The sequence below is a fragment of the Phascolarctos cinereus genome, unplaced genomic scaffold (assembly GCF_003287225.1).
Source record: "Phascolarctos cinereus isolate Bilbo 61053 unplaced genomic scaffold, phaCin_HiC Scaffold_1;HRSCAF=81, whole genome shotgun sequence".
In the NCBI taxonomy this organism is placed as follows: Eukaryota; Metazoa; Chordata; class Mammalia; order Diprotodontia; family Phascolarctidae; genus Phascolarctos; species Phascolarctos cinereus.
Genome location: NW_027555514.1, coordinates 182953994 through 183084329, shown reverse-complemented (window position 1 = coordinate 183084329; position 130336 = coordinate 182953994). Strand labels below are relative to the sequence as shown.

General features: G+C 39.3%; 1 protein-coding gene across 1 annotated transcript; it reads right to left on the bottom strand.

The window, feature by feature from the left end:
• Positions 1-30244: 30244 nt before the first annotated feature.
• Positions 30245-100470, bottom strand: A2M (alpha-2-macroglobulin). The gene is made up of 36 exons (XM_020994244.2): positions 100323-100470; positions 97181-97367; positions 92654-92813; positions 92431-92483; positions 91098-91118; positions 90477-90645; positions 89393-89477; positions 88503-88623; positions 87252-87366; positions 87011-87120; positions 85749-85916; positions 84537-84764; positions 84271-84334; positions 82194-82336; positions 78013-78162; positions 71343-71510; positions 70441-70537; positions 62424-62565; positions 61289-61517; positions 58359-58485; positions 55246-55367; positions 50485-50536; positions 48381-48464; positions 47247-47423; positions 46878-46953; positions 44264-44420; positions 43781-43855; positions 42995-43175; positions 42180-42406; positions 37720-37938; positions 37250-37377; positions 36698-36788; positions 36233-36301; positions 35423-35525; positions 30773-30814; positions 30245-30421 (listed from the first exon to the last, which is right to left on the bottom strand). Exons 1-36 carry the CDS (start codon positions 100397-100399, stop codon positions 30399-30401), a joined length of 4440 nt encoding a protein of 1479 aa, XP_020849903.1. The 5' UTR covers positions 100400-100470; the 3' UTR covers positions 30245-30398.
• Positions 100471-130336: the final 29866 nt, after the last annotated feature.

The following is a 130336-nucleotide window of genomic DNA, read 5'->3' as shown; positions in this document are numbered from 1 at the left end:
GCACCTTTGTCGATGATTTAAATAAAATCCAGATAGCAATACTTATCAAATTTTCAGAGGACAAAAAGATGATAGAAAACTTGACAAACTAGAACAGTGGCCAATATCTAATAGAATAAAATTTAATATAAAAAAATTAAGTCTTCCTTTTTTTTTAATGAATTGCTTATGTAGAAGAGGGGAGTTGTTAAGTGTGACACTGTGAGGGGTACCCTTTAATCCTGGAATCTGCAAGGCTATTCGGGGTTTTTCCCTCTCTGGGGTGAGAGGGAACAGTAAAGCTCAAGAGAGGAAAGCCTTTGAGGAAATTCCATTCTGAAGCCGTAGCAGGCAGGAGCCCCGGCTTAGTCACAGCGGATGATTCTCCCTTCCTCCAATCAGCTCTTTCAGAGTGTAGAGGTTTTCACCAATCAGCTCTTTCAACCTGACCCGCTCTCCGCCAATCATCTGAGCTCCCCAAATCAACAGGCGTCTTGCTGTCAGCTGTGCGGAGCTGTCAGCTTCTGTGCTCCTGTTCCTAGGCTTTCCACAGGCAGCTTTCTCCCGTTGTTTTCTCTCTCTCCTGTCCTTGACTTGTTCAGTAGCTGACTCTAGGCCCTCTGACCTGGCTTCTGTTCCCTGGGTTTACTATTTCAAAACATTGCTTCTCAGTGTGAAGCGAATTACTCTACCTTATGATGAGGAACCCCAAGCCCACAATTCTATCAGGTATAACACAAATCATCATACAAGAGTCTCATGCTCTGCAATCGATTCTTCCACGCAGAATTTATCAGTAATAATTTACAGTCTTGAAAAGTCATATTCAAATTAACTGCTAGCAAACAATGTACTTAAGCCACATTATTAGTGTTAGGCTTAACACTGTTTGCCTCAGTTTCCTCATCTGTAAAATTAGCTGGAGAAGGAAATGGCAAACAATTCCAGTATCTTTTCCAAGATTTCATGCCTGAGAAACGTCTCAACATTTAGAGTCCTTAGAATGAGGGAACTCCTATCTATTCCATACTGCTCTTCTCTATTGAACTTCCAACCCCAGGATGACCTTGGATAAGAAGAGAAAGGTTGGCTGACTTTCAATCTTGGATTATGGCCAATGGGGAGACATCCCAGCCACCGGTTGCAGAGGTCATCCTGGACATTATTAGCCATCTTCCGTCTAAGAGTTCTAATTGGTGAGAAGTGTTCCTTGGCATCAGATCTAAATTTGCTTCTTTACAGCTTTCACCCATTGGTCTTAGTTCTGCCCTCTGGAGCCAAACAAACAAAATCTAACCCCTCTTGCACACAAGGGTTCTTAAAATGCTTGAAGATAAATATAAGGTAAGGGAAATTTGGGTTTCCTCCTCCACCTTCCATGTCTTGGAATAGGTTTTAACAAAGTGTTAACTCCCAGTTACTTTATGACAAAATGGGAATACCTTGGAAACAATCAGAAGGGGAAAGGCTATTTGGTGAGCTGAATAGTAGCCATGACCCCTGGAGGCTAAACCCTGGAGACTACAATTTGACAATTCAACTCTTAATCAGTCCAGTCCAGGAGAGATGGATGGAAGAAGTACCCTGCCCCTTAGAAGAATCACTCTTGGAGGGATGGAGGAGACTTCTCTCCATCAGCTATGGCATCTAGCAGCAGAGTTATTTGCCCAGAAATCAGTAGCCCATTTAGCAACCGGAGAAGTAATCCTAGAGACTTTGAAACATGGTTGAGGGAGCAGAGACACACTCTTCAGACAGGCTACAGATACAGAGTTGGTTACTCAAGCAGTTTTGAGGAGAATGACCTCTGATGGCAGAAAAGAGATCCAGTTATGGATTATACTAGAATGAGCTAGCACTGGTAATTCAGAGTCAAGCTATGGAAAGGAGTGGACACTGAGAGAGACAAATTTAGCAGAGCCCTAAGAAAGGCTAGTGAAGCCTCCATAAGGAGGGAATGGACATTAGGTCCCAGCAATATTGGATTTGTCAATTTCATTGGCTGTATGTGTTCTCTATATGTGTATTCTAAATCAGAACCCAGTCTTTCCATGGAAACTGTGTATTTGTGAGAGAGTATACCCTAGGTTTGGGGGGGGGAGAGTTTTGATAGCTACTGTATTTACTATTTTCATGAGCTTAGTAAATGCCTTGTTTTGAGTTAATTGTGTCTCCTGACTGACTTCAAGGGAAGCATACCAGTGAGGGCTCCTGAGCAATAGTTTTAATATAGATCCACAGCTATCCCTAGATACAGAAGTGGGGAACCTGCGACCTGGAGGCCACAAATGATTTGTTCTGTGAAGTTTGGATTCAGTCAAAGGGCTGCACTTCAGGACCTATAGGGCCACATGTGGCCTCTAGGCCTCAGCCTCCCCACCCCTATGCCTAGAACCTAGGAGTAGTAGCTATCTTCCTTGACCAAAGGCAGCTAGCTGTCTTAGTGGACAGAGGATTGGGTGGGGGGTCAGGAAGATGTGAGGTCGACTCTGGGCAAATCACTTAACCCTATTTGCCTCAGTTTTCTCATCTGTAAAATGAGCTGGAAAAAGAAATCATAAACCACTCTAGTATCTTTGCCAAGAAGACCCCAAATGGGGTCATGAAGAGACAGACATGACTGAACAACAATAACTAACTAAACAGCTAACTTTTGACCAAACCCAGGAGCGTGAATATGAGTTTGAGGAGTCGGTCTGGAAGGAGTGCTACAAAGCTATCGTGTTCCCCCATCCACTGTCCTGGCATCTTGAAGGGTCCAGACTAAACATACCCAGTTCCTTCAACCCATTCCTATACAACTTGGATTCAAGGTTCTTCACTTTCCAGGTTGTCCTTCTCCCGTATAGGGCGGGCTATATGCCTAGGCACATTCTAACCTCTCTCTCTCCTCCCACCCCTCAAAAGTAGCTTTGCATTTTAATTTAATCATGATATGATTTTAGTTTCCAATGGTCAGTCAGTCAATAAACATTTATTTAGAGACTACTTTGTGCCAGATATGCTAAGTGCTCAGGATACTAAAAGAAGCAAATGACAGTTCTTGCCCTCAAGGAGTTCACAATCCAGTGAGGAAGACAAGATATATACAGGATAATTAGGAAATAATTAAAAGAGGGAAGGCATTCGAATTAAGAAGGTTAGGAAAGTTTTCCTGCAGAAGATTGGAATGTTAGTTGAGACTTAAAAGAAGCCAGGTGAAGCAGCTAGGTGGCACAGTGGATAGAGCACTGGCCCTGGAGTCAGGAAGACCTGAGTTCAAATCTGACCTCAGACGCATAACACTTACTAGTTGTGTGACCCTGGACAAGTCACTTAACCCCAATTGACTCACCAAAAAATAAATAAATAGATCCCTGTTTAAAAAAAGAAGAAGAAGAAGAAGCCTGTAGACACAAATGAGGAGGGAAAAGCATTCCGGACATGAGGGACAACCAGAGAAAATGGCCAGAGCCCAGAGATGTAGTGTCTTGTTCCTGAAACAGCCAGGAAGCCAGTGTCACTGGATTGAAGAATACATGTTAGGGAGTAAGGTGTAAGAAGATGGGAAAGGTAAGAGAGGGCTCTGAATGCCAAACAGAGGGTTTGATATTTGATCCTGGAGGTGATAGGGAGCCACTGGAGTTTATTGATTGGATGGTGAAGTGGTCAGATCTGCACTTGAGGAAAATCACTTTAGTGTCTGAATGGAGTACAGATTGGAGGAGGGGAAAGACTTGAGGCAGGCAGATCCACCTGCAGGCTATTGCAATAGTTCAGGTGTGAGGTGATGAGGGCCTGCACCAGGATAGTAGCAATGTTAAGAGAAGAAGGTACATTTGAGTCAATTGGCCTTGACAGTAGAGTGAACATGATGGAGTGAGAGATAGTGAGGAGGATAACACCTAGAACTGGGAGGATGATTTTTGCCTTCTACATTAATATGGAACAAATATGGATTGTTACATTATGCATAAGTATTATGCTTAATTTTCCTTAAATTTTAGTTCCTTTAGTTTGCTGAATAAAAATAATATACTTTATGAATGAGTATTCAATAAATTTTTACCTTTAAAGTTTAAAAAAATAAAACTTTCTGGGGATATCTCTTAATGAAATGTGCTGCACATGCCTATGGGATCACACAGTTTTCAGTTTCCCTAGAAATATTAAGAAATGGTCCTAAGTTATGGGGGTAGGATGGGGGGAGTTATAGAGAAGGGAGGAGGAAGAGCAGGGAAGTCCCTCAAAGTGGGTGATAGGCCCAGGATAAAAAGGCCTTTCTTAGGGAAATGGATTAAGGGTGATAACTCTAACTCTTAATTGAGGTCTAAATAAGAATTTGGCCTTTCCCATAGGATTGGTCCTAGAACTAAATCTAAGGAAGTTGGTATCTTCTCTGCCTCTGATTCAGTTATATTCTCTATATAGGACTCTTGGAAGAGCTCCATTGATTCCCTATGGTACCTGGAATTACCTTGGGTCAGAGTCATGTCAGAGGTCATAGAGGACCATGCTAGTTTGGATATCTTTTTCTCTAAATTAAAAATGACTTGGATGTAATGTTAAATAAAATTGTTTCTCACAGACTTTACCCTAAATAGCAGAGTACTGTATTAGTATTAATATTTTCTCCTCAATATACCTATGCTCCTTCTTAGAGTGTGGGCCCTAGAATTGAACACAATACTCCAGGTGTGGGCTGAACCAGATCAGAGTAGGTCAGAGTGTTGTTTAGTCATTTTAATCATGTCCAATTCTGCATGACCCCATCTGGGGTTTTCTTGGCAAAGATGCTGAAATGGTTTACCATTTCCTTCTCCAGCTCATTTTACACATGAGGAAACTGAGACAAACAGGCTTAAGCAACTGGACCAGGGTCACACAGCTAGTAAGTGTCTGAGGCCAGATTTGAACTCAGGAAGATGAGTCTTCCTGACTCCAGGCCTGGTGCTCGATCCACTGCGCAACCTAGCTGCCCCTAGGTCAGAGTAGTGACCTCTTTATTACTGGTAGCGAATTAATGCAGCTGAAGATCGTATTAGCTTTTTTTTTTTACTGTCGCATCATATCATGCTACTAATTCTTTGAGCTTACTATCCAACAAATCCCCCAGATCTTCTTCAGACAAACTATTATTTAACCATGACCCTCAACCATCCTGTCTTTTGTGTCGTGGACCTAGAACTGGAAGGGCCTGAAAGTCCATATATAGTCCAATTCCCTCATTTTCTACATAAGGAAACTGAGGCACATGGAGTTGCAGTGATTTGCCTAAAGTCACATGGATAATCAACCTCTGAGGTGGGATATTAACTCAGGTTTACTGACTCCCAAGCCAGTATGCTTTCCGCTATACCATGCTGACTTGGGAAATTGATTTTTTGAATCCAACTATAAGACTTTCTGTTTATCCTAATTGACTTTTATCTTATTTGAGTTAACTCAATGCTGTAGTTTATAAATATGCTTTTTGATTGTGACTGTCATAGAATACATTAGCCACTCCTCTTAGCCTTGTGTCATTTACAAATTGATATTGACACCATCTATGTTTTAATCCCAGTAATTAATAAAAAAAAAATTAAGCTGCACAGATACTTAGGGCATTCTACTGAAGATACCCTGCCCAGCTGATATTGAATGAGTACTCTTCGAATCTGGGCTTTTGGCCAATTCTAAGTACATCTAATTTTATTATCATCTATTCCACATTTACCTTTGTTTCCCACAAGAAGAATATGAGATACTTCACCAAATGTTTTGCTAATGTCTAAGTAAAAGATACATTTTAATAACTGTTTAAAAAGGAAACAAGATTAGTCTGTCATATTGCCAAAAAAGCAAGAAAAATAAAGTGAAAGAATTATGCTTCAATGTGCTCTCAAAACTCAGTTGTCTTTCTGGAGGTAGATGGCACTTTTCATCATAAGTCCTTTGGAATCATCTTGGATCATTACAAAGCCAACTCACTCACAGCTGACCACCGTTCAAAATTGCTTTTGCTGTGTACGATGTTTTCCTGGTTCTGCTCATCTCACTCTGCATCAGAACATATGTCTTCCCAGGTTTTTCTGAAACCATCCTGTTCATTGTTATTTATAGCACAGTACCCTGTCACTATCATATAAGTAGTGTTTATTCTAGTCTCAGTCTTAAGTAACAGGAAATTGAAAATGAAGTTAACAGAGGAGATGAGAAGAGAGCAACTCCTTGTCAATGAGTTCAAGCCTGATTAACTACATAAAAGAAAAGAGAGCTGAGATTCTGTCACTGATAACTGAAAAAAATATGAGATGTGTTATTAATGTACAAATGTCTCAGTTTTCCAAAAAAAGGGAAGAGGGTAGAGTCCAAGTTTTTGTCATTACAAATAGTACTGTTAGGAGTCCTTTTGTACAGATTAGTGGTTTGCTTGTGGGTTTGGTTTTTCCCCTGCAAATACCTCTTTGTAGTCCTAGCAGTAGGAATCCCGAGTTAAAGAATACAGTATACACATTTTTGTGCCTTATTACACAAGGAGTGTATCCTCAAACTAGTAGTGGATGAGTGAGTGGGGAGCAGCTCTGAAGTTTCTTTTAATAGTTCATAGGCTATATTTGAAAGGACCCTGAATCCTGGCTTGGGGGTGAAGATGACCACCTGGGAATGTATTTAACAAGCTGTTCATCCTGTATATTTTCATAGAGTTATAAACTTCCAAGAGCAGAATTGAAAGAGAACCTGGGGATTTCTTTCTGTCTGCCCCCCAGATGCTACTATCATTTATGATGATTTTCTACTTTCTGGTTTTAATTTTTGTAATATTTTCCTCTCTTCTTTTCATTTTAATCACCTAATAGATTATTGATTTTATTGGTCTTCTAAAAAAACAGTCCTTTAGTATATTAATTTAGTTACAGAATCATAGAATATCTGCATTAGGAGGGATTTAAGTGGCATAGTGGACGGGAGCTGGATCTAAGGGATTAGATGAAGGGAGACTTTTCCATCAATTAGTAAAGTACTAGACTATCTTTTAGTTAATGTATCAATGGTGCATGCCTGGCTGCCATTCATCCTCTTTCCCACAAGAATTTGGGCAAGGAAGGATAATTTTTAATGTGGTAAATCACCGGAAATTGTGTTATCTACCTATCTATCTATCTATCTATCTATCTATCTATCTATCTATCTATCTGTCTGTCTGTCTGTCTATTTATCTAATGAATGAGTAACAAAGCATTTATTAAGAGTTTACCATGTATATACAAAGCATCTTGCTAATATAATAGAAATACAAACAGAAAAGCAAGACAGGCTATTCTTCTCAAGGAGCTCATATTCTAATAGTGGGACACAACATGCACAGGAAGTTTCAGCCACAGATGAGATGGATAATCCTAGGTCTGTAGGATTCCCTGTGGGGATTTTCAAAATTGTCCAATCTGTAAGAACCTCCCCATCACCTGAGAGGCAGAGCTCTAAGCTAATGGCACTTTATTAAAAGGTCCATGTTCTCCTCTAATGAAGTAGACCTTGGATCTTCCTCATGATCTGAGATGCCCCCTTCCTCTAGGGCCTTAGTTTTATAGTGCTTGATACCTGGACAGTGCAGGTGAAGCAAACCAAAAATACAAAATCTTATTGGTGGATAGACCTTGCCCTTGACCCTCTAGAAGGGTCACAGAATCCCATTGGTTGACAAACAGGCAGTGAACAGACCTTAACAGATCTATCTCGACCTTTCAGGCAGTCCTACCAAGCTGATGAGTACACCTATGGGCTGGTAGAAAGGCCGAAGACTGGAAACCATGGTCACTCATTGGCCAAGTGCTCATGGTCATCTCCCCATATTGGGCAATAGAGGGATGACAAAGGGACAAAGGGGCAACAAAAATAGCTGGAAGGTTTTCCATGTAATTGAGTCACTTCTGCCATGCCTGGCTTGGTCACCGTAGCAAGGGAAAACAAGGGTAAAGTTCCTCCAGTTAGTGTCCTATGATTAAGCAAGTGAACTTACAAACTGCAGTTCACAGCTCGGAGGCCTACTATCAGACTTTATAATCACCACCCCTATGGAATCATATCAAACTAACTAATAATGTTTGGAATAAAATTGGGGTCCAATAAAGTAGGGGTACATCTATCACTCCTCAGGGGGCCTTGCTGCTTTAACTAGGCAAGTATAATAGGACCACTATCCGCTAGGGTTCTCTTCTCCCCCAGAACATGGGTTAGGCTAATCTTCCCTGAAAGGCAACAAAGCTGTCAGCAAAATCTGATTGGCCCAGTGGGCTAAGGCTCAATTTGTGCCTCCCTTGTGGTCCCCTCTGAGGGAGCAGGGATGTTGAGGCCACAGCAGATCTGTCCTGGGGAAGGAATAAGGAAGAGCCAGAGAGGCTATTCTCAACAGGCAAGTCTTCCTAGAGACTGGATCCCAGAAATCACTAGACAAGATTTATTTCCTGCCACCTTGCACTCCTTGGACTGGATTCTATCATGCCCCCAAGAAAACCTCACTGTCATGAAACTTGTCATCCTGTAAGATTGCATCACCTTTGGTACTCTCACTTCATCAGTGCCCTCACTACCCTCGGCTCCTCTAATAGAAGAGTGGACAAAAGAACTCCTCCCAAAGCTTCCATTTAGAGAGGGCTCCCAGGCCAGGCCTGTCTTCATTTCCCACCAGCTTGCACCCCTTAGTTTGGATTCCATCATGCCCCCCCCGCCTGGAAACTTCTCTCTTCTTCTTTTTTCAGCTTCCTTTGGTCTATTATCTTTCCTGTAAGGTCCCTGAGGGCAAGGACAGTCTTTCTTTTTAAAATTTTATCCCCAGAACTTGGCACAATGCCTGGCACATAGTAGGAGTTTAATATATATTGAATGATTGATTGACAAAAGATCCCCTTCCCTTCTCCAGATAGCATTGATGTCACAGATACACCTTCTGGGAGGTTAGACACCTGACCTGAGCAGTCAGATACATAATGATGTCTTGACCTGAGGTGGGACAGTGCCATTTTTCCAGGTGGGAACAGGTTGAGGACCAGCAGAGGAGGCAGTTCCAGGATCTGGACTAGAGGCTTCAGTCTCATAGGGCCAGAAGGACCCAGGCAAGTATGATTTCTAATGTACTATTTCCATTTAGCAACAGAAGCCTCTTGTAGAAGCCAGGGGAAGGAATCTACTATCAGAACTTCTAATCACCCTTATAATCACTATCTTATATCACCCAACCCATAAAAGGGTAACTCTGGACGAAATGTGTGTCATGTGTTCAGTAGCAACTAGGGCCCAGTGAGAGGCAAGCATTTGATTTTCAAAAGCAGTGTAACGAGAGGCTGCTCTGGAGAAGCTGGAGCTTCAGATGCCAACAGTAGCTTGTTCTTGCCACCTCTTAGTGCCTGCCAAAGGCTTCACTCAGCCTGATCTTTATGACATGGATCATGGTGTCAAAAGGGCCCACAGAGAGAGAGTACCAAATAGCCAGAGTGCTGGCTGGTATGTCTGCCAGAGCTCTAGTCTATTCTGGGTCCCAACTGAAAAAGATAGACTCAACAGTGATTCTGTAAATGGGGACCATCGGGATAAGATGGGAAATGCTGATTCTTTAAAACCTAAAAAATAAAAATTTAAAAAATTAAAAATTAAAAAAAAGGAAAAAGAAAAAGAAGAAAAAAAATAACCTAAAGAGTCCAGGAAGTCTCTGGGCTTTCTTCTTAGACCATGGGAAAGTGTCAATAGTTCTGAGCAGGTTGATTCCGAATTTTCTTTGCTTTGATTTCCCACCAGAGACCACCATCTGATCTAGGGTCTCTTGCCACTGTGGTATCATCTGGCCAGGTCAGCATTATGTCATCCTTGTAGTCTATCTCGCTTGAATGCTCTCAGGAGCATTCTTTCAAGTCCCTAACTACTATAATGTGACAGTATGAGGAAAAGTTCAGGTGGCCCTAAGGGAAGGATGATGAAGGTTAAACATTTCTGACTAGTCTTAGCCATAGGTAAAGAGAAGGGAAAAAAAATTGGCAAGTTTAATAACCTCATACCACTCACCCTAGTGAGTGGGCCTAGGCTATAGGGTCTACAACGTTGACAAGGTCAGGAGTCGCTGTAGAGATAGGTATGATGATTTTGTTTATCTCTCTGTAGTCCACTGAAAGCTGCCAGATGCCACCTGCCTTGCTCACAGGTAAGACAGGGCTGTTGTAAAGGGAGATAGTATAATGAAGCTTCCTTCATTGCTAGAGAAGAAATACCTTTCAGTCTCTCTAGGGACTTGATATTTCATGGTGTTAAGTACATGGTAAGAGTTTCCATTTGGCTCTACCCACAGTAATATACTTAGAGGTTGCTGAAAAGGCCCCCACAGATACTGAGCCCATAATACCCCTTCTCTCCATAGACTACCTGCCCAGTGTAGCCTCACTTAAATAAGTCAATTTGGGCAGAGGGCAAAGGGCCCCCCTTAATGCCCTGGTTCTGAATTTTCCTGTACAATTTTACAAGCCCTCTTACAGGCTATCTATCAATTGCTTTCTTATCAACCCCATGTTTCAGGAGCTATACCCAAAGCTCCCTCCTGGAGATGGTGTCATCCCCTTCTGCCCATGGGATCTGAGACTCTTCCTGCCATTCCCAGTGCATGCTTCCCCAGGGCAGGGTGTCACCCCTTCTCCTCTCTGGGAGCAATGATAGGATAAGCTTGGAGCTTTCTTACCAAATTGGGAGTTCTTCAGTCCCCACCCCAAGGCCACACTCCTGTCTCATGACTCCTATCTCAGCTCCATTAGACACCTCTCAACCTTCATGCAAAATCCCTAAAAAAAGAAGAGATCTAAATCTCTCTCTCTCTGGTCTATGTTTCTTTCACTACATGACTATTACGGAAATGTTTTGCACGGCTACACATGTATAACCTATATCAAATTGCCTTCTCAATGAGGGAAGGAAGGGAAGGTGAAGGGAGACAATTTGGAACTTGAGGTCTTAAAAACAAATGTTAAAATTTGTTTTTACATGTAATTGGGGGAAAATAAAATACTAAATAAATGAAAAAAAAAGAAGAGATCTCTCATCTCTAGCGGCTGAATTCTCTGGTCCAGTTTACTTTCAGTCTTATGCCAGCATTCCAATTATACAGAATGGTCAACAGTGACCAAGAAATGATGGACTTGACACTTTCCTTATTCTCTTGGGCAATCGCCTCTAGCACCCACGGAGCTCATCACACAAGGAGAGGGAGCCTGCTCCTTGTCCCATAGAGTAGAATCTCCCCTCCTTCCCCATACATGATCAGGAAGGCTCTTATGACATGCAATGTCTCTTCCTGTGATTACTCCACCCTCCTCCATCTTTGCAGAGCTTTCTTCCTCTGTATTTATAGATCTCTTCCCCCAGTTCAACCACAGCATGAGCCATGCAGCCATCTAATTTTGTCCCCACTGGTCAAAACTACCCCAAATGTTGGAGGCAGGACTCTAATCCTAGCATTCTCTTAGTTCAGGTTCGATCTGGTGATAAGATGAGGCAATCATCAGTCATTGACCATTTACACAAGGATGTGTACTTTGTCCTAACACAGCAAGGATATATGAGGATACACTGGCATTTCAATTCTCTAGACAGATTCCCTTCCCCTCTCCCTTTTCTCCATTTGGAAGCTGTGTATCTGGTCAGTAGATCATCAAGGTTTGGTAACTTCAGTGTCATAGGCACTCACCAGGTCTGAGAGATCTAGACTCCATGTGGCTGAGACTTTTTATGCTACTAAATGACCAGAAAGCTGAAACTAGTCTGATCCCAGGGGTAGCTTTGTCTTCTTTTAGGTAAAGTCTCCTAATGTTGTGGATGGGAAGAAAGAAGTTGTCAAGGAAACTGCTCCTTACCACAAACTTGAACCCTGGGGTAGCTCTTCCAGGGGCCCCATGTGTGTCTATATTGGGGCTGGGGGCGTACCACAGGTGCTACACACATATAAGTATATACAAACTATATAAAGCGAATGTCTAGATATAACAGATGGGTCTTTTAGGCAGGGATGAGTGTGATACCAGCAGCTGGACAATCAGGAAAGGTAGAAGGCCATGCTTAAAGTAAGAAAAGTAGGGATTCTAAGAGGTATGGGTGAAGAAGGAGTGCATTACAGGTATGGAGCACAGCCTGTGGGGAAAAACATGGAAATGGGAAATGGAATGTTATATGAAGAACAGCAAGAAGGCTGTTTTGACTGGATTGTACAGTGCATAAAGAAGAGCAATGCATAATAAGTCTGGAAATGTAGGTTGGATTTCAAGTCGCATAAGGTCCTAGATACCAAATAGATGATTCTGTATCTGACCTTAGGGTAAATATAGTGACATGAAAGTTCCCCAAGCAGTGGGGTGACCTGGTCACCATGCCCCAAGAAAATCACCTTGGCAGCTATGGAGAAAGGATAAGACTAGACAGGAGAAACCTGAGGCAAAGAAATTCCTGCAGATGTCCAACTCAAAATGTCCAATAGCAAACTCGCAGTGATATGAAGTGAGAGCTCAGGAACATCTTGGGGTCTTCTTTGTAGAGATGATATTTAAATCAATGGTATCTGACAAGGCTACCCAAAGAATTCAGAGAGATAAAAGGACTCAAGAAAGAGCCTCAGGATACACAAGAGTCATGAGTTGGGTCAACAGAGGAGACTGAAGAGAGATCAGACAGTCAGGAGGAAAACCAAGAGAGAGCAGGACCATGAAAACTAGAGAAAAGAAGGTATTCAAGAGAAGGGGATGATTAATAGTCTATCAAACATTATACAGAACTTAAGAAGAATGAAAATTGAGAAAAATGTTATCAGATTTGGCAACTAACTGGTAAATTTGGAGAGAATATCTTCAGTTGCATGATATAGAACCAGGAGCCTCTTATCAGCTGTGTGGGCCACCAAAAAAGCTACTACAAGTTTGTGGTACTCTTTGGGCCTTCAGGGAGGAAAGAATCCCATACCAAGGGGCTTTGGGACTCAGGAGAAGAAGGAACCACTTGATCCTGGGAGGCCCTTTTCAAGATATTTAATCAAACAGCATAACAAAAATGACAAAAGATTCCCCCATGTACACATGTACATGTACCCATGAAAGATACTTTCCCACTAGTCATTCCAACATTGAGGGAAGGGCATACATGCAAAGAACATAGGTAATTGAGGAAAAGTATGAATTGTGCACATGTAAGAAACATTCTGTGGGTCGAGCGCACATGCATAGTACATGTATGACCAAGAGGCACATACAGGCAAAGCAGCTCACAAGTCTGATACTGAGGAATAGCCACAGTCCTCTGGTAACATTATCACAGTAATGTATGCTTTCTTGTAAGTGTCACATCCTTGCTTTTGCTGAGAATCCCATTGTCTTATGATTTTTTTTGATGAGGCAATGGGTTAAGTGACTTGCCCAGGGTCACACAGCTATTAAGTTTCAAGTGTCTGAGGTCAGATTTGAACTCAGGTCCTCCTGACTCCAAGGCCAGAGCTCTATCTATTGCACCACCTAGGTGCCCCTGTTGGTTTTATGCTTACAGAGCTTCTCTTACAATACCTCTTTGGGCTTCAACTCATCAAGACCATCTTCTGGGTTTGCTAAAGTGGCTACAAAGTTTTTTGGTCTAGAGAAAGCCTGACACTCTTTAATCCTCAGGCTACAATCAAGTCTTTTCTTTAAAAAAAAAAATCCCTTTAGCTCATTGGTTTACAGGCTCATAGGTTCAGAAGTAGAAGGGAACACAGGGGTCATCTAATCCAATCTCCTCTTTTTATGGATGAGGACATTTGAAGACTAGAGAAGTAAAATAACTTGCCCAAAGTCACACAGGTAGTAAGTAGCAGAGCTGGGATTCAAACCCAGGTCCCATCATTCCAGTTCGAGCATTCTTTCTCTTGTAGAGTGCTGAATCTCAGTTTGGTACTGGTTTCAAGACCATGGTCCCAGAACTGTCTGATTTAGGATTAGGTTACGCCTTAAAATTCCCATTACGTCTCTAATTGTGTACATGGGTCCCCAAAACCTGTTCTGGGAACCCTACTTCCATAAAATGCCACAGGAGCTAAGTAGAGACTGAGGTCTTATTTCATTTCCAAATGGCTGGCGTGAAAATAAAGCTAGGGGACTAAACAGAAGCTACACTGAGAAGGTAAGTCCACTTTCCTACCTTTGTTATTCATCTCTTATTGCCAGACTTTTGTGGTATTTTTTGACTAATACAAAACTTTGTTGATTTCACTTAAATTTATTTCATTACTACCCCTAGTTTGTCTTAGACATTGAAATACCTAATGAAGGAAGATAGAAAAATTATGGCATCTTCTTTTTCAAAGAAAATATATATTTATTTAATATTTTATTTTTCCCAATTACATGCAAAAACAATTTTAACCATTTGGTTTTTTTTTAATTTTGAGGTCCAAATTCTCTCCCTCCCTCCCCACATCCCTTATTGAGAAGGCAAGCAATTTGATATAAGTTATACATGTATAGTCATATTTCCATAACAGGCCAAAAAAAACCCCAAGAAAAATAAAGTAAAAATAAAGTATGCTTCTATATGTATTCAGACTCTATCAGTTCTTTCTCTGGATGTGGATAGCATTTTCATCACAAGTCCTTTGGAATTAATTGTCTTGGATCATTGCATTGCTGAGAATAGCTAAGTCATTCACAGTTGATCATCATATAGTATTGCTCTTACTGTGTACAGTGTTCTCCTGGTTCTGCTCATTTTACTTTGCATCAGTTCATGTAAATCTTTCCAGGCTTTTCTGAGAACATCCTGCTTGTCATTTCTTAAAGCACAATAATATTCCATCACAATCACATACCACAAGTTGTTGAGCCATCCCCTCAATTTCCAATTCTTTACCACCACAAAAAGAGCTGCTTTAAATATTTTTATACAAAAGGATCTTTTTCCTTTTTTTTTTGGCTTTTTGGAATACAGACCTAGTAGTAGTATTGCTGGGTCAAAAAGTATATACAGTTTTATAGCCCTTTGGACATAGTTCCAAATTGCTCTCCAGAAATCAGTTCACAGCTTCACCAACAGTGCATTAGTGTCTCAATTTTCCCACATCCCCTCCCACATTTGTCATTTTCCTTCTCTGTCATAATAGCCAATCTGATAGGTATGGCATCATACCTCTCAGTTGTTTTAATTTGTATTTTCCTAATCACTAATGACGTAGAGCAATTTTAAATATGACTATAGATAGTTTTGATTTCTTCATCTGAAAACTGCCTGTTCATATTTTTGACCATTTATCAATTGAGGAATGTTTCTTATTTTTATAAATTTGATCCAATTCTCTATATATTTGTGACATGAGGTCTTTATCAGAGAAACTTACCGTAAGCATTTTTTTCACAGTTATGCTTACTGTGTATTTTCCCTCCATCCTATTTTTCCCCTTTTATCCTAAACTTCCTCTCTTCTTACACTCTGTCCATCCTCAAAAATGTTTTGCTTTTGACTCCACTTTCTGCAATTTGCATCCCTTTCTATCAGCTCCACCCCTTTTCTTATCCCTTTTCCCTCTTATTTTCCTGCAGAGTAAGATAGAGCTCTATACCCAACTGAGTGTGTATGTTATTCCTCTTTGAGCCAATTCTAAGGAGAGTAAGATTCAAGCACTCCCCCCAAATTTCCCGTCTTCCCCTTCACTTTATGAGCTCTTTCCCAACTCTTTCATGTGAGATAATTTACCCCATTCTACTGCTGCCTTTCCCTTTCTTCCACTGCATTCCTCTTTCTTTACCCCTTAATTTTATTTTTAGATAATTACCTCATCATATTCAACTCACACTCATACCATCTGTCTATGTATACTCCTTCTAACTGCTTCTAACTTAATAATGAAAAAGTTCTTAGGGGTTGCTAGTATCATCTTCCCATGTAGGAATGTGAACAGTTTAACTTTATTGAATCCCTTATGATTTCTCTTGCCCATTTACCTTTTAATGCTTCTCTTTGAGTCTTGAGAGAAATTCAATTAATGAAGAATTTATTTATAGTATTTTTGAATTGGGAAGGAGTTGTAAATGGTAAAATAAATTGAAAAATTAATCTAGGAATCATATTCCTGTTAATATTTCAGCAAGTCAAGTTAACATTTATTAAGTGCCTACTATGTATCAGACACTATGCTATGAATTTTCCCACTTCTCAAAAAAAAAATCCTTTCTGTTTCTTCAAGAGCAATATTTCAAAACTTGCTATGTTTGGCCCTGGCCAAAAAAGGTCTCCAATACTAAGTTCATCCTTTATTTTTTTTTCTTTTACTTTTACCAAAAATAATTTTAAAATCTTTCATAATTATCTTTTTTTTATGGGCCTTTCTAGCCCAAATAACCTTTAAGCTTTCTTGTTTTACATCTGTTAGGGAACTAGCAAAAACCATTCATGGATAACATTTCTTAAACTAATCTTGATTACAAATAAAGAACTTTTCCCCCCCTTGACAAAAAAAAATAGTTTTACAATATTTATTTTAGCATTCATTACTTTGTGTGTTAACATGAGACTTTGAACTTACAAAGTTCAAAGCTAGAAATCTATTACTGATCAAATGGTTATTCATGTTATTAGAATTATGACACCTGAGCTCAGAGTTTTAAATTCATTTTTGATAGCAAATGGTTTATGGCCTTGATTTATTACATACTAATACATATTCCTATGTCGGTGATGTCAGTAACTCCAGCTTTGTGAAGAATTCTGTGAAATATTATGATGACTATGCAAATATGCATGGGCGAGAATGTGTTGTATTTTCATTCATTCTTTTTTTTCCTTTTTTTATTGATTTATTTTGATTTATCAACAATCACTTCCATAAGCTTTTGAGTTTAAAATTTTTCTCCCCCTTCCTCCCCACCACCCTCCCCAAAACAGCACACAATATGATATAGGCTATACATATACATTCCTATTAAATATATTTTCACATCAGTGATGTTGTAAGTAAGAATTAGAACCAATAGGAGGAACCACCAGAAAGAGGAAACAAAACTCAGCAGAAGAGAAAAAAAATAGCAATTCAACTTCCATAGTTCTTTCTTTGGACGTGGATAGCACCTTCCATCATGAGGCCTTTGGAGATGTCTTAGATCCCTGTATTGCTGAGAAGGGTTAAGTTTATTAATGTTAGTCATCGCACAACGTGGCTGTTATTGTGTAAATTTTCATTTATTCTTTTCCCCACTTAATTATGGCCAAGGCACATACTAACCAGAAAGCTCTAATAATAAATGTGTCTTGACATGATGTACAATTATAACTGATCCTCATAATAACTACTCTGAGATATGGTAAAATACAGAATGGCCTCTTGCATAATCAAATGAAAATTACATTATGTAGAATAGATTTAGTATGAAATGTAATTTGACCTTTAAAGTCAAATTCTTTCAAAATGTTAATTTATTCAATTAAATAAATTTTAAGTGTCTACTATATGAAGAGCATTGTATTCAGCAATAGCAATCTTCTTCTTGTTGTTCAGTTGTTTTTTCAGTCACGTCCGACTCTTCGTGACCCCTTTTGGAGTTTTCTTGGCAAAGATAGTGGAGTGGTTTGCCTGCACTAGCAAGACAAAGATAAAAAATGATGGTTCCTGCCTGCAAGGGGCTGATAGTTTACTGCAGGGTATGATATAGACAAATAAATAAGATTGGTTGAAGGCAGGGTATGAAGTGGGGCAAAGAGACATCTGGATGAAGTTCATTAGAAACATTTGAGGAGAAATAGGTCACTTTCATCTGGGGAGATCAGAGAAGTTTTCATGGAGGAGATGGCATCTGATCTAGGCTCTGAGAGAAAAGAAGGATTTCAAAAAGTGGAGACGATAAAGGAGATAGATGCCATTTGTGAATGCATGGAGGGGAGAGGGCATAGCTCGGGGTCAGAGAACAGTCAGTATTCCAGCTTGGCCAGAACACAGAATCTGTGACTGGAAGTTAGGTAAAACAAAACTGGAAAAGTAGATTGAAGCCAGATTGTGGGAAGGCCCCAAATGCCACATTGAGGGCTTTTGTATTTTATTCTGGAGGCAAAGGGAGCCACCGAAGTTTTTGAACTGGGTAATGATATTAGACCCATATATTATAAAATTAGCAGCTATGTGAAAGGTTAATTGGAAAGACACTAGAGGCAGAGTGACTAGTTAGGATGCTATTACTGTAGTCTAGGTGAGAGATGTGAGTGGAAAAAATTAGGAAGGATAAGAAAAATTGAAAGTGTAATTGCCAGGACTTGGCAATTGATTGGGTGTGTGGGTGTGATGGTAAATGAAGAATCCAAGATGGCACTCAAGTTTTGAGCCTTTGAGGCGAAAGGTAGTAGAGAACAGAAATAAGGAATTTGAGAGGATGAGTGAATTTATTGATGAAAATGATGGGTTCAGCTTTAAACATGTGGAACTTGACACACTGATGGGATATCCAGGTGGAGATATTCAGCATGCACTGAGAGAGTTGGGGGTGGACGTGGTTTTAATCTGAATAGAATTGAAGAAAAAATGAAGCCCTGAGACTAGATGAGATTGCCAGTGGAGAGAGTGTAGAAAGAGAGCCCAGGACACCGAGCCTTAAGGAATACCCTCCTTTACAAGATAGGAAAAGAATAATAAAGTGGGAAGATGAATGATCTCTATAAATAAATGATAAATGTACATTCCCACCTCTGCTAAAGTTTATTTGTATGCCTCACAATGGCATAGAGGGCAGGAACTATCTCTGGCCTCTTTTTTTTATCTCCAACTCATAGTCTTCATTGTTATTGTTGTCATCATTATTGTTGAGTTATTCAGTTATGTCCAACTCTTTGTGACCCCCATGGTCCTTAGCTGACCATTAGGGTTTTCTTGGCAGAGATATTGGAGTGGTTTGCTATTTTCTTCATCAGCTCATTTTGCAGAAGAAACTGAGGGAAACAGGGTGCCTGAGGATTTGAACTGACCCCAGGCCCGGTGCTCTTATCCACTGGGCCACCCACTGCCTAGCACTAGTGGGTACTTAATAAATTTTTAATGATTGATAGATTGATTGGTTGATATACTATGTCTGAGGTCCTGGATAGCAAAGTTCAGAGACGTTTATCACTAAGCAGGCCACAGGACGAATGATTTGCTAAGGTGCTGAGATGGTGATCTACATTAGTGGAGGATATACCCATATCAACAAAAATGACAGATTCTTGAAGTAAGAATACATTTTGTTAACTTTGAGAATTTTTTAAAAACAAGCTTAAACAATTTTTAAAACAACCTGCAAATGCTAAAATTATTACCAAAATATTTTATAATTGTTACAACTTTTTATCATTGAAATGAATTGTTTTTCATTCAGTAGGTAAGGCTGATAAACAGTACACTTCCTAAGACCCTTTATCTTTAAGTGACAACTCCTAGTTAACCAAAATGTCCAGTTAACCAGAATATCCTATTCCCCAGCTCTTCTAAGTAAACAGAACAGGAATTCACTGTACAAAGAAACAAATGATTCATTCTGGTTATTTGCTGGTTAAATTTTTATCTAAGGTAAAACAGAAACCATTTGGAACTCAGAATCAATTTGTTCATTGAACAAACATTTATTTAGCACATACCTGGGTATAAATTGACTTGCAGTCATTTTACCAAAATTATTTAATAGGCTCATTGTCTCACAGCTGAAAAAGATCTCCAAGATCAACAATCCCCACAACTTACAAATAAGGGAACTGAGATACAGGGAAGCCAAATAACTCAACCACGGTCATGCTTGTTGTAAAGTTGCAAAGCCAAGAGTTGATTGTAGGTACCTTTGACTCCACATCCCATGCTCATTCCATAGTATCCTGCTGTCTCTTATATGGAGATGTAAGAGTGATTCAGGTGTTATCAGATGAGAAAAGCAATGTAGGAAGGTCATTTGGATGTTATTGAAAATGTTTGCTATGTGTCTGCAGGAAATTTAGGCCTAAAATCTAGATACAATGGTATTTTGTGCAAAGGTTAGTTTTTAGAGAGTGAATAATTATCTTTATACTCATTTTCAAAAAAGTTAAATATTCTAGAATTATGTTACCATTATTGGTATTCTGGAAATCAAATAGAAAAAATGTTTTAGAGGCTTTTCATAAAATATTCATAATTTGATCAATCAATATGAATTCTTGCTTACCCTGCCATGCACCTTTATTTTGACATTTTCAAATTATATTTTTGCTTTCTAATACCTACTGTATCCTGCAAAGCTGATAGTGACGTATCACGGGTAAATACCTTGGTTTGAAGGAAAAAGCAGCAAGCTTGAAATATAGAGATCTACATTTAAATCCTGACTTTGATACTTAATAGCTGTCAGTAAGTTACTAAACCTCAGGGAATCTGCAAGACAGGGAGACTTTTGCTCCTTAACTCCTGGTTTGTTCTAAGAAAGGGCCTTTGTATGACTTGTACCATTATGTAATTGCAAATTATGAGCCCTATTTTTCAGATAGGTGATATGGAAACATATATTTAAATAGCTCAAAGTAAGATTTTGGTGTAATCCATTTAGTTCAGTTCTCCCTTCCCACATATGTATATGTGTGTGTATATATGTATACATATGTATGTGTAGGTATATGTGTATATATGTGCACATTATATATACATACACATATCTATATGTCTGAAACCATAATTACATGCAATTTGATTTTTTAAAGAAATATGTCTAAAATCTAACATGATGGTACCAACATTGCCCTGCTTGTGTTTCTTCATTTCTCACTGGCTGCAATCTGGACTTTACCATCATGCCCCAGAAAACTCTTCATCCTGGAAAATCACATCAGCCCTGGGATTCGCACCACAGAAGCACTCTCAGCCCCTGCAGCTCCTCCTTCTGATTGGATGGCTCCTTTATTCATATAGAAGATATTAAAAGTAGAAGGGACTCCCCTCATTTTACAGACGAGGAAATCGAGGTCAACAGAGGAAAAGTAATTTGTTCAAGGTGACATAATCAGTAAGTGGCAGAGGCAATGCTAAAACCCAAATCTTTTGACTCTTAAGTTCAATGTTTTTCCAGTATAACATGCCACCCTTATAATTCTATTGAAAGGACAGATTGATTCCTGTTTAAAACATGAGTTCCTTGAGGGCAGCGATTGTTTTTAACTTTTTTGTAGTGTCTACTCTTATAGAAGAGAGTGGTAGAAGGACAGCCTTGTGCTATGTGCTTTAAATTCAGAAGAAATGATTTCTGCTTGGTTGAGAGATGCCATGTACATGATGTAAGAGACTCTTCAGTTGGCTGCAGACACACTTGGAGATAGGAGAGACAGAGACAGAGACAGAGACAGAGACAGACAGAAAGAGACAGAGAGGAAGAGACAGAGACACAAACAGAGAGAGAGAAGGAGAGACAGAGAGAAAGGGGGGGAGGGAGGGAGGAAGGGAAGGAGAAAGAGAGAGAATGCATAAACTTTTAAGTGGCAGGCTGGACATGCCTTATCTTCAGGGCCTGCAACTCCAGAGACTGCTGGGAATGTGCTTCCCCTGGGTGAATTCATTCTCTCTCCTGATTTGAGTTGAGATTTCTTTGGCTCCCAGCTAAAGAACTCTTTCACTTTGACATATTACAATCTCTAGAACCTCTCCAATATGTTTTCTATTCTGCTTGGATAGGTAGGCTTACTCACCATCTGCTATTCATGATGGTCTTTTGTGTAACTAGCATTTATTGGGGCTAAGTGGCTGAGCTGGAGAGCATAAGCTAAGTGACCTTAAGAGTTAAGCTCTTAAGCTAAGTCACCCCTAAGAGCCATCAGGAAGCAGCTTTCTTTCTGAAACCTGACTTGTACTCCTAGACCAGACACATTTAAGAGGCAGTATATAGATGTAATGCTAACCTGATACTCCTCTTGCAAAGTGAAGGAGAGCTTCTCAGCCTTGGTGATCCTGATTCTGTGTGCCTCCACCTCTCCCCACCCCCCAGACAGATCTGACATTTGTATTCCCAGTGCTTAGCTCAGGGTCCACCACATACTCAGTCCTTAATACATGCTTTTGATTGTCTATTGAGTTCCACGACCAGGGAATTCCCTATTTCACATTGGTCATAAGGGTAATTGAAGTATTTAAAAAGTTTATTTCAAGCATTTTTTACCTCCTTCAAAAAGCCTTTCTGATTCCTTTCCTCCTGTCAGGTTGTTAATGATACACCCCAACCCCCTCCTCTGAAATTACTTTGCAGATATTTAGTATTTATTTATCTGTGTGCACTTTGTTTCTTCCAATATAAAACACAAGCTTCTTGAGGGTATGGACTGTTTTTATTTTTGTCTTTGCATCTCTAGAGCCCAGCAAAATTCCTAGCACGTAGTAGATGGCTAATACGTATTTATCAAATTGTTACCCTTAGTTACAATTCTCCCTGGTATCATGTTAGTCTGTGATATATACTTTGATATCTTCACTCTGAATAACTTTGAATACTTTGATAACTGATCTCAAAGAAGTAAAATGTGAAGAATGTTATATATTTTCAATGTTGTTCTAACTTGGGAATAGCTACTTCTGTTTTGGGGCAGCTAGGCCGTGAAGTGGATAAGGCGCGGGGCTTAGAGTCAGCAAAATTTATCTTCCTTGAGTTCAAATCTGGCCTCAGACACTCACTAGCTGTGTGACCCTGGACGAATCATTTAACTTTCTTTGCCTCAGTTTCCTCATCTGTCAAATGAGCTCGAGAAGGAAATGGCAAATCACTCCAGTATATTTGCCAAGAAAACCCCAAATGGAGCCACGGAGAGTCAGATGCGACTGAAAAATGACTGAACAATAACCTCTGTTATAATTGGATTTTTGTTTACAGTGTTAGAAAATGTGGTTTGAGTTTTCTTGAATCTTATAAAATCTAAATATTTTCTTTCTTTCCTATGTCACTATTAGTGCATCAAAAAAGACTCCACACAGCAACAGAGAGGGCATAGCTGAACATGAGAAAACATCTGGCAAGAAGGAAATATTTTTGAAGGAAACTAGAACCAGTCACCTCCCCCTGCCCGTGGTGGGGGAGGGGGAAGAAGGGAAAGGAACACAAGAAATTTTTGCTGAAAACTAACAAACCCTTCATTTACGTTTCTTTTCATACAGTTATGTATCCAACTGAATGTTTTCAAAGCTTCTATACACTGAATTTTGTCATTGTCTCAAATATTCAAAACAAAGGTTTCCTGAACATTTAGCAAATTGTAACCTCATATTTTCAAAATACTGCATATTTTTTTTTCTGGCTTGTGCAATGTTTACTAGTTACTTGTGGAAGTGGAAGATAGAAAAGCCCTCACTGGTGTATATCATAGTGACTATGATAATGTCACTGTGCTGCATGATGCTGTAACCATTGTGTCAGCCTCTATTTTCAGAGATTGCAAATGATGAATTTGTATGAAATTCTATGTGAATGAAAATTCACAAAGCTTTGAAAATCTTTGTGTTAGGGTAGAGCTTAGCAGCCTGGAAACATTATTTATTTAAATAAATTCCAGAGAGATCTCACTGGCCTTTCCAGTTAGAGCTTTTAAAATTATCATTATTCTTTTTATTATCAACATTATCAATTTATTTTTATCAGTATTATCAATTATTACCTATATTATCATTATTGTTCTAATTAAAGTTTCCATTTATGCTGTAATTTTGAGGCATTTGAAGTATTCAATGATAAAATTTCCTCTCTCCATGCTTTGAATCTTTTATGTATAATTGTACCTGTTCAAGTTAAATTCAACATTACTTGAAGGCTAAATTTTAATATTGGAATAAATCTGCCCTTATACATATACATACGTAAATTAAGCTGTTATTTTATATATTTTCTTACAGATGCTTTTTTTTTTATCAGAAAATTACTTTGAGTGAATCCTATGTGGGTATATCAAAGGACATGGATAAAAGTGGCCAAGGAAGGACAGCTCTGCATTGTTTTTCAGGAAATAACCATTTCTATGACATCTCAGATCCAATGGTGTATTAAAATATTTTTGTATTTTTACATAAAGATAAACACAAGGGAGAGTCAATAACTGAGGTGAATTTACATTTATCACAGGCATATCAGGTATTCATTATTATATGCCATCATTACTACATGTTTAAACGTCTAATACTTTTTTTTACTTGTCTCTAACCAGAAAAAGAAGACCCCAAGAAATCATGCTGACAGATTGAAGAGATGGTTCTCTGTTGTTTATAGTATTGGATGTCCTTAATTTCCACACTGATGCGTGTCTTAACTAAATTGGGTTCACTGATCTTCAGCTCTAGTCCATAAAGCTCAGAACACAGAATGTATAATGTTGTTTCTATTTCTATAGCAGGCAGAGCAGCTGGCATAAGAATGTGACACATGATCTCCCTAGAATATAAATAGTAGGTGGGTCCTAAAGGCACATATCTTTTGAGGTCTCTTGGCTCTGACTTTCCCTCCTTACTTCTTTCTAGTGAGCAAAGAAGTACCCCTTCATTCATCCCTGTCAATGCTTCCCCAAAGTCCTTAACATCCCAATTACTCTGTCCTCTTAAGTCCCATAATCTATACTTTTACTCCACCTTAGTCACATAGGGATGGTCACATTGTACTTTGTTTATTTTAACATTCATTTAAAAATGCTTTTGAGTGCCAAATTTTCTCCCTCCCTCCAGTTCCATAATGCAAGCATTATGATACGAGATAGTGACCTTATAGATCTCATTATTACCAACAAGTGTTCTACTTAATAAAAAACTCTGACATTCCTGTTGGCTGCCTGGAAGGTCCCATTGGCCCTAAAACAGCTATCAATTTGTACTCCATTTCCATCCTTCTTAAAGGAATCTATATATGTAGTCTATTTAGGGGTATTGTGAATTGTATTTTCAAATTATAGAACTCATCTTTTTTTTCCTGTTTGTTTTTTTATATGAGGCAATTGGAGTTAAGTGACTTGCCCCAAGTCACACAGCTAGTGAGTGTTATATGTCTGAAGCCCGATTCGAACTCAGGTCCTCCTGACTCCAGGGCTGGTGCTTTATCCACTGTACCACTTAGCTGCCTTTTTTTGGCTAGGCAATGGATTTAAGTGACTTGCCTAGGGTCCCACAGTTAGTAAGTGTTAGTAAGAACTCATCTTGATGGGTTTGTATGTTATTGTTGGACTAGAAATTTCCTTGATATTCCTTCTTGTGGTTCCTTCAGCCAAAAGATTAGTAAAGTCTAGAAACCTTTATGACAGAGTGGAATGTTAATGCTTTGTGGCTCCCCATCTTCCCCATCTTATTTGGACAGCACAGTTTAATGGGAAACCTCTCTAGTAGCTTCAAAGTATATTTGCCTTTGGGGGTGAGGGATAGTCTAAACCCCAGGTGACATTGAGACTATGTAGATGCCTGGGAGAAAAACTCAATTCACTTCAGAGGGGGCTTATATTTTTGGAAATCTAGACATGAAATACATTCGAATATTTCTCAAAGTGGAAACGCCAACTATATCTGATTGAGGGGCAAATTAGTCTCTTTGGTCAGGACTTGAGATTGAACTAGTCCATGCAGCTTTGTGGAGACTCTGGTCCAAATATTTCATCTATAAAATGCTTTACAAACTTTTAAAGCATTGTGCAAATGTCGGTAATCATTATATGTCCTTCGTTCTAATGCAGTATCTACTTAGGCCTCTGCTCCAACCGACTGATTCTGAAATAACTACTACATATAGATGTATGTACTTGTTCTATGTCTGTTAAAACATGCAGGATTTTTTTTGGGGGGGGGCAGTTATTGAGTCCTCACCACAACCAGCACCTTTCGGTTTTCTTCTTCAAATTGTTTCCCCTGTGCCAGCATAGTGTTTGGCACATAATGGACATACTTTTTTAAAAAATTTCATAATAGACACTTAACAAATACTTACTGATTGATTAATGATTGAGTGAAAAAGTGTTCATGATCACAGTATCAAAAGAACCACAAAATCACAGTATGTTGCATTTGAAAGAAGGCTCGGAAATAGCCTGTTGGCTTGAGCAAGAATCCCCAGAACAACATACCTGGTTAAATAATCTTTACTTGAATTTATCTGGTGAGTGAGAGCTCATTATCTACCATGATGGCCCATTCTACTTGGGATAGCTTTGGTTGTTAGAAAATTTTATTTACACCAAGTCTACATTTTCCTTTTTGAAACTTCAAACCACTCCTCCTCATTCTACTCCCATAAAGCTAACCAGAATAAGTCTAACCCCTCTTCCATGAGCTGGCCCTTCAAATACTTGAAAGCAGTTTTTACTTCTCTCCTGTCTCCTCTTCACCAAGCAAAAAATTCCTACTTTTATTTTTATTTTTATTCCTTCAATCTATCCCAAGAAGACATGATCTTGAGGTCCTTCACTTTCCTAGTTGCCCTCTCATCTCTGGATATTCACTAGATTATCAATTGTTTTGTGTTTATTCAAACGTAACCAGTTTTTTATTGGGGTTTGTTTTGGGGGGAGGGGAGGAGTGATGTTACTAGGTACTCACCATAACCAACATCTGCTGATTCCTTTCTCAGAGGGAATGGTGGTGTGCAGAACTGATCACAATACTTCAGATGTGGTCTCAGCAGGACAGACTACAGAGAGATGATCACCTCCCCAGTTTTGAACACTCTACCTCTCTTAATGCAGCCTAATGATTGTGTTTGGTTTGTGATATCATATTGTTGACCTTGCAGTCACTAAAGCTCCCAGATCTTTCTCAGTTATCTAATCTTCATCAATCTTATACTTACGTAATTAATTTTCTTGAGTCATTGGAGAAATTTACATTTAACTCTATTAAGTTTTATCCAATTCTCTTTAGGCTAATGTTCTAGCAGAATGTGAAGTTTCCAAATCGTTGTTTTTCCTTTATTTTTGAAGAGGACCACTGACATCACAGGTGATGTCTTGACTTGTGTGTGAATTGGATTTAAGTGAGGCAGAGATGCACAAAGTTGTCAGCCTTGAGCTCTCTTCCTGAGTCATCAAAGCCCAGTGGCAGGACAAAAGTCAAGACCATTATTGATGGCCAGGAATGCAGTGGATGACCTTGGCATCTTCCATGTCTGACTAAACTTTAAGCTCTCCACAGCACCTGCTTTAGTCACTTTTATGGCCATTGGAACAAATTGTTCTCATCTGCCCACCCATTCCACTGGGGCTGGGGTGGCGGGAGGAGAGTCTGCACATGCTTGGAGTAGACAATCCTGTAACTCAACAACAGCTTTGAGGCCTGGTTTAGTCCATCTGCTAAGATAGTTCACCAGATTGTGGTTGCTGTGCATGCTATAGCCTCTTGGAGCCACAGGTGAGAGTTGAGTGAAGGTAGACACCAAAGGTGAATGTGCAGCCCTAAAAAGGGCTTAGTAAGCCAGAGGTGCCATTTCTCCCAAACACTCCATGTACCACAAGTTCTCAAGTAGTCAACCAGCCTTGGCCCTTTCTGTGTCTTTTTTCCAAACTCTAGTTTTCAACATAGTTTTTGTTGTGCTTCTCTGTATATTGAAGTCAACGAATATCAAGACATAATATTTAGTTTGTAGGATAGTATCTATTAGCTAGGCTGCCTGGATTAGCCTTTATCCACTGCTTCCGAATGTAAAATGATTCTCATGGCCTGGTAGATCAAATCTCAAATCCTCAGCTTGGCCTTTGAAGTCCCCTTTCAACAAGCCCTGCCTTATCTATCATTCCAGGTTATCTTTTATAATCTCCAACACGGGTCTTTTAAGTTTCCTTATGATTCCTCCCATAAGCAAGCCATTCTTATTATTCTCCCTTCACCTTTGTTCAGACTGCTCACACACCTTGGAATAGTCTTTCCCTTCCTCTCCATTAATTCAAATACTACGCTTCCTTCAAAGCTCATCACCTACATGAAATCATTCTAGACTAATTGTAGCCTATAACATTCATTCACTTCTCTGTATTTCCTTTATTCTGAACTACAGCACTTATAATGAATCATTTTCAAGTTTGTTTCATGGATCTTCCTCTATCTCCCAAATTAAAATTGCAACTTTCCCCATTGTGGGGCTTTGATATATCTTGGGTCAGCATAAGAAATTAAATGGTTATTTTTTGGAAGTTTTGGGAAGCCAAAACACAAGAAGACAACACAGAACCTATGACCAAAGACTTAATTCAAATTCTATAATAAGTACTGTAAACATCCCATAAAAGAAAAAGAAAAAAATTTTAGTGGTGGCAAAGAATTGGAAATTGAGGGGATGTCCATCAATTGGGGAATGGCTGAACAAGTTGTGGTATATGAATGTAATGGAATACTATTGTGCTATAAGAAATGATGAACAGAATACATTGTTGGTGGAGTTGTGAAATGATCCAACCATTTTGGAGAACAATTTGGAACTATGCCCAAAGGGCTACAAAAGTGTGCATACCCTTTGACCCAGCAATAGCACTTCTAGGGCTGTATCCCAAAGAGATCATACAAATGGGAAAAGGACCCACATGTACAAAATATTCATAGCAGCTCTTTTTGTGGTGGCAAAGAATTGGAAATTGAGAGGATGCCCATCAATTGGGGAATGGCTGAGCAAGTTGTGGTATATGAATGTAATGGAATACTATTGTGCTATAAGAAATGATGAACAGGCTGACTTCAGAAAAACCTGGGAAGACTTATATGGTCTGATGCTGAGTGAAGTGAGCAGAACCCAGAGGACTTTGTATACAATAGCAGCCACGTTATGCAGTGACTAAGAATGTTAAACTGAACCCTTCTCAGCATTATGAGGATCTAAGACATCTCCAGAGGCCTCAGGATGGAAAATGTTGTCCACATCCAAAGAAAGAACTATGGAAGTCGAATCGCTCTCGCTTATTTTTACCTTAAGTTGAATTTTGTTTCATCTTTCTGATGGTTCCTCCTATTGGTTTTAATTTTTACTTACAACTTCACTAATGTGAAAATATGTTTAATGGGTATGTAAATGTAAAGCCTATGTCAGATTGTGTGCCGTCTTGGGGAGGGTGGGGTGGGGAGAAAAAGGGAGAAAAAATTTTCAACTCAAAAGCATATGGAAAAAAAAAATAAAATAAAATAATAAAATAAAATTTAAAAAAAAAAAAGAAAAGAAATGATGAGCAGGCAGACTTCAGAAAAACCTGGAAAGATTTATATGAATTGATGCTGAGTGAAATGAGGAGAACCAGGAGAACACTGTACATAGTAATAACCATATTGTGCAATGACTGACTTTGATAGACTTAACTCTTCTCAGCAAAGCAAGGATCTAAGACAATTCCAAAAGACTCACGATGGAAAATGCTATCCACATCCAGAGAAAGAACTTTGTGGAGTCTGAATGAAGATAGAAGCATATTATTTGCTCCCCTTCTCTTTTGCTGTTCTGTTTTGTTTTTTCTTTCTTGTGGTTCCTCCCATTAGTTCTAATTCTTCTTCACACTATGACTAATGTGAAAATATGTTTAATATGAATGTATATGTACAGCCTATGTCAGATTGCATGCCATTTTGGGGAGAGGGGATAAGAGGGAGGGGGAGAAAATTTAAAACTCAAAATCTTATGGAAGTGAATGTTGAAAACTAAAAATTAATTAATTAATTAGAAAAAAGAAAAAGAAAAAATTCAGACTTCTTCCCTGGTATGAAGGGAGGGCCAAAATTTTTCACATGGATTTTCCAGATCATGGAGTGCCAGGCCCCTAACCTCTGAGATGTGGAAAGGATAACTGTAAATGTCAGAGAGAGGCAGGATTTGAACTCAGATCTTACTAAGTGCAGCCCTGTGTTCTATGCACTATTTCACCTAGCTGCCTAATCATTTTATTTATACCCTAAGGGCAAGGAGTATTCTTATACTAGTCTTGTATGCTCTACAGTGTACAGCTCTGGACATACAATTGGTCCTTAATAAATTGCCAGTGAGGGGCAGCTAGGAGGCCCAGTGGATAGAGCTCTGGCCTTGGAGTCAAGAGGACCTGGGTTCAAATCTGGCCTCAGACACTTGACACTTACTAGCTGTGTGACTAGCAAGTCACTTAACCCCAACTGCCTCACCAAAAAGCAAAAAAAGATAAATAAGTAAAAAAATAAAGAAAGATATGCAGAATGGGACATATGTTTCTCAGACCAGATACTTGACACTTACTAGCTGTGTGACCCTGGGCAAGTCACTTAATCCCAATTGCCTTGCAAAAAATAAATAAATAAATAAATTGTTGGTGCATGAATAAAGAAAAGAATTAAGAGCAATCACAGCTATTGAAGCTATTCACACGTTTATTTAACAAGATTTTGTTGTTGTTTTTCGTTTTTGCTAAAAAACAAAACAAAACAAAAAACCCAACAACAGTCTTTTCTGGGTTAGAAGAAGTTGAAAACCAAAGCTTCTAAGTCTCGTTCTCATATGCAGATCTTAAGCATTTCCTTGATCCTCATCTGTGAAGAGAAGAGAGAAACAAGAAACCTTCCCTGAAGTTTCAGACCAATTGGGTGACTTCCCCAGTTAGATCTGCCTCCCTGTGAAAGAAAGCCGTTAAGCAGGCTACGGAGGAAAAGTGTGACTCAGCAAAGATATTCACCACACGATAAACATGCGGCTTGGAGGAAGAGGGGGATGCATCACTGTCATCAGAGATGCCTGGTCAGAGTTAGGGACCCTCTCTCCATCCGTGCGTATGCAATGATTGGTCAGTGCATCATGAAAGAGACTTAGCAGATAAAAGAATTAGATACAGAGGCCAAGAGATAAACTAGAAACATCTGGGTACACATTCTGTAGCTTCTTACCTGTGCTGCAGGGGGCACGGTACTCAGCAACACCTAATTCATCTGAAAGAAACAAACATTGTGAGGGTGAGAGAGAGGAGGACTGGGGACTGACGCACACATCTTAAGTGCATTAGTCTTCTGTACTTAGATTGCTTTGTGGTGGGAAAGAGGGATATCATGTCAAAACTCCAAGTAAATTGACTTCACCATATTAGAGATGAAACAATGTTCTATTAACCATTAAGTAGTGGAAAAAATTAATAATACCTTCCTTTCCTTGGAAGCACCTTGAAACCTTGTTCTAAATGTGGATATTCAAATTTAAGCTACCTAGGAAGGACTCCACTTTCTTAATGAAGCAGCTGGCTAGCATGTGGGCCTGGAGTCAAGAAGACCTGAGTTCAAATTCCACTTCAGATAATTACTGGTTGTGTGACCTTTGGCAAGTCACTTAACTTCTGTTTGCCTCAGTTTCCTCACCTGTAAAATGAGGATAATAATAGCACCAACCTCCCAGGGTTGTTGTGAGAATCAAATCAAATAATATTTGTAAGAGCTTAGCACAGTGCCTGGCACACAGCAAGCACTATAGGAATTCTAGCTATTATTTTTATCATTATTGCTGTTATTATCCCATATACAAACCTACATTATACCCAAATTGGCCTAAATGTAGTCCTCAAAACATGCCTCGTCTTTGTTCAACCTTTTCTCTTGTCCCTCTATTTATCAAGATAAAATCTCTTCATACTGGAAGTTCACTTCACCCTTGGGCACTAGAGTACACCCCTCTCTGATGCCTTATCCTCTGAGTAGTTAGCTCTTCCCAGAACCTTTGTTTTAAAGATGCCACCCAGGCCAACCACGTCTTTTTTCCTCTCTTCGGAGTATTCCTGACTCTCTGGACTTTCTCTACAATGCCCCTACATGGATATTCCATTCATCCCCCACCATCATTTTTCAGCTTTCTTTTATGTGCCTGGCAAATAATAAGTGCTTAACAAATGCTTCTTGACCTGACTTATGCCCAGGCTGAACTAAGTTCAGCTAGCATTAGCTAGAGTATGTCCTAGTAATTATCACTGCAACAGTAAGGGTAGGCAGGATTAGGCTGGCACCTAGAGTGAATGCTCAGATCCGGTGCAGAAGTGGTAGCAGAATGGGATTGTACAAGACCATGATCAGGCAAACTTGGCATCCTCAAGAGGAAGAGATAATGGGAGATCCAAGGAGAGAGAAAGGTTGGGTCTCGGGGCTGAGTCAGGATATAGGCATTATGTTCTTCATGGCCCCAGTGGGCAGAAACAATACCAATGGGTGGAAATTACAGTGGGGAAAGATTTTGGCTTGAATAGAAAATAATTTCAAACTATTAATGTTGTACAAAAAGGGAACAAGCTGTCTCAGTAAGCAATGAGTTCTTTGTCAATGTGAGTATTCAAGTAGAAGCTAGATGAACCTTGTCAGGGATGTTCTGGAAATGAAGGTACCTTAACTTGTGTCTGAATTACTGCTTTAATCTGTTAGCTACTTTTTCATGCCCATGTGACTTAATTTCATGTCTAGATTGTAAGCTCCTTGAAGGTGGGAGGAGGTCTTACATTTCAATTCAATAAATATTTTTATCATCATCATCATCATCATCTCATTTTCATCTTTTCCAGCGAGAAATAGTCTTGGGACAAGTTGCTTTGTTACTATAATTCCTTCACAGTCATTGTTCTATGAACTTTTTTACACAGGTGACTAATGTAACTCCTTTTTTGTAATTAAATACAACTATTAAGATGTAAACTTTGCCCCCATAAGCTCATGGAAACCATCCCTGATACAGCTACTGGTTCTGTATCAGTGACAAAAAGGACAATAGGGAAGATGTCAACCTCACCCTGTTCCATGTGATTTTGATGCCAGAATTTTTTTTCTTTTAACGCAATTTTCCTTACACACAAAAAAATCATTGTCCTATGATTTCCCCCAGCCAAATATATATCCTTTGAAAGTTTTCATGCCATGTAGTTAGGTGATTATGAGTATTTGGGGTGGTGACACCTATTTAAAATATTGTTCTTGAGTTTTTAACAGATCAGTGTTAAGTCTGGGCAAAACAGTCCAGGCAATTGTTTGTTCTGATAATGGTCTGGTTCTAGGACTGTTTGTAGGTTGGGTTCCCAAGGGCATTGAGAGGTCAGTCTGTATTTGTACTGTGGAGATTTGCCATCTGCCAATCCACGAAAGATCGTAGGCTTCTGATGGATTATTTTAGACACCAAGTCAGGCCTTGCTAGGTATTTAGCAGCTGAAAAACTTTTATCACCTGTGGTGGATGTGTTACATATTGTTGAGTGGTTTCAGTCATATCTCACTCTTCATGACGCCATTTGGGATTTTCTTGGCAAAGATACTGGAGTGGTTTGCCATCTGCTTCTCCAGCTCATTTTTACAGATGAGGAAACTCAGGCAAATAGAGTTAAGTGACTTGCCCAGGGTCACACTGATAGTAAATGTTTGAGGCCAGATTTGGACTAAAGGAAGATGAGTCTTCCTGACTCCAGGCTGCCTACTCTGTGCACTATGGCGCCACCTAGCTGTCCTGGGATGTTGCACAGCCCCCTCTATCTCTTTCCATGCTCTACATTTTTCCCTAAATCTGGGCTCCTTCAAAATAACCTTTCAGGAGTTGCTGGCAGCAATGACTTGGTTCTGAATAGTCATATTAAACCCTTCTGTTTCTCCAAACAAGTCCACGTGACTCAGACTTTGGTTCTACTTCAACACATTGCTGGCTGAATTCCAAAAGTATTTCTGTAGGTTTGGGGCCCGTGAATTATGCAAATTCTTTTTCTTCCTCCTTTTCAGCGTGGAAGTGTTTGTTCATCTTTCTCTAGCTGCCTTACAGTGATGGACGTTATGTTTTGTTAATACTGAGGGAGCTAAGTGGTGCAATAGATAAGAGTGGAGTCAGTGAGTCACGAGTTTAGACCTGAGAGTAGAACTGTGCTTTAGATATGTTGACCTGGTTGTGGTCTGAAAGATGGATTAGAGATGGACTGAGACTGGAAGGAAGGAAACAAACATTTATTAAGTGTACTAACTAGGTGCCAGGGGCTCTCCAAACACTATATCACCTGATCCTCACAACAACCCTGGAAGGGAGATGCTTTTATTATCCCCATTTTACAGATGAGGGAGCTGAGGCAGAGAAAGGTAAAGTGGCTTGCCCAGTATCTCAAAGCTAGCAAATGTCTGAGCCAGATTTGAACTCAGTTCTTTCTGACTCCAGGCCCAGCACTCCAATCACTATGCCACCTAGCTTCTTGACCAGTTATGGGGAGATCAATTATGAGACTATTGAAATGGTCCAGGTGAGACAGGGCTTTAACTAAGGTAATTGCCGTATCAGTAGAGAAAAGGCAACTTATGTGAGATATATTGTGGAGGAGAAATCAATAAGACCTGGCTGCTTATTAGATATGAAGGGAGGGGGACAGGGAAGAGTCAAGGTGATGATGCTTAGGTTGCCAACTTGGGTGACTGGAAAGACTACAATGCTATTCCAACTTAATAGACATTTATTAAGTTTCAGATAGATGCCAAGCAGTGTGCTTGGGTAGAGTTTGGAATTCTCCCTGTGGCCAATTCTCTGCCCACCCCCCAACCAACCCCATCCTTGCAATGAGTACCACATCTTTGCACCTAGCCATCTTGCATTTTAACCATCTGGTCTAACTTCTCCTATGAGCATATCTGGTTTTGGATGCCTAACTGCATGGCATGTAATAAGCACCAAGTATATGCTGAATTTATGGCCTGCATTTAACATTATAATGTTTAAAGATGTACAAGGTTCTTTGTTTTCAAATAACCTTGCAGAACAACCCTATGGGGTTGAGAGTACAAGAATTATTTTACTATTTTATAGCAGAGAAAACTACATCAGAAAAATCAAGTGACTTGCTCAAGGTCACTAGGAAGTACCCAAGCCATGCGTCCAGGCTCCAAGTCTAGGTTCCTTTGCACAAGAATGCTGCCTCTTGGAATTTCTAGCAAAATTATTGGATTCCAGAACTGAGAGCCAGAAGGGACCTCAGAGGTCTCAAGTCCAATGTCCTGAGGAAACTGGGGCTCAGAGGGTCAGATGGAGGAGGGAGAATAAAGACGAGCCAAAAGGAAACCAGGAAGTGGTGAGCAGAACCAGGAGGACCATTTATACACAGAAAACAATATTGAAAGGATGAACGACTTTGAAAGGCTTGACAGATCTGATCAACACAGTGACTAAGCATGATTCCAGAGGACTCATGATTAACTATGCCATCCACCTCCTGATAGAGAACAGAGACTGATATAGACAGTCATTCATCCTCCTGATGGACTCAGAGTACAGACTGAAACGTATTTTTTTGGGACACGGCCAATGTGTAAATTCGTTTTGTTTGACTTGTCATGTCTGTAACAGGGGTTTTGTTTTTCTTGCTTTCTCAATTCAGGAGGGAGGATAGGAAGAGAGGAGAGAGGTGGGAAAGAGAGAAGGCAGATTTTCATTTAAAAAATAAAATAAAATTTAACTTGCTAGGCAAAAAAAATGAATGAAAGAAAAAGGAGTGACTGGAGAGGATCAGAGAGGTAAAAAGTTTAGTTTGTTTAGTGTTTTTAGGTCACACTCACCTGTTTCATAGTAATCATAGATTTTCACCACAGCTGGTTTCAGGTCTCTTACTGGAATATCTTGGGTCACAGTGAAGGAAAAGGACAATGGCTGATTGGTCATCTAGAAGGGAAAACAGGCATGAGTAACAACCTGACAGGTTAAGAGATTTATTTCAGATCACACAGTCAAAGTAACAGAGGAGGCGTTGCAGGCATTGCCTTCCATTTCTTCCTTATTCCCCCACAACACCCAAAGCAGGCTTGATCCATAAACTCTGCTGACTTATCAACCTTTCTGTGTTCATGTGGCAGCAAATCTTGGGATGAAAGAGTGGAAAAGGTCAATCACTTGAACATTTCCAAATGTCATGATATTAGGCATTGTATGAAGTGAGAATAAAGTGATGAGGCTGATTTTTATGTTTACCCTGTGAAATCTGTCTTGTTTGCTTTAAAGTCCCATAAAATATTTAGACAAATAGGATGGTTTTTTTTTCTTTATGGATGTTTTAGAATGGGGAACAAAGTCATACCGGCTAACTCCCGTTCACTTCCTTCTTTCCTTGGTACCCTTAAAATGATTCATATAGCTAAGTAGCCATTGGCTATTCTAGGAAGAGGACCCCAATAAGAGCTATCACAGGAAAACCACATATCCTAATTTCTCTATAAACCATGTTTCTGCAGACCTCAGAGAAGTTTGAAATGTTATAAAAGAGAAGGGAAAATACCCCAGTTTTAACATGGATTACAGCAGGCCACTTTCAAATTAAACTAGAACAGATTTGACTTTTCTTATTTAATGAGATAAGGGTGAAGGACTCTCACCTTTTCCACATAAAGCAAGACATGATTAGTGCTCATTTCCACCTTGTTCAGGTGACCAGATGTTACAAGCTGAAAAAAATGGGAGACATCACAAATGTTATTAAATAAATGGAATCCCTAGAGATCACTAAAAGAAATAAGCACAGAGAGAGAGAGAGTTGGATTTCTAAAACAGGACAGTGATGAGGTCTCAAATGGGTTTTATAGGTAAGGACTCTACTGCAAAAAGAACAAAGATGAGAAAAGATAAAATGTACTCTTCTCTTCTTGTAGATCTTATCGTAATGAGCACAGGGCTGAATGCAAGTAGTCCTTATGGAACTGAATTGGCTTTCCTGGGCATAGAAGCAATGCAGATCTTAGATTCACATTGATTTTCACTGGGTTTGGACAAGATTGTAGTTTTAGGGTGGGTCCACGGCTAGCCCTGCTATATAGGGTTTATGGTGCTCACAATGTACATACCGTCTTCACAGATGGTTTTACAGGGATGAAACCCGACACCATCTTCACATCGATAATCACCATGTTGGAGGCAGGACGACTTCCTATGTAACTGTAGATGCATGGAAGAAAGGAATTAGAGTCTACAAATATCTCCTAATCCTTTGGGGTCTAATTCAAATTCTGCTTCCTTCTGAAAACTTTCCCAAACCACCCTCATACAACAAGCTCTTCCTTTTCTGCATTACTAAAAGCTTATGGAAAAAAAAGAAAAAAATACTTAAAAAGCTTAAGAAAAGAAACAGATCCTTTTCCCTCTCAGAAAATTTAAGTTGAAAACTAAAGATAGAGTCAATATATTCTCATTCTACACAATCTGCACTGTTCACATTTGAGAATACGCTCTTCTTCTAATATTTTATTTAATTTTAATTTTTACTTACTATTTATTATAAAATTTAATTCAGTTCAAGAGCTTACTTTCCAAGGTCATTGCATTAAATCTCTTTAGCTTAACCAAGTGGTGGAGAACTCTAGCTCTCTGAATCAAAAGGTGAAGACGGAAGGTTTTACCTGGCATTAAATGAGATCCGGAAGGTTTTATGGGCTTTTGCAGAATCACAGGTTGGGGGAATGGTCTGCACTAACAGATGAAATGGAGATAGTGCTTTCTCCACATGGACATTGTATTTCAGAGATGTCTGTAGAATATTAAAAACAGGGTCAGTTTCTTTGTGTCCCCAGGATAGTTATTTCATTATCACCTTCCATCACCACCAGCTCTCTTTGTGACTTTCTATTTTTTTAATTTATTTTTATATTTTTAGGCAATTAGGGTTAAGTGACTTGCCCAGGGTCACACAGCTAATAAGTGTCAAGTGTTTGGTCTGAGGCTGGATTTGAACTCAGTTCCTCCTGACTTCAGGATCGGTGCTCTATCCACTGCACCACCTAGCTGCCTCTCTTCATGACTTTCCATGAGGGGAATGAGCATATCTCACAGGTAAGGTTAACTCTCCCCACCGTACCCCTAGGAGTCTCACCTTAAGATACACACATCCTTTCCCTTTTGCTCCTGCATTGTACTCTCCCGGGACCCCTGGCAATGAGACTTGCTGTAGGAGTAGGCGGTTGGCAGAGTCCACTTGAAATTTTTCAGAAAAGCCTCCAGAAGATTGGATAGTCACCTCGACAGGTGTCTCACTTGTACTGTAAGTGGCTGCTCCATATCGGGACAGGGCTTGTAGTGCAACCACTGTGTCCTAGAAGAGATGAATGTGGGAGTCCCCAGTGGGGTAAACATTTGGAGGATGTGATGCCAAAGCCCTATGTTGAGTGCCACCAGGATAGCATTAGGATAGCTGCATTACTTGAACATCTTCTAAAATATGCCAGGGATGTAGTCTACATACTCACCTCTAGGATGAATGTCCCTGAGGGTTTTTGTTTTGTTCTATTTTTATTTATTTATTTGCTTACTTGTCATACGCATTAAAAAATATGTGAGAAGGGATATAAATTTTGGTAATCTCTATTTCCTCCTCTCTGCCATTTCTTATCCAACTCCCATCCCATACGTAGTAAGACCCTCTTCTCTCACCCCCCTATAAGTACTTTGACTCTCTTTTATCCTACAGCTGACATTTAAAAAATCCGTAAAAGAAAAAAGTGACCAGAAGGAGGCATAGAAATAAACAGGATGTTTAGCATTTACTGTCATAAAGCTAATTAGTTTTGGGACTGGACCTATGATTTCACTGGCATAAGGAATTCTTTGTGAGGAAACTCCCACTCCTAATGCAGATCAGTACCTGCAATTTATAATCTAAGAGAGTGACTTGGGTCACTGAAAAGTTAAGTGATTTATCCAGAGTCACATAGCCAATAGGTGTCAGAGGGAGGACTTGACTCAATGTCTTGCTGCCTCTGAGAATGGCTCTCTATCTATTCTGTCATGCTGTCTTACTCAAAGTTAACATGTACATTTTACAAGCACATTGCAAATAATTTGAAATCTATATGAAATATTTTAAATTATGTTTATTTGACTTTTTAATGGCTACTGAATTTAGAATAATAATTTTTTAAAAGATGGTAAGGGGACAAATTAAGTGCTGTATCTCCTATGTAGGAGAGATAACCATGGAATTCTGTCTATGGACCTAATTAGAACTTATAAGTCACTTCACCTAAAATTGTGTTTTTCAAAAACCAATGAATGATGGTTGTGTTCAAAGAAAACTTACAAGAAGGACAATGTGGGTGTTTTTGTGGAAGGTACAGGATTGGAATTTGATGGATGGTACTGGTGTCAAACACAAACTGAAATACATCCCTGCTGGCCTCATATTGGCTTAGAGAACCACAAATTAAAATTATTTGTGTTATATCATATTTTTACTCATGTTGTTAAACATTTCCTAATTGTATTTTAATCTGGTTCAGACTGCACTCAGGAGTTTTGCTGGGCCTTGCAGCCTATGGGCTGCAAGTTTGATATCTGATTCAGTGTTAGTTCCAAACCCTCTCAGAGGAGGACTTCACCTCAATACCTCATGGGAAAAATTGAAGTCCTTTACCCTGAGTTCTTCCTTTTCTTTCCTCCTCCTCCTCTCATATCACTTAGACATCTCCATTAACTCTCTCCTTCTTTACTCCTTTCTCAAATGAAGAGGTCACCTTCTCAACAAGACCAACCCCTCCCATCTATACATACATATATATATATATATATATATATATTTAGGCAATTGGGGTTAAGTGACTTGCCCAGGGTCACACAGCTAGTAAGTGTCAAGTATTTGGTCTGAGGCCGAATTTGAACTCAGGTCCTCCTGACTTCAGGGCCTCTATCCACCTAGCGCCACCTAGCTGCCTCCCCCATCTTCTTCATCCCATTCACTCTCATCTTCTCCAACATATTGCCCTCACTATCATTTCCACTCTGTCTCTCTCTCTTTTCTTCAGTCTATCCTAATCTACTGGCTCCTTCCCTGCTGCTGAAAAACATGCTCTTGTCTCCCTCATCCTTTAAAAACCCTATCATCTCTGCTAGTTATTGTCCTATATATTTCCTTCTCTTTGAAGCTAAACTCTACTTCTTCTTTTTGTACTTTCTTTTAAACCCTCTTCAATCTACCTTTAGACTTTATAACTTACCTGAAACTGCTTTCTCCAAAGTTACCAAAGGTCTTTTAATGGCCAAGTCTAATAGTTTTTTTCTCAAAGCTTCCTTTTTGATCTCTCTGTAGCATCTGATCTCTGTCTCTTCCTTAATTATTTTCTCCTTTCTGGTTCTCCTAATACTATAATCTGCTGCTTCTCCTATCTGTCCAAGAGATCTTTCTCAGTCTCCTTTGCCTAGGCCTTCTTATCCATATTGTCTTACTTGATTATCTCATGAGCTCCCATGGGTTCAATGATCCTCTCTCTATGCTAATGATTCTCAGATCTAAATATTTAATCCTAGGCTCTCACTTGAGCTATAATCCCCCATCGCCCACTGGATATCTCAAACTCTATGTTCCTCAGGCATCTCAAAGTCAACAAGTCCAAAAGAGAATTCATTATCTTTCCCCAAAAACTCTTCCTTCTTCCCAACTTTTCTATTACTTTAAGGGTGTCACCTTGACTCCTCACTCAAATTCACCTCATATATCCAATTAATTGCCAAATATTGTATTTCTTTCTTCACATATCACATACATTACACCTTCTCTCCATTTATACAGCCATCACTCTAGACCACACTTTCATCATCTCTTGCCTGGACTATTATTGCAATAATCTTCCAACTGATATTCCTACCTCAAGTCCTTCTCAACTCTTCTCCTTCTTTTTGTTAGCTGCCAAAATGATGTTTCTGAAGTGTAAGTCTGACCATGTCATCCCTCTCTCCTACTCAATAATCCCAATGGCTCCCTCTTACTTCTAAAAGCAAGGTCCTTTGGCATTTATAGTTCTTCATAACCTTGCCCCTTCCTACTTATAGGACTCTTCATACTATAACTGACTTATACTGGTATGCAAGGAATAGCAACAAGGGCGTCTTGTGCCTTTTCATTGGCTGTCCCTCTTGTCCAGCATGCTCGCCCTCCTCACTTCTGCCTCTACATTTCTCTGGCTTCTTTCAAGATTTAAGTGAAATCTTATTTTCTTTTCTTTTTTTAATGCAATTGGTGTTAAATGACTTGCCCAGGGTCATACAGTTAGTTTGAGGCCAGATTTGAACTCATGAAGATAAGTCTTCCTGATGCCAAGCCTAGCACTCTATCCACCGTGCCACCTAGCTGCCCCAAATCCTATTTTCTGCAGGAAGTTTTTCCCAGCCCTGCAGCTGCTAATGCCTTCCTTCTGAAATTGCCTTCTATCTACTCTATATATTTTAAATATTCATGTATTTACACTTGTCTCCCCCATTAGAATGTGAGATCTTTGAAGTCAAGGATAGGTTTTTACCCTTGTTTGTATTCCCACAGCTTAGCAAAATGCCTGCCATAGAATAAAAGCATGAAAGTAAGTGTCTATTGACTAACTGGATGATGCCAATCAACCATTCAACAAATATTTATTAAGAACCTACCATGTGCTAGGCACTGTACTATGTAAAAAAATATTTATGGTCTTGGCCACTAACTGCTCTTCACACTGCCACCATTCATGGGAAGTACCAAACTCCTACAGCCTCCTATTTGCTACAGCCATCAAAATGCTTCCATGAAGAAAAAGATAAGGCATTCAGAATTATGACAAGTGGAGAGGGAAAGTATAAGGGACGTGACTATAAAATATAAGGACGTCCCTACAAAATATAAGGAAAGTATAAGGAAGGTAGTCTTCAGAGAAGCCATTTTGAAACAGAAAGTTTGAGAAAAAGAGAATGAATGGGAAGGGTCGGTCATACAGTCTATCCTACACCAAATTTCCATAAAGAATTTGGTGGAATGACTAATATGGAAATGTGTTTTGCATGATTGCAAATGATAACCTATATCAAACTGCTTACTGTCTCAGGGAGGAGGTAGAGAGAAAGAGAATTTGTTTTTTAATGAATGTCAAAATTTGTCTTTACACGTAATTGGGAAAAATAAAATTTTTTTTAGAAGTTAAAAAAAATAATTTGGTTGAGACTCTTGATTTCTTCCATTAAGGAAGGAGGAATTTCCTTCCCTAGATTCTTCATGATCTGTCATTTCATTTCCTTAGAGGAAACTACTCTTGAGATTTTTGAAACTATAGGCCTATCCTAGGCCCCATAATACCAGTGATATGAAATTGTTTTAGGAAGTTATAAGGAAAAAATTGTATAGCAGCATTATGGGATAGGGAGTGGATCACCATATCAGTCCTGATTAGTTTCCTTTTTCCCCTCAAAACTTTATCACTAAAATGCCAATAGAAATAGTCTTCTCATCTCATTCTGTTTCCACCATCTCCCTTCTTCTAATTAGTTGTTTCCCCTTTGCTACCTGATTTGGTAGCTGGATTTAAGATTGCTCCACACCTGAGTAGAAGAGAATCCCCCATGAGGATTCTGCTGCTTGGTGATCCATTTCACAATGCGAGATGCCATCGATAGGTCCTCAGGGGATGGGACAGGAAAGCCAGTGAGGTGTGCGAGGAGCACATAGGAAGTCATCTCCACTTCAGCAGAGGGAGCCTGGGAGTGATAGGAGTACGGTCCTGCTGGCGCCTGGGGTCTCTCTGGGCGCTGCCAGTAGACTGAGTTATCTTCAGGGTAAGAATAGAGTGTGAATCAATACCTACTAGTGTTTAATAAGAAGCAACTGTACAATTACACTAATTAATTAGAGCAGACCCAAAACTGCAACATGGTTTTAGCTACAGCTGCAATAATCAGCTCTTATACATTATTACTTCTTTGTTTTGTATCCAGACCTGTAATTCTATGTAGGCAACTCCATAAGATTTTGAGTCTCAGAGAAGGTGCCAATCTGAATTGGCAGAGGAAGCTTTTCATGAGTTCTCTCTACTCTGATGTAATTACGGGTCTGGTCGAAATAAAATAAAATGGCCCTGGCATGTGGGATTGTAGTAGCATGATTCACCTACTGTGTGTCTTCTACTGATCCTTCCCACTGTACAAGGTGAGACCTCAGGGAAAGCTTTGCTATAAAAACTCTGATCTTATTTTGTGTGAGTTGAGTAAGTAGTCCTGCTCATCAGAGAAATCCTGAACAAAGGCTGAGGGTTTAAACCCAGTAGCCCAGGAGCTCCTTCCTCTTCCTGGACAGAGCAGGGAATTAATGTGAGAAGAAAGTAGGAATTAGGATTAAAGTCCCCACAAGAGCCTCTCACCTTTCTTCACAGCTTCCTTGTCCAACGCTGCTAACACCTCTCCTCTTTTGGCGTGATTTCCTGCCAGGGCAAAGGCATAGGCCAATAATGCTTTGGTATAGACATTGCTCTCAGAGACCCCAGTTTGTTGCATTATCCAGGCTGACTCCAGGCAGAAAAGTGCATTCCGGACAACAGGGTGCTGTAAGAGAGGATGGAGAGAGGTCTTGACATACGTGTTGCCCCAAGGACAAGAACAAGGGAAGGAGTAGGACAGAAGCTTGACGTGGGCTACAGAATATAGGGGGTGACTCAAAAAAGAATTGAACACTTTCGAAAATGTATTATTTAATAACTAGGTTATATATGAACATGTCAAAACCAATCTGTAAGTGAAGAAAATGAAGAAATATAAAAATAATGATAATTTGGGACATACCATGCATTCATAAATGTCATATTCATTTCTGAAAATCTCAAATCCTTTTAAAAATGACCCTGAATAGTACCACTTGTTTTTAGTCCTTTCCCTTATCTTTGGGCTTCTTCATCCATTTCCTGTGGGCAAAGCTACCTATTGTTCATCTTTGAATGAACTATGGTTTATGAGGCTTTGCAAACATATGTAATGGGGTGGGGATAAATCAACTTAACCCATTCCTCTCCCCTCAAATCCCACAGCTCTAGTGCCCACAGTTCTACTCAAAATATTGATATTTTGGGTGAGATGCCATATTGCTGATCATTTCTTTTTATAGAAGCAACTGGGTATAATGAAATATTTCAGGGTGATGAGAGGTCACATACAGTGATAGCAAGAGGTATCTCCAGCAGAGAGATGGTGATGTAGGCAGAGAGCGTCAATTCATCTTCTACCCCACCCTGTAAAGAAGAGAGACAGAAATGCTCAGCTTTCAGATTTCCTAGAAGATGTCTCCGCTCACCTTAATTGTCACCACTTCCTCTTCTATTTCCCCAAGGAAGGTTTTCCCATATAGATATATCCCTATCAGACTACGAACCTCCATTAATTTCTCTCGTGCTGAGTGATGAAAAGTATTTATTTAGTCCTTATGTTCCAAGCCCTGTGCTATTGTGGATGCAAGTACAAAAAAAGAACAAGAATGACTGCCAGACCTAGTCTCTACCCTTGTTGACTATGGCCATCTCCCTCACATTCCATCCCAGGAGGTCTCATGCCCTTCCTTCCTTCAGTCATCTTTGATATGAACCATGTTACAAGACCAGCAGGACTTAAACCTTCTACTTACGCCTGTGCCTACACCTCACCTTAAGAGCATTGTTCAGCAGTGAACCTGAGCTTTGGAAGCAGCCGTTGTCTTTCTGTTTCCGTGACAGCCAAATGAGGGCTTGGTTGATATGAGTTTCATCTATGAAGATATATGGCTGAGACTGTGCAAAAGACTTGAGCACAAAAGCAGTAAGCCTGCCCAGGGAAAGAAACAGTAGAGGGCTGAAGTTTTTGTTTTGATAACATGATTCTACGCTCTTTTTTAGGCCTAGGTGCCATCTAATCCCAATGCCCACAAGAACCAGCTACTAGTAGAGCTTAGAACAGGATTTAATGCTTTTAATGTTGGAGTTTCTTCCTCATCCCATCCCCACACTTCCTCCACTAGCCTAAAATTAACCTTAATTCAATTTTTAACAATTTATGAAAGATCTACTATGTGTGGGGTGCTGCGCTGGCGATAGCTAAATGTAACAGTCTCTGCCTCAAAGGAACTTTCATTCCATTGGGGAATACAACATGGACCGAGAAGTAAATACAGGATAATTTAAGGATGGAAAGGGTGCATAGAGTTTGACGGTTAGGGTGGGGAACAGGTGGGGATCACAAAAGAAATGGTGAAGTGAACTAAGCCTTGAAATACGATAAAGTTTCTGAGACAGAGAGAAGAGGAGGGAGTTTCACTGGCTGTCCTCCATGCCAAGAACTCTCTCCCTCCTCATCTCTGCCTCCTGGCTTCCTTCAAGTCTCAGAGTCCCACCTTCTGCAAGGAGTTTTTCCCAGTCCTCCTTCATCTTAGTGCCTTCCCTCTGAGACTACTCCCAATTTATCCCAATACAGTATCTTATCTTGTTTATATACAATTGTTTTCATGTTGTCTCCTCCATTAGAAGTGTGAGCTCCTTGAGAGCAAGGACTGTTTGGGATTTTTTTGGTTGGTTGGGTTGTTTTTTGTTTGATTTTTTTTTGCCTTTCTTTGTACCCCAAGTGCTTAGCATATTGCCTAGCACATAGTAGGCACTTAAATGCTTGTTGATTTGACTTGACTAATGAGGAATCTCCCAGTTCTGTTTGGCTTCACCTTCCCTCTAATTCATTCTGTGAATTCAACCTTTGCCTTCAGGTTCTCTTTCTTATGGATGTAAAGGTCTGAGCTTTTATTTTTTTGAGGCTATTGAGGAAATTTTTGCTGTCTGATTACCAATTTGACAATTCCGTTTTATCTTTTTTCATGTATTTCCAGGATAAAAGAATTACTTCACTTACAGTTCTTGCCATATGATATGATCTTCAATATCTACCTGCCTCAAAAACTTTAAGCTTCCTTTTCCTCCCTGTCACCCCCTTACTCCATAGCTTTCTATTCATTTCTCTATCTTTCTACTTATTCTGTAAAATCATAGAATCCTAGAGTAGAAAGTCCTCAAAGGTGGCCCCCCACCTCTAGTGGCAGAGAACTCACTACCTATCAGGCTAGTCCATAGCTTTTCTGGACAGCTCTAATTATTAGGAAATTATGTCCTATTAAATTGAAATCTTCCTCTGTAATTTCTGTCCATTGGTTCCAGCTTCATCCTCACAGGCCAAGCATAATAAGTCTAATCCTTCTTTGGTCTTGGTCAAGAATAATTGTCTTACTTAAGACAAATTGGTAACATCTTCTCCGTAATGACCGATGCTTTTCTAGATTCAGCTCCTAGCCTTTCTAGATGATGGACAATGATATCCAGAGTAGGGGTCCAAACTATGGCCCAAGGGCGAAATTCTGCCCTGTGAGCTAAGAATGGTTTTTACATTTTAAAATAAAACTATTTTAAAATCTAAAAGTTACTCTGAGCTTGGATTTAGCCTTGGGGCCATAGTTTTCCTCCCCTCAAATTAGAGCAATAATAGAATTTCTCAGCTGGAAGGTCTTGGGTCATCCAGTATACTTTATACCTGAGCAGGAATCCCCTTTCACAGACTCTTAGCAGTAGCAATTCAGCCTTTGATTAAAGAACTCCCTTAACGGGGAACTGATTTCCCTGTTAGGCAGTCCATTTCACTTATGGACCACCATAGTCGTTAAGAAACTTTTTCCTGATACCAACTGGAAACCCGCCTCTCTGCAACACTTATCCATTTATGCCTTTTGGGGTGATATAAAACTTGCCTTACTTCTACATGGCAGACTTTCAAATAGTTAAAGACCGTTATCGTACCAATCTACCCCAAGTTTCCTTTTCTCTAGCATTACATTACCACTTCCTTCACCCAATCCTTGTCTGTCTCCTCTGGACATGTTCTAACTTGTGTCAAAGTGCTTCCTAAAACATGGGGGTTCAGAACTAAACCTAACACCCCAGATGTTGGAAAGCCAGGCAAAAACAAAGAGGAACTACACTGGCTTTGTTCTGGATACTCTGCTTCTATTTCTCCAGTCTGAAATTACATAAGATATTTTTAGCTGACATACCTTATTAGTGACCCATGTTGAACTTGCAGTCCACTAAATCAGGGTCTTTTTCATAGGAATTGTCTAAGAATTTCATGTATTTAATTAATATCTAATTGATATTATAATAACTTAATTATTAATTAATTTCCCCCAACCAATAACTGAACCTTGTTATCACAGGACCAGGAGTGACAATGGACAGCAAAACATCTTACCAGGTGTTACTCTCGCTATGGTGAAAGGTGCTGTAGGAGCCATCTGAGTGTTTATAGTTTAGCTGCCGCTGGTAACCTAAAATAAGATGTTTTATCAAATTCATCATTAGAAATATCTTATGGTGATCTAGGCTCTTTGTCAGTGTGGGCCAGGTCAGAGAGGGCACTGAAGTATATAAGAATAGTAATAACTAATCCTATTACACAAGATCCCCCAGGAGTGTGAAAGGTTCAAGTTCCAACACTCTTATTAGATGGTAAGGAAGGGTTGCCATGATGCCAGATGTTTTCCAGGGAATTGCTAACTCAAATATATTTGTGAAGGGAATAGCTAAAACCATGGGGTATAGTTTCCTTCCCTTGTCTTACCACTTTGGAGGAATCCAATTGCCTTGGACTTGATCTCTGGTGTTAGCTGGTTTGTTTCTTTCAAATAATTCAGGACATAAATGTTGGGAGCAAACAGGGCCATATTCTGCTCTCCACAGCCATAGGGCATCTTGAGGAGATTTTGTGTGTCTCTCACAGCAGATCCAAGGATGTCACCTGTGAAGTACATGATTTCTTGCTTTTCTTCATTTTTATTTTTTAGTGAGACAATTGGGGTTAAGTGACTTGCCCACGGTCACACAGATAGTAAACATCAAGTGTCTGAGGCTGGATTTGAGCTCAGGTCCTCCTGACTCCAGGGCCTGTGCTCTATCCGTTGTGCCACCTAGCTGCCCCTTGTGAAGTAAATGAGATGAGAAATCAGAGACACTAAATAGGAATATGCCTCAAAGACAAATAACTCATCTTTAAAATTGCAACTGAAAAAATGAGTTACAAGCAGTGAGGAAGTAAAAGTAGAGAGAATTTAGGAAGGGGATGGGTCTAGGGAAAGTTAAGAGAGTGAGGCAAATGAGAGAGATGTATAGTAATGTACAGTCAGTCCGTGATTAACGATGGCGTCAGGGCTGATGGTAGTTCTCCATGGAGAATTTCATAAAAACTGTAGGTGAGGTGGGAGCAAGCTGTACCAATCCTAAAAATTTACCAAGAGAATGGGGAAAGAGATAAATTGGGATTTTCCTAGTCTAGCTCAACGTCTTTTTTGTTGACCAGACACAGAATCTCTGAGTCTTCAGTCTACTGGGGTTTTTTTTGGATTTTATTTTGCTGTTAGTTTTGACCCAGTCTGCTCTTTAGACTTGGCTGTTCTCGTAGGCATATTGAGCTTCATGATCAGCAGTCTTGACTACCAATACCAGCTTTGCTTCTTACTTCTGACTATCAAACTGTATTTGTTGTTATGGCACCTCTCCTCTAGCCCCACTCCACACTGCAATGTCCCCACTAAAATCTCCATCACCACAAGAAGCCTTTGGTTAGCAACCATCAAAATCACATAGCTGCATGGGCAGGGCCAGAGAGAAAAGGACACATGAGCAAGAGAAAAATGAAAGACTATGGTGATGAATTGATAGATCAAATATGTAGTTGAAAGAAAGATGGCTCACTCACCCAGAACTGAGAAATAGGCTCTGGCTGATCCTTCCACGACATTTGGTGGGAGTTTCAGGGATACTTGTTCAGACAGCTCAGCATCTTGGGAAAGAAGTAAATCAGATACAAGGAAGAAAACTCTGTTGACATGTATGTCTCTACCTGAGGAGAACTATGACCAGGGGCTGTAACAGTGATCATTCATAAAAAGTCTTAATGATATTAATAGAATTGAAGAATGAGTCTTGGAAGGAACCTTTTCTCCTATGATACTATTCTCAGAGGCAGCTAGGCAGTACAGCTGACAGGGCATTGGACCTGGAGTCAAAAAGATCTGAATTCAAATTCTGCCTCGCTTATTACTACAGAAAAGTCACTTAAACTGTTGGCCTCAGTTTTCGCATCTGTAAAATGAAGATACTAACGGCACTTATCTCCCAGGACTGTTGTAAAGAGAAGATAATATGTGCAAAATGCTATGCAAACTTTAAAGCACCATATAAATACTAGCTACTATTAATAATTATTATTAATATTAACCATATTAATTAATTAAATTATAATTAATATTAATAATTATTATTATATGACAAGTCCTCACGGAGAACCACAAAAAGGAAACATTTCTTTCTTCTTTTTTTCTTTCTTCCTTTTGTTCCCTCCTTCTTCCTTTCTTCCTTCCTTCTCTTCTTTCTTCCTTCCTTCCTTCCTTCCTTCCTTCCTTCCTTTCTTCCTTTCTTTCTTGCACTCCTTGGATATATTCTAAGTACACGAGGAACCAAACAATGGGTTCTGTAGCCCACTATCATGCCATCTATTCCAGTAAACTCATCAGATTTCATTAGATACACTAGGGCATCATTTTAATAGGAACTTTTTAAAGATGAAAAAATAACAAAATTTGAATATTGATTGATAATAATATTTCTTTCGCTACTACTTCAGTCTTGCTAAATTTTATGAACTTGAGAGGTAGAAAATTAGTATTTATCTGACATGTCACATTTTCTTCAGGCCTTCTCTCTGCCATCTAAAGTCAATGTCAAGAATATCAACAACCAAACCAAACCACTTTTTGAAAAGAGCGAAAGAAATCAATGTTAATGTGCCATATGTGTTAGGAGAGACCACCTACTCTAGCTCCCGTATCCTGTTATGCTAAATATTTGCCAATGCTCATGTACTTGTTCTAAAATAGAAAACTATCAAGGGAGTGAGAATTATTGAGTCGTGTCCAGTTCTTCATGACTCCATTTGGGGTTTTCTTGGCAAACATACTAGAGTGGTTTGCCATTTCCTTCTTCAGCCTATCTTACAAATGAGGAAACAGAGGCAAACAGAGTTAAATGACTTGCCCAGAGTCACACAGCTAGCATAGGCTAGATTTGAACTCAGGAAGAAGAGTCTGCCTGACTCCAGGCCCAGAACTCTATCAACTATGCCACCTAGCTGCCTAGAATAAGAATAGGAAGGATAATAACTCATCTTTATAGAATGCATTAAGGTTTCCCAATCACTTTTACCATCACAATTCTGTGAAATCTGTAATGCAAATATTAATATTATAATTAGATTTATTATAAAATATAATTATAATTCTATAATATTATAATTAATATCAATGATGTTATGTGTGTTTAATATACAATTATCTAATATATTTACATATAGATTATTTAATATTTGCATGTAAAATACGTTTTATGGGTGAGGAAATTATACTTAGAGATGGCAATGATTTACCCAAATGTCACGCAGCTAGTAAAAGTCAGAGTCAAGATTCAAGCATTGATTTCTTGATAGTCAGCACACTTTCCCCCACATTTTGTCATTAACTTTTTAGCCCCTTCTCCATTGACTAATATAGCAACATGCCTACAGAGGTCATAGAGCAAATACTAATGATGCTGATGGTGAAAGTTCTAACAACTTGTTCTCCAGAATAGGGTTAAGTCCAAACTTGAATTACCTTTCCTTGTGGGATTTTCACCCTTTGGGTAAGATGATGGCTTTTTATATTGCCCCACCAAATCACCCCCCTTTCTCACAAGGTCATTGTAATTCAGTTTCTCCTGGGGTCACCCTCTAGCTACTGTCTATCCCATTCTCTTTTGGCTCTTACCTGTTGGACAAAGCATGGAGTTGAAAGCCTCCTCCTTTTCAATCCCTTCAGGCTTTGGGAGGAGAAAAGAAAAATGCAAAAAAAAAAATGAGAAGGAACCGAGATTTCGGGTGAAGAAAGTATGTAAGATAGTGGTATAAAGGAGGGAACTTCTGCTTGATACAGTGCTTTTGAGTTGGTCAACCACTCCTATTAGACTCTCACCTTGTTACTGGCTGGTTGCCTAGATGGGTTTTTGAGGTTCCCTATTGCCTCCAAGATCAAATACAAAAACCCTCTGCTTGGATTTTAGAGCCCCTCATAAGCTGGCCCCTTCCTACCTTTCTAGTCTTCTTACACCTTACACTCCCAGCCCATCCTCACATGCTCTGTAATCCAGGGACACTGGCCTCCTTGCTGCTCCTTAGACAAGATGCTCCAGGCATCTTCCACTGGTTGTCTGCCATCCCAGGAATGCTCTCCCTTCCCATCTCTGCTTCCTAGCTTCCCTCACTTTCTTTAAGTCATCACCAAAGTTCTGCTTTTTACAAGAAGCTTTCCCAGTCCTTAATCTTGGTACTTTCCATCTGGGACTACGCCCAATTTATTCTGTATAGATCTTGTTTCTACATAGTTGTTTTCATGTTGTCCCCCCCTGCCCCTTACACTGTAACATCTTTGAAAGTAGGAATTGTCTTTGCCTTTCTTTGTATTCCCAGTGCTTGCACATAGTAGGCACTTAATAAATGCTTGTTGACTGACTGACTGAATAAATGCTTCTCCATTTTGGGAAGTAGCATCAAAGGAGGTTCCATTCTTTCTATCATCTTGTTAGCTCTGAGCAAAGAGGAGAAAGGAAAGGAAGAAAGAGAAAAGGAAAAATACGGATAAATAATAGATAAGAGGACAAAGAAAATCAATACGCTCTAAATAAACCTGGACCAATGTTTAGTCTGTGAAAAAAAATAATAACTTAAAGGCAAGAAATAAACAGGCTGTTTGTTCACTATTGAGAAATTTCTCTCATTATGGTTTTTTTCCTTGTGCCATGTGCTGGTAAATTAGAAATACCATTCTGGAGCTGGAATAGAACCTAAAGATCATCAAGTCACAAAGGATCATAGAATCTCAGAGTTATGAGGGAGCTCAGAGTCTGCTCAGTCCAAACTATATCTGGCCAACAGTCCCTTCTACAACATTTCCAAAGAGTGGCCAACCAGTCTTTTACTTAGTAGTCAACAAAATGGCACAGTGGTTAGAGTGTGGGACCTGGAGTCAGGAAGATTTAAGTCCAAATCCACCTTCATGTGAGCCTAGGCAAGTCACTTAACCTCTCTTAGCCTCAGTTTCCTCATCTGTAAAATGAGGATAACAATAGCCCCCACGTCCCCAGGGTTGTTGTGAAGATCAAATGAAATAACATTTGTAAAGCACTTTGCAAAGCTTTATCCTAGTCAATAACCTATGGTCACTATCCCTTTTGCCAGTATTACTACTAAAATTTGATTATAGATGGAACATAGTACTCTAGTTCTAGTGTGATCAGGGCAAAGTATTATCATCTCACTAAAGCAAATAGAGTTTAAATGACTTTCCCCCTTAGCACATCTAGTAATTATCTGAGACTGGGTGCATGTTCCTGCACTCTATCCACTGTACCACCTAGATGCCCTAACCTGAAACCTAAGGGTTTAAAAATTACCAACTTTGCAAATGAGGGAAGGTGTTTTTTAGGGAAATATTTTATCATATGGTTTGGAAAACCTTATTTATCAATATTGTTTGAACCTAGAAATTGGCCAGTCTTGGGAGATACTCCGAGGGAAGCTGGATGGTTGCAGGGAATGCTTGGATCCCACCCATATCTTGGGTTCACTCAATGCCTGTGTTTTGGGTTCCCCAAATTTAAACTGCTGTGCTTACAATTTAATGGATTGAGTTGTTTGGAAACTGCCCTCTCTACAATATAGCTTAACTGCTATGCACAGTTCCTAAAGGTACTCTTCTCAGAACCCCTATATAATGTAAATTTTGCAGAGATTGGGGAGAGAATTTTCTTTCAGTTTCGCCCCTCTACCAAATGGCCAAATAAATTTCTCTCTAAAACTATTTCAGATTTTTGGGGTTCATTCTTGTGACTAACAATTATGATGAGCAGTGGTGGGATCTCCCTGGTGGTTGCCTAGAATAAACTTGAAGTCTCTCCAAGACCATGGAGGCTGAGTAAATATTTAATTGGGTATGTTTTGCTTTGAAGTAGACAATAATAATTTACTGTTTGGAGGGGAAAAGTATCAGACTCCTTAAGTTGTTCTTATACGTGAAGTGCCCTGGGACATCCTATTTGGTCAGAGTTATAAGATCTTACCAACTCAGTGAGAGAAGCTGCTGACAATGAAGTAGGATGCATACATGAAAAATATTTTCAATCTGAATTTGTGGTAAACTTCATATCCTAAGCAACTAGACAAATGGACTTTGAGTCTTGCCATCTCCTTGCTAATAGTTATATATTCATACATAAGATTAGGTCTTTAAAGTATCTCATTCTTTCAATATGATACAAAGGTAATATATATCCTCAAAAGGGAGGGAACAGGATGAAGATACAAATTATTAAAATTGTAATGGAGATAGTAAGTTTCACTTTGAGAAGGCAACAAGATTAGACTGTTTTCTCTAAGAATAAGGATATGATTAGCTTGCAAATGTTTCTAATGGGATATACTGGCTTTGAGCACGTCTTAATAATAAATTCTCAAAATTGGATTCAGGATTTTACATGTAAAATTGTATTAATGATAAAGAAAGTTTTAAATCATGGTTTTTCCTGTTTTAGAGACTCTGTCTGATAATATCGAGAGACAGAAGGGCTCGTTTTCAAAGTAAAAGATCCTCATGGATCTTTTTAGTATTCTTCCTTCGGCCTGTTGAAGGAATTGTCCATATCATGGAACAGGGTTCAGGTAAAGATAGATCAAGTGGTACAGGGAAACTGAAATTCTCTGAACTTTCAGGTGAATTATGGGTTCCTCATTTGATATTCTTCTTAAAGCTCTGTTGTTAGTAGGATTAGCTCCATAAGGTTTGAGCTAGTTTTCACCACATGAAGTAGTTATTAGAAAATCAAATTTAGGAGGTTGTATTAAATTGTGTTAAGTCCTTTTTCTGGCAGATTTTAGCAGAATTACCTAGGGAATCTCTGCAGGTGACTTAGAACCAGAGAAGCAGATCCGAAGGAAACCTTTCCAGAGCTGCCCTGAGAATAAGGTCTAATCCAGAATTTCCAAGGAAAGATGTCTCCAGGGACCAGACAACTACATATGACAGATGGAACTCAAGATGAAATATGCTGATTAAATGACATTTAATGTTACAAGTGGGTTACAAGAAGACCTTATGTTATTTAATCTTGATGATCATTTGGCTTTGATGTTTCATGGTATTAATGTTTGCCTGCAAGAAAGGCACATCCAAATTCCTTTTATTTTTTCTTCAGGAATCAAGGCCATTCTTCCTGAACTTTTTGGTCCACAGAAAGTCTGTGTTCTATTTATATTAACTTTACCTGATCAAAACTTGACTTATGGAATGATAATGTTAACTGTTTGAAATTCCTCCAACAGAAGCCAAATGGAAGTTTGAGCTTCCTAAAATGATCTAGTTACTTGTCAGAAACCAAGCTAATTATATAAGGAAGGATTTCTTTAACACTGAGCTTCTTGATTACCTTGGTGACATGTAAATCTCCCCTCTCAATCAAGCCATTCTGAATCCTCTAAATGAAGATTTAATCCATAACCTGACTTAGTTTACCTATGTCTAATGATCTTTGTCTCCTGAAGGGATGTATGAGATCATGACTGCTTAACTATGTTTGTTCAACTTTTATGACATTGAAGGTAGCATGGGATTATGATTTTTTTGTGATACTCATGGCCATAGTACAGTTGTTTCTTGTTGTAAAGTTTAAGTACTCTGATTTACAGCCCCTGAAACTTTTGCAAATTAATCCCTCTAACTATGAGACTTTGGGAAAAGTTTGTCACCAGTCTGGCCCCTACCTCTCCTTAAAGGAATTCTATCTAGCTCTTGATGAGACAGGTAGTGAGGAGGACAATATTTGGAATGTTTCAGCAGGAGAGGCAATCAAAAGGATAGGAATGTTTTTCAGGTGTAGAGAACAATGTGAAAAAATGTATGGAGACAGGAAAGAGTAGGGCTTGACCATGGTATAATGAGTAATGCAGTTTGCAGGCTAAATAGAAGGTAGGATACAGCCAGATGGTAGAGGTTCTTAAGTGCTAGGCTAAAGAATTTGAATTTCACTCACACAAGCCACAGAAAGCCATTGAAGGGATTTGAGCAGAAAAGTGACATGACCAGATCTATATATTTGGGAAGATTAATCTGGGAGGGAATCTACTGCAGTAATTCAGGTGGGCGTCATAAAAGCTTGCTCTAGAAATGTGGTTGTGAAAAAAAAGAAGAGAGGCCATTTCCTGTGCCTATAATAAATGAATGAATATCAAAGATATTGTGATAGACAGAACTTGACAACCAACTGGATGGTGGAGGTGAGCAAGAGAGAGAGTGCAAAGATAATAATGCCCAGTTTGTCCAAGTTCTTAAAGCTGATTAGTGGCTGAGCCAATTAGAGCTGAGACTGAAATCATTGTCTCTTCTTACTTAAAGGCTAAGCGCGTTAGCAAGGGATTTGTGGTCATCTTGATGCTTTCCCGAGGATGTAACATAACCCACAGGGATATGCTACTGACATACCTCGACTAACAATTCTTTGATGACTGTATCCTTCCTTCCACCCTCAGGAACCGTAACCAATTCATTATGACACAGTTCTTGGGATTCCACTGCCTCTGCACTTGTAACGAAAGTAATATTTCCTGAAAAAAAAAGAGAGACAGAGAGAGAGATAAGTACATTTCTCTACCACCCTGCATCCTCTAATTCCTACAATTCTCTGCCTTGGGATCAGTTTCCAGAGCATGCTGAGACCCCAGGTTATATTACTATTATTATTATTATATTATTATTATTATTAACACCAATAACTTACCATAAGGTTTACAAAGCACTTTCCCTCCAAGGACACAGGTAGGGTATGGCAAGTACTATAATCCCATTTTACAAATGATAAAACTGAGGCTAGGAGTGGTAAAAGGACTTGCCTATGCTAATTATTGTTGGTCCTGGGGTATGGATCGGGTCTCTGGACTTTAAGCTCAGCATTTTTGTCAGCATACTCTTCTATCTCTAAAAAGAATAGCAATTTCCCTTTCCATAGCACTTAAGGCTTGGAAAGAACTGTCCTCACAGCTACCTTAGGAAACAGATAGGGCAATTACCATAATTTCTATTTTACAGGTAAGGAGAAGAAGACCTAGTGAGGTTAAATGACTTAACCGGTCATTAAAATTCTATATTTGCATTTATAGGCACATAGGTGAGAATGTGCTTTTCTCCTTTTTTTTCAAAATAAATTTTATTGGGGCAGCTAGGTGTACTAGCTGTGTGACCCTGGGCAAGTCACTTAACCCCAATCATCTCACTAAAAAAAAAAAAGCAAAATAAATTTTATTATATCTTTTTGGTTTTACATCACCCATATTTCCACTGTATCCTTTTCCCTTCCTCCTATACCTTGAGAGCCACCCTTTTACAACAAAGAATTTTTAAAAAGGAAAAAAATAGGTCAGCAAAACTAATCAACTATTTTTAAAGTGTGATATGTTATGTAGTTTTCCACACCCATAAGCCACCACTCTTCAAAGAAGTAGAGGGAAGTACCTTCTCATTCTTCTTTGGGACTAAGTGCGGTCATCACAATTCCACATCATTCTATTTTAAATAACTTTTTTTTAACAAATCACATAAAATTTGAAATTTAGTGATTTCTAAAATTTAGAGGCCTATTATAATGATGTCCTAAGCTATAAATTATTAGTTTGGGTATAAATTTACTCTTTATCTCATGATGTGAGGAGAACAGGAGTTGTGAAGTAGCCAATATTGGAGGTCAAATGACATTAAATCCCACCCAGTGCAACATGACAAGTAGAATGAAAAGATGGTGGAAAAGTCAGTTACATAGACTGAGAAAGTGAAGAGGAGAACCAGGGGGAGGGGTTCCATAAATTCTCGTGATCCCAAAAGCAGACGCTGTCTTCTCTTTTACTGGATCCACCTCCAGATCACATCCTCTCATCCTATATGTCCCTGAAGGTTCATCCTGGGCTTTCTTCTCTTCTGCCTCCCTATTACTTCACTAGGTGATCTTATCAGCTTCTATGGATTTAATTATCATTTCTTTTTTTTGTTTGTTTGTTTTGGCCAGAGTCACACAGCTAGTGAGCAGCATCTGAGGCTGGATTTGAACTCAGGTCCTCCTAACTCCAGGGCCAGTGCTCTATCCACTACACCACCTAGCTGCCCCTTAATTATCATTTCTAAGCTTGATGATTCACGAATCTACCTATCTTGCCCCCACCTCTCTGCTGACCTCTAATCCCCAACTGCTTGTCAGACATCTGTCATAAACTCAATATGTTCAAAACAGATCTCTTTATCTTTCCCACTAAACCCAACCCAGTGGTACAAAGGATAGTGCTAGGCCTAGAGTCAGGAGGACTCATCTTTCTGAGTTCAAATCTGCCCTCAGACACTTACTACCTGTGTGACTCTGGGCAAGTCACTTAACCCTGTTTACCTTGGTTTCATCATCTGTAAAATGAACTGAGAAGGAAATGTCAAACTACTCTAGTATCTTTGCCAAGAAAACCCCCAAAATGGAGTCACACAAAATTAGACATGAATGAAATGATTAGATTAGATGATTTTTTTTTTGGCTAGGCAATGGGGTTAAGTGACTTGCCCAGGATCACACAGCTAGTAAGTGTCCACCTAGCTGCCCCATGAATGAAATGACTAAATAACAACAGCAAACCCTCCCTACTTTCTTTTCTCCTTTCTCCCCACCTTCTATCTTCCCTGTTACTGCAGAGATTAACACCAGTCTCTCAGGCTCAAAACCAAGGAGTCATCCTAGATTCTTCACCAGCTCTCATTTCCCATATCCAAACTGGCATCAATGACTATGGATTTTACCTTTGTAACACCTCTCAAATACAGCCCTTACTCTCCTCTGACACTACCACCAGTCTAGTGCAAGCCCTGATCACTTCACACCTGGTCTACTGCCACAGCCTGCAGGTAGGTCTGCCTGCCTCAAGTCTTTCCCCACTCCAATCCATCCTCCATTCAGCCACTACCGGGATTTTCCTAAAGTGCAGGTCTGATCATGAGGTCACCCCTCTACTCAAGACTCTCCAGTGGCTCCCTATCGCCTCCAGGAACAAATGCAAAAAGCTGTGTTTGGCTTCCAAAGCCCTTCACAAGCTAACCCTCTCTGCCTTTCCAGTCTTCTTAGCCTTACTCTTCAACGTGTACTTTTGGATTTGGTGACACTGGGCTCCTGACTGTTCCACAAACAAGACACTCCATCTCTCAGCTTTGGGCATTTTCTCTGGCTGTTCCCCAGGCCTGGAAGACCCTCCCTCCTCAACTAACTCTGTCTGCTCATTTCCTGGCTTCCTTTAAATTTCAACTAAAATCTCATCTTTTAAAGGAAGTCTTTCCCAACCTCTCTTAATTCTAGTGTCTTCTCTCTGTTAATTATTTCTTATTTATCCTGTATATAGCTTGTTTATGTATATATTTGTTTACACGTTGTATCACCCATTAGATTGTGAGCTCCTTGAAGGCCGGGACTGTCTTTTTCCTCCTTTTGTATCCCTGGTGCTTAGCACAATGCCTGGCACGTAGTAGGCACACAGTAGGCGCTTGATTGCTTGATTCAAGGAGGCTGAATCACTTACCTAATGATTTGGGAGTCACAGCCCATGAGAATGTTTGATGCTGATTTCCACAGACACAGGGAGACACATCACCATTTTCCTTGGGAACAGCTGAGAATGTGGAAGAGACCACCAGCTGTACTTTGACCTGACAACCACAGTAGGGTGGACGGATAAAAGAAATCAGCAAATTAAAAACACAGAAGGATAGTCAGACTTTTAGGTCTAGGCTAAATGATTAGGTCTGTAGGGATTAGAGTTGGAGAGATAAGAGTTTGAGGGATTAGTTGGGCTTTAGAATTCACAGGACTGCAGAGAGTATAAATAATTGGATTAAAATAATTTTCTTTTTATTAAAATAAATAATCTTCTGTCTCTCAGGGCTTCACCACCGTGCTTCAACTGTATTCATACCTTAGAATTGTCCTCCAATCTTATGGCCCCTTCTCTCACCCTCTTCTGGGTGAGTTTTTCCTAGAACTTACATTTTGAGGAAAGGTCCCAGGCCAGCCATCTTTTCTCAGCCTTGCTTCTGACTCTCCAGACTTTACCACCCTTCCATGACCTGGGTACTTTCCCACTCCCTTTTCCAGCTGTTTTAGAATATAAGTTATATGATCTATCAATCTATCTGTCTGTCCATCTATCTATCTATCTATCCTATCTATGTATCTATCCTATCTATCCTATCTGTCTGTCCATCTATCTATCTGTCCATCTATCTAACAACCTGTCTGTTCATTCATCCATCCACTCATCCATCCATCCATCCATCCATCCACCTATCTATCTGTCCGTCTATTTGTCTATCTAATCTTTTTATCAGTTCTCTATATAAGCTCCATATTGAGGACAGAGAGCGTCTTCTTTTCCATTTGTATTTGTATCCCCAGTGCCTGGCATATAATAAACCCTTACTGAGATAAATTTAAGTTGCAGGAAAAATATAAACTATCATATTAAGATATCACAAGTTTTGTTTTGGTATTATTAGTATTTGTGGCACACAACATGAGAAATGCCATTTCAGGAAATTAGAATTAAAGTTTAAGGTCAGTGGTTCAGAAACCAGCTGTAACTTGAGCCTTCAGAGGCAGTGCGGCATAATGTATAGCGATACATTAGGTGTTCCTGACACCTACACATGTTGATTGTGTAGCCCTAGATAAGAGACTTCCCTCTCAGTGCTCTTGCAGAATAGATACTGATACGCATTGGTGGAGGGATTTCCCTCATTTGACATTCCCTATACAACAGTTGAAACAGATCCAATTTTAACAAATAACACAATATTTAAAAAATAACATTTATATAGCACCTTAAGGTTTGCAAAGCACTTTACATGTGTTATCTCATTAGATTCTCACCACTACTCCATGAAGTGGGTCCCATAATTATCTCCATTTTACAGATAAGGAAACTGAGGCTGAGAGAGAGGAAATGAATTGCATAAGCCCACATAGCTAGTGAATGCCTGAAATAGGATTTGAAATCAGGTTTTCCTAACATGGACTTCATAAGTATAATGGATATCATACTGTTTGCCTTCTCAGTGAGTGCAGGAAGAGCTGGAGGGAAAGAGAGAATTCAGAACTCAAAACTTTAAAAAAATGAATCAATAATAAAAGTTGGGGGGAAAAAAGAAAGAAACTAGACCTTTCTGATTCCAAGTTCAGCATTCCACCTAATATGCTAACTAGCTGAAGAAAGTCTGTCTCCCTCTGGGCATCTTTATCAAAATGATTATTAAAATATCCTCAGTGCATCTCTGCCAGTGTCAATTATTCTAAAATTGCCTTTTCCTTCTCTTTTCCCCTGAATCTATCTAGGAGAATAGAAGCAACTTGATGAGATATTATATGAGCAATTAGGTGGTTAAAGCACAGAATGTAAAGTTAGGAAGACCTGAGTTCAAATCCTGCCTCAGAAACTTACTCTCTATGCAACTCTGGGCAATTCACACAGCTAGTAAACCAAACAGAGAGATAGGTAGATAGATAGATAGATAGATAGATAGATAGATAGACAGACAGACAGATGGATGGATAGATAGGTGCTATTTATCTCAGTTTCCCTATCTGTAAAATGGGCATAATAATAGCCCTTACCTCCCAGGGTTGTTGTGAGGATAAAATGAGATACATGTAATGTGCTTTATAAAACACAAGGCTAGAATTATAGCTATTATTATAAGCACTGTCAATGACAGCTCCAAAGGAGAGGGCATCCCTGGTCTGGCCTACATTGCTACAGGAGGGAGAATGGTAACTCCTGCCCATAAAGAAAACTCTTAAGACTTCCCTCTTTGCCTTTTTATACAGATTTATATAGATTTTATTATAGATTATGCTAAAAGACAGAGAACCTTTAAAGCTTCTCCTTTGATTTTCCTGTGGCACAAAGACAGCCATTTGTCAACATTAAGGGGCAACAGAGAACAGCAGAGAGAGAGGCACACTGGGAGACACTGGCAGAGAGCATTCAGTGAATACATCATCAGAAGGCCTTAGCTAAAGGAGCTATTTGGGACTATAGAGGATTCTGGAGATTTATACATTTATATAGGGCTTTAATATAGGAGTTTAATGCTTGCTCATTTAAGAGTATGTGCTTTGTTTTCCTATTTCAAGAAAAGTATCTTTGGGGTTATTGTGAATATGAGGCCTTCAAGTGGGGAGTTGGTGTCAAGATACTCAGTGGTGTGTAGAAAGTTTCCCAAAATATACCCATGCCCTTCATGATTGGATAATCTCTGGCCAAAGTCACAAATGCTTAGCCACTTATCAACATTTTGGGAATCGCATATACACCACCACATTGGAGCATGATGCATCACAATATGTGCACTCCAATGAGAAGTATTGAGATCCAAGATTAGGTGGTGATTGGTTTAGGCCATTGTTCATTCCCTCCACATCCTCCACTTGCCCTGGTGTGGGGGAGTCTCTTACCCGGATGCAGTGAGCCAGGTAGTTGAAGACAGTGGCCTTGAGGGTGAAGGCCTCTCCACGAACCACAGAATAGGGTAGAGTGAGAGAAACAAAGAAAGGCTTAAAGGAGGTGAGAGAGACTGGACGGGAGAGGCCAAGCCCAGTGTTTTCCGACAGGCAGAATGCTCCAGCCTTCCATTTAGTGATGGTATCAGGGACTTTCACTACCATTTTGGCCTCACCTGATGAACTAGAGAGAAGGAGTGATGAAGACAACAGAAAGTAACGATTACTAGGTTTGGTAAACCAGGACTTGAGGTAGAAAAACAAGAGAAATTTAATTTTACACATTCCCCTCTATCTCTGACCAGTCCTTACATCTGGAAATCTAACTTTGTGATTAATGATCATCCTTAAACTCTTCTCTGGAAAATATGGTCCTGCCAAAGAAAATGTCTGCAGATTATCACCATACTAAGGTGTCCTGACGTGGCTAATTCTATGCTTGCTCTCAGCCTGTCAATCATGGAAGAGCCCCTGAATTGTAGGGAGTTGTACAAAATTAGATCATTAGTCATAACTAGCAGTTTTCACACCCAGGACAAATGGGACAAATGAAGCAGGATAACTGGTAAGCCAGGATAAGAACAACATACTTTTAAATTGATTTTTAAAAACACATGCAACTGAGCAAGGACTAGGAGAACTTCCTCATCAGAGAGATAGCCCCTGACCTTGATTCTGGGAATATCTTACCTGGCATGTGGCTGCTGGATACAAGGGGAGAGATGAAATGTACTATCTGATACTTCCTTCATTATTCACTTAATTATTCTTGCTAATTAGGTACTAAGTGCAGGTTTTGTTTTGCTTTCCCTCACTGCTGAACACCCAGTGCTATCCAGTCCTCTAAACATCAGCCCCTTTCTCTAGCTATGGTTCTGGTCCCCGTGTTTATTTTCTGGGAGTATGTGGCACCAAATTAATTCAGAAATGCTTATCTTGGAGACAGGTAGACCAGCGAACCTGTACAATGCTTAGCTTGGATTTGTCTTGAAGCAGACCAGGAACTGAGGAAAACTGTTAATGAATTGAAAATCTAGAAGAATCCAAGTGCTTCACCTGAAGGAAATAGAGTAAAAATGGAAGTACTTACTCCGCTGGTACCAAGTCCCAGATCCAGGTCTCAGGGAAATACATTCTCACGGTTTCAGCTGGGGCCGCTTGTTCTTCTATAATTAGAGACTCTGCGTGAAATCTTGGGGTAGATCCCAGTCTTGCTATACCTGCAGCAGGGACTACAAAAATAAAAATGTAAAATTCTTGGCTAACTATGTCCTCCTAAATACAATAGGTACTTTCTTGTGAAACGCAAGAGTAGAGCACACAAGATTTATACAAGGTGCCTCTCTTCAAGGACCTCAGAGCCTACTAAGAGGAAAGGAAAACGACATGATAGTTATAATACAAATTTATAATATGTGATATATAACATATGTATGTGATAAGAAGTACAAAACAAAGCGGATCCCAGGGCCACAGATACAGAGCAAGGAGAGACTTTCGAGGCTATGTAGCCCCCCTCATTTTACAGATCAGGAAACTGAGGCCTGGAGAAGCTAAATGACTTTCCCAAGATCATACATGCAGCAAACACTGGAGGCAAGATTTAAATTTGGGAATGAAAGGAAAGTACCTTACTAATCAGTGGAGTCATAAAAGTTTCACGGAGGCAGTAGCATATGAGTTGAAATCTGAAGACATTTGGAGAACTTTATAATCTATAGGGAAGCCCTCACTAAATAACCATGACAGTGGCAAACACTTTTGGCAAGCCTACCTCTCCCTGTTTAATGCCTTGACTGATATTAATTATCAGAGGATAGTTGAACCAGGTTATCTCTCTCTCATTATAGCCTTCCAAGAATCTTGTGTATTTTTGATTTTTGTATGGAAATCATCTTGCTCTAAGAAGTCATTAAAGAAGCATTATGCTTGCTTTTTTAAACAGTAAATGAACAATAAATGTCATTTTTTCATTTTTTATAAAAATTTTATATTCTCCACACTTTTCAGTAGATTGTGTGATGATTAAGTGGTATTCTACTATGGAATGTTCCATGAGGAAGCCTGTTTTTCCCTGTTATTCCCATACTGAAGATGATTCTGATAAAAAATTTCATATAGATGAAAAAGTTTAATTATATTTATATATTATATATTTATTATAAATATAATTATAAATTCTAAGTTTTATCATTCTTAGAGAAGGAAAGTATTATACAGATGAGATAGAGTTTCTCAGTCACCTTCTATTTAGAAGATACAGAGGACAGTAATAAGATCTGAGATTTTTTTCCCTACACCTTTGATATTTTTCCCTTCTTCAGATTCCTTGTCAGTCAATCCCTCAATGACCTAACAATCATATTGCTTCCAGGAAAGAGCTCTTCTATATTGTCCAATACATTTGTTTTTCCCATCTTTGTTCTTTTTCATTTTATTTCTACCTCGTCAATAAGCAAATCTGTGATGTTAGAGTACAAGTATGATCATCCCACTGTCCTTGATGGTGAAAAGAGTTTGCAACAGAACATTTTGCAGATCTTTTCTATTTTTCTTCTGTTTGTTGTCTTCCTTCTACTTTTACCCTTAAATACCCTCAAGATGACTTTCCTTAGATCTTACACCAGGCAATCCTTATTAAACTGATTTTGCCTTTTACTGCTTCTTTCTAGGGCAGCTAGGTGACACAGAGGATTGAGTGCTGAGCCTAAAGTCAGAAAGAATCATCTTCCTAAGTTAAAAATCTGACCTCAGACACTTACTAGCTATGTGACCCTGGGCAAGTCAGTCACTTAACCCTGTTTGCTTCAGTTCCTCATCTGTAAAATTAGCTGGAGAAGGAAACGGCAAACCAATCTTTGCCAAAAAAAACCCCAAATGGAGTCACAAAGAGTTGGACATGACTGAAACAACTGAACAATAACTTCTTTCTAGCTTTTTTTAAAAAGTAATACTATTCATAATTTTCCACCATTCTTCTCTGTAAGAGCTTACGAATAGTTTATATTCTAAACCTGTGCCACTTTTGGCTGCCCTATCTCTCTGCTTGCCACATTAGCCAAGTGTTTGCTGATTAAAATGCTTTTCAATCCCTTTTGGAGTCTTTGTTATGGTAATTGATTTTACAATAGTTAAAGTTTTGTATGAAATTATTGTCATCAATGTCTATGTTCCCTTTATTCATCCCTATCCTAAATTTTTTTTAGCATCAGTAACTCATTTAAATAGGTCAGGATGAAATTGTTTTAATTGCATACCACATGTTTTTCTTATTTTATCCTTCTAAGTTTTTACTCATTTAGATCTTTGCACTAACAAGTTTGTGATCTCCAAGTAATGATTTACAAATGACCATCATATCAGTAATGAATCATATACTATCTGCTAAAGTATAATCAAGTTCATTTTTCGATGTGATGTTATTTATTGCTTGCCATGTATCATGCCTTCTGATTCTTTTCTCCAAGAAAGTATTCATGATGCATAGGAATAAGGCAAGTTTTTTTCCTCTCTCATTCCTGATCCATATTTTCCAACTTATTGTCGGCCACCATGGACTGAAGTTGTTATGTATCAAGGTCTACGTTAATTTAATTTGAAAGTTCTTAACAAATTCTTGGTATACTTTTTCTACTTCTTAATTATCTACAACAGATGTGTGCACATCTCTCATACTTATTTTCATGGAGCTTTTTTTGGAAATACTTAGCATGTGGGGCAGCTAGGTGGTACAGTGGATAGAGCACAGGCCCTTGAGTCAGAAGGACCTGAGTTCAAATTCGGCCTCAGACACATAATTACTAGCTGTGTGATTCTGGGCCAGTCACTTAACCCCAATTGCTTCACACACAAAAAAAAAAAAGAAAGAAAGAAAAAGAAAATACTTAGCATGAACACAGTAATATAAGATTACCAAGTGTTCCATGAAATTATGCTTTTTGTTGCCTTTGGACACACAACTGTTATTTGCCTCCACAGAACCTGTGAATCAACCATTCAGATTAAAATTCCTTCTTTTTTCAGGCTTCATTTATATTGAAAATTTCAAAAGTGATATGATTCAGCTCCTCTGGTAGTATGTCCATTCCCTGGTCATTGGACAAGGATTTCACATTTCGAGTTTCAACAATTAAATGAAAGTTTATAGAAAACTTGATGATGTATGATTCTTAATACCTTTGTCCTCCTTTCTGCCATTCTCCCTAAGCAAAATAGGGTTACACCTTTTGAACCTGAGTCATTTTGCATTTTTCTTTTTTTTTTCCCCATGGGTTGCCGTGACCACAGAATTAAACATGAAGTAAAAAGCCTGCTAGTGATAAACCTCCACACTTAGCTAGACTTGGTCCTTGGAAATTGGACCCAGTCTATTGCAGAGATGTTAGGGATAAGAAATAGACTTATGATTTAACTGATATATAGAACTCCCAGATAAGGAAACTTCTTCTACCAATGCAGTTCGGCATTTCTATGCAACTTATGGTCTTAGAGAGTTTTCTAGAGCAGTAACAGGATAAATGATTTGTTCAAGGTCCCATAGCTGCTCTGTGTAAGAGTTTGGACTTGAACCCAGGCTCTGAAACCAAACGAAACAGGAATTTATTATGGGCTGGCTATGAAAAATGAGGGAGAGGGAAGTGTAAAATAATACCAAAATGAGAACCTGGGTAACAGAATTTGATAGTGCCACAAACAGAAAGTAGGAACTGGTTTAGAGGGAAGGGTATAAGCTTGATTTTGGACATGCTAAATCTGAGGAGTCAGTGGGACATCCAGAGGAAAATACACTATCATTAGTTGAAGGTATAGGTTTGGAGCTCAAAAGAGAGGCTAGAACTGGTGATAGATTTGGTGGTCTTCTGCATAGTGGTGGTAATGGAACCCATGACAGTGAATGGGATTGCCAATGAAAAGAGTAGAGAGGGACATTAAGGATCAGGGAAGAGGATGGGGGCTAAGAAAGGAGTAGCTAGAGAAGTAGAGAGATGATTAGAAGAGTATTGTGCCCCTGAAGAGTATTGTGTCTCTAAATCCAAGAGAAGAGAGAGAATCCATGGAGGGTGGGAGAGTTGAAAATGGAAGGATGTCAACAATGGTAAAAGCCAAATAGAGGTAAAAAAACATTGGATCTGCAAATCAGGGGATGGTTGATGGGTTCTGAGAGACTATTTTCAACAGAATAATGTGCATAGAAACTTGGTTGTTAGAGTTTGAGGGTAGTAGATAGTGATAAGATGGAGGAATTTGGCAGAGACAATTTTTTCAAGTTTAGTAATGAAGGGGAACATAGAGATGGGCTGGATAAGACTGGAGGATAATGAAAAGAAGACTCTTTGGTATATAGGGTGGTTCAAATCCAAAAAACTTTGAGGCTGACTATAAATACATAATAAAGGCAAGAATTTGAAACACAGGATTGAGATGATTGAAGTAAAGGTTGATCTCTAAAACAGCTCCATCTAATATTTTTATTTATTTTCCTCTTTCCTCCTTCAATTAATTTTCATGTGTAAATCTTAGGTAGCTTATTTGAGAGGACCCATATATATTTTAAGGGTGCCTTAAGGGATTAGGAAGTCCTGATCATATGGGTAGATCTATAGGTAGATAGCAAGCAGTTGATGGAAAGAGAAAGACCACTGGTACAAAGTTTTTGAAAAGGTGGGAGGTAAGGAGATCAAAGGCACAAGTAAAATGATTAGCCTTGTAAAGGAATAGGTATACCTCTTATGTGTTTAGGGGAAAGGAGTGAATGATGATGAGAAGCTGTAAGGAAAGAAGAAGGATGGCCTCAAACTTTTTTTCTTTTTTCTTTTGGTGAAGCAATTTGCGTTAAGTGACTTGCCCAGGGTCACACAGCTAGTGTCAAGTGTCTGGTCTATAAAGTGCTGGACATGGCATCAAGAGGGGCCACATTCAAATCTAGCCATAGACAACTTACTAGCTGTGTAGCCTTGGACAAGTCACTTAAGCCTCAGTTTCCTTTTCTATAAAATAGGGATAATATCTGCTATAAGTGGGTAGCAGGAGAATTATTGAGGGGTGATCAGAGAAAAGAAAAGGTCTGGAATAGTGGGAAAACAGTGAAACATTTGGGAAATGAGACAGGTAAACAATGAGTATGTGAGAAAGATTTCAAATACCCAGGGTAGCCTATAAAGGATGAAATCACTACGAATTTTCTTGCAAGGATCAGCACCTCAGCATTGTCAGGGTCTCACAGCAGGAAGAAAAAGATTATAGGATCATATATTAGGGGCTAGAAGGGACTTTAGAGGACTCCCAACTCTGTCATTTTAGAGATAAAGAAACAATGACACAGAAAATTTAAATGATTTTTCCCAAGGTTACATATAGGTAGTAAGTGGTACAACCAGAATTCAAACCCAAGTGTTCTGACTCCATGTCTAGAATTCTTTCTACTATTCTATAACATAGTCATTATCCTTCCTGGAGAAGCCATTGACATGGGCAGATTCACATTCTCTCTTTCTCTCTCTCTCTCTCTCTCTCTCTCTCTCTCTCTCTCTCTCTCTCTCTCTCTCTCCCCCAAAATGGAGGCACTCTGGAAACCTTGAAAAGTAGAAGAGATGGCGGAAAATAAAATTCATTCTTAGTAAATAAGAACTTGGAACCAGTCATCTCACAGAGAGCCAATGGCCAGGCAAATGTAGGGAGATGTCTAGAATTCAGTGGCAAGTAGAAACAGTCTAAGTAAATCTAATTATATAATTAGTTGAATTATGTAAATATAATTATATGATATAATTATACAATTCATCTAATTGTATAAGTCTAATCATATATTAGTTTAATTACATAAATTTTATGTTAGGTGTTTACGCCTGGTATTTATTTGACTTGTATGTTTGTGTCTGTTTCTAAATAAATTAACTAAATTATTTTTAAAATTAAATAAATTAAACTCTCCTCTCTCTTAAGGAGATAGATAGCCCAGAAACCAGGGAAAAATATGAAGATAACTGGAGATCAATAGGAAAGTGGAAAAAAAGTGGGTCAATCTAATTAGATAAATGGATTTGATCTTATGTTCTTAGGTCTGCTTCTGCCTGCTAAATAAATGACTCTTCACATGCTGTTGCTTCACCCTGACAATCCCAAAGGAGGACAGAAAGCTTTGGAGTCCCAGGAAATAGTAGAGAATCTCAACAGTGGAAAAGACCTCAGAAAAAATTTAGTTGAATTCATACCTGACTGAGAACCCCCTTAATGGCATCCCCAGCAAGTGGTCATCCAGCCTTTAGAGCATGAATTCTGGTTTTACATTCTATGTCCTGTGAGTCAATGATGAGAGGACAAATTGAGTCATTTTATCTCCAGCCTACTGGAGGAATATTGGAAAGCATGGAGCTGGAGTCAAAAGACCTGTGTTCAAATCCCAGCTCTTCCTCTTATTGCTTTCATGATCTTAGGCAAAATTATTTCACCTCTTTTCAGTTCCTCATCTGTAAAATGAGGAGATTTAGGTCACATTAAAAAAACATGACCCAAAGATCCCTATGATCTTCCTACCAATGGTAACCTAAGAGTAGTGGGGAGAAGGAGATAGACTTTTTAAGATGAACAAAGAACACAGCAATTGAGGAAATAAGAGGTTTTTTTTAGTGGTTTCTTAGGCATTTTCTGCCATTGTCTTCCCTTTTCTATCCTGCATGTTTATATGATCATTAATGGTGACATAAAGCCATTGAAACCCAACCAGACAAAGTCAATTTCATTAAAGTTGAAATGATGAAGATCATGATACTAAGTGAATATAATTCAACAAATAGAGGAAGATGGTAATTTTCACCTCATTCTTTTCCAAAGAGGAAAAGGAAGCCTCCAATGGTGGTAGAGTAAAGAGTCTGGAGTGCAGTAGAAGGGATAGTGGCGGTACATGATGTGGAAGGTGGGTAAGTGTTAAATCACTATGCCAAAATAGCTATTTCAGGTGATTAAAAAAAGTGTAAAGCCCCTAATAAAAAGCATTTAATAAATAATTAGAAAATGTGATACAGTGAAAAAAAAAAGCAATGAACTTAAAGTCAAAAGAGCTGAATTCATTTGGGTGCTAACACATGGCTTTGTGATCATGGGAAAGTCACTTAGCTTTTGCCTCTCCGAGGCTCTCATCTGTAATGTGAGAATAGTAATGTGCACACTGCTGACTTTTCAGGGTTGTTGTTAGTACGAGGCTTTATAAACTAGAAAACATTATATCAATTCAAGTCATTATTATTTCTACTAATAAAAATTTGAGCTACATGTAGTCTTCTAAATTTGTTTTTATTTTAAAGTATGTTTATCTTGTGTTCCCATCTTAATGTGAGATCCTTCTGGTCTAGGATCATATTATAACTTTATATTCTGCACTGTACCTAATACAGGTATGCCTTAATAAATGCTGGTTATTCAATGAATAATGAATAATCAGTCAAATCAATGCAGGGAGCACCACTTTTGTCTCATTGCTTTTCTTGTTTTCATCTTCATTTACTTGCTTTTCCTTGTCTTTTAAACTTCTTTGCAGGTCACACTTCCCTTTGCACTAATGGCTATTTAGTAAGTAACGAGACAGTGCAGTGGATAAAGTACTGAATAAGGCTTCGGGAGCGCCTGAGTTCAAATCCAGTTTCAGACACTAGCTATGTGACCTTGGGCAAGTCACTTAAGCCTCAGTCTCCTCATCTGTAAAATAGAGTAATAATAGCTTCCTCCCAGGGTTGTTATGAGGATCAAATGAGATAATATTTGTAAAGCATTTTGAAAATCTCCAAGTGCTATGTAAACGTTAGCCATTATTACTGGTGGACTGTATGGCCTAGAACAAATGACTTAGCTTCCCAGAGCCCTAGTTTTTTCCTCTGTAAAATGATGGTTTTAGACTCCATGGTCTTTGAGTTTCCTTCCAGCTTTACAACTAGGATCCCATGATACTCTTGGAAAAACGACAAAATAAAAAAATTTGCTCAACACTTACTTTCCCTGACCATATCCAGAATCATTCTCTATCATATTTTTGAACCAATGTTAGAAAAATAGCTCTACATGATATATCACATATTTTCTTCAACTCAAAACAAAGAATATATTCATTGTTTTACCTGGGTATGATGAATATCCCATAATAGGTGGGCGATGGAATGTGCATAAATGAGGCTTCTGGACCTGTGTGTTAGTAAATACCTTCAAGCCCATATCCTAGAAATAAAGTTGGAAGTGTATCAATTCACAATCATTATCGACATCCATTAAATTTATTTTGGTAGTAACTGTTATGGTTGATGTTTCTCTCTTGTGTTTATTTTCTCTATTGCTAATAAGGGTGGAGCCTCAGAACTTTGTAACTCAGGAAGAAAGGTAAGGAAATAACTGGCTTAAAATCCAAGTAGTGAATAAGCCACAGACCCACCAATGTCTCAACTGGGCTGTCCAAAAGCCCTAACTCCTTCCAGGCTCCTCACAGTCACACAGAGGTCAGTGTTCCCTTAAAGGAACCTAGTGATTACCCTGTACAACAAGAACAATTGGGAGCAGGGTGAAAGTATCACCAGGAACTTAAGAAGGCTATTGTCCCTAGACACTATAGGGGCAGAGTTACTCAGCAAGCCAGGTATTGCAAAAATATATTCAAAAATTGACTCAACCTCGGTAAACAGAAAAAAAAAACGCTTCAAAATGCTGAGAGGGGCCTAGAATAAATAAATGACCATTATTAAGGGGATAAGACCCTTTAGGGTATTTCCTCCCCTAACCAGGGGAGGCAAAACCTTCTAGTCCCACCTAAATAGCATCAGGAAGGGTTGAACTGACACAGTTCAATTAGGCTAGAATTATAATTTTGAAAGGCTAAAGAGATAAATATGATATAGGGAGCAGACATGGGGTTATGTGTCAGAATACTCCTATTAGACAGTTTAAACTTTGCTCTTTATCTTTTGCATAATAACTATGACCCTTCAAGAAATTTATAACCAAGTATGTGAACAGGAAAAAAGGACTTTACTTTTAGGAAGTTGTAAGCATCGTCTTCTTCAGTATTCAATGCAGGGGCATACATGATTCCATTAACAAAGATATTATTGAAAGGGATACATTCTCCAGTATCTTCATCTTTCACGTTTTGATCATCAGGGAATCCAGTAAGATCCTTCACAGGTAGTTGCTTATAAAGCTATATAATCAGAAAGAGAAAAGAGAAAGGGGTTTCTTGTTATTCTCTTTGTTAATTTTTAGGGAGAACATTAGTGATGCAGTCTCCACTCTCCTCTTCTGACTGATCCAGGAGAACTACCACAGTGAACTTCAATTATGTTGATGAATGTTCCAGCCTCAGTGACTTAGCAAGCAAGTCACTTAATCTCTATTTGCCTCAGTTTCCTCCATTGCAAAATGGGGATAACAGTATCTACCTGCCAAGGTTGTTGCGATGATCAAAAGTGATAACATTTGTAAAGTGCTGTGTCTAGGCACTATATAAATGCTATTGTTACTGTTTTTCTTGTTCTCGTTACAAGCTTTTATCAGCACTAAGCTTACCTGGGTCAGTGTGATCGTCATCGTCGTTGTTGTTCAGTTGTGTCCAACTCTTAAGGACCCCATTTGGGGTTTTCTTAGCAAGAATACTGGAGTGGTTTGCCATTTCCTTCTCCAGCCCATTTTACAGATAAGGAAACTGAGGCAAATAGGGTTAATCGACGTGCCCAGGGTCACAAAGTTAGTATGCAACTGAGGCCAGATTTGAACTCAGGAAGATGAGCCTTCCTGATTCCAAGCTCAGTGCTCTATCCACTGTGCTACCTAGCTGCCCCTACTTGTGTCAGTACACGGATTAAAAACCACAGGGGCCAAGTGCCACAGAAAACTCTTCTAAGGGGTACAAATTTACATGCTAGAAGCTTGACTATATATATATAGGAAAGAAGTTACCCAGCAGCCAATCAAATAACAGATCTTCCTAAATGTTTGTCCTACTATGTTCAAGGACCTGTGTTAGTCATCACAGGGGAATATGAATATATATGAAAGGTTCCCTGACCTTAAGGAGCTCATAATTTAGGAGGAAAAAAGCAATGGATTTTCTCAATGCCATTTTTAGAGACCCATATCCTCCTCAAATAACCTTTAGGTTACGTGATGAAGAACATGATCCGTATTTTCACTACACTGTAGGAGGCAGCATTGTGTAGCAGAAAGATCACCGGATTTGGAATCAAGGAACCAGGGATCCAATCACAGCTAGTACTTACTAAACCATACAGTTCTAGGAAAATATCTGAACCTTTCTCAGCCCCAGTTTCCCCATCTGTAAAAGCAAAATTATTCTACCTACTTCATTTTTGTGTGAATTAAGTGAAGGAATAATATAGTTAAAATACTTGTAAATCAGAATGTCCTCCATAAATATCACCCATTCTCATGAACATAAAACCCCATCTAGGTAAAGTAGAGCAGTGCTTTCCAAATCATGAATTATTGGAGGAACACAATTAGTAAAAAATTCATCTGTGGAAAAGGGACTGTTCAACTGGACCGATGTAACTGCACTCATATGAATTCACAGAAAGACACATAATAGCTAATAGGAATACTACCTTGCCTTAAAAGGAGCTTGAGATATGGCAGACTAGAAGAGGCAACCAAAAAGATTATAATGCAAAGGAGATACATACCCAATATTAGCCTCCAAGCAGAAATTCCATCTGGATCCCCTATTGCCACTCATCATGGGCTTATTTCATTTAATAAGTGCCATATCCTCCTACTAGAATAAAATCTCCATAAGGCTGAGCCTACTTTTTGTATCTTGCCTCAGTACCTAGCACAATTCTCTGTATTTGTCAGGTATTTCACACATTTTCACATTTGTTGACAGACTCAAAAGACAAGGGACATATTTGAAAATCATGTATATACATATATATATATATATGTATATATATATATATATATAAAATATATACACATATATACACACATATATACACACATTTACATATAGCTAGATCCCTCAAACACTCGGATCTCTCAGTTCCTCATTCCACTTTTCATTCCCATGACTCTGACTCCATCAAGAACCCTTCAGTGTTCTACTCAATTCCACTGAGGAAGTTTATTCCTCCTCCTCCATTTCACCTCCGTTACACACCAAGATGGTCATACTCTTGATTTTGCCATCACCCCTGAAGTGTTCAATTCCCCATGTTCATGAATTCTGAAATTAATTTCTCTGATCATAATGTTTTATTAATACATCTTTCCCTCTGCCTTATAAAGCCTCGTTCTATTCTTTGCTCTCACCTTGACCTTGAATCCATCCACACCTAAATTCTTGTCTTGATTATCACCTCTGCACTGCTACAGTTTTCTCCTTTCTCTAACTTGACCCCTTGGTGAACCAAGAGGTGAACCAGTTCAATGCAACACTATCCTCTACAATCAAGTCCCTGGCTCCCTTAAGCTATTACTGATCAAATCTTGCCAAAACCCAGCCTTGAGTTACTCCCAACCACCTGTGACTTTACTCCTATTCATGTGCTACTGAATGAAGATGAACAAAATCAGGAAGCTGTGCTGACTAGGTCTGATACAAATTTATGTTACATAATCTTAACTGGACTCTCAATGAAGCAAGGCAATCCATTTATACCTCCCTCAACTGATTCACTAGTCCACTCACCACAGCAGCTGTTCCAAATCTTTTCATCCCTTCTCAATGCTCCCATAACACCTTAATCCCCATTTTAGCTGCAGACCTAGCCTCATTTTTCATTATAAAAACTGAAATCATTCATTGTGAGCTCCCCTCTTTTTCATCTCCCATCATATAGGCATCTTCCCCCACTTTCTCCTCCATCACTATTATCTCAGATAAAGAGGTAACCCCTCTTCTTGCCAAGGCCAACCCTCTATATGCACCATTAATCTTACGACTTCTCATCTTTTCCAGCAGATTCTTTCACTATCAAGCCCACTTTCTTTCCTATCTTCAATCTATCCTTATCTGCTGGCTCCTTCCCTAATGTATACAAACATATCCAAGTCTCCCCATCCTTAGAAAACCCTCACTTGATTCTATCAACCCTGGTACCTATCATCATATTTTTCTTCTCTCCTTCATGGCTAAACTTTTTGAGAAAAGCATCTATAATCAGTGTTTCTCCTTCCTCTCTTCTCACAGTATTTTAAATCCTCTTCATTATCCAACTGAAACTATTCTCTCTAAAGTCACCAATTACCTCTTAATTGCTAAATCTAATGTCTGTCTCAGTTCTCATCCTTCTTGACCTCTTCCTTTGACACTGTTGATCACTGTCTTCTAGATTCTGCCCTCTCTAGGTTTTCATAACAATGTTCTCTCCTAGTCCTCTTACCTGTCTGACCAATTCTTCTAAGTCTCCTTCTTTGGATAGTCCTCTAAGTCATGCCCACTAAACATGAATCTGTCCAGGGCCATCTTCGCTTCTCTTACTATACTATCTCATTTGGTGATCTCATCAATTTCCATGGGTTCGATTATCATCTCTATACATATGTTGAATTTTGGTTGGAATGTACAGAGCATGAAAGGTAATTGTATAAAATAAGGCTATAAAGATATATTAGAATCAGCTTGTGAGGGCCTTTAAATACCAGGTTGAGTAGTATTTGATAATAGAGGTAACCACTGAAGTTTCTGAGCCATCCCGTGACATAGTAACATCTGTGTCTTAGGGAGACTCTCCTGGTAGGCACTTAATAAATATCTGTTGATTGATTGAACATAAATGGAAGGCAAAAGAATCAAGAGAAGTGGGTAGATGCAAAAAGTGGTGTGAAGTTAGAACCCATAGCACTTGATTGGGTATAAGAAGTGAGTAGGATGTATGAGTCAAAGAGGATTCCAAAGTTTTGAGCATCTGTAACTGAGAGGACAGGGAATTTTAGAGGAAAGGAAGTTTTAGGAGGGAAGATGAGTTTACTTTTGGATGCTGGTTGAGTTTGAAGGACACCAACGTGACAATATTCTGTGGATAGATGGAGATATGGAACTGAAATTCATCAAAAGAGATGACAGGGCTAGATACATAAATTTGGAAATCATCTTCATAAAGGTGATCATTGTATAAGTAGTAGCAGAGCAGATTAATAAGGGAGAGAGTATAGAGAAAACAGAGGAGAGAAGAGGGCTGACAACAGAGCTTTGGGAGACTTCTACATTGCAGAAACAAAGGAGGAGGATGAACCTGTGATGGAAATTGAACAAAGGTCAGATAGGAGGAGAACCAGGAAAGAATACTGTCATGGAAACCAAAATCAGAAAAAGAACCCTAAAGCATGAATTGGGCAATAATGTCACATGCTACTCAAAAGTCAAGGCCACTTGGTTTAGAAATTAAGAGGGTAAGAGTAACATTTAGTAAAGTCATTTCAGTAGAATGATGTTGAGTTGGAAGCCAGAGCACAAAGAGTTGAAAAGTGAATGGGGAGTGAGGAAATCAAAGCAGAGTATAGATGAATCTTTCTAGGACTTTATCCCAAATCAAGGTGGAGGGGGTAGGATTTGAGGGGCTAATATAGTAAAGGAAGTTTTTTACATGTCTACAGGTAGTGAGAAGGAACATGTAGATAAGAAGACATTGAAAATGATTCCAGTCTCTTAATTCTTCAATGCTTGATCCATCTTCCAGTGGTTACCTGAGGCAGCTAAATGGCAAAATAGATAGAGTACTGCATGTGGAATCAAGAAGACTTGAATTCAAATCTAGCCTCAGACACTTACTAGCTGTGTGACTCTAGGAAAGTCACTTAGCCTCTGCCTTTTACATTTGAGTCTCCTTATGTGTAAAAAGGGGATAAAAATAACATCTATCTCCCAGGGTTGCTGTGAGGGTAAAATGAAGTAATATTTGTAAAGTGTTTTTAAAAATTAAAGCACTATATAAGTACTAGCTATTATTACCACCTCTTCAATAAAATACAAACTCTTCAGCCTGGTACTTAAGGGCCTTCACAACCTGTTTCTAACCTTCCTTCATAGTCTTGTTTGATATTACTCTCCTTTATGCACTGTACATTGAACCAAAATGGAATTCTAAGTTTTCCCAGAATTCAACATATGCTTCTTTGACCTTTGACTTCTGGACATTCTCTGTGGCTGGAATGCATTCCCTCCTTATCTCTGTCTTCTAGAATCCTTCTCTTGCATCAAGGATCAGCTTAAGTGCCACTTTTCCAACGAAAGCACAAGAGGACAAGAAAGAGAATCAAACGCATGGGTGGAAAGGTTACCCTTTGCAAAAGTTCCCTTAAACTCTGAGATAAAAGGAAATAATGGTAGGGTGAGTATGGATGTATAATGGTTTTGAGGTGTTGAAGAGGGAGATGAAGGAGCTTTGAATGGATGGTCTCAATGATCTTGGTTAAAAAGGAAGCAAGGTTATCAGCTGAATTATAATATTAATTGAGGGGGGAGGGGAGTGTAGGACTCAGGGGCCCTCTAAACCTGAGTTTAAATTTTAGCTATGATACTTTCAGTGTGACCTTGGGCAAGTCATTTAACCTCTGTAGACCTTAGTTTCCTTATCTATAAAATGAGGGAGTTGGACTGGGTGATCCCTGAGGTCTCTTCCAGATCTAAATCTGTGATCCTACTAACTCATTCTTCATTCTTTTTCCTTTTATTCAATTCTCAATTTCACTAAAAATTCCACTTATTTTTTCAACAACCTTTTACTGCCTCTAACCCATTAAATGTATGCTTGTCAAAAAGGGTTTGGATGCCCTTCCCTTTGTGGAAGAGCCCAATATCTTCTCAGGGGATTTCTGTTATTCAAAATTGAATTATCCAGGTAATGGTAATTCCATTCAGGGAAATGTCTTCTCCTTTCGTTGTTTGTTATTGTTCAGTTGTATCTGACTTTTCATGACCCCATTTGGGGTTTTCTTGGCAAATATACTAGTTTCCCATTTCCTTCTCCAGGTCATTTCATAAATGAGGAAAACTGAGGCAAATAGGGTTAAGTGACTTGCCCAGGATCACACAGCTAGTAAGTGTAAGAGGCCAGATTTGAACTCAGGAAGAAGAGTCTTCCTGACTCTAAGCCCACCACTTTATCCACTGCGCAACCTAGCTGCCCCTTGTAAGATCCCACAACTTTCTGTGCCAAAAGGCAGGTTTTACTTCTGTAACTGTCTCATGGATTGTGGACAGAGTTTTTCTTAACCTTCATTAGGATAATTCTTTTGCTAGGGAAAAAGTGAAACTCTCATCAGCAACCTTGGATTTAACCATACAGATGACTTCCATATCTGCTCATCAACCCTTTATCTCTCTGGAGCTCACGTCCTCCAACTGCCTTTTTGACATCTCCTTCTCAATGTCCCATAAGAATCTCAAGCAAATCATATCCAAAACAGAACTCATTCATTGTCTTTCCCCCTAAGCCCATCTGTTCTCTTTAGCTTCCCTATTTCTACCTTCCTGATTCCTTGATGTTATACTTGGTCTGTTCTTAGTTATGTAGAATTTATTCTCATCAGGTGTTTTGCATCAGTTTGGTATTATCTGTACTTTTAATGTGGCATTATATGATATCCATAATCTCTAAATGAGCAATTAAAGTAAGAAATAGCTAAATGTTTCTTGCCACATAATTATGACTTCTTTATGACAACAGGGATGAGTTAGAACTTACAGAGGCAGGGGTAAGTTCCTCTTCAGGATGCAGGAGAAGGACGCTCTCATCCACTGCACGCAGGGCACAGAGGGACTGAGGAGAGGCTTTCACCGTCAGGAGAGTTTCCAAGGATGGAAGGCTTTTTGCTGATGAAAAGCTTAAATTCACCTGTAAAGAAAAGGTCAGAGGTCAACTGAACAGCTTTCCTACTAAGTTAGTCCTGGAGTCTCTCTTCTCTCTTGTCCTCTTCACATTCAAAACACATGCAACTCAGCATGGCTTAGCTATGGTTGAAAGAGTCCTGGGCATTCTTTGAGCCTTTTCTCTTTACCCAACTTGGTTGAATAGGTGATATATAGTAGTCAACTCACATCCTTAAGATATGACAAACATCAATGACTGAATCTTCTTTTTAATTAATTCTCAGAGATCCTCCTTCACCCCTGGTCCACCACGTAATCATTGTTTGTTTGTTTTTTAATACACTGAACACATTCATTTTTTCGTATGGCAACTCTTTAAAATATTTTTTTAACATCCTTTTTAAAATTTTGAGTTCCAAATTCTCCCTCCTTCCAGCCTCTCCTTCACTCATTGAGAAGGCAAGCAATATGATATCCACTATGCCTGTGAAGTCATGCAAAACATTTCCATATTAGCCATGTTGCCAAAAAAAAAAAAGCAAGAAACATAAAGTGAAAAAATGTGCTTCAATGTGTACTCACAGTTCATTAGTTTCTCTACAGGAAAAAATAGCATTTTTAATCAACAGTGACGCATTATTTTTTGGAAGCAATCAGAGTTAAGACTTGCCCACAGTCATGTAGCTAGTAAGTGTCTGAGGTTGGATTTGAACTCAGGTCTTCCTGACTCTAGGGCTCCACCACCACTGCACCACCTAGCTCCCCCAATCACGCATTTATTAAATGCCTACTATGATCAGGATACTGTGCTATATACTGGGAGATATACAAAGATAAAGATAAATAAACTAACCCAAAGTCCTTTCAATCTAGTGATATTGTATATTTCTTTGATATGTTTGGTACAAGTAAGACCTTCCCTCCAACACTTCCTACAACTTCTCATAAAGGAAGGGAGCAGAAGAGTCACAACAACTGGGTTATATTATGAGAGGTGGTGAGAATTAATAGACTTAGGAGACCCGAGTTTTTTTTTCTTCTAATAACTTGCTATACGATCATTGGCAAATTCAAATTCCACAAACTGAGTATGCACTGTGGTAGAGTTGATAGGGAGCTGGTCTTGAAGTCAGAAAGACCTGAATTTGGTCCTAACTATAACACATATTTGCTGTGTGACCCCTGGGAAAGTCACTTGAACTCAGGGTCCTCTTGGCAACTTCCTAAGACCTTAAGTTATAGAGAAGATGCCGACTTGCTTTGGTAAAGAAGGCTTCTTCCCCTGAGAGATCTCTACCAATGAAATCACAGATCCATTCACTATCCTATGTACAAGGCATTATGGTGGTTGCTGAGACACACAAATAAATATGATACGGCTCTTACTTCCAAAGGGCTTACAAACATTTTTAAGGAGATCAGGTGTGGCTTTATAGATGATATCCAAAGTCCCTTCCAACTCTAAGTTCCGATGCACAAAGACAATATAAGTTTGGCTTTTATGGATGGAATATGGTGAAGTCTGCCAGTTTTCCCCAGAGTTTCTAATGCCTTTTGGAGGTTTGATGGAACTTCAACCCATCTGATTGTGCACCAAGGCCATCTTGCCATTTTCCTGACACCAACGCCCCATTTCTCCTTTCTGGGATAAGTATACTCAACATCAGACCATCCCTACCCCCAGGAAGTGCATTTATTCCTCACTGGAACTCCTACCCTGGGGCTGAGACATCTTGATTTCTGATTGAGTGAGTGTAAATATACCTAGCCCTCTCTATCTAGCTGTCCCCAGAACCAGGCCACCTTGCCATTTGCACTGCCTGCCACAGCTTTTCCCAACCCTCCCTTCTCAACTCTCTCTACTTTCCACCTCTAGGTCTAGCCGTAGTAATAGAATCAATATTCTACTCCTTCTAGAGGGCATATCAACTGTCTGTTTTATGGATCAACTCAATATCCCTTTAATTTCCTAACCAAAATTCCTTTCCCTAGGCCCCATTCAACTATATGTGTTACCTTCCCTTATTAGAAAGTAAGCTCCTAGGGGCAGCTAGATGGCACAGTGGATAGAGCACCGGCCCTGAAGTCAGGAGGACCTGAGTTCAAATCCAGCCTCAGATCAAACACTTGATGCTTTCTAGCTGTGTGACCCTGGGCAAGTCACTTACCCCAATTACCTAAAAAAAAGAAAGAAAGAAAGAAAGCTCCTTCAGAAAACACCCTGAGTATTGCTCACCTGTCAAAGTGCCCCATTCTCATGAAAATTCCCTATCCTTGTCAAAGATAGTTACAAGAGATAGACTTCCATGGTGACAATGGAAAGTCCCCAAATACCCCTGTCAGAATCAATATCATGTCCCTCAATTTGGGATTAATGTTCCTCATTTATTATGTTCTCCCATTCTGATGTTTCTTATTTATGTCTATAAATGTGCTCTGTAAATTCAGTTCATTAATATTAACAGACCTGTTGTTTTATGGCAAGACCAACAGAGGTGGTCTTGAACCCATTTTATTGGCAAACTGCTAGCTATGGCTAATAAACTGATTGTGCTTAAAAAAAAAAAAGAAAGAAAGAAAGCTCCTTGAGGGTAGAAACTGTCTTCTCATTTTCTAAATGTCTATTCCCATCATTTAGCACAGTGTAAGTTCTCAGCACACTGGAAATTCTAAATAAATGCTTCTTCATTAATTCATTCATTCAAGACAATTTACATAGAGGGGTGTAAAGTAGCAATGTGAATGCAGGGAATTGAAAGAATAGATAAAAGGAATGTACCTATTTATTGTCAGCTACAGGATCTGCATTCTGTACTCTCAGGCAGAGAAAAGGGAAAAGCAATTCCCTCTCCCAAACTCAGAAAGGAAGGGCAGGTAGTAGTGGATCCTGCAACAGGCCTAGAGTCAGGAAGACCTGAGTTCAAATCCAGCCTCAGACCCTTACTAGCTGTGTGATTCTGGTCAAGTCACTTAACCCTGTTTGCCCTAGTTTCCTCATCTGTAAAATTATCTGGAGAAGGAAATAGCAAACTACCCCAGTATATTTGCCAAGAAAACTCCAAATGGGGTCACAAAGAATTGGTCACAACTGAAATGACTGAATAGCAACACACTCAGCGAAAAATAAGGGCCGGAGACCTTCCTTTAAAAGGCAGGAGGAAAAAAAGTCACAGCTACCTGAGGGGCCCTTTCGAGTGCCAGCTGGTTGGATTAAAGACTGAACTGAAAAGGTGTTGACTAGCTCCAAGGCATGCGTCTCCAAATGATTTTATGGTTCCACAGAAGCAACAATAGCAAGGCCACAGCATCTTCATTAGAGGACAGTAAAAAAGCTGCAAGGCTGAGATGTAGAGAGCAGCAGCTTTAAGAGGCGAAGATTTAATTAAAAAAAAAAAGAGGTGGAGCTTCAGCAGATGAGAACTGCAGAGAGAAGGTGGAATGAACGTTGCTAGGGAGTTCCAAAAACCACAGGAAGTGAAGTCAGTGACAGTATTGGACCAGAGGGCAGCTGTCAGACAGAACCTGGAGAACTCAGACAGGAAAGTATTTCTAGTCACAATGCAAAGCAGATGGCTCTCAGGCCCAAATCCTTCTTCACTTCTCAGTTTGAATTTTTCTTGAATTTGGTCATTCTTCATAGACATATAAGTCTCTGAGAGATTACATGACTATATAGTTATAATCATATAATCACATATTATATATAATATAATTATATTTCATATATAATATAATTATATATCTATAATAATATAATCACATATTATAATAATATATTATTATATATCTCTGAGATTATAATTCTCCCATTTATTCATGGGAGCTGAGAATAATTCTAATGCATAGTTTTTCTATTTTTCACTTTGCTATTTTTTTTAATTTATTGCTTCAATTAAACACTTCGCTATTTGATTTGTGGCTCTCACTTGGTGTATTGGTACATTAAGTTACAGTTCTGCTTCCAGTTCACCTTGAACCCAAGTCATGTGTGAATACAGAGTTGAGTGGGATACCTTTTATATATGCTTTTATTACTCCATGGCATAAATCACCCACCTTGTTGGCAAAGCAGCTTTCAATGTTAAACTTCTTAGAATCTGCAATAACTTCCCCATTCTGTAAAATGGTGTAGATGAGAACTCTGGCAATGGGCGCAATGTCTGAGTCCACGGAAATGTTGATGGAAAATATGCCTTTCACTGTTGAATAAAGAGAGTAAAAAAAGTAATAATTAAGGAGGGGTCAAGAGACTATCCCTGATCACTGTGGGAGGCATGGCAACTTTGGACAAGACTGGTGAAAGAAGGATTTGGTATTTCTTGTCTTTTTTTTTAAAGGCAGTTGGAGTTAAGTGACTTGCCCAGGGTTACACAGCTACCGAGTGTCAAGTGTTTGGTCTGAGGTCGGATTTGAACTCAGGTCTTCCTGACTTCAGGGCTGCTGCTCTATCCACTATGGCACCTAGCTGTCTCTTGTCTTGTCTTCTTAAGCACAGTCCTTGGTTTATGGATTAGATCATCTTCCTTAGGTAATATCATTAGTGACTTAAAATCCTAATCCATCACAACCTTGTTGTTATTGGCATTCAATAATGATAATACATGTTGTGGGATCAAAAACTTGATATTATTCATGATTATTGTGATCACCATCATTTCCAGGCAAGCAATACTTACATGAAAAGTCTAGAAGAATAGCAAAAATAGGTGGCACAGTGGATAGAGCTCTGGCCTTAGAGTCAGGAGGGCCTGAGTTCAAATCTGGCCTTAGACACTTGACACTTACTAGCTGTGTGATCCTGGGCAAGTCACTTAACCCTAATTGCCTAAGTAAAAAATAAAAAAAAAATAGCAAAAATAGAATAGGGCAATAAAGAATTTACAATCAGAAATGGAAATAGTGGATATCCAGAACTGTATTCTAAATCTAGTCTTTCTCATATAGCCTAAGGTGGTTAAGTCTGGGACAAAGTAAAACTTTTAAACTACAGTTATCCCTTCCACATCATGGAGGTCAGGGGTGCCCAAGATCTGGAAAATCCCCATAAAATTTTCTGGCCCTCCCTTTGTACCAGAGAAGAAGTCTGAATTGTTACGGTATTAAAAGAGAAAATGTTGATATTATACAATAATATACACATATTTTATGCATTTCTGATTTCTAAACTTTTTCTATGTCATCTGCTAGCCTTCATGTGCCATCTGTGGCCTCCTCAAATTCCCCCCAAAATTATATTTAATTTCTTATGCTGACCTGCATTAGATAGACACTGCAATAGGGAAAGTCGAAACACGGAAGAGATAAGAGTAGAAGCACTTTTTGTAATTTTAAACTATCTGAAAGGTTACCAAAGAGAAGCAACAAACAAATTTGTTTTCAATTTAAAATCATAAATATCAAAAACAATGGTTATTCATCATGTTAGTTGTTACTACTTCAACCATTTATGAGGCTTAAAAATTTAAATTTGTCAGAGGCAGCTAGGTGGTGCAGTGGATAGAGCACTGGCCCTGAAGTCAGGAGGACCTGAGTTCAAATCTGGCCTCAGACCAAAGACTTGACACTAGCTCTGTGACCCTGGGCAAGTCACTTAACCCCAACTGCCTAACCAAAAAAAAAATTTTAATTTGTCACTGTCCTTTATCTCTACAGAAGCAGGAGTAAGGGAGAAGGGTGAAGGTGGATATTTCAGTCCCAATTGACAAAGTCCTTCACTGGTGTTTTGTCTGTCATGTAGGTTTGCTTATTTAGTTCTGATCGAATAAGCAATAGTTTTAATCATGATATCTGTCCCGGGTTTATTCATAGGGAGAGCTGAGACACATAGTTTGTTCTCATCTCTAAGCAAAAACTGTCACCATTACCCAGGAAACCCTCATTCTGAAATGAGCTGAAGATACTGGGTATTTATCATTCCAGCAAAATATCCAGCTTAGAAGAAATAAATGAGAGAAAAGAAGGAAAAAGTAAGGAAGTGGGGCACTGAGGCACATATGGCTTTTTTTCTTTCTGCAGTTCCTCTATTTGGAGACTAGGGGAGTTGGGAACCCTCTCTTTATACGTGAAAACATCCATTCCTAGGGCTGTGGAGGGTTACAAAGAGGCTGGAAGAGATCAAAATGGGAACACTCACTGTCTCCTGCCTTGACAGGCAGCCCATGGGTCCCTGTTTCAACAATAAGTCCCTTGGCCATGATCTGTAGAAAGAAAACACATTTCCTTTAATTGCCACCATTTTTATTTTAAATCTGACTCTCATTTGACACCTGTTGCTGAGACCCAATTGTCAAGGCGAAGGGGAAAAAAGGACAAGAATAAGAAAGGAAAATGGAAAAGTTCAAAGTGTTGGGTAATTCCTAAGCTTGGTGTGTTGATCAGAATTCTGGTTTCCATTCTTACCAGATAATAGAAGGTGAGATCCTTCAGCTCTTTTACGGCCTGTCCATTCAGGATGTAGTGCACCTGGATCACCCGGCTTTGACCACAGGTCAAGATGTCAAATATCGGTTCAATATAGACATAGCTCTTAGTTGAGGAATAAACATGCCTTGCAGTGTGGTGTGCTGACTGGTGGTGGGCTGTTCTCCACATGTATCCATAGCATTGCGTCCCATCTTTGTATCTGGCCTAAGGAAACAGATTATCTGTAACAAAGTTCCAAAGCATAAAACCGAACAGGACTATTCTTTCACCCAGTTGTGGAGTAGCTAGAAATATTGTGCCCCCAAGCCAAAATTTGAGAAAAGTCCCTTTCTCCTACCTCTACCATGTAATATAGGGCTATTTAACTCTAGAGACAAAAAGAAGAGGCCACTAACAGGAGTATCTTCATTTGTCTGACTTTGTTACTTTGTACTGCTTAGCCAATGGAACATTAACTCTCAACAAGGTGAATGTTGACATTAGAATTTTGGATATTCAATCTTTAGCAAGAGGGTGCCTCCTTAGAGGGCTTGTCCAAAATAGGTGTTATTTGAAAATCTACACTCCACTCTTACCAAGAACTGTTTAGTTATTCCCACCTCCCAAATAGTACCCCTTTCTCTCATGAGAGGTCTTTTAAACAGGCAGATAATAAACTAATATCCCTAATTCAATATTTGCCATTCTAGATGGCAGGCTTCCTATTATTCTTCATATTTGGGTGGTCCTGTGGTTACATCTCTAGAAGAGGGAAGAATAGCCTGGATCTGCATAGATTTATGGGGTTTGGAGACTTTTCCCCCATCATCTCCTGAGGCAATGAAATAGAATGGTTGCTTGGGAGTAGGATAGTACTGAAAGGAGAACTTGCAAAAAAGAGGAGAGAACACTTTAAAATATAGAGGCCACACCAGTCATCACTCCCAGCTCAGCTTTCCATGGCTTCTGCATATTCGTAGAGCCCCTGAGCTTCTGGGGAAAGTCCTATGCTCTTACTAGTCTCCCTTCAATCCCAAACCATAAGTTATTTCCTTGCCTCAGGAGATAATGAAAAAAAAAAAAAAGGAGATGATGGGGGGTGGGGGAATGCGGAGAAGGAGAGACTCCAAATCCCTGTACTTTCCCCCTTTAGAAGAGACATTAGACTAACATCATTACTGGTTTTAGGAGCATACCTTTCTTACTTACCGCGAGACTGATGGAGGGAGAAGTGAAGTTAGTGGTGTCCAATGAGAATTGTACCAGGCCTTGTGCATTAGTGGTATAATTTCTGCTGAAGTCTTGATTAGGTTCCATCACAGTGATATGGATGCTCTCATTTGGGATGGGTTCATCCTTCCCATTCATTAGGAGTACCTGAGGAATCAAAGTTGCAATTAGTCCTATGCATAGCGTCCAGGACAGACACAAATTCATCCTTGCTCTCCTGCCACAGATCAAACATCCTGGATCTATTCTGGTGCACTGATTCAGACTCAGTCACTCTGTCCTAGCTATCTATAGGGAAAATCTTGCAGCCTAAGTAGCTAAATATAGGTAACTGAAACACATTAAGTGATTTTCACTTAATGTATCTAGAATAAAAATTACTCCATTCCCAAACCATATTATACAAATCATTACAGAAGTCTGTGGTTGAGTTGTGCTAGTTCTTATAATAATTAAAAGCTGGTAATATTCAAAGACACTCTTTTTTGCCATTTCATGTATTTACAACATATTTGTTAGCAAGAGCAACATAAAAATATGTTCACGAAAGTCAAACTATGTTCAAACTAATATAACATGTGCCATCACCTCAATCTAAAAAACCACTTATCCACTGTGATCTCCATGGGAAGCCAGCATTAGATAGAAGGGGGTGACAAGCAGGACTATGGAAAATGTATGACAGTTACTGAACCCTTCATAACTGGTGAATGGAGAAAGATTATATAGGAAGTATCAGAACTGGAAGGAAGAACTTTGCATCAAATCTATCTAGCTGGGCTAGCAGCAAATGGAAGGGAGGAAGCTCTGATGTTTGTAACACTTTGAAATTTTTGTTAAGATTTTGTTATAAGGGAAAGGAATCAGGGGAGTATTTCTTGGTGGCTTTGATTTTTTAAAAAATAGGATATTGAAGTTGTAAGGGATATGAGAAATCATCTCGCCCAATCTCCTCACTTTCAAACAAGGAAACCAAGACCCAAAAGATTAGGGTGGTGCAGCTAGGTGGTGCAGTGGATAGAGCACTGGCCCTGAAGTCAGGAGGACCTGAGTTCAAATCCAGCCTCAGACCAAATACTTGACACTTACTAGCTATATGAACCTGGCAAGTCACTTAACCCCAATTGCCTATAAAAAAAAAAAGAAAAAGAAAAGAAAGAAACTTCCCCAAAGTTATGCAATTAGTTAGTAGAATAGCTGGGGCTCAAATCCAGATCTCCTGTGTGTTGGAGGTACTCTACCTGGCCAAAGAAAGGGATTCCACGCCTGTAGTGTGAATCCATATTCACAAATATGACTCTGCTTATAACCTCCGTGATTTCACAGGATCCAGTTCCAGTCAATTCTATTTCTAAAAGAGAAGTAAGCAAGAATTGATCTCTCTTGAAAGAGAACTTTTTCTTGAAATCTGGATGTTATATCCAATTTCCCCAACCTTGTAGTCATTGCTCATTATGTCCCACATTTGTATGACATACAAACCTGTCCCTTCCTCTGTGATCTTGGCAATCACATTAAGGTTCATCATAAACTCATTTCTCTTCAACTGGAAAATCTTAGTTTTTACTTTTTGGGAGGTGCAACCTAAACCATCTAGCTGAAAGTAAAGAAAATAAAAGAAAGATAAGGATGCTTGAAATGTCAAATTGGGTCAGACTAATAGTCAAATTAAGCCAGGATTCTGTCTCTGGCAGAAGGAACCAGCAGACATGGTTAGTTAACAGGGTCTGTAATTTATCATAGAAATCTACTTGGGTAGAGATTTTGGGCAAGCCCAGCTGCTAAAAATGTCCTTTCCCTAGGTCTGTAAGTTCACTACTGTTCAGATGTTTATTGGATTTTTCATCATACTCTGTTATATGGACTAGTGGAAGCCCATTCATGGGTCTTCTTGACTCTAGTCTCATCCTTCTTCAATCTATTCTCCACCCAGCAGCCAAAATACTGTCCTAAGGCCCTGGACCTCTCCTGCCCAAGAGCCTTCAGGGGCTCTCTATTGTCTCTAACATAAAATACAAACTCCCCAGTTCAGAGATTAAAGCCTTTTACAAGCACTCTATGTTCTTCCCCAACTGGGCTCCAAGTTGTTTCCTAGATTCCATATTCTATCTCTTGCCTCCATGCATTTGCCTGGAATGCTGTCTCCTCACTACCTCTCAGAATCTTTATCTTTCGTCAAGGCTCAGTTCAGCTGTTATCTTCTTCATGGAGTTTGCTCTCTCCAAAGATCTGCAACTTCTACACACACACACACACACACACACACACACACACACACACACACACACACACACACACATACACACCCCCTATTATTTATGTGCTCTTCCTGAGCAAACTATTATTTGTTCACATATTGCATCCAATCAATTAATCAACATTTATGAAACACCTGGATCCACTCAATAGACTTCAAGACATGAACTTGCACTTCTGTCTTTGTAATCCAAGCACTTAACACAGTGTCTTTGAGGGAAGCTAGGCGGTGCAGTGGCTAGAATGTTGAACTTGAAGTCAGGAACAGCTGAGTTCAAATCCTGCTTCAGGTACTTACTAGCTATGTGATCCTGGGCAAATCAAATAACTCCTCTCAATCTCTGTTTCCTCATTTATAAAATGAAGAGTTACGGTTGGAGTCCCTTCCAGCTATTAACTTACGGCCACTTAATAACTGTTTAGTGAATGAAATCAACACCTGTTAGCTTCCTAATAAAAACGGCATCTCCTACTTACCGGCTTGCTGAATTCCTCACAGATACTCTCTGATTCTTGGCCATAGCAAGCAGAATACTGGGAGTACTTCCTGCATACGCTCACACTTGCCAGGCCTGAAACAGGCTCCCCATAAGTGTATCTTGTTACCGGAAAGGAAATACGGAAAACAAATCCATTAGTAGTAGAAACAGAGGTTCCTGGTCCCATTTTCTGTTTTATCTCTATTTCCTATCCCTAGATAGGCAAGTTTACTCAGGTTCTCTGGAAATCTTATCTTTCTAGATCATGCTAAATGGAATTTTGGTTCAATGAAGTAAACTAATCTCTGCTTTCATAGTCCCTCCATCTCTGCTTTCTTTGGATTCTTCCCTATTTTTTCTTTGGTTTGCTTTTAGCGATATTCATTCTATTTTCAGGGTGTTAACTCTCCCCAAGCCCTTTTCTATTTATATCTCCCTGATACCTAATTATAGGATACTAATTCCTTGCTCTGATTTCTCTCTGGCTTCTCTCTTCAAAGACCATCATGTCTATAGCAACTTGTCAGTTAACCAGGTCAGAGAATTCCCTGGCCATTACTGAGACAGAACTAGAGAAGGGGTCTTGTGACCTTGGTACTTCAAAAGAAACAATTTTTAAATTCTATCTATGATCTCTGCTACCAGTAGAATGCTTGTGGCTGTTACTGTCAAGATCACCCCTCAGCTTTGAAGTAGGAAGGTATTCAACTTCTAGTGAGGCAAGAGATGGAAAAGTGGCAGGAAAAAGCTCTACAGGGTAGGGGATGGCTTGTACCCATTAGCAACTTGTCCTGGTATTAAGAGAAACCATGCAAAATTTTCTATTCTGTTAGAGAGAATTTCCTTTTACTTAGGTTCGGACTAGAGAAGAAAATATGACCTACTCACCGCCCACAGACCAACACTGTAAATTCTTCATCCAAGATTGTGATTTTATTTGGCACCTTGACCTGCACCTCAAACTTGGGCAGTACTGTTGGGAAAATATGGAAAGCATGACAATCTAACAAACTGTTTGCAGGCCTATCATTTTTGTTTGAACCTCTCTATAAGAGTGCCTGAGATAACATCTTAATAGTCTTCAAATGGCAACTGTATGTCCAAAGGGTCCGATTAATTCACAGATATCAACTTGGGCCCTCAGAGATCTAACTAATGAAATGTCCTGGACAGATCCTAACAACTCTAGCAGGAAATGAAATAACTCTACTAAAAGGAGGAGAATTTGTAAGTTCACAGAGAATGAAGTGGGTTTCAAGTAGAAGATTGGTTAAGAAATATCTCTTCTCTCTAGGACTAGAGCAAAAGAAGAGAGAATACATGGCACTGTTGATTTGGTTTGAAATGTGGAATTGAGAGGGAGGGAGAGTTTGGACCCGAGGGCTCCAATTTTTTCATGGAGATATGAGGTCCCTTATGAGAAGGAAGGGAGGTGGGGTTTGAGGAGAGAAGAGGAAGTTGAGGATAGCTGCTGTACGGAGCACAACACAGAGTTGAGTAAGAAAGAATCAAAAGATTGAAGGGCAGAAGTGAAGGCACCATTGGCATTGGATAGTATAAATTTGTCATAGACCCAGACGGCACAGTTGTGCAATTTCCTCCAGTGGTTTTCAGCAGAAGGCAAGCAGGAGCAGAGAAGGTAGATGAAGAGTAAGGGTAACTCAAGGCTAGAGTTTATAAGCTCCTTCAAAATAGAGACTATGCATTAATTATTTATGTATCTTTCCTAGCACAGTACTCTATACTTACTAAGTGCTTAATAAATGGGTCTTGAATGAATATTTGCTATGGAATTTTCACACCGTTTTCACACAATATCAGTTCATACCCTAGTGATGATCCTGGCTGGAATGAAATATAGTGAATTTGCCTCCCAGCCCATCCTAGTCTATGGAAAATGGTGAGAATCTAAATGATCTAAAATCCTAGGACCAAGTTCACAGTGTCTTCCCTACCAGTCCTGGGTCCATACCAAATTCATCCACCTGAAAGGAGTGTTCTTTCCTTCCTCCTAATTCCTTCTGTACCACCACCCTGTAAGAGCCATGGAGGGGCTCTGATGAGAGGGTAAAGGAGAGCTGCTTGAGGCCTCTCTCCAACTGGAGGTTCTGCCACTGCATGATACGATTCCTTTGGGTATCCTATAAGAAGAAAAGATTATAACGGTTTCCAAAGGAACGGGAAAGCTATAGGAGAAGGAGTAGAAATGTGAGGACCCTGGGCAGCTAGGTAGTGCAGTGGATAGCGCGCCAGCTCTGGATTCTGGAGGACCTAAGTTCAAATCCAGCCTCAGACCAAACATTGGACATTTACTAGCTGTGTGACCCTGGGCAAGTCACTTGACCCCACTGCCTAGCTAAAAAAAAAAAAAGAAAGAAACGTGAGGACCCTTTGATGACTTTTTGAAGCGTCTTTAGCCCTGCTTTCTTGTAAGGTGGGAAAGGAAGCAATGAGCTGCAATATATTGAAGCTCTGGGAATAGGAAGAACTTTAGGATGAAGGTTTCTCATACTAGCTCCTATCTCTGAGATGTCATGGGAGGGTCCCTGTATTTACTGATTCCCCCAGGTTTGAAATGCTTCTTTCTACTTACCTCAACATACACCAGTGGAAACTAGAACGGAAAAAAATGAAAAACGTGAGTCAAAAATTGTTTCTTAGGACAGAAAATTCAGACAAATCTACAAACAGCTTTACGTGGTTATATCTGCAGTAGAATGCATTCTGGGTAGAAGCTTCTCAGAAGTATTATTATTTGTATATATGCAAACATACAGATGCTTACGGGGCAACCAGATGGTGCCATAGTGCACAGAGACTGGGCCTGGAGTCAGGAAGACCTAATTGCAAATGTGACCTCAGACACTTACTAGTTGTGTGACCTTGGGCAAGTCACTTAACCTCTGTTTGCCTCAGTTTCTTCATCTGTAAAATGGGGATGATAATAGTACCAATCTTCCCAGGGTTTCTTTTTTTTGAAGACTGTTTAACTTTACAAATACTGTCTCAATTGATTCTCAAAAAAACCTATCATGTGCCCTGCCTGGCACATGGTAGGCACCATAAAAATATTAGCTATGACGATGACAAAGATGATGTGTTTATACATACTATGCATTCTCATTCATTTAGGATTTGAGATTTCCTAACACTAAATTAGTGATTATAATCCTCTGGTCATAGTAATCACCAAGCTACGCCCTTTTACAAACTGGGAGACAGGTTCCTGAAGACCTCTATCTCTGATTCTAAAGAATGACAATATCCTTAGCTCCTCCTGTGAGGGAGATGAACAGGAAAGACACCTTCTGGCTTTATCCAATATTCAACCTTCCATCAAGAGGATTTATTTACCTTGCATGCTACTCTAACTATCAGCTATTACTCTTGAAAGAAGGAAATTTGATTAGCCAAACCAATTGCTCTCCCTGGTTCCAGGAGAAGAAGATAATAGATAAGGGTGAACAAAAGAAAGGTGATTCACTGTAGATTTAGTAAATTCTAAGTTTGGCAAGGTCTAAAACCACTTATCAGGATGATAGAGCTAGAGCTAGAAGGGACTTTAGTGGTCATCTCATTTTACAGATGGGGAAACTGAGGCACAAGGCGATGGAATGCCTGGTCCCAAATCACACAGTGGTGAAGCTAGGACTTAACCTCGGGTCTTTTGATTCCACATCTAACACTGTTACTCCTGTGTCACACCCATTCCCTTGTTTCCCATGGAGGTTACTAGAGGGCTATTTATAGAGCAGATGCTTAATAAAGAAAGGAATTTCCTCTTCTCCCTTGATAATGCTTCATATTGGAAATCTGATCCTGAGATGGGGCTGGAAGTCACTGCTATTATTCTCAGGCTCCCCAGAGGCATGCCCCTCATCTTTATGGTCCCATAATAATTTTACAAGGCTGTTAGGGTAACTTACCATCTCATTCAGGGGGTGAAAATTTCCATCCAGAGAGACGATACGAAACTGAACTGAAACAAAGAAATACCAACTATGAGGCCCAAAGTCCCTATACTAGTGACCTTAGACAGTGACCTAGGAAGCTAAAAGGCAAAGAAAACCTGCCATTTTCACTAGGAAAATAATGCGGATGAGGCTCCCCCTTTCTTGGAGTTGCCCTTGACCCTCACAACCTTCATACCTTTTTGTTCTGGCTTGTAGATAGGCTTGTCTGTTTGGACAAAGACCAGACTCTCTGAGTTCTTCACCAGCACAGTCTTCCGTTTACTGAACGTGTGTGTTGGACCCTTCACCTGCACGGTGAAGAATGCCACCTCCGAGAGTGTTGCTAATCTTGGGATCTGTGAAATACAAATGTTTTCCATAACTTACACTGCTCATTCACTCTGGAGACCTTGTCCCTCAATATAAACTTCCCTTCTCGCTTGGTCTCACTGGAGGAGGTTGGTAAGGGCGTGGAGTATTTTTTCCCTTTTTATCAATTGTGCTGAGAGTAATAACATTTAATTCACCGTATACCTTCCTTCTTTATATATCTGTCTTGCTTCTTTACTTCTTTACGATGTGTTTCTCCATTGTCTACCAAATAAAGTCCAATACTTTTAGCTTGTAATACATAATATCCAACCTTTTGTCCCTCTTAATAAATGTTTATTAGTTGACCTACTGACTTTGTTCCCCTGCCACCCCTGAAGACCACATTCAGGAAACTAGGATGATAATCATCCCCAAACATCTAGTGTTTTCCCACCTTTGAGCATTTGCTTACACGTGTGAAGAAGCCGGCACCCATTAGGTCTCTCCATTTTTAGAGCTTGCACCTATGGAGACTGCTGAGAGTGTAACCTTCACACCCATGCCCTTAACGAGATCATTCCCTCTCTCCTTGGTTTATTGTGCTGCCTTCCCAGCCCAAGATCTCCCTAGCTGCTGTGTATTCTTTGGTCTGTTCTAATCAGTAGAATGTCTGCAATTTCCACTTGTGGTTTTGCTTGGATAAATGGGTTAACTGGATATTTGCTATTCATGATGATCTTTCCTGTGACCAGCATTTGGTGGGAAGGAAGCAAATGGGCCAATGAAAGATAAGGGTTATCTTTCTTTTTAAGAGCAATCAAGGAAATAAATGGCTATCATATCCCAAGACTACAGATATATGAAGGGCTGCAGAGAGATAAAATTCTAGTTCTCTTGGAGACAGGAGAGATTGCCAGGACTAGGAGTTCTTGGATCCTGCCTGTTTCTTCCTTCCCCCACCAACTAGGCTGCTGCTAAGATAAGGATGGCCCTCTTCGTACTTTCTGCAAGGTTGGACTAGATCCCAGATCATATCTATCTATGTCATCCATTAACTATATCATATGTATGTATGTATGTATGTATGTATGTATGTATGTCTATACATACAAAAAACCCATACATATATGTACATGTGGGTATATATGTGTGTAAACACAATACACATACATATATATTAGACAGCCCTTATTCCCATACTTCATATTCTTTATATTCATCATTTTTAATGGTACAGAATATTTCATTACATTCATGTACCACTATTTGCTTAGCTATCTACAGGGCAACTACCTACTTTATTCCCAATTTCTTTGTTACCATAAAAAGTGTTGCTGTAAGTATTTTGTCATATATGAGATCTTATTTTCTATTTTCTAATTCCTTGGGGTATATACCTACCCCAAGTGAGATCTCTGAGTCAGCATTAATATTTTAATCACTTTTTAAGCATAATTTTAAAATGCTTTCCAGAGTGATTGTACCAGTTCACAGTTCTTCTCTGGGAGCAAGCTTGGTCACTATAATTACACAGTATTTAGTTTGGGATGTTTTGTTCCTTCCACTTGTACTTTTTCCTTAAGCTTTTTATGAGCACTTCAAGGAAAGATAAGCAAATGTTCCATGAAATGATAGAGCACATGACATAACTAACTCTTTCAACTACCTTCTTTGTCCTTCCAAAAAGAACCTGTAAGCCATCCTCCTATTTCTCTGAAACTTCCCTATCTTTTATTTCGATTATAGCAGAAATGTTCATCTATATATGATACAGTTCTTCCAGTAGTATTTGGATTCATCTGTCATTGGGCAAGGATCTCACCAAATCAGGATCAATAGTTAAATTAGCATTAATAGATATTCTAAAAACTATAATTCTTAGTCCTCTCTGACCCCCCTTTCCCTATTCTCCACTAAAGGAGTGGAAGGGGACTGCCCCTGCAGACCATTTTGTAGTTTTCTTTGTTACCTGGGTTCTCTCCTCTCCTACCACCTTGGCGCAGGCCTTCATCCCCTTAAGCTCAGGCTAATATTACAATAGCCTGCTGGTTGTTCTCCCTGCCTCATGTTTCTCCTCGCGGAAATCCATCCTACTCTCTGCTTTGTAACCGATCTTCTTGAAGTTCAGGTCTGACCATGTCACTTCCTCCCCCATTCTGTAAATTCCAGTGGTTCCCTATTACCTCCAGGATTAGAGAGAAAATCCTTTTTGCCTTTTAGCGTTTTTTATAACCTCACCCCCTCCTACTCTTCCTTCCCGCTTCTTACACATATTCTGTGATCTGATGAGATGGCTTCTTTGCTACTCCTCAAACAAGACACGACGTCCACGGTAAGCACTTAATAAATGCTTGTTGACTGGAGTGCAATAGCCAAATAAGTCATCCCTTATTAGGGCTAGCTCACTCATCATGAGCATCTCTGTAATTAGATTGGCCTTCAGAAAACACATTTTCTATTGCTTAGATAAAGTCTTGGCAGCATGGTAAGACCTTTCAGAAGTTTTGCTCTGCTGAAAGAGCCTTCAAGAATCTAGAGTCACCTCCCTATCATGATAAGTTGTTGGAATAGGAACTTTGTAGAGGGGTGTGTGTGTGTGTGTGTATGTGTGTGTATGCGTGTGCATTTAAACATAAAATCATGGATTAAAGTTGGAAAGGACCTTATAGATAATGTATTATAACCCCTTCATTATACCGATGAAGGAAATGAAACCCAGGAGGCTTAAATGAAATCCCCAAGGTCATATAGGTAATAATTAGCAGAACCAGGAGTCAAGCCCATGTCTTCTGACTCCAAACTCACTGAGCTTTCTGGTATATTATACAGTACATTACTATACTGTCACCTCCTATCTTTCTATCTCTCTCTCCCTCATGGATACATATAATGATTTCAAGATTCCGATTCCTGGTGTAGTCTGAGAGAACCCTGCAGCTAAAAGCTGCCTCTATAAAAGAGTCTCATGTACACACAGCCAGAGAAATGATTCACAGCGTGGGTAGAGGAAGCTTGGCAGAGCAAATTCTGGGGGAGACTTCCCTCCACTGGAAATGAGTTTGCTGCTCTGGAATTTCAACGATCAATCACTTTACAACAGGAGAGGGGCCCGAGTCAGAGGCACATGACAAGATTAGAGACATCATCTGGGTCTAGAACAGTTTCTTCCCATTTGGACTTCTGGTTGCTATCAGGCAAATAATACCAAGAACATGGAGGAGTGGCCATCACAGTTTGTAAAAACTACCAATGACTAAATAAAAGTCCCACCCTTGAGCTTAGAGAGCCAGAAAGGGAAGTTGTATTCCTTCCGGCATTTCTTTATCCCTGAGACTGAGATGGAGTGAAAGTCATTCCTTTCCATTGCTTTGTATGAGACATGGGTTTAAGTGTTCAGAAACTTTTCTCATCTGCACTGAAGGTCAGAGAGAAAGAGAAAAGCAAGTATGACAGGGTGGTACAGTTAGTTGTGACTATCTCTGTTTTAATGAAAGAGTTATTTTGCCTATTTTTTTTTCATTTTGTTCTATCTATAATATAAACCTGATGTGATTACATATTGTGCATCAAAATCTATGGGTCCTGAGGCAAGAGATATGGGAGAGTGATTTACCCAAAAGGAGTGAGGATTGAGGCAAAATGTAAATGCAGTAAATGGTGTATATTAAAATTTTATCAGTATGCCATCTCTATACTAGACTCAGGATAGCCAGGGGAAGACACTAATGAGGCAAAGGCAATGCTTCTATGGCGGGAGAAGCAACTTAGACATTCATTCATGCTCGCTCTCCAGTGACCATCAGGGACTCTGGAACCTCATTAAAAAAATGTTTATCTTGTGCAAGCATCCTTCAGCCAATAGGAAGCAGCTGCAGAGTGTATCTGTGTATCAAATACAGAGAGAACACTATTTGGTGGCTAACTAAGACCTTTCTCTCTGGGTTCATTCAGAGATTTTTTTTTTTACCTGTGTCAACACATAGAAGTCAAGCGTCCAAGACAATATGGATGGGTATACCACATGTGTCTTTTACACCAGGTGCTAGCAAACCATTTCTTAAACTTGAAATTCTAGGCAAAATAACTGCATCTTGCTTTGAGGAACCCTTTCTAAATGTTAACAGGCGCTAACTTTCTGATTCGTGGGACCTTTCTCGGAGATCAGTGACAGATACTCAGTGTCAACTATCAATAATTATGAATGAAGTTGGACTTCACGCCAGCTGTTTTCTTTCCCCTCCCCACTTCTTAGTTAAAAATACAGTTCTATCCATTCTTCCAAGGCATTCCCTGTGAAAAAAAAAATAGGATCATCCCCTGCCCCCTGCAGAAGGACTAGTCCTCATTCATTATAGATAGCATCCCCAGGGCACTGTAGTAAATCAGACAGGATCAGATGACAGGTACTCACAGTGAAGGGCAGGCAGAGGAATGCCTCTTTCTCATTCACATGATGATTTAATACAGTGCTGCCATTAAGCCTGTTGAACTCCAAGGTAGCACTTGCAGTCACTGTTTCATTCAAGTGGCTCAGAAACAGACACACTTTCTCGGTGATCTCAGTATGAAGCAGAGAGGGAACTAACACCATGTACTGACTAGAAAAAGAAAAAGTCCAACCGGTCATTGCCTGATCTGTGCTACCAGCACAACTGTGTTTCTCTCACAGTCATTGCTACCACCAACAGCTATGAAGAACTGAACTGATAGCTATGAAATCCTACAAGGAATTGCTTTCCTTCTCCATCATTCTCAGTCAGGAGAATAACATCCAAGGTAAAGTAGGCTTCTGGGGTATTGATATTTCACAGTCAGACCTCACTAGAAGGAAACATCAGAATTAACACCTACATTTATATGCACACAAAAACCAATTAAGTGGTTTTTTTTTACTTTACATAGCTCACCAACCAGGAAAGCAGTTATCTAACTTGAGAGTATGCTTGATTAGGAGTCAGAAAAATTTGAGTTCAAATCCCAGCACTACACTCATTGTGTGACCCTAGGAAAATCAAAATCTCTCTCAGTGCCAATTTCTTCATCAGAAAAATAGGACTGTTAATATCTATAACACTTACCTCACAGGAAAGTCATAAGGGATGAATGCAACAACAGAGTGAAAGTACTGTTCAGATGCCAGTTGTTAATGAAGCATGTAAAATTTTATTTGGTTTAAAAATTCAAATCATATACAACTTTCTCAGGCATATATCTATTGCATAAAACAAAGTATGTATAGCCCCAGTGTTGCTGATATTCTTCATGATGTGAGCATTTGCACGTATATGATACAAAAATTCTTTATATCATTTTGGGCACCTGCCCACAAAACACGATGCCCCAGGCTACTCTGTTTTGCCAGGGTCATAGTATATATGAGATCACAGGGCAATAACAACTTAAACTCATATAGCACTTTAAGGTTTAAAAATGCTTTCCTCATAATAATGTGATATTATTTGTTCCATTTTACAGATAAGAAAATTGAGGGTTAGGTTACATAGCTGCCCCAGGGCAAAGGTGGGACTAGAGCAGGGGTGGGGAACCCATGGCCTCAAGGCCACATGTGGCCCTCTAGGTCCTCAACTGTGGTCTAAAAGGATTTGTTTTGTAAAATTTGGACTCAGTCCAAAGGCCACAGTTGAGGATCTAGAGGGCCACATGTGGCCTTGAGGCCACGGGTTCCCCACCCCTGGACTAGAGTATTATGAAGAAATGTTCTTCATATTAGTGGTGGAGAAGAGAAAAGACATGGGCCAATTTGCTATCCCTGTCAAATTCCCTTAGATTTATCTAAAAGCAATGATTGTTGATCCTTCTTCATTGTTCACTGGCAAGGGGAATAATTGTTTTCAAAGGTTGAGAAAGAGGCTTTCAAGACAGCTAATGTGTGAAAAGATGAACAAGGTAAAAATGCCATTATCTCTTTGCTCAGAGTCAAAAATAGGTTAGATATAATGGTCTAACTAGACGATGAATGAAAAGTACCATGTTTAAACTGGCTGCTAGATGGCGTAGGGATTAAGTTGCTAGATTAGTCAGGAACTCCCGAGTTTGAATCTTGCCTTAGATACTTTCTGATTTTATGACAGGTTATTATGAGGATCTGGTGAAATAATACATATAAACTGCATCATAAACCTTAAAGCTCTATGTAAGTGATAGCTATTAATGTCTTAAAAATAACTGAGTGCCTTCTTCCTGTCTTCACAAGCATCTCAAACCCAGGTGGGACTGCAGTCCATTGAATGGGGATTCCAATAACAACCTTCCTTGGTGATAGTGAGGGACCAGGCCTGGAGTTCTTTGGGTACCTAAACAGTCATCATTATTTCCCCCTTACAGAAGCTGGGGTTATGGAGGAGAATATAGGGAAAGGACAGGTGAGGGAGGAGCTGAAGAACCAGGCTCAGGTATCAATGATTGCCTTTTAAGACAAGATGGAAGACAAGAGTTAATAGAAGTTACCTCCATGAATATTCCAATGAATAGCAGGGATTCTTAATATTGTAATACTTTCAAGGTGCCACATAACGTTGCAACTTTCCCCACATTTGCTATTTTCTAATTTTTGTCCCAGTTGTGAAGAACTCTCAAAAGGACTTCTGTTGCTTAGAAAGATAAAGGGATTAATAGAGAAGCTGCATCCTAATTTGCATTTGTCCTCAATGTAGGGAAAAATGGGTAGACTATAAATGCTAGCTGCAGCTGGGAGAAAGGAATATGGCTATATTCCTTTGGAGCCTGGACAAGAGGAAAAAGTAGAATGAAAGGGCTAAGGTGGGAAGTGACAAGAATTAACAATGGCTGGAGGCCCTGGGAAACTGGCCAGCAAATGGTATCTTAACTGCCCTTCCACCTTCCCCTTCCGAGTCTAGCTGCCCAGTCCCCTTATGGTACCAGCTACACCACCCCACCCAAGCCTTCCCAGGGAAGTAGACAATACCCCCCAAAAATATCGCTCCCAATCTTCCCCTATCAAAATTCACATTTCCTTGTTTCCTCAATCTCAGGAATTATCAAAAAACAATTTCCTATTAAGTATTAAGAACTGATCATGATTTACTATATAACCCCCGGGGAAGGAATTTTTGCCAAAAAAAAAAATATATGTATATATATACACATATGTATATATGTGTGTCTGAGGGGGCACTTGGAGGGGCAATATCTTAAGTCCAAAGAAATGAATTTCTAAAGACAGAATGACAGGCTAGTGTAGAGGTATTTGGAAGGCAGTGAGCTTTCCCGACTCTTTTAAGTTACCTCAAGCCCCTCCCCAGATATTTTTCCTATGTCTAAGTTTGGCCCTGGTAAAAGGAAATAATTTTGAAAAAGTGAGAAGAATAGATAATCAAAAGGGAAGAAACGAGATAAACAGGAGGGCCAGAGAAGCAAATACAAATGAGAAGCTAAAAAGCAAAGAGATTTGCAGGCCTATCAGGAAAAAAGGAAAAGCTGAAGGTGGGGCTAGGGCTGGGGTGTGACTTGCTGGTTCCCTTCCAGGCTGGATCCTTTCTTTGTAAATACACAGATTCTCTCAGAAAACTTACGGTTCTCTGTTGATTCCAGTGACCAAGGTGAGAAGCAACAGGACAAGCCCTAGATGAGGCAACCGGTCTTTCCCCATGGTGTTGAGAAGGGGAAGACAGGGAGGCCAGACTGACTCGTTGCCTCGTCCTTGCACTGTGAACTGTTCCAAAATAGGCTGGGTTTTATGCTACTGCTTTCTGCAAACAAGAAGCCCTGCCCACACAACCTAGATTCTCACAAAGGGTCATTGCTCTCTGGGTTTGCTTCATTGCAGCCAAGTCTAATTTTTGGTAAATTCGGGGCCTGCTTCTGAGATAACATCTACGTTCGAAATTGAGCCAACTTTTTTTTGGTCTGACTACAAAATTTTAAATTCCCTTCCCTGGCTCCTAACAGAACTATTCTGAGAGGAGTGGTGTGTTTCTCATGTGTTCAGACTTTTTTGATGTATTGATCAGTTTTGCTAATTTTTTCTTCTTCCTTTTTTCTTTTTTTTTTCCTTTAAAAATATAATTTGTAATATGGAATGGCTCTCTTGGATGAGAAAAGAGGAAGAACACTGGAAAAAATTCTAGTGATTCTAGGGGGCAGCTAGGTGGCACAGTGGATAGAGTATAGGCCCTGGAGTCAGGAGGACCTGAGTTCAAATCTGGCCTCAGACACATAACACTTACTAGCTGTGTGACCCTGGGCAAATCACTCAACTCTGTTGCCTAACAAAACAAAAATTCTGGTGATGTAAAAAATTGAAGACATCAATAAAATTCATTTTTTCAAAAATAGACTAATTAAAAATGGCATCTTTTAAAAGTAACAGAAAGAACTGAGGAAAAATTAGCAAGCCTGCTAAAGTGTAATGTTTCTGACTTTCCCTATTTAAGGATAAATCAGAGTACTTAGACACGTGCTTCTTTCACATCTTCCTACTGTCTTTTTACCACTAGTAGACTCTATTTCACGAATAACTTGTTATCTTTATTTTCCTGCCATTAGGAAATAGGACCACACTTGATATGTGAATTTTTAATATGGAGAGACATTATTTTGGAACTTTTCCAGGACAGGAATATTTCTAACAACAATGGAGGGCAGGAGAATAGAATTTCAATTGGAATGGAGTTATAAGGCTGGGATTGGCCTAAGGGGAGTGCTTTTAGAGATATTGAAAATTAGCTCAAACTAATGGACATTTCCTATTTTAGCAACATGATTAAGAATGAAATCTCCCTGAATCAGTGTACCAATGAGATAATTTACTTCTGCCTTTATGACATTTTTATTGTAATCAATATAAATTTAAATTAAACATTCTGAAATTAAAAAAAAAAAAAGAACTATTCTGAGAGCAGACTTTGGTTTGAGGGAGCACTGTCATTAAATCCAAACATCTCCCTTTCTACCCAGCACAGTATCAGAACTCAGGACAATGAGTTTTCCTCCAGGCCCAGCGCTCTAACCATTGTGCTACCTAGCTGCCCCTAAAGGCCCTTAGAAGAATTAAAGCCATTTCTCAGGTAATCCCCAATAAGGATTAAATGTGAATTGATTAAGATCAAGGCTTGGGGACGTGACTGGTATACAAGAACAGATTACTGTAAAGGGTGGATGTAGGTTGTGGATTAAGGCGGGAGGGGGTGGGGGGTGAGGAAGAAGGGTATCAAATAGAAATTGGATTACTTCCACAGCTGGAACTAATTGCCCCATCACCTTCCACATCAAGGAAAATGCTTTCTCCCATCTTTACCAAGTCCTTTAAACTCTTAATCCTATGAGATTACGGATCACTGCATATCCAATGGACTGAAATTCAACTCTGTGCCATGCCTATCCCCATACACACCCAGCCATATCATTTCACCAAGTCCCTCTCCTCCTCTGGAGTAGAAAAAACAAAGTAGGGAAAGGAGCCTTCAATTAGAGGTCCCATATAAAATGGGAGCACCGCTTAAGTTTGGATTGAGGATCAGTGATTTAAAGTATGTAGGACTTTGAAAAACATTTATTGAAGATCTATTATATGAAAGACATTACTATTATTTGTAATGGAAAAACAGAAACAACTGAAAGTCTGCTGAAAGTTTCAACACAGTTTAGTAATAACATGATAATATATGCATATGTTGTACATACAATTGTATTAGAATATATAATAGCCTTTACATAAGCTAGGTTGAAGGTTTGCAAAGAACTTTACAGATATCTCATATTATCCTCACAGCAACACTGGGAGGCAGGAAAAATTATTGTCCCCATTTTACATATCTGAGGCAGACAGAAGTTAAGTGACTTGCTCAAGGTCATAAGTTAGTAAGTACCTGAGGTAGAATTTGAACTCAGGTCTTTTTGACTTCCGGTCCAATTCTCTGTCAATTGCACCACTTAAGCCGCACTGGATCTGTGTGACTTGGAGTATTCAGTGCTCCAAAGAAGAAAGAAACAAATGAGGAAAAGAAGTAATGCAAGAGAAAGGAGGAAGGAGGACAGGAGCCAACTAAAGACGTGGCAAGAATCAGAAAGCATATGTTTTGGATTTCAAGCCGATTGACAGTTATGCAATAGGTAAACCATAAGTGAATTTTCTAGAGGAAATATCCCCTTTCTTTATGCAGTTTGACAGGCACTGAAACCAATTTCTCCTCATCCTTAATCCTTTATCTTTATAAAAAGTTCTTTCTAAAGTAATGGCTAAATTATACATTTCACCAGTTTTCTTCCAAAAGAACCAGGCTTTAAGGCTACGTGCAATTCTGTGAGGACAGATGATGGGGAACATTTCTGCTGGTTACATATTAATCATCTTCCAGCTCAGTTACTGGATGTGACCAGATCTATTCCATAAGCAGTTAGTCTATTTCATCTAGGCACAGGCTGCCTCTCATTAGCCAAAATTCACATGATTGAAATTTCCATGGCGCCTTACCGTCCTCAGGAGCTCACAGTAATCTTCCTCCGGATCAACTTATCGTACTTGTATCTCCAAGTACTTGGCACAATGGCTGGCTCATCCATAGCAGAGACTTCTTAAATCTTGCTCACTTGATTATAAATACTCATTCGCGATTTTTCATTAGAAAGTGACCCGATATGAAAGTATTTTTAAAAATTGATTTCTCAAGCAATTGCCATCTAAACACTACTAATACATACATACACTTGTAGTTCAGTCATTTTTCAGTTGTGTCTGACTCTTTGTGAACCCATTTGGGATTTTCTGGAGTAGTTTGCCATTTCCTTCTCCATCTCATTTTACAGATGAGGAAACTGAGGCAAACAACGTTAAGTGACTTAAGTATCTGAGGCCAAATTTGAACTTAGGAAGGTGTCTTCCTGACTCCAAGCTGAGCACTTTATCCACTGTGCCACCTAAAAGCCTTATATACATACACACACAAATACATGCGCATACAAATATATTTTAAGTAGTTCTTCAATAAATTTCACTCTCTTTTGATATGCATATTCTCTCCAATATTTAAGATCACTACATATCCATGCCTTCCTACCCCTGGTAACTCATGTGTTCTTCTATTAGTTTGCAACAGGGGGTCCTCCAAACATTCTGGGATTCTTCTTTGCATTCTTTTGACATTCTGAGGGTATCACTGGAGCTCTTATTTATATGTTCAGCCTTTCTTCTCTTTTTTCCTTTAATAACCCATATTTTTTTATGACATCCTTTACCCTGTTTCTGCTGGATAATTTCTTGTTTGGAATGTGGGACAGTTTGCTTACGCTCATCTTGCAAATACTCTTTCATTGCCCTCTAAGTGACCCTCAAGTTGATTTTTTTGGAAGCCTTATGACTCACAGCTGGCCATATAGCTAGGGAAAAGTACTGTTTAAAAGATGAGCTTTTATTGCTTGAGGTCATTAAAGGAACTTTGCCATTTCTGAAAGGCAATTGGTATAAAGTCTATTGGCACAGGGGAGCATCTGGAGGACTTTACCCCGGTGTTTCTTCTTCAAATTGAACTTGTTTTCCTCCATGACAGAGGACAGCACCTTTAGAGAATGTATTTCCCATGGAGCAGCTAGGTAGCACAGTAGATAGAACATTGGCCCTGGAGTCAGGAGGATCTGGGTTGAAATCCGGCCTCAGACACATAACATTCACTAGTTGTGTGACTCTGGGCAAGTCACTTAACCCCAATTGCCTCACCAAAAAAAAAAGATAAGGAATGTATTTCCCATACTTTGCTTGATATAAACAATCACAGGATCCTCAAACAAGTTACCTTGAAGATATTTCAGAATAAAACTAGAAGGAAGATAACAGATAAAAATGAAAAAGATCTGGAAATATGTTTATGTCATATTCTTTTTCATCATCAAGAACAGCAGAATATGCAGACTCAAACAAACTTCAGAGTTCTGGTTGTGCTTATGAGGAAGTAGGATGGAAGTTCTTGAGAAAGGATTGTTTTTTTTTTCTTTGTATACCCAGCACTTGGCACACATGATATTGGGATCATAGATCTGGAACTAAAAAGGAACCCTAGAAGACATCTAGTTCAACTCCTTCATTTTCCAGATGAGAAAACTGAGGCTGAGAAAGGTCAAGTGACTCACATGAATATTAAGTGGCAGAGTTGGGATTTGAACTCAGATCTTATGACTCCAAGTTCAGAACTCTTCCCATTGTACCTAATTAAAGTCAAAATGGCACTGAATGATGAAAAAAGCAGCTAAATTAAACCAAGTAGATACAGAGAAGGTTCACACTGGAGGCAATGCAATTTTTAGGAATTGGTTCTCAAGTTGTGAAAGGAGGGGAAAAATAGGGGTATTTAAAGGCATGGGGAAAATGTCTAGGTTTTATTACAAAAAAAGGAAACCAAGAGAATATCAATAACTACCAACCCATATACCTACTTTTCTTTCTTTAAAAAAAAGTGTATTTTATTTTTCTACATTTCCATCTATATAAAATTTTAATGAACATAATCCACACATGCATCTAGGGCAGGCGTGGGAAATCCGTGGCCTCAAGGCCATATGGGGCCCTCTAGGTCCTCAAGTGTGACCCTTTGAATCCATACTGCACAGAACAAATTCCCTTTAATAAAAAGATTTGTTATTTGGAACTATGCCCAAAGGGCTATAAAAATGTGCATACCTTTTGACCCAGCAATAGCACTTCTAGGGCTATATCCCAAAGAGATCATACAAATGGCAAAAGAACCCACATGTACAAAAATATTTATAGCAGCTCTTTTTGTGGTGGCAAAGAATTGGAAATTGAGAGGATGCCCATCAATTGGGGAATGGCTGAACAAATTGTGGTATAAGAATGTAATGGAATACTATTGTGCTATAAGAAATGATGAACAGACTGACTTCAAAAAAACCTGGAAAGATTTATATGGTCTGATGCTGAGTGAAGTGAGCAGAACCAAGAGAACGTTGTATACAACAACAGTTACATTGTGCAATGATTAATATTGATAAACTTAACCCTTCCCAGCAATACAAGGATCTAAGACATCTCCAAAGGCCTTGTGATGGAAAATGCTATCCACATCCAAAGAAAGAACTATGGAATTTGAATACATACTATTTGCTATTTTTTTTCTCGTGTTGAGTTTTGTTTTCTCTTTCTGATGGTTCCTCCTATTGGTTCTAATTTTTACTTACAACATCACTAATCTGAAAATATGTTTAATATGAATGTATACATATAGCATTTTTCAGATTGGGCACCATCTTGGGGAGGGTGGTGGGGAGGAAGGGGAAGAAAAATTTTAAACTCAAAAGCATATGGAAGTGATTGCTGATAAATCAAAATAAATTAATTAATAAAAAAAATTGTTCTGTAAAAGTGGGTCTCAGTCAAAAGGCCAAACCTAGGGTGTTCTAGATGAGGGTGTCAGAGGGAAAAGGAAGCTTTTGTAACTAATAGCCCACAATACCATCACATGATTGACAGAAGGAGTAGGAAAGTGGCATTACACAATGCCACTCTGCTTATTGTTTGTTTTTAAAAAAGCATTTAATTCAGTAGAGCAACATGACATTTCAAAGGCTCTCTTCCATCAAGGTGTCTCCTATATTGTTGAGGCATTGTCTGACTCTTAGTAACCCCATTTGGGGTTTTCTTGGCAAAGATACTGGAGTGGTTTGCCATTTCCTTCTCCAGCTCATTTTACAAATGAAGAAACTGAGGCAAACAGGTTAAGTGACTTGCCCAATGTCACACAGCTAGTAAGTGTCTGAGGCTAGATTTGAACTCCTGGCTCCAGACCTGGCACTCTATCTACTGTGCCACCTATCTGTCCATCTCTGATGTTCAAATTATACAAATTTCTTGAAAACTGTAACAACCAAGATAGCCATGTTTGATGGATGACCCTTTGATTTTTCAAGAAAACAGAGAAATGAAATTTTTTTGGTAGCACGATGCAACCATCTAATCCAACTCTCATTTTATAGATTAGGAAATGACTGAATCAAGTAAGGTTAAGTAACTTGTTCAGGGTCTCAAATAGTTAAGTGTCTGAGATGAGATTTGGATCCCGAGTTTCTGACTCATCAGTGCTCCTCCTTCCCCTGTCTTTTTTCTTTCTTTCCTCCTCTTTCCTTTCCTTCCCCCCCCCACTTAGGGACCTTTGTTTCTGATTCACATCCTCATAGATTATGATTCCCAGATGGACGTCCTTCCTGTTTTTAAAGAGAGACTAAATTATTTGTACTTATTCTATTATCAGATAAGAAACAGGCGGTGAATCCAGGAAATAGTTGTGTAGAATCATAGTGTTCTAGAACTGGAAGGGATATTAGAGGTGATCTAGAGCAGTGGTATCAAACTTCCTTTCTCTTTCCTTTCCTTCCCTTCTTTTTCCTTCTTGCTCTCCTTCCTTCTCTTCCCTTCCCTTCTTTCCTTCTTCCTTCCTTCTCCCAGTAAGGAAGCTCCCTCTACCTAAACAGAGGGTTAAGTAATTTCTGCAAATTATAGTGTAAGATATTAACACATGGCATTGAGATTTTAAGTGACTTGTCTCTGGCCACACAGCCAGAACATGGCACAAATGGTACTGAGTCCAAGTCTGGCTCTGTCATTCACTCCACCATGCTGCCTCCTCATCTCATCTACAAAATGAGGAAAAAGGTCTAGATCAAGGGTATCAAACACGGGGCCGCACGCCATTGAAGACTGAGTCAGATTAAAATGTAATTGGTTAATATTTGACAAAAATAAATAAAAATACAATGCAACATAAATAATGTTAATATGTGATTTCCTAAGTCAACATGCGGCTTGCAGGGATCCTTCTATATGGTTTAACGGTCCCTGCTTCTATTTCAGTTTGACATTGGTCAAAGCTAGTCTAGATGAACTTTAATATCCTTTCCAGCTCTAGAACACCATGATACTATCTAAATATCCTCTAGGTTCACTTCCTGATTCTTATCTGACAATAGGGATAAGAACAGACAATTCGGTCTCTCTTTGAGAGCAGGAAGAATATCTTAGAAGAATATCTATCTGGTAATTAGCATCTATGAGGAGTCAGTAACAAAGATCCTTACATAAAAAATCTCTCAACTGTTGAAGTTCAGAGAGGCCTGTAACTAGACTATGGTCTTTCATTTCGGTTTGTAAAACAAACACAGCAAATTAAACAAACTGTGGCATTATGTGCAAATATTTTCACTGTTACAGATGAAAATCGATTGTATTTACCTTTCTCTGATAAGGGTCTTCAAAATTTGCCAAAGTACCTAAAATTCTCTTCCTATACAACCTCATTAGAGGTGTAAGTTTTCACGATGTTTTCAATAAAAAAAAACAAAACAAAACAGGCATTTGGATACTTTTTAAAAGTGCTCCAAAAGTCCTAGTAAAATCAAAATTTTCAAACATGTTTACAGTATAGAAAGATGATAACATCTAATTCTAAGAAGAGAAATGTTTGCAAAGTGTTGAGCAATTCTAAGTGGGAGTGAAATAGCCACTGCACTAGGAAGGGCAGCAGATAGGGAGTCAGAAGGAAATACAGGTTCTAGTACTTACCCTGCCACTAACTGTACCACCCTGGATATCACTTAATCTGAATGGGGCTCATTTTTCATTAGTGATATAAAGTAGGATTGATTACATGATCTATCTCTAAGTTTATATCAGCTTTCAAAGTCTACAATTCTTGAGCAAATGCAATATTACATAGTCTTTTTTGCTGATTGTCCTTCTTTCTCCAGAAAAGAATATGAAATGGCTGCAAGATTTCATTTGAGTGGCTGGCAAGCCTAATAAAATATCTAATAAAAGCATTAAGAATGTATGAAATAACTTAGAACAATAGTCGGGAAGTCTTCATAAAGAAACGGACACCTTGATAAAATAACAGAACAAAGTCACAAGGCAAAAAAACAGAGGACATGTGAGATGTCTATGACCAAAAAGAACTGACTTAGAAAACAGGATATGAAGAGATGATATAAGAATGATCAGTCTTCCAGAAAATTACTTAAAATTATACAGTGAAACAAAAAATCTGAGTATCATGTTTGAAGAAATTATTAAAGAAAATTGCCCAGACAGAGCCTGAAACAGAAGGCAGATGGACAGAATCTGTAGGTCCACATCAAAGAGGAATCTCAGATAAAAACATTATGAACTCTAAATCCCAGAATTCTTAGGTCAAAAAAAAATATTTCAAACAGCTGGGAAGTGAGAAATCACATACAAAGGAAACCAAGTAGATTGGATAGGGTTATTTTCAACAAGCATAGATTAAAGCGATTATAATATCCTATATTAGAAGGAAGGGGAAAGGGCTTTGTGCCCAAGAATTAGCTATCCTGCAAAATTGAACATGGCTGTAAAAGGGGTTTAAAAAGAACTTTTAGTACAATCAATTACTTTCAGACACTGTCCTTGAGAAAACCAGAGCAGGACAGAACATTCCAAAGACACACTCAGCCCACAAAAGAAACTCAAGAAAGATAAACAAATTGGAACTACTAAGATGTAATAAGTCAGTACTAGGACAAGGGAAAAAGAGAGAAACTCTTGTCCTGCCAGAGTTGCAAGTCTAAGAGTCAGTGATGGAAAAATAACAATGGAAACAACAAACTAATGAACAAAAAACCTTAACAAAGGAGAGAGGAAGAACATAATCTTTCTGGTCATTGGAAAGACCCAGGAAAAGATTATTCATTGATAAGCTGTAGAGTATCCAGAAGAGGGCTACCACCATGTTGACAGACCTTGAGTCTATATCATATAAATATCCAGGTGAAAGAAATGGAGATGTTTAGCCTGGAGAAGAGAAAACTTTTTGAAGGGCTGTCTCATGGAGGAAAGATTAGTCTTGTTTGTATCTCGCTAAGAAGGCAGAGCCAGGAACAATGAGTAGAAATAAAAATATTGAATGCTGGTTTCATTCTTCCTCCAGTCCCCTCCTTTAAAGAAAAGGGGGCAGGGAGGGAGATAAAGATGTAGCAAAGGATTATGTATAATTGACATAATAACATAAGGGATTTCAGCAAGATTTGATGAAGGAAAAAAATTAATGTAGCCCTAAGTTCCATCCTGGATCACCTGCATAATATTCTTTTTACTGGTAGGCAGCTAGGTGGCAATGCAAGAATCTAAGACAATTCCAAAAAGACCCATGATGTAAAATGTTAGCCACATCCAGAGAAAGAACCATGGAGTCTAAATGCAAATCGAAGCATACTATTTTTGCTTGTTTTTTGTTTTTCATGGTTTTCCCCTTTTGTTCTTTTTCTTCTTTCACAACATGACAAATGTGGAAATATATTGAACATGATTGCACATGTATAACCTATATCATATTACTTGCTGTCTTGGGGAGGGGGGAAGTAAAAGAGGAAGAAAAATTTGGAACTCAAAATCTTATAAAAAATGAATCTTGAAAACTATCTTTTCATGTAATTAGAAAAAACCCCCACTATTTACTAAAAAAAAAAAAAGAAAAGAAAAGAAAAGAAATTGAGACCTGTTACTGAAATATTATGAAACGAGGCAGCTAGGTGGCTCAGTGGAAAGAATACGGGGCCTGAAGTCAGGAAGATCTGAGTTCAAATCCATGCTCAGATAATTACTGGTTGTGTGATCCTGGGTAAGTCACTTAACTTCTGTTTGTCTTAATCCATTGGAGAAGGAAATGGCAAACCATTCCAGTAAGTTTGCCAAGAAAACTCCATGGATATTATTGGTGTGCTATGGTCTATGGAGTCATGAAGAGTCAGACATGACTGAACAACTGAACAACAACATAAGCTATATTTAGGCTGACACATGACTTACATGGGCACATACACCCCTTAACCCAAAAATAATAATCATAACTGTGAGTGTGAATGGAATGAACTAATTCGCAAATGAAGGTTGACAAAATTGATTAGAAAGTAAAACCCAGGGCAGCTAGGTGGCACAGTGAATGAAGCTCTGGCCTTGGAGTCAGGAGGACATGAGTCCAAATCCAGCCTCAGACACTTAATACTTACTCGCTGTATGACCCTGGGCAAGTCACTTAACCCTGATTGCCTCACCAAAAAAAAAAAAGAAAGAAAGAAAGTAAAACCCAACAATTTGTTTATGAGAAGCACATTTAAAACATAAAGATACACATGGAGGTATAATAAAGGATAAAGTAAAATTTATCATGCCTCATCTCAATCCAAAAATGTTAGAGTGGCATTACTTAATCAATTCATTAATTCACCCACCTATCCATCCACATTCAACAAACATTTATTAAGCTATAATGTTCAATGTCCCTACGTCATTTCCCTGTTCAAGAAGTGCCAGCAGCTTCTGATCTTCAGGTAAAATACAAGCTTCTCTCTTTGGCTTTTAAAGACCTCCACAGTCTGTCTCCCCTGTCTCTCCAGACTTACTGCATGTAACTCCCTTTGCATACTTTCTTCTTTTCAGCCAAACTGGCTTGTCAGTTATGCCCTGCTTCTGTACAGGCTGTCCCCAATGCCTGGGACGCAATCCCTCTTCCTTCTTCCATTCATAGAATCCTGTGTTGTTTTTCAGTCTTGTCCAACCCTTTGTGATCTCGTTTGGGGTTTTCTTGGCAAAGATACCGGCATGGTTTGCCATTTCCATTTTACAGATGAGGAAACTGAGGCATACAGCATTCAGTGACTTGTCCAGGATCACACAACTACTAAGTGTCTGAAGCCAGATTTGAACTCAGGAAGACTCATCTTCCTGACTCCAGGCTCAGCATTCTATCCACTGTGCCACCTAAATGCCCACAGAATCCCCAGCCTCCTTCAAAGATCAACTCAGTAACCACCTCTTGTAGGCAGCCTATACTGAAACCTCCAGTGGCTTATTGTCCCACAATATTCTTTCTTTGTATACGAACTTCTGTGTATATACTTTGTATTTAATTTTCCTTGTGCATTGTTTATCCTCAATAGAATGTAAGTTTCCTCAGGGCAAGGATTGTTTAGTTTTTCTCTTTGTATTTCCAGATCCTAGCAGTGTCTGGCATGTGATACCTGCTTAATTAATATATGATTGTTGTATTAATCAATAAATTAATTAATGTAAGGGTTACAAAGACTGTGAAAACTTTCACTAACCCCAAGAAGCTTAATATTCATTAAGAATTCTTAAGGATGACAGCAATCCCTACCCCCTTCATGATCCTACCTCTTACTGATGCTTACTGCTTGGGTAACCTTTGAGCTTCTTCTGTAAAATGAAGAAATTGAACTAGAGTACTTTTAAGATCTCTTCTAGTGCTGCTTATCATTCTATCATCCTAAATTACCAACCTGTTACTTGAGGATAGTATATACATGTGTATGCATTTTATATGTCTATACACGTGTGTTATTGTGTATATACATATACCATGTTATATAAGTATATACACATGTATGGTTTGTGAGTGTATACACACATGTATTATTGCGTGCCTAGATATATGCACATGTGTACATCACGTATGTATGCATACATCTGTGTTATTGTATATATCCTTTATAATATATGGGTATATGCATGTGTCTGTGTTATGTATGTATATATACATATATATTGTATATACAGGTATATGCTGTAAAAATAATAAAGGTTATGCGAGACAAGCAAGGAAACTATGTTATGTTTAAAGGCTTTGTAATAATGAAATATTAAATATGTGTGTACATGTATATAGATGGGTGTGAATACACATTTTTATGTATCAATACATATACATATATATTCAGTGAATGACAATGTGAAAGGATTTAAAGGAAACACCAACTGGATTATAGCAAGACTTAGACAATAAGACAGTAATTATAAAAGACTTAAATATGTATTCCTCAGATTTGGTTCTAACATACAAACAGGAAGAAAAAGTTATGGTTCTGAATAGAATTTTTTAAAAAATTAGATGCGATGAACCTTTAGCAATTATTGAATGGCATCTAAGGAGTATATCTAGTTTTCAGAATTTATGGCACCTGTACAAAAAATTAACAATATGTTGGTGTATAAAGAATTCCTTACCTCCATTATGAATCTGGAAGTGGCGATGGGAAGTGGCCAACTCCAGCTCAACCACTGAGTTGAGGGAACTGAGTGAAGGTGCAGCCAGGATTGGAAAGGGTGACCAAAGAGGCTGTGTCATCAGCAGGGATCCAGGTTTCAGTAATAGCTAAAAGATGGAAGGAATAGGAGAGGAAAATACATAGGATCAAGGGAATTTTGTTGCCTGTGAAACAGGCATTCCAGAGGGTACAGCTGAAGAGGTAGATTATATTTGGTTGAAACTTTAGGATGAAAAGGATGAGGAAGTAGGAATAAGGAATCAGGTGGTAGGGTTGGGATGAGGACCTTTGGGGTTCAGAATCAATAGGATATATACAGTATAACTGGGTATAAGAAAGTTCATTATTAGTGGGAGGCATCACTCCTCTTCTCAAAGAAGGCTGGAGACCAGGCTGGATATAAATGCACCACAAGATGGAAGGCACACGGTCAGACAGCCATAGAGCCTATTTCACTTCTCTTCTTCCCTCCTAAGGCTAGAGATTAGATAGAAAATGAGTGGCAAGAGATGGAATTCAAAACTGTACAGCAGGACAAGAAAGTCCTGACTTTCCTCTTCCTCTTCCCTCAAGGGACAGAAGCAGCAGGAGATGGAAGGCCCAAGGTGAGTTCTCTGATGGGGGGGGGGGGGATGGTGGCATTTATACCTTAATTGATCTTGCACAAAAATGACCACCACTACTTGTACAAAGAATGAATCAGAAAATGACATTTCCAGTGAGGGACACATGTAGCATTATCCAGCAACTTTTCCTCAAAGTGAGAGGAACCCCCATTCACACAGGAAGATTGGACTGAACACAAAGGCAGTACCTTTCTTGCCTAGAATTTCATCTCTGGAGACTTCTAGGGTACAGAGACAACTCACAGAGTTTGAAGATGGTGATAATCAATCTAACCCCTTCACCAAGTAAGTTCAGGTTCAGGGTGTTAGACCTAAGGCTATAATGAAGTTGATGATCATCCCATACCATCAGCCAGCTCAAATATAAAAAAAGAAAAGTAGAGGCAGCTAGGTGGCGCAGTGGATAGAGCATCAGACCTGAAGTCAGCAGGACCTGAGTTCAAGTCCTGTCTCAGACAGTTGACACTTACTAGCTGAGTGACCCTGGGCAAGTCACTTAACCCCATTGCCTAGCCAAAAAAAAAAAGAAGAAAGGTAGGAAAAGTTACAAAAGAACCAGTCCCATCCAATCTGTGAGCAGACTAACTTATGATGTTACAGGTGAACTAGGAGAAGTGGTTATATCTGCAGTCAGTTGAGAATACCAGAGACTGCCTAGATAATGTTTGTTTTGTGCATTATTACATATGTCTATTGTCACACACATTGTATGTGGGTGCTCCTATGCTTCTATTTTATTATTATATTCTTATGCTTATCTACTAATGTATTTATGTCATTAGAGTAGTAAACCTTGAAAACCTTAAGATGCTCTATAAACATTAGCTATTAGTAGTAGCAATATAGCTACAGTTCTTGGTAGCCATTTGCTCCTTTATTCTTTGTTTGTGAGTAACGCTAATGCTGATGCTTTTATTTATTCCTTTATAGGTCTATTGATATTTTGATAGCTTGTTTTGCTTTGTTTTTGGCTGTTTGTAATTACCCCTTATGCATCATAGGTACTCCTAAGAGAGGAGAAGAGAGGAGAGGCAAAAAAACAAAACAAAACAAAAGCCAGGCTTCTTGTCTTGGTGCATACAGAGTTTGAAAAACCACATGGCATTCTCCCCCAAGGGATTTTGGAGCTGGGATTAAATAGAAGTCACCCTCTCATTTTCAAGAAAGAAACCAAATCAACTTGACTTGGCACCTGTAAACTGCTCTGAGCCCTTCGGGACTGGGGTATGTCATCCCCTTCCTGTTCCATAATACACATACAAACACACACAGAGCAAGTTTAATCATTGAGTAATTCGTAAAGTGAATGAAGCTTCCCATCTCAGGAAAGCTGAATCCCTATCCCAATACCAGAGCATGTGAAACTGTACACAGAGGCTAGGAAATAGAGGCAGACTGGAAGTCACCCCCCTACCCTCCTGTGATGAACCAACTGTCCCAGGTGAAAACTCCACCATGACCTCTCAGCACATGATGCCGTCCAACGGGGTCTGGTACCAAATCAAGGGCTACTGACCAGCAGTCAGTGTAGAAGAAGATCTCTGCCCTTTTGCTCAAGGCTCTCTCACATGCTAGCCATGCAAGCCCAGAGCTCAAAACATAGAAAGGACTTGCCAGGACCCTCATTGGATGAGCTGAACTCCAAGTGTTTTTGCCTCTTGTAATGGATGGAGCCATCAGTAAAATAGGCAGAATCATGATGCTCAGGAGCCAGCGGCCTGTTGGGCCAGGGAGGAGGCAGGTTCTAAGATCTGCCCTGGAGACTTCAGTCTCTGACATAACAGCCACGTGTTTGTGAAAGGCACTAACACCAAACAGACTGTGCAAAATCATCACCCAGGCAAGAGAGACTTTTAACATAGCATTTACATTTAGTAATAAAAGTCACCTGTGCTCTACCCACATTATGAGAGGGACCATATTGTATCACCCAACTCATAATTGGCAACTCTGGGTAAAGAGTAATTGTGTGATTCTGTGTCACTTGCTGAGTAGCAACTAGGGCCCAGGAACAAATAAGCAATTGCTTTTCTAAATTTGTTCTGGGGAAGCAGGAGCTCCAGAAGCCTAATGGTCACTTATTCTGATCACTTCTTGGGGCCTGCCTAAAGCTTCCTGAAGCCTGGTCTTTAAGAACAGCACTTAACATAGAGCCTGGCACATAGTAGACACTTAACAAATGTTTATTGATTGATTTAACATAGATTTCCAGAACCATGGGTCTGCTGGTCTGCAAGAGCCTGCTTTAGATCTTCCAAGAATGTGACCTATTCTGGATCCAGCTTGAAAGAGGCAAACTTGAGGGTGAATCAGTAAATGGCAACCATCAGGACCCAAGTGGGAAAAGTGGATTCTCCAAAATCCAAAGAGTCTCTGGGCTTCCTTCTTAGATGGCAGGGAAATGAGTATCAGTAACTTATTCTCTAGACTATGCCTTGAATACTCTGGGTTTTTCCTGCCCACTGTATTCCCCAAAACCCTGAAAAGGAGGCTGGACCTTGGATTTTTTTTTTTTAGAGAGACCTTGGATTTTCTTAAAAGTTAATTTTCTCACCCTTTGTCTCTCAAACCATTTGATCTAGGGCCTCTACCATTGTGGCCTCATCCAACCCAGTCAACATTATGTCATCTGTGTAACGGTATATACCTCAGTGCCCTCAGAAAGGGAAGCCTCTTTCAGGTCTCTGCCCAGCATTAGGTGGCAGTGTGAGAGACAGAGTTCAGGTAATCCTGGGAACGGATGGTGAAGGTGTACTGGATTCCGTCCCAGGTGAAGGCAAACTGTGGCCCACTAGTCTCAGTCATAGGAAGAGAGAGAGAAAAAAAAAAGCATTGTACACAGCCCTATACCACTCACCCTGACACTGAGCTACTTGGTTCACAACACTGATGAGATCAGGAACATTCGTAGTGAAGGACAATACCAACTCTGTTCAGCTCCCTACAATCCACCAGGGGCTCCCAGGCTCCATATGCCTTCTTCACTGGCAACACAGGATTGTAGTAAAGGAAGCTGGTATAATGAATTATCCCAGCTTCTTCATCTCCATCACTAAAGAAGAAATATCTTTCACCACAATGGGAGCCCAATATATGGGATGGTTCAGATAACTCTAAGGACTCTCTCTAAGATTAATAAGCATCTTCCTTGGCTCCTCGCTATCTCTCACCCCTCCCCACCATATCCAATCTGTCGCCAAGGCCTTTTGATTTCACCTTTGCAAATTTCTCAAATACATCTCCTTCTTTTCTCTGATACTGCCATCATCTGGTGCAGGCCATCATCCCCTCACACCTGGACTACTGCAATGGCCTGCTGGTAGGTCAGCCCGCCTCAAGTCCCGGCCCCCCCTCTCCAGTCCATCGTCCATTCAACCACCAAAGTGAATTTTCTAAAACTAATGTCTGACCATGTCACCTCCATTTTCAATAAATTCCAGTAGCTCCCTGTCATTTCTAGGATCAAACATAAAACCCTCTCTTTGGTGTTCAAAGCTCTTTATAACCTAACCCCTCACCCCCTACCTTTTCCAGTTTTTTTACACATTACTCCCTACCACATACTCTACGAACCAGTGACACTGGCCTCCAGGCTGTTCTATGACAAAATACTCCATCTCTCAGTTCCAAGCATTTACTCTGGTTGTCCCCCACGCCTGGAATTCTTTCCTTTTTCATCTCTGCCTTCGGCTTCCTTCAAGCCACAACTAAAATCCCATTCTTCTACAGGAAGCTTTTCCCCATCTCTCTTAATTCTAATGCCTTCTATTAAATATTTCCTATTCATCCTATATGTAACTGGTTCATAAATATTTGTTTGCTTATTGCCTCCTCCATTAGATTGAAAGCTCCTTGAGGGCAGAGATTGTCTTTGGCTTTTCTTTATATCCCCAGTGTTTAGGACAGTATCTGATACTTTTTAGGTACTCAATAAATGCTTATTGACTGACTGAGAGGTAGCTGAAAGGGCCTACACAGATGCTGACTCCTGAGCATATTCTCTACATGATATACATTCTTTCCTAGGTCTGCCCTCTGTAGCTTCCCCAGGGTGATCTAAATGGAGGACTGGCTTTGGTGGATGCCTCAGTCTTGGGTGTGGCTGAAAGGCCTCTAGAGTCCCAGTGCTGCTGAATTTCATAGAATATAGGCTTTGGGGAAGGAGAACTGCATAAATCTAATATATCAAATCCATTTCCTTTAGAACCTTTGCCCCATTCCTTGCATATCCCCACTGAAGAACTGGTGTAATTGGAATTCATCTTTACAGGACCTAAAAAGAGAATTCTGGAGGCTCTAATAAATATAGCTGGTCCAAGTAAGTCCCCAGAGAGCTCCTCAAATCTGTGGAATTCAGCTTCAAAGAGCATCTCAGCTTTGCTCCATTAGACCATGTCCTCTGGGGCCTTTGCTCCAGTGACTTCAGGATTCTATTTGACCTCATGAAACCACCCCAACTCCTGGGTGGAGATCAGCTCACCTCCTGCTTCATCAGGCCAAAGAGTCACCATCCTTCCTAGAGGGATGATAGGACAAACCAGAATTCCCATTTGTTCCTGGCCCCTTAGTGCCTTGCTCCCCACTCAGACCCCCATTTCTTCCCCTCTTTCTAGCTATGCATACCTGCCAGACACTATGGGATGAATCCACTCCAAGGCTGAATCCTTATGGAAGAATGACCTTCTTGAATTCATTCTTAAATGATAACATACAAACTACACCATCACACCCTCCCAAACCAAGTGATTCTAAACCCTCTATCATTGTTCAAACCCTGTTCTCTGTTGCCCATTAACTGCTCCATAAGTAACAAACTAGCTTCCACCTTAAACTTTCTCTGTTTCCATCTTATTTCACTTACTGAGTCTTGTCTCTTTTCTCATGACTCAGGTTCCCTGACTACCTTTTCTAGCACTGGCTGCACTTTCACTCTTAACCCCAACTCCCTGGTTGTGGTGGCACCATTGGAATACTGCTGACTCTCTTTTGCCGCTTCCAGGCTCTTCCTCTACATCGTCACTCAGTAACTTCTCCTGCATTGAGATCTACCCTATTGATATTTATTACTCAGTCAAGATTCTGGTACCAGTTATCTATTGGTCTCTGCTTTCCTCACTGAGTTCAGTGCCTCTCTCTTAGTCTTTCTCTCCTCCCCATCTCCTGCCTTCAGACTAGGGGATTTCAGCATTGAAATATCCTAACTTGAATTTCAATAATGAAATATCCTAACTTTCCTGTTCCTCAACTTACTCATTTCAAATAACCTACTCTTCTACCCTACTTCAGCTACACACAGAAATAGTTATACCCTTGATTGTGCTGCCACCCACAAGTGTTCAACTTTCATGTTCATAGCTTCTGAAATTCCTTTATCTGCTTACAATCTGTTGTCATTCCAACCTTCTCCCTAACCTGATTCTTCATCCTCACTATGACCTGCAATTCCTATACCCCTCAGTCCTATTTCTGACCATCACCCCTGCAATGGCTATACACTCGCCCTCCTTCCTCTTTCTCTTGAGCCTCTTGCCCCCTTCTGCTATTAAAGATCTTGCCTTATCCAGTCTCTGCCCTGAGTTAACTGCCACCATTCACTGCCTAAGCTCCTACTCATGTTGTGTTGAATTCAGATGGAAAAAATCATGAAACTAGACTAAATAGTCCATTGCAAACGTGTCACATAATCTCAACTGGGTCCTCACTACAACAAGGCAATTCTTTTACACCTCTCTAAGTGACTTGCTATTCCACTTATCACAACAACTTTTCCAAAACTTTTTTCATCTTTACTCAAACCTCCCACGGTTCTCCCTCCCCCAACTCTTTCAACTACAAAGTGTTACATTAAAATAGCATTAGTGACTCCATTTTGCTTTAATCCACCATTTTGTGAAGCTAAATTTCAGTTGCCTGTAAGTTCTCTGATTTTGGAGAAGTCACAGAATTACTCCCCTTCCCAAAGGTCACCCAAATTAACAAATATCAGAAAAATATACCTTTCCCTTTCACTTCTGTGTCTTCTGATCCTCTCCACCAATAAGAAACCAGGTGTCTCAGTCCCTATAATCCTGGTTTTCACTCCCTCAGAATTGTATATTAATTTTGTAGAAACCAAGGTTCTGAGTCCTTGGCTACCAAGAGCTTTGGACCCAATTTGTTTCTGCAATTTAGCAATGGCATGCGTTACTAAATAAACTGTTGTCTGAATGTAACAACTCAGTATCTTTATTCCACTGTATGCCTCATATTTCACTGAAAAAACTTGAGAGGCCATTCATCAAGAGTTCCCACTTCTACACTCATCCTCATTTCACATTATGCCTTATGTTACCGTCTTCTCCTTTACCCCGTCTTAATAAAGAGATGGCCTTTCTTGAAAAGGCAAATGCTCTACATGCACACCCCATCTTCTCCAGATAATTCTCAATGTCTGCCTATCTACTGGCTCCTTCTCTACTGCTACAAGCATACCCATGTCTACTTCACCCCGCCCTGCCCTAATTCCTGCTAGCTATCATATCATATCTCTCTTTCCTTTTATGACTCCTTGAGAAGGACATCTACAAGTCTGTCTCCAGTCTTTCCTCTCACTCTCTTCTTAACTCTGTGTAGTCTGGCTTCTGACCTAATCATTCAACTTAAACTGCTCTCTCCATCATTACCAATGATACCTTGGTTGCCAAATCTAATGACCTTTTCTCATTTCTCATCTTTCTTGACTTCTCTGCAGCCTTGGACACTGTGATCACTGTCTTCTCCTACATATTCTTCTCTCAAGGTGTTTATGGCACTACTCTCTTCTGGTTCTTCTTCTTCTCAATCTCTTTTGCTGGATCTGCAGGTCATGCCCACTAATGGTGGATGTCCCCAAAACATCTTGGGCTCTCTTATCTTCTCTCTATATATTATTACGTGGCGATCTCATCAACTCCCATGGATTTAGTTATCATCTCTAAGCAATGATCCTCAGATCTATTTGTCCAGTCCTAACCTCTCTCCTGATTTCTAGTCCTGTTGTATATCTTGAACTGGATGTTATTAGACATCTTAAACTCAACATGTCCAAAACTGAACTCGTTATCTTTTCCTGGAAACTTTCTCCTTTTCCTTACTTACCTTTTGCTGTTGAGGGAACCAGCATCTTCCTAATCCCCCAGGCTTACAACCTATGTGTCATCCTTGACTCCTCACTCTCATCCCCCATATCCAATTTGTTGCCAAGGCCTATAAATTTCACCTTTGCAACATCTCTTGCATACGCTACACTCCCTTCTCTCCTCTGACCCTGCCACCACCCTGGTGCAAGCTCTCATAACCTCACTCCTCATCACATCACACACAACAGAAAGTGACCACAACAGCTTTCTGCTTGGTCTTCTTGCCTCAAGGCCCTCCCTACTCTAGTCCATCCTCTATTCAGATATCAAACTGATCTTTCTAAGGTCCTGTTCTGACCATGTCATACCTCCTATTCAATATATTCCAGAGGCAGAGTCAAGATGGCAGACTAAAAGGTCACAACTTTGCTCAGCTCCCCCAAATATCTTCCATAATGACCTAGAAAATGTGCCAAACCAAATTCTTAGTGGTAAAGCCAAGAAAAGGTCACAATGAGTCACTTTTCCAAACCCAGTACAGCTTAGGAAGATAGAGAAGACTGTGGACAGTTGGGCAGGGGGGCAATGGCCAAGAGTCAATCACAGAAGCTAAAGTAGAGCCAGGCTCTGGCAGTGGCAGCAGTAGCATGAAGCAGACCAGTGCCCAGGGACAGAAAGGGGACTGAATACCTGAGCTGAAAGAAGTCCCAGAGGACCCCTGCACTAGCATCGGGTGCAGGATCAGGTACCATCTAGCTGCTATGTCAGCCATTATCCAATTCTGTGTCACAGTTCCAGAGTAGAGAGGGATTGCCAAGGTCATGAGGAAGCAGAGGCCCCACAGAGCAGAGTATGAACAAGGATGGCAGTAACCAGACCTCTTCCTGGATCACACCACATTGAAAGCACCAAAAATTTACAGGCCCCCAGAACAAGCTGTAAAAGCAGCAAAAGGACACAAAATACAGAAGCTCAGGCCAGCCATTCCTCCTCACTCCACCCCACACAAAGGTAAGCAGGACCAAATTCTAATATAAAGTCCAAAGTCAAGAAGTAGGCTGGAAAAGAGAGCATCTGACCATAAACAGTTACTATGACAGGGAAGTTCAAGAACAAATTCAGAAGAATTCAATGACTTGAAAACATCTACAAGCAAAGTCTCAGAGAAAAATACAGATTGGACAGAAGCCCAAGAAGAATTCCTAAAAGAGCTAAAGACAAAGATTTTAAAAGAGCAAAAAAAAAATTTTTTTAATCAAATAAGAAAGGTAAAGGAAAAAAATTGGGAAAAGAAATGAGAACTATGTAAGAATTATGAAAAGAGAATTAGCAGCTTGGTAAAAGAAACAAAAAATTGCTGAGAAAATAACTCTTTAAAAATCACAATTGGTCAAATGGTGAAAGAGGTACAAAACCTCACTGAAGAAAATACTCCTTAAAAATTATAATTGGACAAGTGGAAGCTAATGACTTAAATCACCAGGCAACACTAAAACAAAGTCAAAAGACTGAAAAATAGAAGAAAATGTAAAAATCTCATAGGAAACACAACTTGGCAGGAAAATAGATCAAGGAAAGAAAATTGAAGAACTGTAGAACTATCTGAAAGCCATGATCAAAAAAAAAAGGGGGGGGGCCTAGACATCATATTTCAAGAAATCATCAAAGAAAATTGTCCAAATATCTTAAAACCAGAGGACAAAGTACAAACTGAAAAAAATCCACTGGTCATCCCCTGAAAGGAATCCCAAGATGAAAACTTCCAGGAATGTAATAGATAAAATCCAGAGCTATCAGGTCAAGGAGAAAATATTCCTAGTGGCCAGAAAGAAAGCATTCAAACATCATGGAGCCACAGTCAGTATCATATATAACTTAGCAGCTACCAAAGGAGTAGAAAGCTTACATATGATATTCCAGAAAATAAAGGAGCTAAAATAACAACCAAGAATAACCTACTCAACAAAACTAAGTATAAACCTACAGGAGGAAAAAATGGATATTTAATGAAATAGAGGACTTTCAAGCATTCCTGACGAAACAACTAGAGCTGAATAGAAAATCTGACATTTAAACACAAGACTCAAGAGAAACATAAAAAAAGGTAAACATAAGTTAAGAAGTCATAAGGGATTAATCAAGGTTAAACTGTTTATATTCCTATATGGGAAGATGATACATGTAACCCCTAAGAACTTTAGCATCACTTGGGCAGTTAGAGAGAACCTGCTTAAAAAGAGGGCATTGATGTGAGCCTAAAAAGAAGGATAGAAGGATGAGAAAAAGGGATGCACTGGGAAAGGGAGGAAGAGAGAAGAAAAATGAGGGAAATTATCTCACTTAAATGAGGCAGGAAGGAAACACTTGTACCCCACTCTCATCTAAACTGGTTCACATACAGATGGACACAAAATTCCATCTTGTCCAATAGGGAAGTAGGAGAGGAAAGATTTAAGAGAAAAAGGTGAAGGGATAAGAAGGAGGGTATATTAACAGAACAGGAAACAGAATATTTAAATAACCTTATATTAGAAAAATAAATTAAACAAGCCATCAATGAACTCCCTAAGAAAAGCCCCAGGACCCGATGAATTTACAAGCGAATTCTACCAAACATTTAAAGAATAATACCATATAAACTGTTTGAAAAAAATAAGTGAAGCAGTCCTACCAAATTCTTTCTATGACACAAATATAGTTTTCATATATAAATCAAGGAGGAAAAAAAATAGAAAATGAAAACTACAGACCAACTTCCCTAATAAATGTTGATGCAAAAATTGTAAATAAAATACTAGCAAGGAGATTAAAGAAATATATCATAAAGATAATACATTAAGACTAGGCCAGATTTATACTACAAATGCAGGGCTGATTCAATATTAGGAAAATTATAAGCATAATTGACCATGGCAATATTGAAAACATAAAATTATATTTGGGAGCATACAATTGGGAGCAGCTAGGAGGCGCAGTGGATAGAGCTCTGGCCTTGGAGTCTCAAGTTTGGACCTGAGTTCAAATCCGGCCTCAGACATTTGACACTTACTAGCTGTGTGACCCTAGGCAAGTCACTTAACCCCAATTGCCTCACCAAAAAGCAAAAAAACAAAAAACAAAAACAAAAACCATATAATTATTTCAACAGATGCAGAAAAGGCTTTTGACAAAATACAACATCCATTCCTATTAAAAACACTAGAAAGCATAGGAATAAATGGACCTTTTCTTAAAATGACAAGTTGTATCTATCCCAAGAACAAGCATTATTTGTGATGGGGAAAAACTAGAAGCCTTTCTAATAAAATCAGGAAAGAAGCAAGGATGTCAATTATCAACATTACTATTCAATATTGTACTAGAAATAAAAGGAAATAGGTTGTCCTGTGATAATCACAGTAACTGCTGGCCAGATTCTTGCCAGAGTCCTCCTTAAGAGGCTGACCCTTTACCTGGAAGATGGTCATCTACCTGAAAGCCAGTGTGGTTTCAGAAAGGACTGAGGAACGGTTAATATGGTGTTTGCTGCCTGACAACTCCAGGAGATATGCTTGGAGCAGAACACAGGTCTGTATACAACATTTATTGCTCTAATGAAGGCCTTTGATATTGTCGGACATAAGGGCTTATGGAAAATTGTGGCAAAACTTGGTTGTCTAGGGAAGTTCATCAGTATTGTAGATCAATTTCATGATAGCATGCTTGCCTGAGTTCTGGATAATGGAAGATGATCTCACACTTTCCAGTAACCAATGAAGTGAAGCAGAACTGTGTGCTTGCTACTATGCTTTTTAGCGTGATGTTTTCAGCCATGTTGTCAGATGCCTTCAATGAAGACAAAAACAAGCATCAAGGTCAACTACTGCCCTGATGGCAAATTATCCAACCTGAAAAGGCAACAAACCAACACTAAAGTGGAAGGAGAGTTGGTGTGTGACTTTTTGTTCACAGATGATTGTACACTCAATGCAGCCTCTGAGGGTGAGATGCAACAGAGTATGGATTGATTCTTTGCTACTTGTGCTAATTTTGGCCTAATGATGAACACCCAGAAAACAGAGGTTCTCCACCAGCCAGCACCATACCATCCATATATGGAACCATTGGTTATAGCAAATGGAGAAATTTTGAATATTGTAAATAAGTTCACTTACCTTGGCAATATATTTTCCAAGAATGTACACATAGATGATGAAGTTGACACAGGCATTGCCAGAGCTAACTCAGTGTTTGGGAGGCTCTGACGGAAAGTGTGGGAGAGAAGAGGTATCAGGCTGCCTACCAAATTGAAGGTCAAAGAGCTGTTGTGCTGACCTCACTGTTGTGTGCCTGTGAAGCCTGGACAGTATACCAGTGCCATGCCAGGAAACTGAATCACTTCCATTTGAATTGTCTTAGGAAGATTCTAAAGATCACTTGGCAAGATAAGGTACCAGACCCTGAGGTCCTCTCTTGAGCTGAATTGCCAAGCATCGGCACTACTCTACTGCAGAGAGCACAACTCTGATGGGCTGGCCACATTGTTGAAATGACAAAAGCACATTTCACTAAAATACCATTTTACAGAGAACTTACACACAAGGCAAGTGCTCACATGGAGATCAGAAAAAGCAAGACAAGGACCCTCTCAAGATCTTTCTGAAGAATTGTGGAATCGATGGTGAGACATGGGAGAAACTGGCACTGACATAGGACTAGCATAACCTGTCTTTACCAAAGATAGTGTTTTACTTGATGAGCAAAGCACAACTGAAATAGCTCAAAAGAAACTACACCTACAGAAAGCCTTCCCTCAACTTCAATGCCTTGCCTCTCAATTATTTCCTATTTATCCTGTATATAGCTTGTTTTGTATATATTTGTTTACAGGTTGCCTTTCCCATTAGATTGTAAGCTTTTTGAAGGCAAGGACTGTCTTTTGCCTCTTTTTTTGTATCCCCAGTTCTAAGCACAGAGCCTGGCATTTAGCAGGTGCTTAATAAATGTTGATTGATTATTAAACAATGATTGAATCAAAGATTCAGGAAAAATGACAATAAATGTTTTCAAAACAATGAATGATCTTAACAGCACCTAGCAAAAGCTATGGGATATAGCCAAAGCAATACTAGGGGATAAATTTATAATACAGAGGACCTGTAATAATGAGAGAAAATAAGAAAATAAATGCCTGAAGCCCAAATCTAAAGAAAATAGAAAATAAAGTAAGAGACAAAAAGTCAAAAAAGAGAAATAACAGTTTAGAATAGATCTAAGAAAGGGGCAGCTAGGTGGTCCAGTGGATCAAGCACCAGCCCTAAAGTGAGGAGGACCTGAGTTCAAATCTACCCTCAGACATGTATAAGCTGTGTGACACTGGGCAAATCCCTTAACCCTGACTGCCTGAAAAAAAAATCTAAGAAAAAGAGAAAATTAAAGATCAACTCAAATAATCAATGGTTGAGTTGTTTTTGGTTTTTTTTAAAGACTGATGACATTCATAAGCCATTACCAAGCTATTGCAAAAGAAGAGGAAAACACATACACACTCCAAAATTACATATGAAAAGGGACAGATCAAAACAATAAGAAGTTGAGAATATTGCAGCTATAGAGAAACTAATAAATTTGAGGACTGAAAATAATTAAAAACTAATATAAAACATAAATTGGAAACTAATCATACTAGAGGAATCAATAGTACAAAGCGATGATGATTTATTTACTTCCACACTTCAATGAATCCATGTTATCATTAATGTGGAATACTCCATCCATTGACACAGATCCCAACAAATTATGTTCACCCTGGGTATTGCGTGTCCATGTCCTCCCAAAAACATGCCACAGAAAGTCCCCCTCACATGAGAGGTCTTCCTTTAGATGCTTTCACATTCCACGTGTAACTCTATAGCACTCACGCTGCCTACCTGTTGTTCCTTTTTTTTTCTACACAATCAGTCCACTTTTCTGATTATACTTTCCTAACTTTTGTTATCCCTAGCAAGATGTGCTATGGCCTACTTGTGTGCAGCAGATATTTCCCTGTTTATAAAACTTTCAGCAATGCAAAGGAAGCATCAAAACAAAGCCAAAAAAAAAACGCCTAGAAATCATGCCAGCCAATAATGTTTTAGTGTCCTAGCCATCTACAGAGGCTTGGCACCTAAGGGCAAAACCCCTTTTGAATGCAAATCCACTTCTGAAGCTTTATAGAGAATGATAGTAGAAGATAATAAGCAGATCCCTTAAAGCAAAGAATAGTAAGGTAAGAGTGCTAGACTTGTCATCAGGAAGACCTGAGTTCAAAAACTGCATATTGTCCATTTACTGTGTGACCCTGGGAAAGTCACAATCTCACTCAGACTCAGTTACTTCATCTGTAAAATGGGGCAGCTAGGTGGCACAGTGGAAAAAAGGCCTGGAGTTAGGAAGCCCTAAGTTCAGCTCCTGCCTCATATACTTACTGTGTGACCCTGGGCAAGTCACTTAACCCTGTTTGCCTCAGTTTCCTCATCTCTAAAATGAGCTGGAGAAGGAAATGGCAAACCACTCTAGTATCATTGCCAAGAAAACCCCAAATGGGGTCAAGAAAAGTTGGATGGGACTAAAAAATGACTGAACAAGAAAATGGGGATAATGATAGCAATCTACCTTACGGCGTTGTCCTGAGGATCAAAGGACGCATAAGTATTTGTTGTTGTTGTTCAGTTCTGTCCAACTCTTTGTGAGTCCATGGACCATAGCATGCCAATGGGGTTTCTTGGCAAAGATACTGGAGTGATTTTCCATTTCCTTCTCCAATGGATTAAGGAAGAGGTTAAGTGACCTGCCCAGGGTCACACAACTAGCAAGTGTCTCGGGCAGGACTTGAACTCAAGTCTTCCTGACTCCAGGCCCAGCGCTCTGTCCACTGAGGGACCTTAACATGTGTAAGGCACTTTATAGATCTTAAAGTGCCATATAATGCTAATTATTTTTATTATTCTTGTTCTTATCATCATCATCCATCTACTGAAAATTTGAGGTGAGGCCCAGCTATGTCAGATGGTTCCTAGAAAATCCTCTTTTCTATTACACACATGTAAAACCTAGTTACAATAATTAAAATTACATTTTAAAGTGAGGGGCAATATGGTTTCTCCTATGCTGCTTCAGGGAATTAGGAGTACAATTACAATTGCTCTGAGCCCCCAATTAGAAGCAACAATTTCCAACACTTAGGCAGAGGATGGCTCTCTGCCTTAATTTATATTCATATTTCTCTCTAACTAACCCCTGGCTTCTTTGTGGTTGCCTTTTTTCATCATTTCAGAATGTTTTGCCATTTTTATTTCCACTTTCCAGTGGCATACAATTGCCCCCTGACAGTCTATACACCCAACTTCCTTTCTCTTCTGGTTTCCAAGATGGTGGACCCTACTGTACCACTTGCTAATTTCCAGTTCTAGAGGGTGTCAGGTTCTCAACAGCCCTCATTCCACACGCAGGTCAAGGAAGATTTGCTTCTCTGGATTTGGTGAATATTTCAAACCTATTCTAGCTACAGGCTGTGTTCATTTGATTTGTCTCTAAGGGATGCCTAGGCAAGGCACCACTAAAATGAGTATAAAACAACCACCACAACAGTAATTATAATAGCATTTGTAAAGCATTTCAAGGTTTGCAAAGCACTTTACATGTTATCTCATTTGATCTTTACAACAATCATAAGAGGATTATCATAGTTTTCCTCATTTTATAGATGAGGAAACTGAGGCTAAACTAGGTTAAGTGCCATGTCCAGTGTCACATAGCTAGTAGGAAAGAAGTGTGCCAGGCACTATGTAAAAGCTGAGGATATAAGTAAATATAAATATTAAAAAAAAACATAAAATAAACAAAACAGATGATCCTTCCCCTCAAGGACCTTATATTCTAGTGGGGAACACACAACACACAAAAGGAAGCTAAAAAGAGGTAGACAGATGGAGGTACTTGGCCCACAGGGGCATGATTTCGAAGCAGAAAGTCAGGAACAAAGTCATGAGGGGAATGGAGGCAAGCTAGCCTGGGCCCCTTCACAAATAGAGTCCTAAAGAAGGCACCAAAGAGAGAAGGAAGAGCAGGCCTTGCAGGAAGATGTGCTAGGATGAGCAGGACCTAGAAGTAATAGTGTCTGATGCAAGATCTGAATTTAGGCTGACTTCAAGTCCAGTGCTATATATTCAACGCTACCTAGCTGCCGAAGTACAGGCACATCACCGAGATATTGTGAGTTTGGTTACAGACCACCACAATAAAGCAAACATCTCACTAAAGCGAGCCACAAATTTTTTGGTTTGCTAGTGCAGAGAGAAGTTATGGTTACACAATACTGTAGTCTTTTAAGTGTGCAATAGCATTATGTCTAAAAAAATGTACGTCTCAATTTTTAAAAATACTTTATTGCTAAAAAATGCCAACCATTATCCAAGCCTTCAGCAAGTTGTAATCTTTTTGCTGGTGGAGGGTCTCACCTCTGTGTTGCTGGCTGCTGAGTGATCAGGGTGGTGGTTGCTGAAGGTTGGCGTGGCTGTGGCAATGAAGTTTACCTCATTGATTGGCTCTTCCTTTCACTGGAACACTCAGAGGCCATTATAGGGTTATTGATTGGCTTAATTTCAATATTGTTGTGTCTCAGGGAATAGGGAGGCCCAAGGTGAGGGAGAGAGATGGAGGAAAGAGTCAGTGGAGCAGTTAGAACATATACATTTTACGTGAGCGTGGTTCATGGAGCCCAAAAATGATTCAATTAGTAACATCAAAGATTACTGATCAAAGGTCATCATAACAGATACAATAATAATGAATTTGAAATATTTTGAGAATTATCAAAATGTAACACAGAGACACATTGTGAGCACATACTGCTGGAAAAATGGCACCAACAGACTTGCTCCATGCAAGATTGTCACAAACCTTCAATTTCTAAAAAAAAACCAAAACCCAAAACAACCAAAAAACGCCAGAATATCTGTGGAGTACAATAAAGTAAAGTGCAATAAAATGAAGTGTGTCTGTATTTAGCAGTCAATACTTAACTGATCTATGATTTTGTCTTGAAGGTATTTCATTCACCTAAGATCAATACCCCTTTTTAAGAATTTTAAGAATTACTGTGGCTTAAAAATTCAACCTGTTGATGAGTCCTTCCCAACTTAAACAAGTTTTGGGGGGATAGGTAGATAGATAGATAGGTAGGTATATAGATAGATAGATAGATAGCTATGGATATATAGTTATAGATCTAGGTTTAGTTGTTGTCCTTTGTGCTCAAAGAGGACCAAAATGCCATCATTATGTTGGGGTCAAGGCACAGTATGTCTAACTGTGGCTGATCAGACCAGTATGAGCTTGAAAAGCTCTACCCAGGTTGGGAACAAATCATCTATATGAACATTTGGAGTGGAGGTATCTCTAAATTTGCTCATCTCACATTTCTTTTAAGGGGCTATACTTCCTCTTTGCTCATAGAGTAAGGCACCTTCTTTGATGCAGGCATGTCTTGCTGGGCAGTTCTGTGCCGGTGTCTCCCAAGTCTCACAATTGATTCTAAAATTTTTCAGAGACCTTGAGAGTATCCTTGTATCTCATTTTCTGACTTCCTCTGTGTGAGCACTTGCCTTGTGTGAGTTCTCCATAAAATAATTGTTTAGGCAAACGTGTTTGGCATTTGAACAATGCAACCAGCCTGTCAAAGTTGTTCTCTCTCCAGTAGAGTATGAACGCTTGGTTGTTCAGCTCAAGAAAGGACCTCAGTGTTTGGTACCTTATCTTGCCAGG

Excerpts from the sequence above, each read along its gene's own strand:
- A2M (XM_020994244.2), bottom strand. The coding sequence starts at position 100,399 with ATGGGGAAAGACCGGTTGCCTCATCTAGGGCTTGTCCTGTTGCTTCTC. Across the intron at positions 97,368-100,322 it reads ACTGGAATCAACAGAGAACC|TCAGTACATGGTGTTAGTTC; the intron begins GTAAGTTTTCTG and ends TTCTTTTTCTAG. Across the intron at positions 71,511-78,012 it reads AGGAACTTACCCCTGCCTCT|CTTTATAAGCAACTACCTGT; the intron begins GTAAGTTCTAAC and ends CTGATTATATAG.